The following is a 144179-nucleotide window of genomic DNA, read 5'->3' as shown; positions in this document are numbered from 1 at the left end:
TTTTTTTCTCTGCTCGTTCTCTTCAAAAATGCAATCCTGAATACTTAAATATGCTATCAATTTGTTGTAGGTTAGTTCCAGTGTGTGTTTTTGGCAAGGGGTTTTGTGGGTGGAAGACAGACGACTATGAAATGAGAGAAAAAGTTTGTGAAAAAGAGGGGGGGAAAATAAGTATTTTGGTCTTGGATAGCAGAGCAGTAGTTAGGAAGCAGCTACAAGAAGTCTACTCTCCCTGAGGTAATGAACGGGGCCTCGTTTTCTTTTTTTCTTTTTTTTCTTTTTTTTTTTTTTTGCTGGGGAGCTTTTGTTGCCAATTTGGTGGTGCCTGTGGGATGCAGTTTTTTTCCACCATCTATTTTTCCTCTCTCCATCTTAAAGTAAAATCACCTGGGATGTAATTAATTAATTAGAATCAGTGCGCTTGGGTGGGGTGAGGTGGGATGGGATGGGATGGGGGGGGGGTATTTTTGTGGTGTGCTGTGGTCGATGTGTTCTGGGTGATTGGGATTAATAACAGGGGGCCAATTTTAACTGGGACTCTGTGCTTAATAGACAAATGGGAGGGGGATGTGTGTAGGAAGTGTGTGTGTGTGTGTGTGTGTGTGTGTGTGTGTGTGTGTGGTTGTAGTGGGGGATTCGAGGGTGCATAGACCCCCCACACCCACAACTATTTGAACAAAAGGGTCTTTGTATGGGGCGTTGGGAGCATAGTACAGTATGCTCTTCATTCAAGTACACCGGATCCCAGTCATAACAGGCTGCAGGACTCATACATGATCATTTATTATGACTAAATACACTGTTTCTAGCATTCAGATGGTCCATTCAGGTCATCTTAACTGTGCAGATCTGTGTAGATCCATTGTCATCCCACTGTGTACACAGGATATTTCCATGTAAAATGCCAGCCATGACTATTAAATACTGTCACCCCCCTTGTAAATTAACTCTCCCTGCAAAACCAAGGCAAGAGGAGGTGGGGAGCACTCTGGGCTACAGCTTGCTATCAAAATGCTAATACAACTTTATAACAGCTCTGCTGCAACATGACCTACAAGTTTGGAATTTCAAATCTTTTCAGAAGAGGAGGCTATCCTTGGTAAGTGAGGGCACACAGACCGAACATGAGCTTCAGCTCAGGACAATCAATTGCTCCCAAATCCTGAAATTAGTACTCTCAGCTGAGTAATCAGCTGTGGTCAACAGGTTGATGATACAGTGATATAATAAGCTCAAGCTGTGATCAGGCTTTGACAATGGCACCAGTGTGGATAAAAGAGAGAAAACAAATTAATTGACTTTTGTGGTGTCATGGCTGGTGGATTTTTATACAGAACAGACGCTGTACAATTCACTGTACTTCAAATAAATTAATGCTCTAGTTATAAAATATACATTCTTAATTTCCAAATGAATTGGTCACACACGTTTCACATACCTTTCAGGTTCCTGCCAGCCACTGTTATAACTGAGGACCAGCAGAGAGGGCTAATAGTACACAAGAAAATAGTTGCGCTGACAACATCTGTGCTCTGAAAATTCTGCCAGACATCAGACCTAAACCTTGTTGAATTAACAGTTTGAGTGGGTTAAGGTGGTTATTTTGAAGAATGTTAGGGAAGTCCACCTCAGTGGCAGCAGCCTAGCAGTTAGCATTTGGAGCATCCAGCCAGTGTCCAGCACTCAGTAACAACAGGAGGAATAAAGCAAAGTGAAATGATACGAAATGCTGATTATGATTATGATGCTGCTATAAAAAGCAAACAATCCAAAGGCAGAAAGACAACACTTACAGAAATCAAAGAGTTCTACTTTATAATGGCATAGCCAGGGCAGTGACAGCCTATATAAACTTAATGGAAATAAAAAAGGTAAACCAAAGGAAACTCATTCATAACTTCCTTCCACCTGGCATTCCATAACAACGTTGGCACACAACACAGCCAAAGTCCTGAACAGTGTTTCTAATATTTGATGATAAATAGGACCTATAAGCATTGCCACAGTGTACCTTTACCAAATTAAAATGAATGACAGGCAATCTAGACAACCTTGACTGTGTCCAAAGATCCTGGTTCAGATAAAATGTTCAAATAAATGCTAGCATTCCATTTCCATAAATTTAACAAATAGAGGCTCCAGCACCTACTCTAGCACTGAATTTGACTGGCAGACAGGTAATGGACACTGCCTTTATTGTCCTGGGTTGTGTTTTTTTATTTCTGTAGTCATTTTCACAGGTTTCTTAGATCGTTTTGTCTCTCACAGTGGAACAAAACTGTATAGCTACCTGAGAGGACATGCAGAGAAAAAAAAAAGTTTAATAAACAGGTATGGGTAGTAACACATAACAAGTAATGCAATTTTTGAGCAATGAGTGAGTACTCTTTCCATTATTTTCTGTGGGCTGTACTTATTACTCTTACTCAAGTAATTTTATAACTATTAATCTACTTTTTTTCATGTTACACAATACTGTAGGTTGTGTTACAATTGTTTCTCCCATTGTGATGGTTGAAGAGAAAGTTGATCATTTTCACACAGTGAGCTGACAGCCACACATCGCTCTGCAGCTGCACAGTCAGATCTGGGCCACAATGCCTACCTGAGAAGCATGTGTGTGTTTGGCTATTTTATTTTGGTGCCTATATATACATACACTATATTACCAAAAGTATTCGCTCACCTGCCTTTACTCATACTATGAACTGAAGTGCCATCCCATTCCTAACCCATAGAGTTCAATATGATGTCGGCCCACCTTTTGCAGCTATTACAGCTTCAACTCTTCTGGGAAGACTGTCCACAAGGTTGAGGAGAGTGTTTATAGGAATTTTTGGCCATTCTTCCAAAAGCGCATTGGTGAGGTCACACACTGATGTTGGTGGAGAAGGCCTGGCTCTCAGTCTCCGCTCTAATTCATCCCAAAGGTGTTCTATCGGGTTCAGGTCAGGACTCTGTGCAGGCCAGTCAAGTTCATCCACACCAGACTCTGTCATCCATGTCTTTATGGACCTTGCTTTGTGCACTGGTGCACAGTCATGTTGGAAGAGGAAGGGGCCCGCTCCAAACTGTTCCCACAAGGTTGGGAGCATGGAATTGTCCAAAATGTTTTGGTATCCTGAAGCATTCAAAGTTCCTTTCACTGGAACTAAGGGGCCAAGCCCAGCTCCTGAAAAACAACCCCACACCATAATTCCTCCTCCACCAAATTTCACAGTCGGCACAATGCAGTCTGAAATGTACCGTTCTCCTGGCAACCTCCAAACCCAGACTCGTCCATCAGATTGCCAGATGGAAAAGCGTGATTCATCACTCCAGAGAACGCGTCTCCACTGCTCTAGAGGCCAGTGGCGGCGTGCTTTACACCATTGCATCCGACGCTTTGCATTGCACTTGGTGATGTGTGGCTTGGCTGCAGCTGCTCGGCCATGGAAACCCATTCCATGAAGCTCTCTGCGTACTGTACTTGGGCTAATCTGAAGGTCACATGAAGTTTGTAGCTCTGTAGCAATTGACTGTGCAGAAAGTGGGCGACCTCTTTGCACTATGCGCTTCAGCATCCGCTGACCCCTCTCCGTCACTTTACGTGGCCTACCACTTCGTGGCTGAGTTGCTGTTGTTCCCAAACGCTTCCATTTTGTTATAATAGAGCTGACAGTTGACTGTGGAATATTTAGGAGCGAGGAAATTTCACGACTGGATTTGTTGCACAGGTGGCATCCTATGACAGTTCCACGCTGGAATTCACTGAGCTCCTGAGAGCGGCCCATTCTTTCACAAATGTCTTGTTTCACAGTCTGCATGCCTGAGTGCTTGATTTTATACACCTGTGGCCAGGCCAAGTGATTAGGACACCTGATTCTGATCATTTGAATGGGTGAGCGAATACTTTTGGTAATATAGTGTACATATATATACAGGTTAGAGCAGCTACATGGCCTGTGTGAGCGGTGCATCTCAGGCACCGCTCAAGCCCCACACAAGGTTCATCTAGAGTTTTGGCGTTGAGCCTAACTCAACGCCACGAGAAGGAGAGTGATGGCGTGCTGATGTGCTGGCCTGACCTAAACCCAATCGAGATGGTTTGGGATGAGATGGACTGCAGAGTGAAGGCAAAAGGGCCAACAAGTGCAACAAGCAAAGGGTGGCTATTTTGAAGAATCTCAAATATAAAACATGTTTTGAGTTATTTCACACTTTTTTGTTTACTACATAATTCCATATGTGTTCATTCATAGTTTTGATGCCTTGAGAATCTACAATGTAAATAGTCATGAAAATAAAGACAAAACATTAAATGAGAAGGTGTGTCCAAACTTTTGACTGGTATATATGTGTGTGTATATATGTGTGTGTGTATATATATATGGAGAGAGAGAGAGAGAGAGAGAGAGAGACTCTGCAGCACTTTACAGGGTAGACGGTCTAACATGAATATAACAACAGCGCAGAGATGTGCATTAGCGAGTCACCTTACCACTCGCTTACAGCTCCCACACATCAACATTGTTGCCTAAGTAGGAAAGTGAACTTAAAGGGCTCTTCATCTTTTCACTGTTGGTGCACGCCTGTTTGAGAGTCCTGCATGGTTCATTGTTGATAGTACTTCCTCCCTCTGCTGACATTATGAAGATTATGAAGTGGTGTCTGTGAGATTACTTTAAGGTTGGAGAAGAGATCAAAGCCCAAAGAGGATATGAACCTTGGCAGCTGGTTGCCAACAGGGAGTCGGAAGTGTATAGACAAGGATAATATACATCCACCCTAAAGATTATACTGCATATGCAACAGAATGCTACACAACCTCCACTGGAGCCTCTTTAGAACATATTTTTCTTCTGAATTTGTCCCTGAAAGTGTCTCTCGTACACATACATGTAATCACATCAACAGAACAGCGAACAACATTATCACTCTTCAAAGCCTGATCAAATTCACTTGATTTTTTCCAAAACATAATATATTGAGAAGGAAATTACAAGAAAACTATCAACCTATAAAATTATAAACCATAAAATTACTGAAAAAGTAAAAAAAAAAGAAAAGAAAAAAGGGGGAAAAAAACTTTTGGGAGAGGGAGTGGGACAGGGGGGAGTTTTTAACCATGCTCATTTCAAATTTTTTTGTGGGACCCAGCTGAGCACCCACTTGCCTCTCCTAACCCCTCCTCCCTTTTTTGTCTCCCTCTCTTTGATTTGCACTGTTTAATTTTCCTTTCCTTTCATTTGCTTTTTTCCCCTTTCTCCTATCACCAAGTGCTTATTCCTCTCTCATCCTGAGTTTCTTTCTTGTTGACTCGCCGGGTCTCCCAATGTCATACCTTACCACAAACGAGCAGTGTGATGTGCACACAACCAGAGGAACCCTTTCACACTGTACCACAACAGTGCTAATTAGCCTAGAAACTACCAGCGTCAGCTAAGAGACAGTGTGGCTATCCCACCCGATATTCCACACTGCTGGTTTGTCTGGACAGGAACAGGCTAATTACATCCAGTGTGGCCATATTGCTTTCTTATTTTTTCCCCCAAAAAATTCCAGGCTTGTCTCTCCTGTTATCAATGCAGAGCTGCCAACTTTTCAAAAAACCTTGGAGTGAGATTTGATGGGCGGGCGGGCGGGGGATGGGGTTGGGGGGGGATTGCAGGATTGCCCCCGGCATGTACGTCATCACGTTTAAATACGACACACGCATGACCCGACGTCATCATTAATCAATATAGGCCTAGTTCAAATACATTCATCATGCCTTCCTTTTAACTAAAAGACGTTTTTGTTGGCTACCTTGTAATCAGACATGGGATGTTTATTTACCTTAAGTTTCGGAGGTAACTTCTTCCTTCAGAAAGGTCCAACTGAGAGCCGGAGCGGCACCTGTCAGGTCCGGAAGACCTGACCTGACCGGGTGGCCGTGCACTGTGCGGTGCCGGCACCGGGCCACAACGGACAACAACACAGACAGCAGCAGCACAACGGACAACAACACAGACAACATGGTTCATTATTGATTGCGCAACGCGGCGATTCGCCGGTAATCACACTGCGCGCATTATGGTTAGGGTCGCCGCCTCTCCTCTGCAGGCATAACTTATCGATCACAAGTGGCTTTTCTCAGGCTCAACAGATCACAGATAAACAGAACCGTTTTTAGTCAAAAGTAAAAAAAAAGGCTCTTGATGAGCACTTCAGCGTCAGAAAACGGAGGTGTGGCGTGAGAGCGTGTGAAGCCAATCAAATGCATGAGTCTCACGACCAATGCATGAGAGTTGGCAGCTCTGTCAATGTGTTTCTGCCGAGAGATTTGCAAAGATACTTAATAATCTAAACATAAAAAATGCATAAAAATCACAGTTAAACACTTTTTTCTGGAGTTGCAATCCCAGTCAATGTAGCTACTCATGGGTTACTCCAGCTATTATTCTTCTTATAAGTTCAGTAACGGGCAATATTATAAAATACCATACATTAATACATCATTCTATGTCCTGCAATGTGCCTCTCTCTCTCTCTCCCTCTTTTTGGCCCTGTTAAAACATTTTTTCCCTTACAGGTACTTACAGTTTCATGCTAAAACTTTTTTTTTATTAACTAGGCAACAGTTGGGCTTTTAAACACCAAGCTTCATCAGATTACACCTAGAAGATAGTAAGTTGTTTTTTACAAAAAAAAAAAAAAAATGTATGAATGACGGTCTGAGTTTGAAACATCATTTTTTAGTGTTGATAATGAAACTAGGTATCGAGTGAGACATCATGCTTCCGTTCCATCTCTGTTAACAGTTGCAAATGCATAGTACCAATTGAGCAGGAGCTACAGATCAGATAGAATCAGTGATCATCGGCTAATTATGATAACATTTGGTACTTGATCACTGACTTGACACAGTGGATCATTGCATTATCAGTGCTTCAACTGAAAACACAACAGCAGAGCTGTTTTCTTTTTCTGATGTTTGAATGTAGCTAAACCCCCCTTTATCCTGTAGCAATGCATGTGGCTTGATTGCAAGATGAGCAGCAGGTGATTGATGAAGCACAGGTTTAGACAATAAAGAGCCAACTCCGGCTCTGCCCAGCTTCAGACAAACACACAGACAGGGGAGACCAAACAATTGACAAACACACCCACAGGAGGGAGATGGAAAACACTTAATCTACCCCTGAAAACATATCAAGCCCCAGAATCTAAATAAAATACACATTGCTTTATAAAATACAATATGAATATCCTTCAGCTTCCATTAATTGTGTCCTTAAAAACCTTAATTACCTAATTAATGGGAAAAGTAATACATTTTTAAGGTAAAATAAGAAATTGGATTTCCCTTGAAAAAATTAAGGTCTCTCAGGTACATGTAGTCAAAGTTAATAGTGTCCCTAAAAAAAAAAAAATCATTATTAGTGGGACAGTAAATGGATTTTTTTTAAGGTATAAAAAAAAAAAAAAAAAAACATAGGCAAATTAAGCTTACTGCATAAAAAACAGGAAACCAGGGTGAATTTTGTAAGGGTTTAATTAAAATATCACCCAGCACTGATTGTGCACCCAACTTTCTCTCAGTGCTTATACTGAAAGTACAAATGCAACACTATCTGGTATTCCTTCCCCTGTACCCCCAGTTGTCTTGATATAATATCCTATGTAGAAGGATATTATATAGGATATTATACCTCCAAAAAGTGTGACTGAGCACTGTGTTAACAATGGTTAGCAAACATTTGATGGGTGATAAAAATGTTCATTCCTAATTCATGCTAATATGGCAGAGTGTCTATTAATTATCTTTCTATGCAGTTAGGCCACATGGGAGGTCAGGCATTGAGTTGAAAGGTTTTTAAATGAGGCGTTTAGGATACGCAGTAAAGAAGCTATTAACTGATTTGTTCTCTATAATACGGTTTTACATTGTCCCCAGGAAAACTCAGACAGAAAGACTCTCTCAGGAAGCAGAGCGTGAATAGCCACAAAGGTTGGCCCCTCTCTGGTTTGAATGGAAGTGGCTTTGAAGCCTCAACTTTGCTGTCAACCTTTTCAAAATTCATTTAAAATGTCATCTGCAATTTAGGTAATCTTTGCCGCACATATTGGAGGATTGTTTGACAAGTGGTTGTGCAGGCAGGGATGCGACAGAGTGTGCAGACTGTTTCTTTGTCTGAAAGCACAGACCAGAAGCCTGTGGACACACACACACACACACACACACACACACACACACACAGTCCATCTTTTTTAACCACACATGCACTAGTGTGTAATATTTGGCATACTCATATGCCACGGTAATGCAAACCAGCCGTCGCAGAGTAGTACACTAATATATACTTCTAGATGTTTTGCGCACATGAACACACGCACGCACACACACAGCCATCTACACACACTTAAACACACTTCAATCTCTCCTGCCTGTCAGTGAATTAGCTACTCCAAACACAAGAAGCAGTCAGCTGCCCTGTATTCATTCTTGTGCATACATGCAAATATGCAAACTCACTTAACGTCTGTTACTAGCACTTGCTAGCTTCAAATCATGCTCATTGAAATTCCATTTAAATTCTTCATCCGTCTCCAACAAGGTTATATGAGAGAGATTATAAGAGAGACTATAAGTGCTTGATGGAAGGGTGCAGCCCGATGTGGAAAAAACACACAAAGTGTGTCTTTTGTGTGCCACAAAATCGCACTTTGAGATAGAGCCTCTGCCACAACACATTTGATGGGAATTATGCAAGGAGAGCAAAATCAAGGTCACTTTTCATTCACTGTGCTGTGAGAGTTTGATTCAGCAGGACCAGCAGCATTGTGAAACTCAATCAAGAGGTTTTCCAGGAGGAGCCACACCAACACAGCTCCACAGGGCATCTTTTTGTCTTTTGAATAATCAATCCACCTAAGTTTTGACTTTTGAGTGTATAGAAATAAGGAGTGGGTCAACTCTGGCTGTGAAGACCAGACAACCTGTCTGGTCATGTATGCGTGTGTGTGTGCGTGTGTGTGTGCGCGCGCAAACAGGCAAGTAACGTGTGCGGGAGCGTTCGTACATGCATGTATACGTACGTGTGTGTGTATATTTCTGAGAGCTCCTATGTTATAGGTGCTATTTTGTTAAAGCTGAGGTTTGATTTTATGGAACAACAGGTCTTCAGCTGCTACCCGACCACCAACACAGCTGCTTGAGTCCAGGCTACACTAAATATACTACACACCTAAATCCTCCAAATACCTGTGCATGTGTGTAGCTGTGCATATGAGTCAAGGTTAGAGTCTGTGTGTTTTATTGGGTGGCTGTCTGTATATGTGTCTATGTGTATGTGCTTGATGTGATTCATCATTTTGGGTGGTACTAGTGGTAGAGGTGCAGCTTAGAGGAGTTAAACCTAGCTTGTCTGAAACAGGTTTAAGCTCTGGCTTTCTGTGTCTGTGAGACCAACTCAGTTTTTGTTCTCCCTGTCACGCTCACCACACAGAGAGGCCAAAAGCTGCCAGGACAACTGAAACCTGAGAAGGTTTCCTCACTCCTCAAAATGTGTTGGGTCAGAACTGATGTGTGCCCTTTTCCTTTTCTTTTCCTTTCCTTTTCTTTCTTTTTTTTCTTAAAGAAACATCTATCAACATATGAGCGGTTATTAGCTTCAAATGTGTTGAGCTTCTCAGTTGCTGCTCCATCTCAGCAGTGTGAATTCCAAAAGATAGTGCATTAAGAAAGTATTCAGACCCCCTTTGATTTTTTCACTTTTGTTATGTTGCAGCCTGATGCTACAATTCTTTAAATTCATTTTTTCTCTCCTTAATCTACACTCAGTACCCCATAATGACAAAGTGAAAACAGAATTGTAGAAAATTTTGTAAATTTATTAAAAGATGAAAAAACTGAAATATCACAATTGACATTCAGACCCTGTACTCAGTACTTAGTTGAAGCACCTTTGGCAGCAATTACAGCCTTGAGTCTTTTTGGGTATGACACAACAAACCAGACAATTGGACTTGAGTCATAGTGACTCAACTCGAGTCAACTCGAGTCACAAATTTGACGACTTGCGACTCGACTTGGTTTGAAGGTAAAAAGACTTGACTTGACTCTGACTTGCAGATAATGACTCCTGACTCAACTCGACTTGAGACAGGCTGACTCGGACAACTTGTAGCATAGGTTTGTCTTTTTTTCCCACGTGAATATCATATTAGTATAGAGCAAACTCCGATAAGTTTATCAATATCATATTAGTATAGAGCAAACTCCGATAAGTTTCTCCCTCATGATACAGTCCCACTCTGTATCTTATCTTATTATTGTTTTGGAAAGATGAAGGACCCCTAGCCGGTGCATGCCGTCCACTCTCTATAACTTCATAACTCTTTGGTGCCTAGCCTACACCGGCAAAACAAAAGCATGTAGGAGGCTGAATTTGTGCCTGATGTAAAATGACGTAATATTAAAATACTACAAAACAAACGCATGCATGTCAAGATTTCGTTTGTTTAAAAGCTATAATAGGCCTGTAGTAGGCACTAAGGCAGTAAATTAAAGGGGTGTGTGTGTGTGTGTGTGTGTATGTGTGTAATGTTGTAATGGACAAATGAAATCAAATAACCTGTGACTCGACTTGACCTGACAACCTGTGGCTGTCTCAACTTGACATAACTTATGACTCAACTTGACTTGACAAACTTGTTACTTGACTCGACTTGACTCGACATAACCTTGTGACTCGACTCGACTTGACTCGACATAACCTTGTGACTAGACTCGACTTGCTTGCCCACAACAGGAAAAACTTGGGACTTGCTTGAGACTCGGACCAAATGACTTGAGACTCGCTTGGGACTCGGATCGAGGTGAATCCTCTCAAGCTCGGACAGGATGGATGGGGACTGTCAGTTGTCCCTAAGCCACTCCTGTGTTGTCTTGGCTGTGTGTTTAGGGTCACTGTCATGTTGGAAAGTGAACCTTCAGCCCAGTCTGAGGTCCTGAGCGATGTGGAACAAGATTTCACTGACGTACTTTACTCCATTCAGCTTTCCCTCAACCCCAACAGCATGATGCTGCCACCACCATGCTTCACTATTGGGATGGCATTGGGTAGGTGATCAGTGGTGCCTGGTTTCCTCCAGACATAATGTTTGGGATTGAGGCAAAACAGTTCAATCTTGGTTTCATCACACCAGAGAATCTTGCTCCTCACAGTCTGAGAGTCCTTGAGGTGCTTTTTTGCTTTTTTTTTTTCTGCCATAAAGCTCAGGCTTATGATTACTCAGTTTGGCTGGGTGACCAGGTCTTGGAAGAGTCTTGGAAGATCAAACTTGCCAGTGTGAGTGGCCTCTTGGATAAGGCAAAACGTAAGACGAAACATTCTCTAAGACTTATAAGTCCAGTTGAGCTGATTCAATTTCCTTGAGATACCATTAGCAATGCATGAAATATACTTTCTGATTGGGCAAATTAATGCAGGGTTGCAAACAGTTTACTCTGTCCTGACATTCCCTGTAGTGATCTGTCTCTCAGCTAACAGAAAAACAGCATCCCTGCCGATGTTATTTATCAAAGATTGCGACGTAGGCTGTCACCTTATCCAAGTCGGCTTTCTAACAGAGTTTTGTATTTTCTTTTTTTCGGAGTCCGAGAATCAACTAACCTTAGTTCCAACTCAGGCTAACATGCAAATAGATTTTATCTCCTGGCTAAAGTTTTGTCAGTCTTTGTCAATCTCATGCCAAGTAAGCCTTGAAACGTTGCAAACTTGTAATCCTTTCTCAGCTACACTGTCCAGTTAGGTGCAATATATCCTATAACAGGTCGCCAACAACATTTCATTCCATTACACACAACACTACTCCACATTCAGAGGCTTAGCAAACAGTATGGGCTGTAAACCTGAGCATTATTTCAACAAAGCTATTGTCTTTTCTGTTGTTTGTTTTGTTATGTTAGTCGTCATCTCAGACATAGCAATATTAAAGTATGTATTATTGTATTTGTGTAAAATCCTGTAATACCGTACCTTATCCATTTCCATGTTATTTGGCTTCTGACGTCTTCTTCGTTGGTTCCTAATCCTCCGTCTTGCAAACTAATGCACATGTTCCTGAGTTTATGACAGTGGTGGAAGAGGGAATTGCACTTAAGAAATGTGGCAGCGCTGTTTCGCAAAAATGTAAATCTTACAGAGTGGGGCTTTAAATCCAAACCTTACGGTACTCATTTTCATTGTTTCAAAGCACCCTGTCCCAATTCCCAACTCCCTTGGTGCAGTCTGCTGTCAGCTGCAATAATTCAGAGTCTGTCATGGTGGGATTACTCCCTGGCCAGCTCAAACAACCATAGAAATCGTATAAGAACTAGGGGCAGTCCCACTCAGTTTTAAGGCAGCTTGCATTCCAACTGACAAAAATGGTGCCAGGTTGTTCCAAGGTAGCAAAGGATGCAAGACAAGAAGTAGCATAAATGCAGCCAACTGTGATTGGGTCATCAAACCTTTCTTCATGGCATTTTGCTGAAAAAATCTAGAAAAGCACACCAATCTGCAGCATTAATTGCCATAGATCAACCGAGATAAGAATCATTTTCAAAGGCTGGAGGTCAGCAGAATAACATCCCAAAATTCTAGTTTTCCTTTCCACAACAGCAAAACATGCAAATCTCTGTTTTTTTATCCTTGTCTTGTCTCATTTCCTCTTGGGTTTGCTGGATACTATAATTTTCCATGTGGTGTTGACACAGAGAAACCCTGCCTTGCCCACATCCAAACAATACTATATTATTTTCCAAAAGGGACTGTTAACAACTTTTTGTGACTTTTGCTGTTTGCTTGTTTATGTCACTGTGTTTCCCCCATTTTGGTCATAATTACTGTCCGTTTCCTCTGTTTTCCTGTGTCTCCTTTCTGTCCGTGTCTTGTCCTTCCTTATCCTTGATGTGGCTAGGAAATAGAATGTATGAGATTTTGGTTAAATCACAGAGAACGCAACAAAAAGAGAAATAAACAAGAGGAGAGTGAGCCCAAAAGGAAGCATGTGCTTTTCCTGAGTATGTTCTGTGTATGTTTAAACCTGTATGTATCTGTCTTGAGCAGAAAATGAAAGAGAAAGCTTTGCTCAAAATCTTCCATATACTTGACACTACTAATAGGACAGAAACGTCAGTGGGATTCTGCTTGTGCATCCCTGACGCTGCTGCAGTAAACTGCTCTCTATGCAGCCTGTCAGGTGAGGCTGGAACACAAACGGTAAACAGACAGGAGGAGCTCTGCCAATGTGCACAGCAGTAGCAGCCACTTTACCTCTTTTGTTTAGTGTACATTTGCACCAAAGAAAGCAACTGAATAGGTTTTCAGTTTTGCACAACTTCATTCGCCTTAGATGTGTTGTCAGTGTTCTCTATAGAACTGATTTCTAACCATGGATCAAGCCAAACTGGTCAGTGTATAACCTGATCTCACAGAAATCCGTGAAATGAGCACAACCTCTTAATAACGCATTGCGTGCTCCTCGCACGTAACCTGTTTTAATTACGTGCAGTCACCACGCAAACAGTGTCCACTGAAAGTCAATTAGGATCCATGTTGTGCTGCACACACGCAAACAGTGTCCACTGAAACTCAATTAGGATCCCTGTCCTGGTAAACTCCCGCATTCTCGGCTTCAAAGACATCACTGCTGCCACCAGAACTTGGTGGCAGCAGGCTGAAGAGATCAGCCCAGGCCATTCCCAGGCCAGCCGAGATACATAATCCCCGCAGCCTGTTGTGGGTCTACCCCAGGGCCTCTTCCCAGGTGGTCGTGCCCAGAGGAGCAATAGCTCTACTCCAAGCTCTGCACCTTATCTCTAAGCGTGTGCCCAGTTACCCTGTGGAGGACACCCATTTTTGCCTCTTCCAACGTCTTTGAGGCCAACCAAAAATCCTTCTCCATGGCCTCCCCAAACTCCACGATTTTTGCCTACACGAAAGCTGTCACTGCAGCCCTTCTGGCCTCCTGGTACCTCTCAGCCAATTCTGGAGTCCCCCATGCTAGCCAAGCCCAGAAGGCCTCTTTCTTCAGCTTGTCAGCCTCCCTTACTGATGGTGTCCACCACTGGGTCCTTGGGTTGCCGCCACAACAGGCATCAACAACTGTCTGGCCACAGCTCCAAGCTCCCACTTCAACAATGGAGGCTTTGAACAGGGTCCATTCAGATTCCATGTCCCCAGCCTCTCTCGGGATCAGGATGAGTGCCCCCAGAGGTGTGAGTTGTCCGCCAGATGTTCCCAGTTCACCCTCACAACCTGCTTAGGTTTAATAATAATAATAATAATAAACTTTATTTGTACAGCACCTTTCATACAAGAACTGCAGCTCAAAGTGGTTCACAATAAAAAGAAGAACATTTGAAAACACATTAAATAAAACATTAAAAAGAATAAAACACAGCACAGGGTGGAATTAAAAAGAAAAGGCTAAAAATTGAAATAAAATTTGAAATAAAACAAAAGATACAAATAAAACAATAAAAGACAACAGTGTGGAATAAAATAGGAGCTAGTTAAAGGCTAGAGCGAAAAGGTGGGTCTTTAATCTTCTTTTAAAGATGTCTAGTGAGCTGGCTTCCCTGATGTCTAAAGGTAGTGTGTTCCAAAGCTTAGGGGCGTAAGTAATAAAGGCGGCGGAGTTGGCAATGTAGCTCGGTCCCAGCCCATGAAGTGCCATTTGTTCACTGCCATGAGACAGGTAGTGATGGAATTTATCGCTGTAGCATCATTTGGTTCGGCAGAAATATACAGTTGTGTGTCGTCTGCATAACTATGAAAACATACATTGTGCTTTCTGATGATGTCACCGAGTGGCAGCATGTATAGTGAGAAAAGTAATGGACCAAGGCAGCTCCCTTGTGGAACTCCATAACAGTTGTCCTGTTCCCCAGACACATGATCTCCCAGTCTGACGTAAAACTTTCTCCCTTTGATGTAAGTTTTAAACCAGTGTAACACACAGTCAGAAAGACCAACCAATTTTTCGAGGCGATTGATTAAGATGTCATGGTCAATCATTCCAATTCTATCCAGCAGCCTCCCCCAACATCTGATCCAACTCACCACCAGGTGGTGATCGGTTGACAGCTCTGCCCCTCTCTTCCCCTGAGTGTCCAGAACATATGGCCATAGGTCTGATGAAACAACTGCAAAGTCAATCATCGACTATTAGCCTGAGGAACGCCTGGTACACTTATGAGCCTCCTAAAGCTCGGACATGGTGTTCATTATAGGCAATCCATGACTCGCACAGAAGTCCAACAACAAAGCACCCCAGAGAGGTGACAGTTTCCGTACTGTAGGTCCAGGCCACTGGGGCCTCCGCCCCAACCCGCCACCTGTGTGGGATCGTACCTGGCCCCTACTACTTCTCTCACAGGTGGTGGGCCCACGAGAGGGCAGCCCCATGTTACTTTTTCAGGCTAAGCCCAGCCAGATCCTGTGGTTGGCACGGCTGCCAGGCATTTGCCTGCAAGCTCGCGCCCCAGGCCTGGCTCCAGAAGGGGGCCTGGTCTCCTTTTTCCAGACAAGGTGCCTGAATTACCTGTGAGACTTAGGGCCCACTCACATTGGCAAGTTTGAGCCCGTATCGTGCTAAAGCCAAAATCCCCCCCTCCCCAGTCCCCGGCTGGCCTGCACTCACATTACCTAAAGCCCAAACGCGCCCAAGCACGATTGCCCCCGGTGTGCACGTCATCACGTTGAAATACGACAACAGGCATGGCCCGACGTCATTATAAATCAATGTAGTTCAAATACATTCATCATGTCTTCCTTTTAACTAAAAAACGTTTTTGTTCCTTTTAATCAGACATGGGATGTTTATTTACCTTGACAGTTTCGGAGGTAACTTCCTCCTCCTTCAGAAAGGTCCAACTGACAGCCGGAGCGGCACCTGTCAGATCCGGCAGACCGGGTGACCGGGTGACCGGGTGGCCGCACACCGCGCGGTGCCGCGGCCAGTGCCGGCCAGTGCCGGCCGGTGCCGACGCAGTGCCGGCCAGCACCAGGTCTGCCGGATCTCCGCACACAGACTGCTGTACTTTCGTTATAAACCGACTTTTGTTTATACGCAGTTGCAGCAGCACACAACATGGTTGATTATTGATTGTGCAACGCGGCCATTCGCCAGTAATCGCGCTGCGCACATTAAACAATTTTGCAGAGGCAGGAGGAAAGTTGCATGATTTACATCCGCGCACTGCGTGCGTGACCGTGCATGTGCTCATGTACGCGCCCGTACCGTGCAGAAGCACACCCCTTCCAACCGTGCCAGAGCGGGGGAAGTGTACTGTATTCAACACGATACGGAGCGATCACACTGGTCAAAGAATCCGGATTTTAAGGGCAATCGCGCTTGGGCGCAGATCAAACTTGCCAGTGTGAGTGGCCTCTTAGGGGTCCTCTGAATCGTGCTTTGTCTGGCCCCTCACCTAAGACCTCTCTGCCGTGGGAATCCCTACCAGGAGCTACATGCTCCTGACAGCACAGCTCCCAGGGGCACAGGGGCACACCAAATACCAACTGGCATTCGATGAAAATACTGATTCAGTCAAAGAAATCATGATGAAATGTCAATAGAAAAATGAGCCCTTTGGCATACTTTAGCCACACTTGCACAGAGAAGGGGGTTTAGTCAAATTACTTTATTGATTATTTGTTGCTTCTAGCTGAGTTTAAGGAGCAGGACCATACCTCAACCACACCTCTGTTGCCATTTCTACAAATACCCACATAATCCTCTCCTACTCTTTAGCTCAGAGCACACAACCTCACCACTCAAACCAAGTAAATTCAGGGACAAAATAGGCAACATCCTAGGTTACCAACATCAACCATCTTCTCATTGCTTCATAAGCCTTGTTTGCATCTGTATATTCTCGTCAGATCATGACATTTTGGACTGGGATGAAAACAAGACAACTGAATCCCAACTTTTCACCAGCACACACTGGCAGGTCCTGTGTGAGAACCACCTTTCCCTTCAAATAAAACAGTTTCTCTCCCAAATTGAGATCCTTTTGGTTTGCACTTGTGAATAAGCCTTCCCTGCACCATGTCCTGCCCAAACATCCTGTTTCAGCAGGAACCTCATTTCAGTTCAATTCAATTTCAATTTTATTGGCATAGCGTTAAATCGTAAACAAAAGGCGCTTATCTTAAGGCGCTTTACAGAAAGCCAACAGATCTTGGCCAAATCCATGGACCAAAATAACCCCCAAGAGCAAGCACAGGGAAACAGTGGTGACAAAAAAACTCCTTTAACAGGGCCAAAAACCTGGAGCGGAACCTGGCTCCTGGTGGGTGGTCATCTGCCTCGACCTGAAGGGTTGAGAGATGGACAAAGAAATAAAGACAGAGGAGGGAGGAGCACATTCCAAGACATAGAACGATGCAAGTTCGACATTGGGCTGTATAATAATACTTATACAATAATAGCAAGAATAGTAATATTGATAAATATAGGTCTGATTGTAGTGAGACTGAGTAATACTAATAACTGGAGTAGTAATAATGTGACTAATGTGACTAAAGTACATATTGCAGAAATGGTTGTTGATCATGATCATGAAGTGGGCAACAGGTGCGTTGACAGCATGGATGCAGACTCTACAGCTCCAGAGGCAGAAATACCTGCTGAAAAGCAACAGAGGAAGAGGGAAGGGAGAGGAGAGAGCACAAAACTACAAAAGAGAGAATGTGGCCAGTTAGTAACATGCATTAATGGAATATGGATATGTGAGGAAGGAGAGAGGAGAGAAAGGAGAGACAGAGAGCTCAGTGCATCATGGAGGGGGCCCCAGCAGTCTAGGCCTAGAGCAGCATAAGTACGGGACAGTCTTAATTATAAGCTTTATCAAAAAGGAAGGTTTTAAGCCTACTCTTAAACGAAGAGAGGGTGTCTGCTTCTCGGACCCAAGTTGGAAGATGGTTCCACAGAGGAGGAGCCTAATAGCTGAAGGCTCTGCCTGCCATTGTACATTTGGATACTCAAGGAACCACAAGTAAGCCTGCATTTTGGGAGCGCAGTGCTCTAGTGGGGTGCTAAGGCACTATGAGCTCATTAAGATAAGATGGTGCCTGACCATTAAGGGCTTTGTAAGTGGAGAATTTTAAATTCCATTCTGGATTTTATAAGGAACTAATGCAGAGAAGCTAGAATGGGAGTAATATGCCTCTTTTTAGTTGCAGTAAATACATGTGCAGCAGCATTCTGAATCAACTGAAGAGTCTTTAGAGACTTGTTTGGGCAGCCTGAGAGTAAGGAGTTGTAGTAATCCAGCCTAGACATAACAAATGCATGGACCAGCTTTTCTGCACATTTTTGAGAAAGGAAGCCTGATTTTTGCAATATTGCGTAGGTGAAAAAAGCAGACTTAGAAGTTTGTTTAATGTGGGAGTTAAATGACATATCCTGGTCAAAAATAATTCCAAGATTCCTTGTGGTGGTGCTGGAGGCCAGTGCGATACTATGTAAGGTTACTGTATGATTAGATAATGCATTTCTAAGGTGTTTAGGGCCTACTACAGTATCTTCAGTTTTGTCTGAAATTAGTTGTAGAAAACTGCAGGTCATCCAGCTCTGTATGTCCTGAAGACATGTTTGAAGTTCAGCCGACTTATTTCATCTGGCTTCACTGATAAACATAGTTGGGTATCTTTATAACAATGAAAATTTATGGAGTGTTTCCTGATAATATTGCCTGAAGGGAACATATACAAGATGAACAGTGGAACTCCACATAGTACTTCTGCTTGCATTTAGTGCAGTTCTTTTAATGCCAATTAAATGTTCCAGTCTCTGTGATAAAATCAGATGGTCAATGGTGTGGAACATCTAACAGGACAAGTCCTTTGTCCAAAGTGATAAGGATCATTCGTAACTTTCACCAGAGCTGTCTCTGTGCTGTGGTGCACTCTAAATCTTGACTGAAAGTCCTCAAATAGACTTGTTATGAAGAAAGTCACAAACTGCTTGCTAACTAGTTTCTCAAGGACCTTGGAGAGAAAGGGAAGGCTAGAATTTGGTCGTTATCTATAGTTAGCACAGCTAGTTTAAAGGAGCGTGGTATATAGCCTGTTAATAAAGACAGATTGATCATATTAAGTAGAGATGTGCCAACAGAAGGTAAAATTTCCTTAAGCAACCTAGTTGGGATGGGGTCAAAGAGACAGGTAGATGCAAGTGTATTATAATTAATCCGACAAACCCTTGTGTTATCCATCCTACTCCTACTGAAAAGAAGAGAGGACGGGGTGATTTGATTTGATTTGATTTTTTTTTTTGAAAACAGGGACAAGGTACAGGAGACATTAACCCGAAAGGGAGAGATGCACTGTACAAGGCTATAGCCCTAAAGCTAATTTCCACCCTTCGTCCCTGAACAAACAAATATACAATCATTAAAATATTGTAAACTAATAAACCATCAGCCATAGTTACTTACAAAGCTAATACAAAGCTCAGACCCTTAAAACCCAAAAGTCCTCTGTCTTAAACTCTGGTCCAATCTAACACCCTCAAAACTAGCCAGACCATCACTTTTTCAATAGAAAAAATATCATACCTGACTCTGCTTAGTTCAAACTGAAATGCAGGTCAGCTATACAGCAGCTGTTTAATGAATAAAAGTACAAACTGTCTAAGGTGGAAACTACAGAGGAGTCGGAGAGCCCAGCTCCCCTTAGTAGGACATAAGCTCCCCTAAACGCTTGACAAATTGTGGGGGGTCTCTAAAATATGTATTGACAACATGCAGGGTTTTTCTCCTGTATAAAAGTTTCATGTCCTGGCATAATGAAATATATTCTTTCTAACCCTAGGAAAGATACAGGATACTATAGGAATTCTCTCTCACTCTCTCCCCTAAAAAAAACAACCTGCATGGAAATTTAGCATGTTTAGTTGCATACAGAGTGAAAACATGACATCCAATCAGAATCCGGCAGGTGAGATCCCCATCCCACTCGACTTGGATTACCATGAGACTAACAGAAAACAACAGAGAGACCGCAACAAAAGCAAAAGCTACATTTTGTCAAGTAGCAATCTCATTATCTTTGTTCTTTTTTATAAGATAAGATAAGCCTTTATTAGTCCCACCACTGGGAAATTCCCACCACCATGGGGAAATTCACATTATTCACACATTACACCATTGATGTTATTGGTTATGTTTATTCACTGCAAAAACTCAAAATCTTACCAAGATTATTTGTCTTATTTCAAGTCAAAAATGTCTTCTTGTCAAAATATCTCATTTCACTTAAAATAAGACATGATCACCTCAGAAGTAACTTGTTTTTAGACAATTGTCTCTTGTTTCAAGTGAAAATTTGCTTGAAACAAGTGAAAATTTGCTTGTTTCATTGGCAAAATTTGTTTCTTGTTTCTAGCTAATTTTCACTTATTTCAAGTGAATTTTCACTTTTTCCACTGGCAAATTTTGCCAATGAAACAAGCAAATTTTCACTTGTTTCAAGTGAATTTTCACTTGAAACAAGTGAAGTGAGTTTTTGCAGTGTTTAATGTGGTCAAAGACAAATTTCCACCCTGGTGGACAATAAAGTTGTGCTGAATTTAATTGAACTTGCTAGTGCGTCTTACAGTATATGCCAACATGGCTCTGTGTATATGTAATTATAGAATAAGGGCTTACATGTAGAGCTAATGGGTTATCTTTTAGGTGTAATTTTTGCTCGTTTTAGTGTTCTTCAGATGACTTTTGGATAGTCTTGACATTGTCCAGAAATGAAGTAAATAAACTTAAATTTGATTTAAAACTGCCTCTCTATTTTCCTAACCCTGGCTACATCCATGTCACTGCTGACCTCATACATAACCCTGTCCTTCAGTATAGCAACATTCCAACTGTCCTCCAGGCTGTAAAAGCACTCAGCCCCCGAATCATCTGCACCATGTTGCTGTAGCTGGACTTGTCATCAGACTATAGCAGCTCTGATTGATATTCCTGTGGAAAGGAGCTGCCAGACAGCTTGGGTGCATTCTACAGAGAAGCTTACGCGTATAATGTACATAATTCACCATGCTCATTGCAAGCCATCCACAGCACTACACAATGATTAGCCCAGAAAATATGGCACACATATTCTCCAAGTGTTGGAAGTTCTGGATCCTGCAGATTCTCATGTCAGTTTCCATGAATTTTTCAGGGCCTTTCCCAGAGCTTCTAATTACAATTTAGAGTTCCTGTACTCAGGAGGAGACAAATAGACACAGCTGGAATGTGAAGGATGCTCTATGTGAGTAGGAGAGGATGAGCTCAGAAACATTATAGGCATGCTTCAGGGAATACATGGTATTGCAAGGCCTCAGGTTCTTCATATCTGTCAAGAGAAGCAAACAATGTGATGAAGGCTTGTAATAGATTCCAACTGGTATAGAGCTAAGATGGGAAAAACCCATGAGAAGCAAAATAAGTAGAATTGTTACACTTATACCCTAATTTACTAAAGCTTAATATCAAAAAAAAAAAAAAAAAAAAAACAACTTAGCAAAAACTTAGCAACCCCTGATTTACCAAGAAGATTGTCTTACACCAATGGCATCCCTCGCTTATCAGCTTTGCTATATGGAATGCAAAAAAGCTCAAACAGATACAATACAATACAGATAGAACCTTATATTTCATAGGTGTTGATATTTTGTGAGATATGAACATCAAAAGAAAGGGAAGGTGAGTCCTCAACTCCTCAACCCAACAACACCTAAATCAAAAATCACTCCAAACAAGAAATCAACCAATTAAGTCCTGGCTGATTATCAGAGCCAGTATTCAGAATGTTTCAATAAATCAGACACCATCTGAAAGACAATGGAACAAAGTGAATCAGCAGGGCAACATTTTAGTCCAGTCATTTTATGAAAAAACCTACGACAAATTGCAAGAGAAGCGAACTCAACTGATTTTGTATCCTCAGTTTGTCCTGAGTGAGGGAAAAAAGTCCCAAGAAATCCCATTGGTGGAAAGTTTTGAAAATCACCTATTTATGACCACATATTACCAAAAAACACTGTTTTTAACACACAGGGGAAAGGGGTTCAACATTTTACTTTTAGATATCACTATAAAAATTCACAAGTTGATTACACACACAAAGACAAGAAAAAAAGTCAATTCAACCTTGAATTAAAAGGTTACTATATATATAGTAACTTTTTAATTCACTGTTTAAATATCTGTTCTGGCATTTCTTCCTTATATTCCTTATTAGCGTATATCAAATCAGATAATGTGTGATATGCATGTGTAAACAGAATAATTCAAAGAACTTGTAATTGACTTTTTTTCTTGTCTTTGTGTGTGTAATCAACTTGTGAATTTTTAGTGATATCTGAAAGTAAAATTTTGAACCCCTTTCCCCTGTGTGTTCAAAACAGTGTTTTTTGGTAATATGTGGTCATAAATAGGTGATTTTCAAAACTTTCCACCAATGGGATTCCTTGGGACTTTTTTTCCCTCACTCAGGACAAACTGAGGATACAAAATCAGTTGAGTTTGTTTCTCTTGCAATTTGTCCTAGGTTGACCCCAATTTTGGCCTAAAATTACTGGACTATTTCTGATAATATGGATACAAGTACTTAAGGACAAAAGGGTTCCATTTTCATTTCAGTTTGGATCAGGCTGCCTTTCACGAGTATTTAAACACAAGAAATCTCATGTCAATCCAGCATCACTGATCTGAAATATAGAATTTTGATCATTAGGATTAGGACTGGATTACTACTACTGGTCAATCCCTATACTCCAAAAGAGTTATGAATGTCATGATAAAGCTCTCATAAATACATATATCCAAGGATCAGTTAGGACCAGTGTGGTTCAGAGATTGGACATTGAAGAGATAAAGCTGAAGGATTTTTATACTCCATTATCTCTGGACTGATACATTACTGGCATCGTTACACCACTGACATGCCACTTTGCTGTTTGTACAGCCAGGAAATCTTTACTTGTTGCAAGTTGACTTAAATCAATATGACAAGACCCAGCGGCAAAAAAAGGTTAGAGAATAATGAAACAAAGACAATAGGCATTATCTCACCCCATAATTCAAGCTAGGACTCACAGAGCCTCCCTTTGCACAAGTATACTCCATGTTTTATTGAAATCAGAGACGGCTGCTCAGCATGCTCAGTCACAGGTGCTTGGAAAATGGCAGCATAGTGCTGGGCCGTGACAACTGTCAAAAGGGAATATGAAGGCACAGGCAAATCCTGGCAGCCTGGGCTGTCGAGTCAAGCACATTTTTCCCCAGTTTTCAGATGAAGGATGGGCAGGAGTGCAGAGCGCTGGTGACGGCTACAGGGGCAGCCCCTAGTCAACCCCTCGTCTCCAGCCAGTCACACTTGGTGGACCGTGGCTCTCTCACCCAATCCCTCAGGCTCCCAGAGGAGGCCGGTTGACAGCTCCTCCACCAGCCCCTGCCGCTGCCGAGAGCTGGCAACAGGTGCAGCCAGCTTTCTGTGAGCACACTTGTTTTAAGTCCCTCTAGAAACTTCAGCCTGCTGTATTTTTCTGTCCTCCTGGAGGGAAAAAAGTGTTTTGAAACAGGAGTTGTAAAGGAGCAAAATGTGAAATGCTGACATGCTTGCTGACATGGAGCCACCTCCCAGACAAGGCAGTGATTTGATGCCACAGAATGCATTAATTGTCACATGCCGACCTGGCACAGGAGGCAGTGCCAACATGAGGACAAAGATCTATCTGTCAACTGTGATCATACATGCAACATTCAAAATAACATCAGCTTAGTGTGCATACACAAAGACAGATTTTTTTTTTTTTTAAAGGTAAATTTTCTTTCACTTTTTCTTTTGACATAAAAAGAAGGAAACTTTTGGAAAATGCTCCCCAGAGTGCTTTTTTTTTTTTTTTTTTTTTTTTTTAAATGCTGTTTTCCTTTTGTGGTTTGGATGATGAAAACGAAACAATTTGATAATGGTGATGTCAGCGGCACGGATTTGTTTCTTTGCAGATGCTTACAGTGGAACACTGTATAATGAAGGTGGCACCTATGTGACATCAGTTATTTTCAACAACTTGCATTCTTGAGTTTTAGGAGGAGCTTAACCCTTCATGTAAACCACACAGCCTTGTTTTTATCATCCCACTTCATTTTCTGTACTTTATTTTCATTTTTCTCCAGTTTTAGACATTGTTAAAACATTTTAACTTGTGTTCTTGTGTTTGTATCTTACTTCTTAGAACACACTGCTTCTGTTACTTCTCAGCTTCTTTAAGCATGCTCATATCGTGTGGAGAGAGATGTTTTTGTTAAACAGGTAAATAAAGTTGTGTTTAAAAAAAAAAACTGTGTCCATGTGGACATGGCTTCAGTCTGCCATAGAGCCAAAAATAAGAAATATCATCTCCTTGCAGCAATTCAGCACGTCATAAATGCCAGCACTTTGAAATCCAAGTGGTCCCCTTGTTATCATTCCTGCATATGAATGTGTGTCTTGCCTGATCTGTCTGATCCCTCATGAGTAAGACCATGCAGTTATAAAGATGAAAAGGCTACAGTTATCCATATGTTTCTGTGCCCATCCACCCCCACCCGCCCTCCTTCTCATCTGAAAGTCTTTTGTGTATCAGATAACCCCTAAAATCCCCAACGGCTTTGGACTGAGTAAGTGCGAGTGGCTATATGAAGTCCCTGTTCCACTGCACAATATCTGGGTTGGATTTCAGATAAGAAAGAGACCAGCTGGGAAGGTTGGATAGCTGTACTCCTCTTTCTGTAATGCCTAAACTTTCTTGAATTGGCAGAAATCAGAAAAATTAAGACAGGATAGCAAGTTTTCAACTAAAACAAGTGCTAAATTCATGCACAAGAATGTTTTGTGTGTGTGTGTGTGTGTGTGTGTGTGTGTGTGTGTGTGTGTGTGTGTGTGTGTGTGTGTGTTGCTTTAAAAAAAAAAAAAATTATTACTCACTTCCTCCCTTGCTGTTCTGTAGGACAGTAGTGGTGCTATCTTCCTCTCATTGTTAGTGAGGGCTGGATACTGGCTGCATGCTCCAAATACCAACTGTTAGCCATTGAGGTCAACTCCTCTCTGGCTAACAATCTTAAAAAAATGTACCTTAATCCACTCAAAGGTTTTACATCGCTTTACAAGTGTCCAAAACTAAAATATGCATGACTACCAACTGCACATGGACGACAGTTTGGCTCAATTTTCTGTTTAGAACTGTAGAACTGTATTTTTGCTATTAGCAACATCCAGAAAGATCTCTTACCTTCAATACTTCCTATACCACTGCACCAGAGGAGCAGTAGCCATCACAGAGACAGAAGTAGATTCCTGCACTGCAAAAAGTCAAAATCTTAATCAACAATACAATCTTCAAATTTTCACTTGAAACAGGTGAAAATTGTCTAAAGACAAGTTATTTCTGAGCTGATCATGTCTTATTTTAAGTGTAATGGGATATTTTGACTAGAAATAAGACATTTTGACTTGAAATAAGACAAATCTTGGTAAGATTTGACTTTTTGCAGTGCATGGACTTTGCTATTGTTTGTTGAACACATATAAGCATGTTGAAGGACAAAAAATAACAACTTTACCCAGAGTACTAAAAGATAGCTGGCAAGTAATATTGTGGCTACCTTCTTCTTTTCCTCTGGTCCCCCCTTTCACACACATTTCACCCACCTTTCAGACACCTGTTAGCCACTGTTTGGAGCATCCAGCCAGTATCCAAAACTCAGTAACAATCAGAGGAAGATAGCACCACTGCTGTCCTACACAACAGCTAGGGGAACATAACATAATTTTTTTTTTTTTTTTCAAAATGGGTAAACTATTTCTTTGAAACACATATCACTCTTAAGTCACTTTGAGAAACATCTGGTGGCATACATTGCATTTCTGGGCACATTTCATGGTGTATTTGTCTTATTCATTTCATTTGACCAGAATGCACTGCAGCCCAAGGTATGTTGTGTTTCACTATCACTGTTGTTCTCTCTGTTCACACACATGAACCACAACTGAACGATAACAGCCCTAACTATTTATGCACACACTCGCCTTTGATTGAAAGCAACAGGTTCACGCTAGCTCGCTGGGGGTTGCTGAAAGTCATTATGTCAAATGTAGGAAATAACTAACTGTAGTAGAAAAGGAGATTTGGAAAATAACTCCTGGAAAACATTAAAACATCAACAACAACAGCCTAGATTATATCTAACAGTGTAAGGGTATCCAACAGTAGATTTTACTTTTAAACTGCAGCAAGGGAATATGCATTTATTATGATGGTTGTATGGAGAAAAAGGGTGCATAGCCTGAAAACCAAATATAGAAGTTACAGAAGCTTGCACTCACAAACAGTAAGTAAACTGACCAATGCAAACAGGCAACTTGCCACATTTATTTATTTATTTTGTTCATTTATTAATTTATTTATTTACATGAAAAGGATACACGGTGCTTCAGTCAATAAATTTCAATAATAATGCCAATAGCAAAAGCAATAAAATCAATGCAGCCAGTCTAATGTCCTCAGCAAGACAATTCCAGAGTGTTGGGGTCCTGATAGAAAAGGCTCAATCACCCTCAATCTCCAGTCTTGCTAAAAGAGACTTAATACATGACCTTAAAGTGCATCTTAGGGCCTACTCACATCAGCCCATTCGCACCGTGCCCAGGCACATTTGACCCCAGAATCCGGATTATTTGACTAGTGTGAGCGCTCCGTTCCGTGCACAGTACACTTCCTTCGCTCTGGCACGGTTGGAGGAGGTGTGCTTCAGCACGGTACGGGTGTTCATGCACGAGCACATGCACGGTCACGCACACAGCGCACGAACGTGGATATGACGTAAATCATGAGACTGTTTCTCCCCGTTTCCTCCTGCCTCTGCAAAAATTGTTTTATGCACACAGCGCGATTAACTGCAAATCGCCGCCTTGCACAATCAATAATCAACCATGTTGTCTGTGTCGTTGTCTGTTGTGCTGCTGCAACCGTGTATAAACAAAAGTCCATTTATGATGACGTCGGACCATGCGTGTGTCATATTTGAACGTGATGATGGACGTACCAGAGGCAATTGTGCTTAAGCACGGTTGGGCTTTGGGTAATGTGAGTGCAGGCCAGCAGGGGACCGGGGGGGGGGGGGGCATTTGTGTTTCAGCACGATACAATAAATTCCACAGTATGTCTTATAATTCAATTCTTAAAATCAACCCTAAAATGTATGGGTAGCCAGTGAAGGGAAGATGAACCTGGAGTGATGATTTCTTGCCTGCCCGTCATGCTAGCAGCTAAACTTGATGTGTAACACAAGAGAAGTCCAGCAGCTCCGTGGCTGAGCCGACAGTCCTGTCACTAACATGTGCTGTGCAGTTTTGGTGAGAGGGTGCCTTGGTGGCTGGAGGCTCTGGCTGTTGTTGACTTGTGTGAATGTGTGTGAGTATATTGCACGTGCACGCTGTGGTCATGGCCCACACATGCTGCAGAGCTTGTAAACGCCTCCGTCGGCATCAAAAGCCTGGCTATCCACAGACATACTTGATTAGTGAAGGGCAGCTAAACTGAACACTGCTGGGACAGATGGACCTCTGACTCTTACTGCAGCAGACACTTAAAATATACTGCAGGCTTCAATGTGTCATGCAAACATGTAAAAAGAGCGGTGTATTTCAACCATTTCTTTCTCCAGCAGCATGCATATTGTGCGGCATGTTTGATTATTAGAATGAGTTTTAATTTTCATTACAAAATGTCTTTCCAATTTTCAAAATCTTGTCTTGCTTAATCTTTTCTTCTCCACTGTGCACTCAGAGTGACTGGACACACTTTCTTTTGTTATCATAACTCCTTGGTTTTGTTTCTTAATGCTTCATTTGAAAACCAATTAGCTTCTCTCTAGGATTCAATTACCGAAGTGAAAGGCTAGTGCTATCTTGCCTCTGCAATAATAACACAATAATTGTATTTTTTTCTTCCTTTTGGCAGACTGCTCTTTTAGGCCATGTCTGTTTCCCACTTTTGGCCTTGAGGACTGCTGTGCTATGTGAGTTGATGCATAGTTTGAGCGATCATATCAATCAGTGATAAACAAAACACAACTGTTGGCTCTGCTCTCCTTTCAAAATCAATGAGGTCAGGAACATTTCAAATGTATTTCTCCTTGAGGACACAGTGAGCGCCTTGCAAAATGCACTCCATATTTCTACTGCCACTGGCACACTTTGACATGGCTGCCTGAGTGTGTGTGTGTGTGTGTGTGTGTGTGTGTGTGTGGGCTGGAAAATGTGAATGAAAATTAGTGTACATGTGTGACAGGAAAAGGGTCTGTGTGCGTGATTGTGCCTTTGTGTGTGTGTGTGTGTGTGTGTGTGTGTGTGTGCGCGCACGTGGCTCCTTGTGCAGGAAGTGAGCAGCAGTCAGAATCTGGAAAGCATCACTGTTCACCACTACTGACGAGGTGTGTGTACAACATACCAAGACTGGGGAATATGTCTGTAATGAGGTTAAACTGAATAAAAGGAGATGTTAAGACTTAATAAGTTTGCACGTCTTGATTGCTTAACCACCCCGGCATCTATGCTACATTCCACCAAGCTAACATTTCCCTGTGTTATTTTCAAGGACCTAATAAATGATTTTGTTGATTTTGGAAGGGAATAATGTTTGTCCAGCTTTATTCATTATATTCATAAACATCAAATACATCACATATATTATTTTTCTGTTTCTGTCTTTCCCTACTTTTTGGAAGTTTGGCCTATAGGTGACCTTGTTAAGTCAGAGGTTTTTCATCTTCTGAACCCCCAGATTGTATCTCATTAAGCCCTGGATCCCAACCCTGAAGTGATTTTGCCCTCAAGACTGTGATATGAAAAGATATTTTGCTTTGTGATAATTAAAAGTGTGTTTTGTCTTTTGAAGCAACTTGACCATTTCAGATGTTATTTATTGAACACATGATCATATTATGTATTTCAATATTTTAATGGGCAATAACATAACAGAAGAATGCAAATGAGGTAACACTTTGTAACAATACATGTCAGTGATTAGTTGACTTGTCAATAACAAATGACTCACAAGGCAAACATAAATATGTAAAAGATTGTCATTTCTACAAATGTTTGTAAACTAATATAATAATATATGTTCAGCTATTTACAAATAAGTAAATATATGCAATTTTTATTTTTTAATTTATAAATGTTAAGGACTTGTAAATACTGAAGAAAATGTGCTGAAATGTCTGTACATATAGTAGTTACATGTAAGTGACTTTCTCTACTTGTATCTGATTTAATTATAGTCAGATATATTTAGAACCATATTTATAAGTACTTTATGAATGAATGCATGATAATTTAAATTGAAATGTTTATGAATAACTTATGAATCACTTGTGAGACAACATTACCGTTCACACTGATCACTCACATGGATTCCATAAGGTAAGCCAAGAGGGTGCCTCATGACTTGCTGACCTAAAACAGCATTCACTTCCTGTTTGGACTGAAGTTGTCTTGACCAGCGTAAATCACCCTTCACCACGCTTCCATTACACCTTCTGCTTCTGTCACTAGAGTATTCCCAAACAATTTCAAAGCTAATTGCTGCCGACATTAACATGCAGTTTGTGTATTGATATGCAGTTTGTAGAGTTAAATTATGCATGAGCATTACTTAAACCGGCACTTGAACCTGAGAAGGGGATGTTTAGCTGCTGGGACTGGGGAAGGGAAATAACTTAAATGCCTTTGGAGGCATGCGACGAACACATCTGTTTTAACATAGTTAATATGTTATCCATGATCTGTAAGAATGAGGTCAACACCACTGTGGAAACTTAGCAGTGCTCCTTTGATGAATATGCAGATTTTTATGTCACACTTGTATAACTGAACATCATTTGAAGGCACAAGCAACATCTGTTTACCATTGTGCAAAAAAAAATGGAAGAAGAAGAAGAAGAAGAATTTGAAATATCAACTTTAACCTTAATTGCCTGTTACATTTAGTATTTAGTGGTACTGATTACATTTTAGATTCATAGTGAATGAGAATTGCAAATACAGTCTGAGGTGATTAATATATCTATTGTCTGGAGTATGATCCCGGTAGGCAAGGACAAGGGATTGAAAATACATAAACGCTACAGTGGTATAGCTGCCAATGAATGGAGGCTCTCTTTAATGCATGCCCACTCCTTATCCTGGCACTGTAATAATAGTGCATGCGGCGTTAGCAGGTCAAACTTTACATGTCACATCAGCAGGGGTCATGAATAAATTATGCAAGTAGTTTGGAATGGGTCAGTAATTGCACTTTACAGCACTGCAGATGCACAACTCAAAGATGTGCTGAAATTTACGCCCATGCAGTACCCGTGGGACGGGGAGATAATCAACTAGAAATATCATCAGCGTTGACACATATAAAAGCAAGCATCCATCTTTATTAAAGTCCCTGGTTTATGTTAAGGGTTGTCCTTCCTTTTTGGAGTGGACTGCAGTATGGACAATGAACAGCTGCTGGGAATGAGGAAAGAAAAAGTGTTAAATGAATCACTGAATCTTTGTCATCTCTATTTTCATGCACGCACATAAGCAGAAACATACACACAATAAAATACTCCAATCCAATAAACAACTTACAGAAACACATATGTTTAGAAAATCAGATAGAAACAAGGATTTACAGGCAATGGGTAGTAAACTCAATTTAGCCACATTTATATTTGCAAAATAGAGTTTATCCACCATTTAGGCTGAAATAAATCATGTAAATTCACAGTATGCACCAAAAGCATGAAACTGATGTAAGTTATTTGAGGATATAAAAAAAGGCTGTTTGGCCTGCTTACCACAATTTTCCCAACATTGTGACAAGCGATTTCGCAAATCATCTGGGGGTGCTAAAGGTTTCATAACATATAATCAAATTCCTTTGGTTTTCAAATATGAATTTTTGGTTTAAACACCCACCTTATAATGTTCTGCTTCTGAGACTAAAAGTTGTCAACATTCATAGACCACAGAACTGATAACTGGCTGTGTAAAGCAAATGTTTACCAGAGGGTCTATTTTCTAGTGGACAGACCAAGCCCCGTCTTCTAAAAATTACGTTCTCATACAACTAAAGTGCATTCTCAATTACGTTTCAAGGGGAACATATTTTGTAACTTGTTTGTCACCTATCACATGAATGTTTGTAATCACGTAGTCTGAAGCCCCTGCTAGGAGGAAGATGGGGTGACGGATGGGTCAAACAACCAACTCTTACTCAGGTGACCCGAGTTTGAGTCCATCACAAAATGAGAGTGACTACACAGGCAACAGTCAACAGCAATGCGTACATGCACGCACACACACACGCACACACACACACACACACACACACACACACACACACACACATGCAGGCACTCCATGAGTGTTTGATCCTTTTAAAAAGAGAAGGAAAAGGATCCTGAAGCCCAGCTGTCATTAAACCTCTGCTGGTTTGTTTGTGTAAGATATTCAGACTGTAGGGGTGGTCCACAGTCCATTTGTTCTCCACTCATTATTGACTGAACTCTGGAATTCACTTTCCAGAAACGTTGGGGTGAGTGTAAGGGAAAGTGTGTGAGGAGCAGCGTGTTTGTGTCTTAGTCATGAAGGAGAAATCAGCCATCTGTGGAAATCTATATAGGCAAAGTCAGTGAGGAAAGCACTCTCCCTCTCTTTCTCTTTATGTGTATGTGGGATGAGGGGAGTGGGGTGGTGGTGGTGGTGGTGTGGTTGGGGGGGGGGCGCTCTTGCCAGGGTGCATGGGGCATCGCCTCTAGGGCTTACTGTGGGGGGACATTTGGAAGCAGCTGTTTTTTGGTTTCACTAAATGGAGACGTTGTCCTGTGCTGCTGTATCCCTAAGAATCTTACCCCCTGTTCCTTTCCACTACTTTCTCAACCGTCTCTTGCTGTGTGTGTGTGTGTGTGTGTGTGTGTGTGTGTGTGTGTGTGGTGGGGGGTTGGGGGTGCAATTCCAAGCCAACCCATCACCATCCAGAGTCTCCAACCCCCACATACCAACGCCCCCCCACCACTCCCTTTCCTGCCTGATGTGGCCCTAGACAGGATTTCATCTCACAACTGGCCAGCATTCCCTCCAAAGTGTCAAAGCAGGTCTTAATTTGAAAGCCCTTGGGTCCACTGCTAACAATCCAGCTATGCTTACCACTCAATTATCTTCCTGTCCCATTTTTCTACCTCTAAGGCCCCAAATGATTTAACTGGGCCTTACGGTGGTTTGGCCAAAGTTTGGATTTCCCAGTGCCCATAAAGGCCTTTGGATCAGTCACCACACCAAACTCTTGAGACAAGAGTCACGGACTCTGGATTATTTTAGGGAAGTCATAGGCTGCAGATTGAGCAAAGTCCATGCTGTCTGGGATGCAGTTTGTTAAAGCAGCCAGGATTTCTCACAGTATTTTTCAGCCCCTCTGGTAGCTATTAGTTTGGATGAGAACTAACGCTTTCACTTTTAGTGGTCAGTGGGAAACGAATAATGCTCTTGCCCTCAAGTGTTTGCTGAAAACCCCTGTGAGACCTTAAGGCTTGGAAACATTTATGAACATTCAGAACTGCAGGAAACATCCAGAGGAAAATGTTCCCTACCCCTTAACCCCCCCACCCCACCCCCCAGTCCTCACTAGCAGTGGATGTGGGACCAGGGAGCTTGAGAAAGGGTCAAAGGTCATTGAGAGAAAAGCACAGATGATTCTCAGTTGGATTAGCACTAAGTGATCCAGACTCTCATATAATCACAACACCTCAGAGCTCATTTTCACCAGACAACTAAAATCAGCCTGTTTCAGCAGTTAGTGATATACCAGATAGCACTTCTTGGAGAGAGGGTACTTGGGTTTTTTCATACACTTGGTGCCAGGTTAGGACTTTTGATCTGTTATGTGGTAGGCATTGCTGAAACATAATACTACAATACTCTGAATGAGTGGGAAATGACATTCTGCCGTTTTATTTTTTTTCCTTGCCTCCACCAACAAAGTTGGACAGGGATTATGTTTCCACCCCTTTCTGTCTGTCTGTTTGGCAAGATCTCTCAAAAAGTTATGAATGGATTTGCACAAAACTTTGTGGAAAGCTTAGTTGTGAGAAAAGAAAGAGCTGATAAACTTTTCATGCTGATTGGTCAAAAAGGGGTGTGGTGGTTGGCAAACCAATCACAAAAAGGGATTATAACTTCCAAACAGATTGACATAACGTGACAAAATTTTGTGGAAAGCTTGTTCATAAGGCAAGAGAGAGCTGATTGCACCAACTAGCCAAGATCAGGCCTTATGCACCTTGGGAAGCTGATTAACATGTCAGTGATTAGTTGACTTGTCAATTTGATTGGCCGCCCGTTCACGTTACCATGTGTCAGAGAGATGTCCATGGATCTGTCTCTTTAACCTCTACTTTCCCATTACAAGAGCCTTAGTAACTCATTGGACTGCAAAATACAGCACATTCTTTGGAAAATATATACAGTATATGCCTAATAGTGTATGTGTGTTTGTGTGTGTGTGTGTGTGTGTGTGTGTGCGCACTTTATAACTGGTAAGCAGAATGCACTAGCATCATACTAATGTCCACAGGGGCCTGTTGGAGCTACCTTACTCCACTGAGTAAGTGTCATTATTATTCACAATGGTATTGCTCTTGAAACAGTACCAGCAATGTTAGATTGCTTGCAGTTGACCATTTAGTCTAGCCTGGATAACATTATCAGTAAATTAGTGGACCATAAACTCTTTGACTGACAAATTATTAATCCTCACGCAGAGGTGGGCGAGCTATCATTAATCATAAGTACATGTGAAAATGGAGCCGGGTGGCTTAACATCTCTTAAACCTAAATTAACTGTGATCCATCATCTACAGTATATCTCACTCTTCCTGGGAAAGAACATGATAAGAGAGAGTGCTTATCAAAAACCAAACACTGTACTCATTTGTATCTTTCAAAAATTGCCAAGCGAAGTCTAAATTTTCCTACACAGAGTTGGATTGCACTCAAGGTGGATAAAATTGCCTCTCCATGGCCTGCTGTAACAAATGACTTTGATATTTATTATCTATTAAAATGAGAAATTATTACTGTGGATACTTTGTGATATTAGGGGATTTTATGAACCTTAACAGAGCCTAACTCTTTTGAGCAGAGGCCCCAGCTTTGCCTCATCCTATCAGCTACACTGTTATTACACCATTTCCACCAGCTATATCACAAGCTACATTCACCCTGCAGTTCTAAACTGGTGCTCTAATGTCATTTTTTGGAATGACTCTTCATATCTGATCCAAGCCTAATAACAGCATAAACTGACTGTGATGTCGAAAATATTTTTTTGGACAGTAACAAAAACAAAAAATGTCACATCCTTTATTTTTTACCTACACACAGAAAAATAATATTTGTAAAATGAGTCTTGAAAAGACTGTATGGCACCCTTTTATTTAGTGGATGGTTCCCCATTTAAAAAAAAAAATGTAAAGGGTTCTTCATTGAACCAATTAGCTCCACCAATATCTATTTTGAAAAAAGTTTTTAAATAACTTTTTGTTGTTGTTAAAGTTCTTGGAGGAACAATTTCTGGTTCCTCAAAGAACTTTTTGGATTGGTCTTTGAAGCATCTTTGAGGAGCAGCACAGCTATGAAGAACTATTTTCGGTTCCGGCTGACACCTGTATTTTTCCTTTTACACTCTTAGAAATAAGGGTTCCAAAAGGATTCTTCTTGAGGGGCTGAGGTTCTACCCAGAACCATTTGCTTCTGAAAAACCCTTTTTTGAAGAAAGGGTTTTTCAAGGGTTCTTTGTAACACTAAAGGTTCTGGTAAGAACCGTTTTGATCCAGAGAACCCATTTTGGAGGAAAGAGTTCTTCAAGTATTGTTGAAAGCATGGGTATAAGATCCTCACCCTACACCAGGGGTGTCAAACTGGTGCCATGGAGGGCCAAGAGGCTGCAGGTTTTCATTCCAACCAACAACTCCACCAGGTGATTTCACTGATTGCCCCACCTCCAAGCAGAGAGGCGGGACTAATCAGTGAAATCACCTGGTGGAGTTGTTGGTTGGAATGAAAACCTGCAGCCTCTTGGCCCTCCATGGCACCAGTTTGACACCTGTGCCCTACACCCTACATTAATGTAATTAAACTTGCTCAATAAAGAGGCAAATAAACAAATATAATCATCCCAGGGAGAATTTTGCTGTTGAAAAGACACTTAAACAGGGTACCAGCACTGAGTCCTGAACCCTGCTCTCCCATGTAAAAGATAAATGTGATACCACTCATCCACCACTGCTATGTAATTAAACAATACATGTTGAATAGACCTCTATCCTGTCTTGAACCCTCAATCTTCAAAATAGCACTGCTATGCTGTTACCTACTGAGCCACCATGCTATATTGTTATGCTATGCAACTACAACCTCTGGAGGAAGGAGCTCATGAGCCATCAAAAGAAAAATAAGAAAAAAAAAATATATTTTTGGAGAGTGGGCAGTTAACCGTCCTCATCTATTTTTCCCTTGAGTATGGATAGTGCAGGGGCTGGTGGGATGGAGGGGTGATGATACCAGGACTTGAACCCCAATCTCCCAGAGGAAAGGCTGAGGTTCGGTGTGTCAGGCCAGGGAGCTGGCCACCCTGTCAGTGGCCATGTGAGAGCTAAGAGCTGGGGTCACTGTGGATTGTGTCACATGCCCTGCATTCCAAATTGCATACATATACTTTTTACTTTTAGTAGGTACTGCAGCTGCCCTTACAAAGTATGTAGTTTAGTATGAAATATGCATGCGTATGCATCCTATTGGGACACACTACATACATCATCCCTGAAGTCCGACCCTCTTGCTCACTTCTGCCACCGTCCGTAGCGCCACATTTGAATGTTGTTGTCAAAATACTGGTGCTGTTTCATACTGCGCTTTCGTCTGTCATATTTCTGATCTTCTGTCTTCCTGGCGCTTCTGCTGTCACTGAGCGAGTTTTGTGTAATATGTGTGTTCTGTTGTTCTGTTGTTGTCCTCTGGGTCAGAATGGCCAGAGCAGCCTGCTGAAATCCATACTGCGAAATCTGACCGGATGTAGCAGAACATCCTGGTACTCTTGGCATACTGCATCTGACATACTATGTATTGGGACATACTAAATCTTTTTTCCCCTACTAAATAGTATGGTAGTATGGGTATTGGAACGCAGGGCAGGTCTGCCCTTCTCAGCAAAACAGGTGTGACATCAATAGTGATTACTGTGGTTAGAGGCCTGAAGTGACAGAAGATCAAAAATTTCAGAGAATTAAGGTAAGGTAAATCTGATTTCTTGTTTCAGCAAGCTTGACTCTAGCTAAGGACTTTTATGGTGAAAGATGGACTATTTTAATGCATGCATTTTTTTCTTGTTTTGATTTTGTTTTTGTTTTTTTGGTAGAATGAGTTACACAGCTTGGAAAACTGAAGTGTGTCACTGGCTTGAGCAAGAGGGACTTTAAGACAAAATGTTCAACTTATTCTATTATTTCTCTCCCCAACCAAGGTATCCCTCAGCCAAACAATATAAAGAGATTTTAAGCCTGCTCATACGCAGATGTCCCTTCATGCGGGAGAAAACTGGTTCAGGACATGTGAGTAAGCACAAAATGAGTCTGTTAATGTATGTTTGCATATCTTAATTGTATAGATATAGCTACTGTACATACTGTATCTCAATATATAATAAACAGAAAATGCATTCACCTAATGTTCACATTTGCCAAAAATGAGTGTGTCTATCTTTTACTGTATAGGTGTATTTTACAAAATGGCTTGATGTTGACAAATCTGGACAATACTGAGGTCAACAATCATCTCATTTTCGACTGCACTATCCCCTAAAGTAAACAATTCCTCTCTTGGTTGTAGGATGATTTACGTGAGTCTCTAACAAGTTCAAAAAGGAAAGGCGACCCCTTATTGGTGACTCAATGGTGCAACAAATGTGTCCAAACTTTTCTGTGGCAGGATCTGGAAAGAAGCGCCATACTCCGGGTCAACCAAGCCAGCTTTTCTACATAACCAGGCCCGCTGTAAGTCTTTGGAAACAACATATAACTTAAGCATACTTTTTAAAAAATGATTATGTACACCTCATCTTAGTGGTTACCTCTTACCATATTGTTGTGTCATTTTTCATGCATCATAGGCTCAGGAAGATGGAGACTTTGGAGAGGATGAAAGGACCATTCAAGCTCATATCCAAAATATGTCTACAGAGATGCTTAAAGTACACCCAGATGAGAAATCATTAAAGGAGGGAATGAGACGAACACGTGCTTACCGAAAAACCTTCATGGCAAATGCCAAGGCTGGGGAAATCATCGAAAAGTTTCCAGCACTGAGGCTTCCTAAAATAGTTGGTATCTTCAAGCATTGAATTGATCATATTTAATTTCATGTCTATTATTGCATTTATGATAATCAAGTATTTAGAGCTAATATATTTTTGTCCCTCCTTTCAGCTTCTGTGGGAGATGAAGGCACAATTCCTTGTTGAGGCTGACCATAAAATGGTCACACAGCTGGATCAAATGGCAACAAAGATTGTTCAAAGAGCATCACTGTGTGACATCATTTTTTTTTTTTTTTTTTTTTGCTTCATGTTTAATGAGTTTTCCTAATGTAATGGGTACTATTGGGTGGACATGAGGCTAAACAAGGGCTATTTAGGTAGTCAACAAAGAAACATAAAGTACTTGACATGTACACTTTGGTAAAAGTTTTAGTTTATGTTTGGGGTCAAACTAACATATTACTAACATATTTATCAGTAAATTTGAACATAACAGGAGGGTTAATGTGGAAACTTTGTGGTGTTCCCTCACTTTCATCTGATTCTATTCCACTGTCACCATTAGTGCTGTATGTGCCCATATGCTGATTGCTCTCATTGGACCATGCATTATTTTATTGTTTGTAGATAGTTAACTGCTTCATCTGGTGCAGTGTAAGTCTACCTTGGATTGATGCTTTTGTCTTCTCTCTCTGTCATGTCACCATTGCTGGAGATTACATGATGTGATTATGATGCATAATTACAGTATGATGCGTCAGGCCTGAGTCCTATCATCATGTTGCTGATTCCACAGGACCTATGCTCACTTTTGACTTGTTTTCCCCTCGGACCTACAAAGCCTCTCCTCTTCTGTTGGGCTGTCCTCAGAGAGTCTCCCCTCCTTATCCAACATTGTTCCAAGATTTTCAAATAAAATAAAATTCTCATTAAAATTGTTTGAATATGTCCTCAATCTCAACATTGTAAACAACCACAATATAGTATAAGTAATGAAATAATTGTTTTGCCTGATCTGTAGAATATAATATGGTTCTTCATAGAACCCTCAGAAGAGGGTTACTGGTGAAACCCTTGAAAGATGAAAGGGTTCTTAATGGAACTCCCTGGATGGGATCTAGATGAAACCCTTGAAATATGAAAGGGTTCTTGATGGAACTCCCTGGATGGGATCTAGATGAAACCCTTGAAATATGAAAGGGCTCTTGATGAAACTCCCTGGATGGGTTCTAGATGAAACCCTTAGAAGGTGGAGAGGTTCTGGATGAAACCTCTAGTAAGGGTTCTTTGCAGAACCTCTCTTCTGGGTGGAACCTTTCACAGATGGTTCTAGGTATAACCCTTTTATGTTGGGTTCTAGGTAAAACCGTCCAAAGGAGTTCCAGATGTAACCTTTATAAAAGGTTCTACCAGGCACCAAAAAGGGTTGTCCTATGGGGACAAGCCAAAGAATATGGTTCTAGTTAGCACTTTTATTTCTAAGAGTGTAGAAATGAGAATTAACTGCTATTTTGATATAGCTTTTCTCTTCTCTCTTCTGTGATGAAACTGTAGATTGTCCCTCAAAGAACTGTGTCTCTATGGCTCTCTGAGGCACCTTTGAACCATTTAAGGAATGATTCTTTAAAGAACGGTGCTCTGAAAGGTTCTGTGTGGAACTAGTAAAGGTTCTCCTATGGCATCACTCTAAGGAACCATTTTTGGTTCCAGCTGGCGCCTTTTGGTTTTCTGTGTGTAGACCTCTCTGGCTTGTTAGCACATTGTGATTATTGCTTAATATGTGTTCTCACTGACTCTCTTGAAATGCAAGTTGGCTGTTTGGTTTTCCTTGCATTGTTGCGTCCAATTTCACTTCATGCTAATGCTGGACAGCCAAGCTGTCATGGTGCTACAGTGCCACAGTGCCAAAATTATGAGTAATTGTTGCACATGAATGACATGAGACTAATTCTGATTTAAGCATTCAAATGCAAGTTGCATGTTAGGTTGTATGCCTCTGAATTTGATATTATATCTCATATCCTTGTGGTTAAGATCAAAACAGAAAAAAAATGTATCTTGATGCAATGTTGTGCGATTTGCACCAATTAGAAAACATCAGATCTGCCTCACATGTGACAGAGGAAAAAAAATCAGAACTGGGACACTATCAGCTGCATTTTAACTGCCTCAGTCAGTCCTGCAGCTCCCCCTCTCTCCTGGCAGGCGCTTTCTCTCTCGCTCTCTCTCTTTCTCCCTGCTGCAATTCTCTTGCACCAGTTAAATCTGTGAACATATTTGGTAAATAAGACCCTGTTTCTTTCCTTTTGCCTTTTTTACAGTATGAATGATTTGCATTTGTTTCACATATGGAATGCAACAATTTAAATTGAATAATCTGATCAAAATGGGGCTTCAGAGTGTTGTGTAACATCTTAAGGTCTTAAGATCGTATGCATGCTTTTTTTTTTCTTTTTCTGCTGCCTACCGGTGAAATGGTTGTCTGTACTATTGTACAGATATAAAATATTCAGGCTTATGTTGAAGGCAGGCCAGTTGAAGTCAGTTTTGTGTTTTATGTTTTGGGCTTATGCACAGCTACTATACATTTGACATCTGTGGATTTTTTTTTTTTTTTTTGATAAGAATACTGCTATGAACATTAATGTTTCTTCTTCTGTCATTCCATAGTTTTGTAGAATTCTGTAGAATTTCCCTGTAGAATTATGTTTTTGTTTTGCATGGACAATACAGATAAACATTGTTAAATAATAAAGTAAATATAGTATAGTAAGTATAGTAAATGCTGAAATAAATTATATAGTACAATAAAGCCTTGGCTTACTCTTAAATGAATTAAGTAGTAGGGAATTCACATTCATTTTCAGCAGTTTAATTGATTTAATGATTTAAAATGAAAAATTTATTTAAAAGAAAAGTTTGCTCATTTACTTGTTTTCCAATTCATATTTGAATATGAGACTAAGTTCACCTCATCTGTGTCCAAATAAATAATTATACAGGCTATAGCTATGGGGCTACAGGACTACACTGGTCATTTAATGAGTAAAACGTGGTGGAAAAAAATGAATAATTATAAGAAAATCATCCGCTCCACTAAAGAGAGCAGTTTTAATAGTATCTCCAAAGGGACTTGGGATGAGCGGCAAAGTGTGTTTCAACAGAAAGCTCAGGATTCAATTAGGTTTGAAATTAAAGTTTGAAGTCATTTTTTAGGCCACTTCACTTAAATTACATTTAATTTATTTATTAAAATTAAAGCACACATCATCTCATGAAGCAATTAAAAACATACTTTCATACAGCCATCTTTTAGTTAACAGACAGGCGGACAGAGAAATTCAGACGTTTATCTTCCACAGCCAGATTCTCTGGTCTTGCCAGTTTTTCACAGGCTCAAATCATTCTCCCATCGGAGTGAAAAAAAGAAGAAGAAGAAGAAGACGATGACGGAAAAAAAAGAAAATAAAAGCGTGGACTGAAAGCTCAATGTAGATCAGAGGTGAAACATTTGCAGAGGCAGATAAATTGGGAGCAAATTGAGCACACACCATAGGAGTCTTTCTCTGTTCTGATTCGCTTATTAGGCTTCAGTTTCTTCCCTGCCTTTGCTCTTCAGTGGAATTTTCTGGTGGGGAGGGAAACAAACCACTGGGTTTGGGTCATGGGTAGAACTGTTTGCTGGGAGTTTTCTCACACCACAAAACACTGCAAGATGTTCTGTGTTGTCATCACCTTACTTAGGATGGTACTCCCACAACCAGTGACTGAATTTCTCAGCTATGTGATATTAATTAGTGCTAATCTCCCTTTGAGAAACTTGAATGATTCAAGCCAAAAATATTGTCCACTTTGGTCAAATACCTTAAACTCATGCCAGGAAAGACAAACTCACATACACATACAGTTAGATCCCGAAGCATTTGGACAGTGACACAATATTCATAGTTTTGCCATTGTACAACAACACAATTTATTTTAATTGGAGTTATTAAGATGTGATTGAAGAACAGACTTTCAGCTTTAATTTAAGGGGTTGAACAAAAATATGGGATGAACTGTTTAAGAATTACAGCCAGTTTTATATGTTGTCGACCCATTTTCCGAGGCTCAGGAGTAATTGGACACTTGACTAAAAAGCAGTTTCATGCCCAGGTTTGTCCTTTTCCCTTATTATTCCATGACAAATTAGGAAAATAAAAGGTCTGGAGTTCATTCCAAGTGTTTGCATTTGCATTTGGTAGCTGTTTATCAGAACCCTGAACATGTGATCCAAAGAGGTGAAGGAGGCCATCATTAGGCTAAAAAAATAAATAAATAAATAAAAATAAATAAATAAATAAAAATGTTTAAAAAAATCTATCAGACAGATAGCAACAACTTTAGGAGTAGTCAAATCAACGGTTTGGTATATCCTGAAAAAGAAGGAATGCATTGGTAAGCTCAGCAACACCAAAAGGCCTGGAAGACCACAGAGGACATCTAAAGTGGATGACTGAAGAATTCTTTCCCTGGTGAAGAAAAACCCATTCACAACATCTAGGGAAGTCCAAAACACTCTGGAGGAGTCAGGTGTATCACTGTCCAAATCTACAGTCAAGAGATGTTTGTGAGAAAATAAATACAGAGGGAATACAGCAAGGTGCAAACCACTGGTGTCACTCAAGAACAGGAAGGCCAGATTAGACTTTGCAAAGAACATCTAAAAAACCCCAAAGTTCTTTGGACAGATGAAACAAAGATGAACTTGCCAGGATGATGGGAAGAGAAAAGTGTGGAGAATGAAAGGAGCAGCTCATGACCCAAAGCAGAGGCGGTAGTCAAATCAACGGTTTGTCCAGCATGGCGGAAGCAGTGTTTTGGCATAAGCATGTATGGCTGCCAGTGGAGCTGGGGCACTAGTGTTTATTGATGATGTGACTGCTGATGGAAGAAGCAGGATGAATTCTGATGTTTACAGGACTATACTATCTGCTCAGATTCAGCCAAATGCCACAAAACTGATAGGACAGCGCCTCACAGTGCAGCAGCTGAAGGAGCTGCCTGAAAGGCTTGGCAGAGCATATCATGGGAGGAAACTCAGAATTTGATGACGTTTTCCATGGGTTACAGACTCAGTATAATCAGACTCAATATAATCCTTATACTTATAGTTATGCAAGTTATGTATAGTTTGTCCAATTACTATTGAGCCTCTGAAAATGGAGTAACAATTGATAAAACTGGCTGTAATTCCTAACCAGTTAAGGCCATATTTTTGTTCAACCTCTTAAAGCTGAAAGTCTGTACTTAAGTCACATCTTGATTACTCCATTTCAGATCCTGTGTGGTGGTGTACAAGGGCAAAATTATGAATATTGTGTCACTGTCCAAATACTTATGGACCTAACTGTACATGGTCATGCAAAGCAGCTCTCAACACTATCAAGCATGGCTTTGTTTTCCTGCTAACTTGGCCAAGAAAGTTATTTTTACAACGTAAACATTTCATGTTGCCTTGAGTTTTTCTTTTCTCATCTGAAAGGCCCGTTTAGGGCCTGAGATTGACGGGGGGCTTTTGGATGCTCTTAGCAGGATGTGGTTAGCTGTTAACTGGCTCAGGTAAGCCATTTATTCCCATTAGTGGTGATGGTGAAATAGTGCTTTATTCTTCTTTTACCTGTCATGACTGCCAGATGTAGATCTGTAACATTCCTCAACTACATCTCTGACAAAAAAAAAAAGCCAAAGGCAAAGCCCCAAGTCTCAAAAAGAGACACTAATTGCCTGAGTTCACTAGCATGTTGTTTTCATGTCAGTTTTGTCTTGCGAACTCATCTTGTGAAAAAGTTTGTTTGTCAGCCTTTGTTTATTTCTGACAAGGTGAATTTTCACAATGAAAAAAACAGTCCCTGGAGCTTGTATTTATGCAGCACAGAGCCCTACATCTCTTCCTGTTAGACCACTGAACATACTTAGGGGTTTCAGAGTTTACCCACTTGCACGATGGAAACATGGACAATAAATATATCTGCACATGCTTATGAATCACATCAGATGAAGAAGCTAGGATACCCAAACAGGCTGAGATTTATTGGAGAACTGGTTAAATTGTAAAGAGACTGTCTCAAAGGCTCGTTGTCATTGTTTTTCTCCCTGACTCAAATGATATGAAGTGAAGGAGGAACCCCCCCCCCCCTCACACACACACACACACACACACACACACACACACACACACACTTTGATTAATTTTGTTTATCTGGGTGTTTTTCCCCAACATTGAGTCATTGCAGCAAATCTAGATCCTGTGGATGTAGTGGCTGGGGCTTTTTCCCCTCTTGTCTGGCTCCAAATTTCCCTCAACATATGTCTCACACATTTTACTTTCGAAACCCAAATGCTGTTTTGTCCTGCATACTATAACTGCACCGTTAGCAATTAGCTCATCTCCACAAGGGAAATAACAGAACTGGCAAGACTTCAGAGAACTCTGCTGATATGGAAACCCTTTAAATGTATCACGTCCCAGTAAAGAAAAAAGAAAAGAAAGAAAATAATCACCAAAAGATGTGCAACAGAACAGCAAAAACCAAAAGGCTGGGTCATATTACCACAAGGTTTGCAGCAGTATGAGAGAAAGAGAAAGCTAAATACCAGAGAGGAAAAGGCGGTATATATTGGTGCTGGCCTGTGATTGCAGGGTACTTTAGTTTAGTGTGTGTGGCTGGCATGGATTGATGGTATTTTAATGAAAGGTATTTGAAATATGTATTTGATTTACTTTGAGTATTTTGAAATTTGTATTTGATCAGTCTTTAAAAAACATGTAGTGTAACTTGTAACATGTTACGTCTGGGAGCAAAAAATACTTTTAATCAGGGACCAAACCTAAGATCAAAGAAGGGCAATGACTTTTTTTTTTTTTTTCAGTTACATACATATATGTCAGAAAAAGAAAAAAACTTCTGCTGTTGTGTTTTCATTTGAATATTGTCCCCTTAAGCACTGAATAATGCAATAATATGCCGTCTCAGTAAGTAAGTAACATTATCATAGTTATCTGATATTACTGATTCTACCTGATCACTACATCCTGCTCAATAGGTATACTGAGCATGTGCAACTGTCAACAGAGAAAACAGTTCTGTTGACTGTTACACAACTCTGAAAAACATGTTTAATTCAGAATGTCATTCATTAAATCTTTTTTAAAACAATTTTACAATATTCTGGGTGCAATCTCATGAAGCACGGTGTTTAAAAACCTATCAGACTAGATTTTTTAGGCATTGCATAAAATGGCTGGCTAGTACACATGAGGAATCATTATAGTACATCTGAATATAGCTCATGGAGATCTATATTCTGTAAGTAAAGCAAGGCTGTGACAGGCTTTCCTAAGCCTAAAAAAAGGGACAGCACAATCATTTGATTTTCATGTATGATCACATTTAAACTATTCATGTTTTTTCATTTATCTATTGGCTCTTGTAGGAATATTATTACCATATATGAATGTATTTTTTAGTATTTCAAAATACAAAGTCAAATGTCAATACAAAGTCATGTATACATGCGTTAAATACATTTTTTACTCCCACATGTTTGTAGTTTATTTTGATGCATTTGATAAGGATGTATTTTTATTTTGCAACATTTTAGATTATGACGCATCTTTGCCCATCTCTGGTGGCTGATTGTCAATGGGGCTGGAGAGATAGCAGATCCAAAGTGGGAGACAGGGAAAGGATGAATGGGATTGATTACACCACAACATCAGATATACCAAACCACTAATGTGATGGTCTATCTGCAGTCATACATCTTCATCTATCATCCTCCCTCCTGTCCATCAGCACCGTGGCTCAGGGTCGGCCCAGGAGCCAGACAGGACTCTTTTATGCACATACATCTCATGACTCAGTGCTTGTGCATTCATCAACCTGTCTGTCCTGTTCACTGCATGGACGAATGTGACTTTTTACTCTATCAGAATGTGGTGTGGATACAATTATCATTAATGTGGATTAAGCCCTGGATTTCCATGATGACATGTTTCACTGTTATTTATTTTTCCCAAACCCAGAGATAAGGTAAAGAAAAGTACACTCTATGCAAACACATGTTCCCCACTTTATGATTTTTTTTTTTTTTTTTTTTTTTTTTGGCTTTTTGGCTTTTTGGCTTTTTGTTATTCTGGCTGCATGTGATTTGTATCAGAATGCCTGGGGATCAATTCATAAGTCTACATTTTGTCCTATTATATTGTTTGTTAATAACCTCAGTCTTGTCACTTAAACACAATAAAGGACTGCACATTATGCTTGAGATGGAAATACATTTTATACACAACGCAGGGAGAAGTCCCTTGGCTTGGTATGGGTTCTATCTAGAAGAAAAGCAAATATGCTCTCAGAAATGCCTGGTAGAGTTTCTTATGTTTTTGATCACAACAAGAAAGGACAAGGATTTTGACATCTGTATTAAGAAGAGATCTGCCTATAACTGTGCTACAGAACCATGCACTATAAGTGCTGCTAAAAGGTGCATGGTGCAAAACATGAGGTTATCCCTCAAGTGCAAATGAAAACCAGAGTTTTGAAGGGGTTTACGCAACAGGGGCTTTATTTCCTTAGCAGATGGCGGCTTCTCTCACCACCAATGTTAACTCGTTATAGAAACGGGTTTCATGGTGGTCAGGAAGGAGGCCTCAGCTGTTATCACAAGCTGCCTCAGAGACACTGGTCCATCAAACTGTGAGACAATTATACTGAGAGCAGAGAGGTCAGAGTTGGGGAGGCAAGAATGAGCCTGCTGGATTGGCTTATCGGATGGCCAAGAAACCCAGGAACAGCTGAGGAAACTACAGCAGCACTTTCTTTAGAAGTCAAAGAGAGTTCAGTGCAAAGAGGGAGGCCAAAGGTCATGAATTGGAGTTTTATTTCACAGATCTCTTTATCAGGGATCTCTTAAATATTTCAAGCCAAGCCAGAGGAGTCAGCAGGGTGGGAGAGGATTAGAATAATTTGAAGACGCAGTGATGTGCTGAGGAGTTGTACTGTACCTGCTGCATTAAGTTTAATCAGCTGAGGCTTTGTCAAGGGCACATATTGTAATGTGTAAGCTTTTTCAGTATAGAATTTGATAGATAATATAGCACTTCATAGTGCCAGAGGCACAATAGAATATCTTTTTCATCTAGTGGTATGACGTCGATGTCTTCTCACTCCCACTAAAATGTTGAGGCAAAATATTTTGCAAAAGGCATAATGAAAGAGCATACCGGTGATTTTGAATGTCTGGTCTAATTACTGCAATTTACTCACATTTTAAGTTGCAACAAATCACTCTGCAAATCATGCTGGGGATTAAATTTTCAGTACCAATTCCAATTTTCAATTTTCAATTCATGAAAACACAACAGTGCTTCTGTTTTTGTTTTTTTTTTTTACTCTAAATTACGACTGCTTGTTTTGGGAAAAGATTAGCAGAAACGTGAGGTATATATTTTGTAGATATTACGCTAAACATGTAAAATCACTGGTATAGTCATCTAAACAGTTGGTGGAACAGGAATGCCAACTTTCAGCTTGCTGACAAATGTCCTCATTCAGTTCACACTGCATGAGTAATGTCTTGTATCAAGAGCAATATTTCACATAAGCCAGTGCCATAATGTAAATATTTTATAAATGTCAAAGCTCAACTCTGCTTTTGCAGTTATTTGCATGCATGCAGACCTAAAAAGTTGAATACCACATAAAAATAACTCAGCAGGCTAAGAACCTCTACTCCTGGCCACTGCAAGCTTTGATCTAGCTCTGCGGCCTCATCAAACCATGGTTACCACCTGGCCCATGATCTGGGTATCAGAAAATCTGGCTTCACTGTCAACCTTTTCCCTGCACGTAGTATGGGACTACAAAACAAAATGCACTCATAAACCACCAGCTGGTCACCCTATGATGGTTGACAGGCAGGTTCCAAACAGTTAGGCTCCAGCCTGGTCCTCTCTTCACTGACATAGTGTACGGCACAGTGGAGATGCAACCAGTGAAACACTCACCATCTGAATGGTTACACCCATGTAATTGTTTCTCCGGGTGCTTTAAAAAAAAAAAAAAAAAAAAAAGAACATCATGGTTCACCTCTCCTCCAGTTGTCCCTCAACCATTTTTATGTCCATTTTTACAGTACCAAATTCTTTTGCTCTTCTTATGTGGAAGATAATTTGAAACACCCACTTCTCGTAAAAGAGCTCTCCATTGAACCAAATCAATATTTCTGCCCCTTTGAAGATATGATCCTCTCCATGTGTAACCAAGGCATTCTGAATGTCTGTCCTCACCCAGTCAGGTTGTCTGCAGTTGATAATGTCATCAGAGAACCTGAAACACAGAGTCTAAACAATCCTTGTATCTTGCCAACTTATAATGCATGACATGATCTCCATCTAGTGAATGAGCACATTTATCCTACTAAAATGGTCATAAATTTAGCGGCCTGCGCTCATTAACTGTAATGTGTGTAAACTCTAAACGGTGGGGAATGCTGTTTGTTTTGACTTGTGCAACACAATCTCCCTCACCATTTCATTCTCCCTCCAGATTAATTTGAGTAATTGACTTGTGTTCACAACAAAAGGTAGCAGACTCTGTGGCGGTCTGACACAGCCAACCTGGCAGCCAGGAGCAATTGGCATCTGCTGGAGCGCCACATGCCAGTTGCTGTGACGAGACAACCAGGCGAGAAGTCGAGGTAATTTTAGGCAGCTCAGCAAGTTTCACATATTTGATCAAATGGATAGTAGCAAGTGGAAAGTTTTGGCCATTTGTGCATAAGCTTGGCACACAGATTGCTAAGAACTGCCTCTCACACAACATATAATTAAGACTGCATAATACATCCATATTATATTGTTATTGTTATCCATATTATACTGTTATATTCAGTGGTCTTTTCTAATCTTAAGTGCTGTATTACAAGTTGGTCTCTAGCACATACAAACACTATCAGGCCTCTCCACTCACAAACAAAGCTTTGCAACCCCAACTTCATCATCATTTTAGTAGTCTTCCTAAATGTAACTTTCTAAATATAACTAAATATAAATATAAAATTCTGAGCACACACACACATTCTATGCTTGTATATATATATCTATATATATATATCTATATATATAGAGAGAGAGATATAGATATAGATATAGATATATATAAATAGATAGATAGATAGATAGATAGATAGATATACATATACATATACATATACATACATACATAGATACATACACACATGAACAGCAGCTGAAACAGGGCATCAGCTGCCAAAAATGTGCAACATGAGCTAATATTTATATTAATAAAATAAACTAATAGTTCCAGGACATTTAATCACTTTTTCAAAATTTCAAGGTGTTTTCCATAACTGTAGGAACCCTGATTTTTCAGTTGGTGATGCTGTCACAGAGAATATATGCCCGCTATGTGGCAGGATCTCATCAACAAGGCAGCACTTCCCCTAAAACAATTTCTCTGGTGGAGTGCCCATTAGAGTGGCAATCTGTCAGCAAAGTGTTGGGCTTACAGGACCTCGATGACATATATGGGACACCCAGGAGATCTCACAGCCTCATCTGACTTTATGACCTCATTCCTCTGAAGGCTGTCATTGGCTCACATAAGAGCCCTGACCCCTGCCGCCTGCATCGGCTGACATACACAAAAAGGAAGTACATATGACCTCTTAATACAGTCACGGCTCCAACATAGTTTTATGATTCACTGATGAAAACAGCATCACCTCCATTACTCTGTATATTAAGAGGAGAGAGAAGTTCTAATGGAAGCTGAGAAGGTTTTACCTCACCCAGTGGAGCACTTCAGACTTAAAATTATACATTGTACCAAAATATTAGGTGCAGAACAATGGTGTTAACTCACTGATGGAGGTGTTATTATTCAAGGCACATTATTGCTCTGACTTTAAAAGACTACAAGCCTGCTTGTGCCATATTCTCTTATTTCACCTGATAAATCACTTTGCTCATATCAAGTAGGTGATGGTACTCTTTTAGTGCTCTTATTCCCACTTCCACATAGATTTTATAACGCTGCTGTAAAGGAACACAGCCTTTGTGGTATTACCAACATCACAGCCTCAGTAAAATTAACAGAAAATGCTTAGAGTTAATCAAGTTCACTCACTATATTTTCCCTCAGCCATCTGGTAGCTATTGCATGCTGTTTTGGATATTTTGGAAAAGAGTCCATAGCTTACTCATTATACAGCACAACACTCACACACTCTCCTCCTCTCTCTCTCCCCCCCCCCCCCTCTCCCTCTCTCTCTCTCTCTCTCCCCCTCTCCCTCTCTCTCTCCCCCTCTCCCTCTCTCTCCCTCCCCCCCTCTCTCTACCCCTCTCCCTCTTTCTCTCTCTTGAGTAAAGCACATGGAGTCAAGCACACAGAGCTGAAGAAAAAAAAAAAACATGAGAGTAATCAGTTAAGGAGACACATCACTTAACAAGGTAATTGGCCTAATGTCTCTGGGGTACAATGAAAAATGCCACACTGAGGCATGCTTTTGTGGTTAAGTTTCAACCCAAAGTTACATTCTGCCACAAGGCATTGTTGGATGTCATGGATTACTTGGTTTTGTCATACATTGTGTTCCAAACCTCATTATTCCCTCTGACTTGTCATACTTTTTCCCTCTTAGTCTACAAATAAAAGAACTGCTTGTTGGCACTGTGGATTTTGAGAAAAGCTATTGCCAGTTGCAGCCACTGAAGCATTTTTGATTGGTCAATTTCCATTATTACAGTGACACTGACAGTGTTGAAACCAGCTGCCATAGGAGCTAGAAGCTGATTCCACAGTGGGGGATCCTGATTTCTGGTATGCGACCTTGTGGGTTGACATGGAACCACAAAAGTAGTGAACCCTTTCCATTCCTCTACAACTTTCCATCCAGCTCCATTTGTTTTCCATTTGGAGAAACAAAACGGCTCACTCGTTTCCTTCTGTTAAAACATGGCACCCCAGAAGGCATGGGGTGAGAGGGTGGGGGTGGGGGTGGGGAGTTAAAATCACTAGAATGGCTGGATTGTGATTACTTTTACACACCATATCAGAACCTGCTCCCTAAAAAGGTGAAACAAAAGCACAGAACCGGAGTTGGGACACTGGAGATAACTTGTTCTGTCACTGAGTTCAAACTCAAAAGCTTATCTGTGGAGGTTATAGATATATACAGATATCATGACAGAAGTCATGCAGCAGATACTTTTGAATGAAACATGAGCCATCTTGTCTGGGGAAACAGAAATACGGAAATACACTGTCAGTCTACATCAGCGGGTGAAAGAGTGGGAGAATGAAATCACTGCTTTGAATAAGATTTTTTTTTTTCTCTAATAGTAACAATGATGCCAAACTTATAGGAGCATACCTATGATATTGCATGTTTAGCATAAAATTTAGCTGTCGTATTTTAGAACCCCAATGTCATTTTCCTCCCTTTTATCCAGCCATTGCTTTCCATTGATTCAGCTACAATATGAAAATGAACTTTCAGAGACTTTCTTCACACCAGTATTCCATCACCATAATAAAGTAATCAACATTAATTTTCTTAAAAGCAGCAGTACTGTTGTGTTTTGATGACTTGAAATTGGGCGGAGTGAAACTGTCTTTTTGCCAGAAAACAGTCCCTGGAAAAATGTTTGCTTTACTCTAGGGATCAGTCAGAGATATCAATGCTGATATGATTATTAGAAATCAAAGACACCAATAAACGATAGTTGGAGCCAATATTCATTTTCAGTAAGTTTGAAGATTGCATTGTCAAAATTTTACAGTTTTAGAAACACCAACACAAACCTTGCTTTGAATTAACAAATGTTTGTGTCACATTATTATATTAGAATGAAAGAAAACTACCAGAAAACCCCAAAGCATAGCAAAAACAATTACCTGAATCTTAAAAAAAAAAAATAGAAAATTATATTTATAATTATTAAAATTAGATATTTAAAGGTCAGATCAGTGATGCTGGATCAACATCAGATTTCTTGTGCTGAAATGTATGTTAAATGAAAATTGGATCCCTTCTGTCCAAGTGAGAGAAACATGCTACAACTGTTTTTTTCTTTCTGTAAAACTAAATTAAATACAAATCCAGTGAGAACTGTACCCATATTATCACAAATGCTGCCCTGCTCACTTGCTTTTGTTCCACTATCTTTCACATGGAGAGGTGGAGATGGAGTGATTTTCATACTGGACATCATGTAAATCAAAATCACAATACTGATTATTTAAAAATTTCTGAATATTTTCCTCATAATTGGCTTGGACCAATAATTGGTAAGTCATCTACTTTATACAGCCAGTTATCAGTTCCATGGTTTATGAATGGTGGTGCTTTCTTAGCTACAGAAGCAGAACATTAGAGGGTGGGTGTTTCAACCAAAATTCAACTTGAAAATGGATGTATTTTGATTGTATGTTGTGAAATCATTAATACGCCCATATGATTTGCAAATCAGTTTGTTGCAATATACAATGTAGGAGAACTGTCCTAAATGGGCCAAACATTCAAAATCACTGGTGTGGTCCTTTAACAGAGGTTATGAGAGATTGTAAAATGTGTTTAAAAAGTGGTTGGGATAAATAATGTCAAGGTAATAGTACATTTCCTACAGCATACTTATTTTAACATTGTGATCTAAAAAGCTGAATGAACAAAACAGATCTCTTTGCAAAACATGCTATTCATGTTATAATTTCATGCTGACATGCTGGAGAGGGCAAGAACTTTTTAATGACAGATATTAAACAACTGAAGGCGAGTCTGGTAATTCCACCAGACTCTTGCTGATGACAGAGTACGGAACTTGCCTTATGTTCTCACAGATTGGCCTGCCAAAGGAACGTATGCACAAAGACTTGATATGAATTGCAGAAAAGGACTTAATTATTCCAGTCATCAAGGCTATGTAGCAAACTCTCCCATACTGGTGGTTAAACTCGGTAACATATTGCGTTCTGCTGTTTGGATCGTTTAAGTGGTAGAATTATTTACACTGAGCCATGAGGTCTTTCTCAGGTCAGCCTGATTGGATTTCAGGGAGAGAGGAATTAAAACACAAGTCTTTGAAACTGACTGTGTAACAAAGTTGTTATAGTATCCATGGCCCAGGTCTGACCTTTTACCCTCAGATCAAAGGATCACATAGCAGATACCAATCAGATAAAGTTATCCTTGCTTGTATGTATTCTGCCTTTACGTGTGTAGATGTGTGAAAGCTGTTTGGGTTCATTTGCCAGGAAAAAAGGGTTTCATTTCTACTGAAGACTATGAGATGAAAGGGAGCATGTATCTTTATATCTTACCATGTTGTAATGGAGTGACCCTCTTATGCAAAATATTTTACAGTAGCAGAAAATGATGTTGTATGTTTATAGAATTACATATGCCATTGATCATTAAGACCAGCTTATACAAGGATTGAGGAGGAAATAGATTAGAAATATTAGATTTCCCTTGTGGATTGCTTAAGCCGCATGTTCGGTTCCATTGGTTCTTAAGCTGAAGGTGTTTCAAAGTGGTTCATTTTCATTTTAAGTGACTAGTTACCACGGTGTATTTAATTTGAATTCCCTTGTTGTTTGAATAGCAGCTTCATAGAGTACAAAGACAATGGCCAACAGCGCACCACAATGGGATTATGCATTTTAAACATTGTGTACATTGTGTGTTTAAACAGTGTACTATACACTGTACAGTACACTGCTTCCTATAGCTATGACTTAAGTTGTTTTAATGTATTTTTTCTTTGCTTTTCCTTCTTCCTGATGTTGCTGTTGCTCGAGATCGCTATATCTATCGCTACTGTCTTCTTCTGCTGTTTGTTGACCACCAAGATGTCTCGTTGATTAGCCACCACCAGCTTATCCGCCTGGATCTGAATGTCCCACAGGATCTTGGCTCTGTCGTTCTCAACCACCTTTGGAGGTGTCTTCTATTTTGCCCCTGGGACTTCCAGCCCCAGTTTGGTGCAGATATTCCTGTACACTATGCCAGCCACTTGGTTATGGTGCTCCATGTATGCTGTACCTGCCAGTATCTTACACCCTGTCGTGATGTGCCGTACTGTCTCAGGCAGTAGCGATAGATGTAGCCGAACGGGGAGGATAAATGCACCTATTAATATTTCTGTGGTATTCCTGTAGTAACTGGATAACGTCTAGGGTTAGAAAGAATGTGTGTGTGTATGTGTGTGTATATACATACATATATATATATATGTATATGTATATATATATATATATATATATATATATATATATATATATATATATATATATATATATATATATATGTATATATATATATATATATACACTATATTACCAAAAGTATTCGCTCACCTGCCTTTACTCATACTATGAACTGAAGTGCCATCCCATTCCTAACCCATAGAGTTCAATATGATGTCGGTCCACCTTTTGCAGCTATTACAGCTTCAACTCTTCTGGGAAGACTGTCCACAAGGTTGAGGAGAGTGTTTATAGGAATTTTTGACCATTCTTCCAAAAGCGCATTGGTGAGGTCACACACTGATGTTGGTGGAGAAGGCCTGGCTCTCAGTCTCCGCTCTAATTCATCCCAAAGGTGTTCTATCGGGTTCAGGTCAGGACTCTGTGCAGGCCAGTCAAGTTCATCCACACCAGACTCTGTCATCCATGTCTTTATGGACCTTGCTTTGTGCACTGGTGCACAGTCATGTTGGAAGAGGAAGGGGCCCGCTCCAAACTGTTCCCACAAGGTTGGGAGCATGGAATTGTCCAAAATGTTTTGGTATCCTGAAGCATTCAAAGTTCCTTTCACTGGAACTAAGGGGCCAAGCCCAGCTCCTGAAAAACAACCCCACACCATAATTCCTCCTCCACCAAATTTCACAGTCGGCACAATGCAGTCTGAAATGTACCGTTCTCCTGGCAACCTCCAAACCCAGACTCGTCCATCAGATTGCCAGATGGAAAAGCGTGATTCATCACTCCAGAGAACGCGTCTCCACTGCTCTAGAGGCCAGTGGCAGCGTGCTTTACACCATTGCATCCGACGCTTTGCATTGCACTTGGTGATGTGTGGCTTGGCTGCAGCTGCTCGGCCATGGAAACCCATTCCATGAAGCTCTCTGCGTACTGTACTTGGGCTAATCTGAAGGTCACATGAAGTTTGTAGCTCTGTAGCAATTGACTGTGCAGAAAGTGGGCGACCTCTTTGCACTATGCGCTTCAGCATCCGCTGACCCCTCTCCGTCACTTTACGTGGCCTACCACTTCGTGGCTGAGTTGCTGTTGTTCCCAAACGCTTCCATTTTGTTATAATAGAGCTGACAGTTGACTGTGGAATATTTAGGAGCGAGGAAATTTCACGACTGGATTTGTTGCACAGGTGGCATCCTATGACAGTTCCACGCTGGAATTCACTGAGCTCCTGAGAGCAGCCCATTCTTTCACAAATGTCTTGTTTCACAGTCTGCATGCCTGAGTGCTTGATTTTATACACCTGTGGCAAGGCCAAGTGATTAGGACACCTGATTCTGATCATTTGAATGGGTGAGCGAATACTTTTGGTAATATAGTGTGTATATATATATATATATATATATATATATATATATATATATATATATACATATATATGTATATATATATATATATATATATATATATATATATATATATACACAGTACAGGCCAAAAGTTTGGACACACCTTCTCATTCAATGCGTTTTCTTTATTTTCATGACTATTTACATTGTAGATTCTCACTGAAGGAATCAAAACTATGAATGAACACATGTGGAGTTATGTACTTAACAAAAAAAGGTGAAATAACTGAAAACATGTTTTATATTCTAGTTTCTTCAAAATAGCCACCCTTTGCTCTGATTACTGCTTTGCACACTCTTGGCATTCTCTCCATGAGCTTCAAGAGGTAGTCACCTGAAATGGTTTTCACTTCACAGGTGTGCCTTATCAGGGTTAATTAGTGGAATTTCTTGCTTTATCAATGGGGTTGGGACCATCAGTTGTGTTGTGCAGAAGTCAGGTTACTACACAGCCGACAGCCCTATTGGACAACTGTTATAATTCATATTATGGCAAGAACCAATCAGCTAACTAAAGAAAAAGGAGTGGCCATCATTACTTTAAGAAATGAAGGTCAGTCAGTCCGGAAAATTGCAAAAACTTTAAATGTGTCCCCAAGTGGAGTCGCAAAAACCATCAAGCGCTACAACGAAACTGGCACACATGAGGACCGACCCAGGAAAGGAAGACCAAGAGTCACCTCTGCTTCTGAGGACAAGTTCACCCGAGTCACCAGCCTCAGAAATCGCAAGTTAACAGCAGCTCAGATCAGAGAGCAGATAAATGCCACACAGAGTTCTAGCAGCAGACCCATCTCTAGAACAACTGTTAAGAGGAGACTGCGCCAATCAGGCCTTCATGGTCAAATAGCTGCTAGGAAACAAGCAAGAGGCAACAAGCAGAAGAGATTTGTTTGGGCCAAGAAACACAAGGAATGGACATTAGACCAGTGGAAATCTGTGCTTTGGTCTGATGAGTCCAAATTTGAGATCTTTGGTTCCAACCGCTGTGTCTTTGTGAGACGCAGAAAAGGTGAACGGATGGATTCCACATGCCTGGTTCCCACTGTGAAGCATGGAGGAGAAGGTGTGATGGTGTAGGGGTGTTTTGCTGGTGACACTGTTGGGGATTTATTCAAAATTGAAGGCACACTGAACCAGCATGGCTACCACGGCATCCTGCAGCGACATGCCATCCCATCCGGTTTGCGTTTAGTTGGACCATCATTTATTTTTCAACAGGACAATGAGCCCAAACACACCTCCAGGCTGTGTAAGGGCTATTTGACCAAGAAGGAGAGTGATGGAGTGCTGCGGCAGATGACCTGGCCTCCACAGTCACCGGACCTGAACCCAATCCAGATGGTTTGGGGTGAGCTGGACCGCAGAGTGAAGGCAAAGGGGCCAACAAGTGCTAAACACCTCTGGGAACTCCTTCAAGACTGTTGGAAAACCATTTCAGGTGACTACCTCTTGAAGCTCATGGAGAGAATGCCAAGAGTGTGCAAAGCAGTAATCAGAGCAAAGGGTGGCTATTTTGAAGAAACTAGAATATAAAACATGTTTTCAGTTATTTCACCTTTTTTTTAAGTACATAACTCCACATGTGTTCATTCATAGTTTTGATTCCTTCAGTGAGAATCTACAATGTAAATAGTCATGAAAATAAAGAAAACGCATTGAATGAGAAGGTGTGTCCAAACTTTTGGCCTGTACTGTATATATATATATATATATAATGTATATAGATAGATAGATAGATAGATAGATAGATAGATAGATAGATAGAATTACTATCACACATCCATTGTCTTTTATTTATTTATTTAGCATATTGCATTTTAGTATTTCTTTAATGTTTATTTCTTCATGTTTTCAGTTTGTTTTTAATATTTGTTATATATGTATTTGTTTTTGTATGTCATAAATTGTTGGAACATTGGTCATAAGACAAACCCTGCATTAGTAGCAATAAAGTACAGTTCAGTTCACTGCAAGAGGTTAACTGTAATCTAGTATTTTAATCTTAACACATGTGGTCCACAGGATCCTTACATAGAGTGAAGCACATAGTTTGCAACAACCTGAATGTGTTATGGGTTTATTGTGATCCTGTCAGACTTCAAGTGTCACCTTCCAAACAAACAGGACATCCCGTTGTCTCAGGGATTGATTCTGGTCTGAACTGCAGAGTTCACTAACATGTCTCACACATTCCTCTCCAAACCTTTCAACACCTCACTATCACTGGCTTCCTTATTCAGGCCTCATACAGGCAGAGGAAAAGATGAATGGCTCTGTTAAGAATTTCCTGTTGACGTCCCCAAAATTTCCCTTTGTTTTCACTTTTTACAGTATGTCATGTCTCATCCATTACTGTAATGGCAGCAGCCTCCCATAACATAACAGGCTAAAGTGACCTGTTTCAGTATGTTTGCACTGCAGTTCAAGAAGCACAAGGGTGAGTTTATTTAAACGAGATGAAAATCTTGTTGGTTTCCTCACCAAGGGCAGTTCACATGGCTGTCACGTTTTTACAGCAACAAGTTGATTGCTGACTGGGTACATTTCCCCCCTAAGTGGAGAGCATTGTTATGGTCTTACAGCTCTATTCCATTAGCACAGCTGTGGATTTACAAGTGAGGTACAGGCCACATTAACTGTCTAATAGCATAACACAGGGCCTGGGAATTGGACCCAAAACCCTCTGGTCCACTATAAAAGTCAAACTGCTAACTGCTGAAAGTCTTCAAAATTTAAGCTGCACTTGTAACAGTCAGTGTATAAACTAAAGTGTATTGTATTTTCTACTAGACTAGTGTATGCCAGGCAGTTATATGCCTTTTATTTAAAGAGATAATTCCTTGTCTGAAAACCCATTTTGATTTTTTAAATTATTTTACTTACCCCTAACTATAATGTAAGACAGCAGTGATGCTTCCCCAGCTTAATCCACTCAAAGAAGGTTTAACGTCACTTTATAAGTGTAGCTTTCTGATGCTAAAATACTAAACTGTTCAAATTAATTCCAGTCATCAACATCATGGTTAACAATTTTTACACCATTTCAGGCCCTAACCCTAACCCAAACTATTCTTTTAATATTGAATATTTGCCAGTCAGTGCCAGTATTGTCCCCTGGAGCTGTGCTTCCCTCAGTCTCTCTTGATCATAGCTACATAAAAACAGCAATGCAATGAATTTTTATTTTCTTGGTACATTTGATACATGGAATTATCCAGAACTGTATATAATCTAGAATATAATCTAGAATTTTTCCACTGAATCATTGGGGTGGGTCACCCTGCCTTAAAGAGTTATTAAATTCATAGTTCACATAGTTCACTGAAAGAATATTATTCATATGGTTAAGGGTGAAGTGTTAATGATGTAAATGTTTCACATATTTTTTCACCTTGATAAGAATAAAGTTCTGGCAAAACACTGATGACTCTATTTTGTTGATTTAAAAATAGTCAAATTAAAGATACTTAAAGATAATTTGTCACTGAACCATGTGAGTTTCTTTTGTGAGTTCTTGACATATTTTCACACCAGTGACATCAACGTGCTGTACTTATTAATGATAAAATTGGCAGCACCGAGCATGTACTTGCCTCACTAGCTCATGTCACCTTTCTGTCTGTGTCTCTTTGTTTAATTGTGTCTGTGTCTCTGTCTTGCCTGCAGACTGACACAGACCAAGGTGACGCCTGCAGTGGCCAAGATATGGCAAAGCTAATGGATTTTTCTCAGGCATCTGAGAGACAACAGAGCTGAGCCTCAGAGGGGATGAAACACAAAGGCAGAGTGTTCAAACCTTTCTCTCCTTCATCTTCATTTGGCCTCAAAAGGGCCAAAAAGAAAAGTGGCTGAACAGCGTCTCACATCTCACCTCATCCACACCACTGCTTCCATCCATCATCCATGGCAGCCTAAATCCCTTTTCTTTCATTCCACAAAAGGAGGAGAGACAGTAATGAAGGGAGGTTATTAAAAGAACATTGAATGTTTTATTTTATTTTATTTTATTGCTAGAGGATAGCTTGAGTGGGACTTGCTACATTCCATTTGAATTGCCTAGTTTATCTCACTTTATCTGAAAATTAAAGCAGCCTTTCTGACACAGTCATGTGTTCCTCTCGACTCATATGCTCTCTTACTGCTGTTTAAGGAATGGATGCAGCTCAGCTCTTGGATTTATGACATAGGACCTCACACTGGGCGTGAAACCAGGGTTTCGAGTCAAGTTTCAGAACCATGGTCAGTCTCACAAACCTGAGGGAGAAATCATAAGGGAGGCAAGGAGAGCTTGGGAGCTCAATAAGCTGTAAACTTGGCTGTTTTTTCACTGAGTCTCTGACTCCACATGAATAATATTACTGTAAACAAATAAACTATATACCAATAAAAAAACACACACACAAAAGAAAGGAATCAAACTTTTAAGCACACTCTACTTCAATTATAGCTATGCTTTATGATAAAAGACATGCAACCGGCACATCAGGGTAGCTGGCTCATTAGAAACCAGATGCCCAGCTTGGGTTTCTGCACTCTTTTCACATTTTCAGCTCATAAAAATGGGACATTTAGTTGGGGCGAGCTGAAACGGGGGGTTATAACATAACTAGGACTCCTCTTTGTCCTTGAACACCATTAAATTTTTACCTCTTTCCTTGACTCATTGAAAATCCTTCATTTTTTCCCTCTGAGGTCATAAAAGTTAAAATTGGTGTTGTATTTTTGCCAAAACTACAACAAAGATGACTAATGAGTCCAACTGAGCCAAGGGAAGGGATACAATATGGTGTAATTTGGTCTAGCTACAAATACTTACACTTGTTCCATGCTATTGAGGTACTATGGTTACAAGATCAAATCTGAGATTGCAACAGTGGAAATCCTTCAAATATAATTGTACTCTGTCCCCTATGGTGCAGTGCTGAGCCATACATGACCTTTCATTACAAAATCAAACTGGGCTAGGGTGGTTGATTATGTTATAAAACATAAATTTAGGGGATTAGGGTGCTTTTATTGCTTATTGAATAATGAGTTGCAAAAGCACACAACACATTCCCGGACAGACATTATTGATTTAGTGTTAGTCCAAAAGCCATCTTTAATTCATATATAAGCTATGGGCTTTTCCTCAATAGCTGAGAAAATCCCTTTAAGTTACAAGCACCAAGCCGTCAGGAGACACATGAAGCTGTAAGTTAAAACGAACCACAAAGCAACAGGAAATGAAGAGGGGAGCAAGGTAGCCAGTCACCCAGCATTCCTGCCAGAGGTGCACCAGGAGGTCACAAGGTCAAAGGTGAGGAGTTGTGAGGGATGGCGAGCACAGCTGTCTGCAATGAGGAGCATATCAATCCGCCCCTGTGTGACCCCTAGAGTCACCACTTCCACCCGGAGTTACCCATAACACATCTGGGCCTGATTCTCCTGAGCAGGCGGTTATCATGGCAGAACAGAGGAGCTCCTTCTCTCCTGTTTGTTTGTCATTTATTAACCCTATCCCACCCTCACTCTGCCCTCCTCATTACAGCTGTGATTGACAGCATGAAATGCCATACCCACCCTGAGACACTTCACCATGCCAAGCTCTCTGGTTTTACCAGAATACATTTGGCAAAGTTTGCACAAATAAGAGGATGGGCTTAAAGATGTATTACTGTAATAACTGAATGAAGTTATTGGATGTTATGGAATTAGTGCCTGGGAGTTAAAACACCATGGCAGGCTGATGGGGCAAAAATCCGTCTTGCAAACTTACTACCCCCCTAACTGTGATGTAGGGCAGTAGCGGTTCTATCTTCCTCTCATTGTTGCTGAGTGCTGGATACTGGCTGGATGCTCCAAATGCTAACTGTTAGCCTCCTGCCACTGAGGTGGACTTCGCCCCATCTAACATTGTTGAAAATAAATGCCTTAATCCACTCAAAGATTTGACATCACTTGTTTTCCAATACTAAATGTGTCATGTCCTGCTATTGCCATAATGTGCCAGTTTGTATGGCCTGTGTCACATTTACCCCCTTTAGATAGATAGATAGATAGATAGATAGATACTTTATTCATCCCGCAGGAAATTCACATTTTTTCAGCAGTATCCACAGATTACAGATTAAGTAAATAAAAAAATAAAAATAAAGAATAAGATCTAAGTACAACAGAATAAGATCTGAGTACAACAGAATAACCTAAGTACAACCCAGTGTGCAAAAAGCAATGTGCAACAAAAAAAAAACGTGTGCATGGGTGTATAAAATGTGCATAGAGGTAGGTCAATGTGCAAATTTAGAAGAAATATACAGTATACACATGATAAATAGCAGTAAGCAATATAAACACTATAAACAAGGATTATAAAAAGATAGAAATATGAACAATTAAACAGAAGTATTAACAGTTTAAACAGCAGTGGAAAATAACCTAACCTGAAGAACACACGCTCCGACCGAGGTTCAGAGTTAGTGTGAAACCATGAGACCAAGACCGTCGACAGAACCTGACGCCTGGTACTGGGAATTCAGGAACTGTCAGACTTGATCCAGCCTCATGGAATCACCCCTTCCCCTCCAGTCTTTACGTGTTACCTACCAGTATTGCAGTATGGAGTTTTTTCCTCCGGGTGGAGTTAAAAAGCCGCATGGCGTGGGGGAGGAATGATTTCCTCAGTCTGTCGGTGGAGCAGGACAGTGACAGCAGCCTGTCACTGAAGCTGCTCCTCTGCCTGGTGATGGTGCTGTGCAGTGGATGCAGTGGATTGTCCATGATTGACAGGAGCCTGCTCAGCGCCCGTTGCTCTGCCACAGATGTCAGGCTCTCAAGTTGTGTGCCCACAACAGAGCCCGCTTTCCTCACCAGTTTGTCCAGTCATGAGGCGTCCCTCTTCTTGATGCTGCCTCCCCAGCACACCACCGCGTAGAAGAGGGCGCTCGCCACAACAGACTGGTAGAACATCAGCAGCAGTTTTTTGCAGATGTTGAAGGACGCCAGCCTCCTGAGGAAGTACAGTCGGCTCTGTCCTTTCTTGCACAGAGCCTCAGTGTTGGCTGTCCAGTCCAGTCTATCATCCAGCTGCACTCCCAGGTATTTATAGGTCTGCACCATTTCCACACAGGCACCGTTGATGCTTATGGGCTCCGGGTGAGGCCTGGTCCTCCTGAAGTCCACCACCATTTCTTTTGTCTTGGAGGTGTTCAGGTGGAGGTGGTTGGAACCGCACCATGCTACGAAGTCCTGGATGAGTTTCCTGTACTCCTCCTCCTGTCCACCGCTGATACATCCCACGATGGCCGTGTCGTCCACGAATACATCCCACAATGGCCGTGTCGTCCGCGAAAACCCTTTCCACCAACACAAACCTAGTTCTAGATTGCTAGTGCCGGTTCACATTTGGTTCAACTTGAAAACCTTCAAAAAACTGGTTGGCTTTTCCACAGACTAGAGAGCCACATCATTCCATCACTATATACAATGTATCAGTCTCAGAAGACAGATAATGTTAAGCTATCACCCAATTGGCTGCAGGGGTCAAAGTGTCTGACTCTGTGAGATATGGCATGCAAAGTGATAATGTTTGAAGCGAGATCTAATACATATCTAAGACAAATTACCAACGTCTCATTTTTAAGAAGAGATGCCTGCTAGTCTAGTGACCTTTGGCCCTGGAATGAGGCTGTGGTGTGTGTGTGTGTGTGTGTGTGTGTGTGTGTGTGTGTGTGTGTGTGTGTGTGTGTGTGTGTGTGTGTGTGTGAGTGTGAGTGTCTGTCCTTTATTGGAGAGTGGTTCTAGTATATTGGTACACCCAACTTTGTGACACTACAAGAGAGGCATTATAATAACTAAATCTATAATGGCTTGAATTTTTCACCTGTAAATGATTTCCCATTCATACTAGCTAATCTGTCAGCTTTGAGCATTATTGAAGGGGCGGCGTGGCTCAGGAGGTACAATGGTCGTCTGGTAATTGGTAAAAGGTTCCCGGTTTGATCCGCGGCTCCTCCAGAGTGTGCCAAAGTGTCTTTGAGCAAGACAGCAAAAACCATTTCGACCATTTCTATAGTTTACAATAATTTCATATCAATACACAGAATATAAATCTTTAACTTAGTGTCACTATGACCTGTGGATTGTTTTCACATTTAGCCTTTTTTTCACGCATGCAGAGCACATCTTCCACTGCGTCTGTTATTATGTTATGTTTGTTATCGATCAGTGCTCCATGTTCTCTATGTATCTGCCTGCATGCAGAGGAAAGAGAGCTGGAGAAGTTGGTGTAATTCATCCAACCTCCTCATAAAATGTACATTTTGGATTTACCTAGACTACAAGTTCGCAAACTTTTTCTGCTTGGACCAAAAAGAAATTTGTCACAGATGCATAAAAATACATAATAAGTTGCCATGACTTAATCACATCAACAAAACAATGCAAAGTGTTGGAGTTGTTACTCCAAAAAGTAATGTATTACACATTACTTGTTACTTTTGAAAAAAGTTATGCATAGTGACTCCCTGTGGAAAGTAATTTGTTACACTACTTGTTATATTACTTGTGCATTACTCTACAACATCACCTGAGACGCATTTTCACGTAACTGCCAGTTAACACTATAACATTAAACCTTACATATGACTATATAGCAACACAAATCCACATCCTAATATGAAGGACATGCACAAGATATTTCTTTTATGTTCTTTAATAAAGTAATACCACAAAGCCCACACCAAAGCCAGTGAAAAGCAGCCCATTTGATGTTGTGTTCATGGCAGAGGATAGTTGTTTCTGGCCTGGGCACAGTTTGCACTTTATCGTCACATTCTTCTCCTTTTGCACAACAAATTCTCAGTAATGTGCATATCTTCAGCCCTCAGAAGTTGTAGACTGCTCTGCCATTTTGTCCTCTCTCCTGCACAAACTCTACCCAAAGTGAGGTGTCGACTCACAAGAGGTGAGGCAACTACTGTGCAAACATGAAGACACATTACACTGTTTTTTTCTATCCACTCATTATGCAGATAACTGAAGAATTTATGTAACACAAGTAATGCCATAATTGTTTGATTTGTAACTGTAATCTCTATTTGCAATGAAAAAATTCTTTCCTTGCCCTGATCTGAGGGTGCTTTGTTTGAAGGTGACAGTCTTTGCCATCACATGCAAAGGCAATGCTTTGTTGAAACCAAAGTGAAATATATTTCCCTTTCCTAACCCTTGATGCCAAACACCTTGAGAAAGGCCGCATGGCCGAAACATGTCGGTGGTTTTAATGTTTAAGCCCTATTAATTAAAGGCCTTTTAAACCCATTAATTCACTTGAGTGCCTGGATTTCATATTTCCCTTTGTGTTTATGCTTAGACGTAGTGGTACCTGACACTGATAATGGAAGGTGAAACACTATTCAAGCTGAATGACATGGAGTGCATGTTGCACATTTTAATTATGCTCAAGACACTGATATTTTGAATTAGTCTTATAACTTTTACTCTGCCAGTGGACGAGCCACCACAATAAGGTCTGTGATATACTTTGGGTTGCAAACAAAGTAAAAATTAGCACCACCACCTGCCAAATGCAGGTAAATATTTTCAGTGACAGATTGATTTTTTTGAACGTACAAGACTCAGTAGTTGGTCAAATGAAATAGCTTGTGGTCCTATGGTGTGAAAAGACCCACTGAAGCTACAAAAACATCAAACAATGAAAACAAAGTACAAATGCCTTCAAAAAGATTATTTAATGAAAGATGGTGAAAGGATGAGAGGGGAAAAAGAACAAAACACATGTACAGCACTGTTTATTTTGCTGAGTCTAAGATGGGTGTAGTCACTTGTCACTTGTCATAGAGCAAACAGCTTGAAATTGGCAGCAATTAAATCAGAATATCAGTAAGAAAAGAAAAATAAAGAAAGCAAAAATCTTACCATAAAATTAGCAAAACAATTAAGTAAAATTAAAAAAAAAACAAAAAAAAAAACTTAAATGTAAAAAACTGAAACTGTAATTGTAATTATTAAAATGATATAATTAAACATCAGATCAGTGATCAACATAGTAAATATTTAAATAAATAAAGGTAAAATAACTTACTTGCTAGTAAAATCTGGGAATGCACCAAACACAGCAGGTGGGCGAAAAAGTCTCAGAGTTTGAGAAAGGGGAAGGGATTCACTCTGAAAGAAGTTTGTACATCTTGCAAGCATGAATGACAACATGACTGACAAATAAAATTTGCTGGTGTCCATCTGCCAATACAAGAGCTTCTCCAGCAAGTCCATCAATTTGTGTTTGTATTCACAAATAAGCCTATTTGACTGTGTATTCAAATATGTATGCAAGTGTTATTACTGCACATGTGCCTATGTTTACATTTGTGTATTGCTATGAACGTATGTGTTTACAGTATTTATCTGATTGCTGTATGTGTATACATGTGTGTATGTGTGTCCTCAGCCCTTGTCTTCGTTTTGGCTGTGAAAGCAAGGCCTGCCAATTTAGCAACAGTCAGATCTCCCACTCTCCTCAGTGATATTACCATAATATATTTTATTTATCAAACGGCCCGCCATGCATGTTCCCTCTCACCACCTGTTAGTGATGTGCTCTCCATACCACTGAATGCAAAAGAGACCTTGGCCCCGCACGTAATTGAGCAGCGAGATGCATCTTCAAAGTACACGCAGCAGATGTCTCTCATCTCCCGAGACCTTATCTGAGAGGAATGGATAAATAAGGCATAGCCAAGGAAATGCAGATAGAGGTAGTGGTGAGAAGAGGAACAGGAAGGGGGTGAGGAAGAGAGCAAAGATGCGGATCATTTCCTGCCAGGCTGGGATAGGATGAGCAAGAGGAAATGGTGGTTGGAGGGAAGAATGTGTGTGTGTGTGTGTGTGTGTGTGTGTGTGTGTGTGTGTGTGTGTGTGTGTTTGTGTGTGTGTGTGTGTGTGTGTGTGTGTGTGTGTGTGTGTGTGTGTGTGTGTGTGTGTGTGTGTGTTTTATCAACTTCTTTGTGGGTGAGTTGGTGAGTTGAAGACAGAACAGAAAGAGCATGACTGAGTAGTTGATGAAAAATGTATAACTGGATATCATTTAGCATGCAAACCTAAAATTTCAGTTAAAGGCAGATCAGAACTGTAGGGAACCACCTGTAAAGCAGTGCTGAGGAGGGTTGGTACTATGAAAACAGTGAACACAGCAACTTTTAGACTGGCTGATTCTTTGTCTTTTAATTTACTGATTTCTCAGGAACAAGAGAGATAAACAAATTAAGCTTTTTCAATCAGGAGAGACGTATAAGGGGAATGAAAGAGTGAGGAATTTACAGTGAGATTAAATTTATAAACGAACAGAAAAACGTAGTCTTTGACACTTAGACCCCTGCCGGAGGTAGGTCACCATGGGAGGCAATCCCATGCATTGTGCTTCTATAAATGAAGGCAATTCCCCTGGAACCTAGACACTGGTGGTAGTGATGAGAAATGTATTTGATGTTGGGATGCCTTCATGTGTGGGAAACTTCTGATCAGAGGATTGGATTGGAAAGGGGCCAATCATTCACTGTTGAGATGGTGGAGGTGGGTCGTGTCATGAACCAGGGTTTGGGTGTGAGAGGTCCTGGGTTCAGATCCCGGATGAGCCCCCACTTTGTCATGAACCGGCTCAAAGTCCAGACAAAAGATAGGGGAGACCACACAGATGCTTACGGGTTTAAAGGAAATAAATTTAATTCAACAATATAAACAAAAACTGTAGTGAGGATGTCAATCCCATATCATCTAACAAAATATCCCACCACCAAAATACCACCATCTTGTCTGCAGGGAGAGAGAGAGAAAGCGGCTCCAATCAGCCCTCTTTTATAGCAGTGAGCAGCAATTAGTGGAAAGGGGTACAGGTGTGGCTCCTCCACTGGGCCCACCTCTGCCACTCCCAACAGCCGGCCTCCTACAAAGAGAAACAAAGACAAACATCCAAAAACCAGGGAGGAGGGGTCATCACAGTCGTGCTGAGTGACAGCAGAGTGAAAGAATACATAAATTTGACAGCTTAGAAATGATTGGCTAATGAGAGCTTGTCAGGTTGTGATTGGCTGAAGGGAACGAGCTGGTAGAGCTTTGAAGAAAGGAAACTGTGCTGATGACTTAGGAAGCATTTGCAAAGAGACTGTCCCTGCGTTCCAAATCGTATATTCATACTTTTTACTTTTAGTATGTACTGCAGCTGCCCTTACAAAGTATGTAGTTTAGTATGTAATATGCATGCTAATTCTTTTTTTCCCCTACTAAATAGTATGGTAGTATGAGTATTGGAACGCAGGGCATCTTCGTGATTGAACTTTCACTGATCTTTATCACAACATTTCACAGCTGGACCTGACGATTAGTGTTGCAAAAATCAAAGTTGGAAAATTTTCATGGGAATTTTCGGAAATTAATGGGAATTAACGGGAATAACTGGGAATTTTTGGGGAATTTTCGGGAATTTATATTCACTGCATTTACCCGGTCATATATATGTATACATAATAAGCATTTTGGTTTGTTATAAGCAGATATGCATGCAAACATGTTACATTATAACAAAGGGGTGCACAGCTCCCCTGGTGGTGACATGAGCTCCCCTGGCTGGAAACATTGTGAAATTTTGGGGGAGTGGTGCCTGCTCGGTGCTGGCCAGCACTGCATGGTGTGCGTGGCCACCCGGTCACGTCTGCCGGATCTGGTTGATTATTATTATCAGTTCATTATTGATTGTGCAATGCTGCGATTCACAGTTAATTGTGCTGCGCGCATTAAACAATTTTGCGGAAGCAGGAGGACGGCTTGTGCTCATGCATGAGCGCCTGTACCATACTGGAGCACACCCCCTCCAAACGTGCCAGAGTAATTTGATTAGCTAGTAAGTTGATTTGCGGTTGTTGCGGCTGAAAGTAACTGGCTGCTACTTTCAGCCGCAGCCACCCGGCTGAAAGTAGCAGCCAGCTGACATCCTGCTCTGGCTGTCAGTGGGACACTTTCTTAAGAAGGAGAAAGTTACCTCCGAAACTGTCCAGGTAAATAAACATCCCTTAACCTATGTCTGATTAAAACAAAAACGTCTTTTAGTTAAAAGGAAGACATGATGAATGTATTTGAACTATATTGATTTATGATGATGTCGGACCATGCCTGTTGTCTTATTTCAACATGATGACGTGCATACCGGGGGCAATGGGCCCTAATGTGAGCAGGCCTTTACAGCAAAGTAATGACTGTAGTTGTTGTCAACTCATCCTGGTTCACTGTCTCTGCTCTGCTTCGCTCAGTGGAGACACACGGAGCGCTCAGCTGTGCCCACGGTCAAACAGAGGAGAGGAGAGAAACTCAGCTCAATCATAAATGACAGCAAGCCGCAATAGGGCCTGTTTATTCATGTTATTTACCTAATTTATGTGAACTTGTTTCATTTAAGCTCAGTGTGACTGTCTACTGTGTTTTGCTGTCATTTATGGTCGCACTGAGTTTCTCTCCTCGAAAACGGTGGAGCCGACGTCCTGACAGGTTGGAGTTTGTGCAGCCAGCACAAACACAATAATTTACCATGATGATGATAAATAAATGCTATGTAAAACTACTGAAAACAGACCAATTCACTACACCACGACTGCTCAGACTTACTACCACCTATGACTGCGCACTGAGCTGGAGCAGAGCTGAGGAGAACGACTCCCTCTTGTTACGTCATATGACGTGATGTTGAAAAAAAAAAAACCGTTTTTAGTCGGTTTGCTCAAAACGACCACTTTTTCCTCTGAATATGTGCCCTTATGTCTTGTAAAACATATTAAATCCTGCATTAACCTTTCACAAGGTCATTTTCACACAAGGTTAAGTATAAATTTTGTAAAAAAAAATTTCCGCCGGTAGGAGGGAAGGCGGAGTACTTGCGCCAGCGTGACCGGTGTGCCAAACTTGCAAAATCCACCTGGCCACACCCAGTTGGTGAAGCGCAGGCGCACTGCTCCCCCGCCCTGCCCGGTCTGCGAAACTAGAGCCCCTTGTCTGTTGAACATGTCTCTTTGAGATACTGCAAAGAAATGCAACACGGAGACAAAGCAATGTTATTTTGTCTGCTTTATGTCTGTAATATTTACTTAGTTTCATCTTTTTTGTGAGGCTTGATTTTATCACAAGATATTAAGAAATATTAAGGGTACGGGCATTCCTAGAAGTGCATATTGACAGCATCTCAGGTGCTTGCCTGGTGCAGAAGGCTAAATTAACAATTATGAAACTTGATTCACATCTTGTGAGCTTGGTCAGAGTCAGCAAAAACCCTCTGCCACCCACTGTCTCATTAATGACCGGCCAGGGAGACGGAGACAAACACCCCTGTCTGAGGGTCTCCATGGTTATCCTGGGCGAGAATCGATGACATGCTCTTTCCCTGTGTTCCCGGTGTAAGCAGTAATGAGCTTCCAGTGCCAATGAGAGCTAATTATCAGCCTTTTGGAGCAAGGGCTGGAGTGGGAAGATGCAGAAAGAGAGAAGCATACTCCACAGAGATATGCAAAATACAAAAAATGTCATTGCTGCAAGATCAATCCTGTCACAGGGACAGGCAATGGAGAAAAAGAAAATGCTTCCCATGAGAGCTGAACTGTCATCAATAGTGAGCAAATAGACAATCATTTAAGTGTACTCAAATCTGTGTATAGTCTCTAAGAGGATGATTCACCATTAGACAGCATAGTTTCTAACAAAATAGTAGCATGAACCCAAATTTAGCAGCTCACAAAAATGCATTTGGTATAATGTTTAATAAATTTTACACTGGTCTTTCTTAGGAGAGCCACACAGAATCTAGCTAATAACATGAAAATGAAGCCCACTAAGATGTTAATGTTCATTAAGCTAAGGAAGTGCACTCTCGCACCAGATCTATGTGATTCAACAGGAAAAACTGGCAATGGGACACCCAAACTGATCCTGTTACAAAATGTAACACGCACAGTGCAGTTCCTAAAAAACTAGTGAACATGGTGTCCCCCAACACACTTTGATCAGTACTATCTGAGGAAGCTGGATGTAAAAAAAATCTTTTGCTAACAGTTCTAGTCCAGAATCTGCAGTAAAGACTGTGGCATAGCCATGTCTCAACTAATTTGCCAGCAGCAAGACCTTAAGTCACAGTTCCCCCTAGAAGACCCCCTTTGAAAAAACTGAAAAAACAAAAATGAGTGTGATCTGAGAAGAAGTGGGCATGGCCCAATAAGTGTGAGAAGTTACTACATTTGTCATGGTTTCGTGTTGCTTGTGTTTTGTTTGGTTCTGTTTCATGTGGTTCTGTCATGGTTTTGTGTTTCTTGTGTTTTGTTTGGTCTTGTACCTGTTTCCTGAGTTTCATTTGCCTAGTTCCTTTCAGTGATTTCACCTGTGTCTTGTTTGCTCCTCCCTGTGCCACACCTGTCCTGTGTCTGTTAATCATCCCTGATTGTTCTGATCCCTCCCAGTGTTTCCCTCAGCCTATCCTCTGTTCTCCTGTCTTGTGCCCCAGCCCCTTCCCCAGGTGTGTCTTGTTTGATGATTAGTTCTTGTGTATTTAAGTCCTGTTTGAGTTCTGTTCTTCGTCGGTTCATTGTACTGTTTTGTTTTTGTCCTGCTGCGTTCTGCCTGAGTTTCTTGTCTTCCCGGTCATTTATTAAATTTTGTTTTTGAGCATTTGTTTGCCTGCGGCTCCTGCTTTTGGGTCCTCCTACTTCCAGCCTCCACCGTGACAACATTGTTCTTTAGCCCAGGAAAAACCTTGCATCAAAATTTTGTGTTGTTCTACTAATCAGTTGGGAACTTCTGTGCCTTTTCATGGAGCCTCTATGCATAAAAATGACTTCAGATTCTCACAGTTTCATGGTAATTTGTACATTCACATGACATTAAAAAACTTTTAAATGAAAAATGCACATTATAGTTAACCATCTGTTTAGACAGGTACAGAGTACAGCAGCACACTGGCACTGTTACGTGTGAGGATGTAGGTCAGAAGAGCAAGTAGGCACAAAAGCTCAAAGCTCAAAAGAAACAAAATGTTTAATAATAACTAGGAAAACGCAGGAAGCACTGGGAGTACAGGAATTTACAAGCATGACACACAGCAAAGACAATGAACGAACAAGGAACTGAACAGAAGACAGGACTTAAATACACAAGGAACTAATCAGATAACTAGACACACCGTGGGAAGAGGCTGGAGCACAAGACAGGGGAACAGAGGATAGGCTGAGGGAAGCACTGGGAGGGATCAGGACAACCAGGGATAATCACACAGACTCAGGGCAGGTGTGGAACTGGGAGGGGCAAACAAGACTGAGGAACCAGACACTGCAGAAACCACTAATGGGAGTGACACAGCCGGGCAAAGGAAACTACACCAAATCGTCTTGGTAATCAGAGGTGGGTAGTGACACGTTATATTTACTCCATTACATTTACTTTAGTAACTTTTTGAGCCAGAAATCTCCACCTCAGCAGCTCTTGCACCCACCAAACTTTCCAGTTTTATTCCTATCTACATTCTGCAGGTATTTACAGAACGGTTTGTTCATATAGCATTCAGAGCCTGATTTATACAACATTTTACTCCTAAAAACATGGCGAAAATATGTGTTTGTTTGTTTGTTTGTTTGTTTGTTTTTTGTTTTTTACTGTTGACAGTCTTTTGTGATTTATGGAGTGATAAAAAGGGATATCCAACATTCCTTCCATAAATACCTATGAATCTAATATGTCAACAAAAAGAAATGCCTCTGCAAATGCCTCATTTGCAGATTTAAACATACAATTTCAGAAAACTTGCAATCCAAAAAATAATCATATTAATGTAAGTAATCAACTGGGGAAGTTTCATGGTGATATCTATTAGTTAAAAAAAAATTGCCTATTCACTTGCAGTGTCTCCCCTTAAACATTTTCTGTATATAAAGTTTCTGTCCAAATTTGATGTGATGATGAGTCTCTTTTAATGGCTTTCGCCGGTAATCGCGGCATCAGGCGAGCCTACCTACAGTACCATAGATGTGTATTTGCTTAGACCCCCAATATTAGACGAGGATGTTTTTCAGGACATTTTCAATGGAAAAATGTCATCTTATGTTCGGATGAATACGGTAACTTGATATAGCTGTACAAAAATACTACCGTGTGTGCAATTCATGTCTGGTGTTGCCATCTAGTGGTTGAACAGGAAAACCACATTAAACAATGCAATGTAACACTGTAAAGTTAGCTATCTGACTTTCATTTATTATTATTTTACCCATTGAATGGGTCATCTTAGCCATCATCGCAACAGTTGCCCCCCCCTCCCCCCGAGAAATTTGTCAGGAGCCGTCACTGCTGTTTTCGTAAATAAATCAGACATAACTTAACAGTTACTCGGTACTTGAGTAGTTTTTTACTCTTACTTAAGTAATTATTTGGATGACTATTTTTTACTTCTACTTGAGTTATATTATTCTGAAGTAACAGTACTTTTACTTGAGTAGAATTTTTGGCTACTCTACCCACCTCTGTTGGCAACAAAGATTCTGATTCTGATTCTGAAAAACACAGAGAAACAAAGGTTGAATCTAAACCAAAAGTCCAAAAACACAAGAAAGTCACAACCATGACAGGCACACTGGCCGGTGGATACTACTTTTAACTGCCATGTGACAGAATGGAACCTAATAGCTCTGTTTTGAACACTTCGGTTTGGATATGTTTAAATATAAACAAAGGAGAAAGTATGGAGCTGCAGTGTGAGAGTAATATAAGCCTACAGTTTTCCTTAAGCCCTCAGTTAGCTAAGCCATCATGCTCTGCTAATAAATTATTTAAATTATATGCTGGTAAGAGAAAGGGGTGCGGGCATGGTTGTCCGTTACTAACCACCACAAGTATTCACCGAGTATGTTGAGACAATAGAATGATAAGCCACAACCTAAAGCAACTCATCCTAAACAGAGACATCTGATAATGACTTAAGCGACTGATAGAAGGCCAAGTTGAGGCCTCTGTGGCTTGTGACAGCCTCTCTTCTCTCCATTTACTCCAATATAAAACCACAAGGGCCATTTAGAGCAAGAGAGAATGCACTTGAGGCTGGTACAATGGGAATGCCTTGCCACATGAAAGCATGGCAACATGGTTGTAACTACAGCCTCACTGCCTGTGGGTGTCGGAGGAAGAATCTAGGCACACAAACAAGGCTCTAGAGGTGCCTGAAAATAGCACACACACCACAAAGATAATACCAAGGGCACCATAATTCTTCAGCCCTTGTGTCTTGAAACATTATCTAATTTAGAGCCACAGAACTGGTTCAATTTGTGGGCCAGCAGAATGGGAAGTTTTTGGAAATGCCATCAAATGCAGCTGAAAGCTCTGTGGCCACATTATTTGTTTGGCAAGTCTGACTTACACGGTAAAAGGCAGTTATTTCTGTGGCTAACATGATAACATCATAGTAGAAATGCAAAGGGAGAGTGCACGAATGCTTTCTAATTTTGTGGTAGAATGACTTACTTTCTGGAGTAATTGAAGCATTTCCACTTCATCTACCTAGTATGTGATAATCAAACAAAGATAATCAGAGGTTCAGTTTAGAGGCCAACAAACAAGAGTACAGTACCAGATTTTTTCATTAAAGGCGCAGTTATCCGTTTTGGGGGGAAAAGGATATTTCGCTTACCCCCGAGCTGTTAAGAGTGGTTATATATTCCTCTTATCTTTACTGAGTGCTGGATACTGTCTGGATGCTCCAAATGTTAACTGTTGGTCTCTTGCCATTGAGGTGGACTTACCACCAGGTAAATAACTGCCTTTATCAATTTGTTAAGTAAACAAAGTTTGAGTTTGATGATGTGTTGCAAAATTTTTACAGCACAAAATGGCATAACAAATGTTGAAAATGATTATAATGTCTAAGCTCTTTGTGGTCCTCAGTTACCATAGTGGCGGGCAGATGCCTGAAGAAGGTACAATGTATGCAAGGGCAGAAAAATAGCGACATAGCGAAACTAGCAACATTATTTGCCACCTGTTTTTTAGTACTGTGTGTTACCCTGTGTATTATATACACAGGGTAACACTTTATTTTGGGGTAGACCTAGTAGCCATTAATTTGTGGTTTATTAGTGTAGGTAAGTATTAATACAAGGATATAAGGAAGTTTATTTGTCATTATACAACAGGTTGTATAGTGAAATTAAAATGTGGTTCCCTCTTGATTGATTAATTGATTGATTGTGTAGAAAATAGAATTATTAAGCCTGGAGGAGTTCAGATGGTGCATTTAGTAGTTTCACAGCCTGAGGGAAGAAGCTGCTCTGTAGTCTGGTGGTACAGCAGCGAATACTTCTGTATCTTTTGCCTGACGGCAAACTGCTCACTTGCTCCACCTCAGCTCCATTGATGTAGACAGGGTTGTGTGTCTTTGCCTTCTTTTTTTCGAAAATCAACTATCAGCTCTTTGGTTTTGCTGACGTTGAGCAGTAGGTTGTTTTCTGTGCACCATTCTGTAAGATGGTTGATTTCCTCCCGATATGAAAACTCATCATTGTTGGAGATCCGGCCGATGATGGTGGTGTCATCCGCGAACTTCACAATAGAGTTCTCTCCATGTCGGGGGTTGCAGTCGTGGGTGTACAGCATGAACAGGAGGGGGCTGAGCACACAGCCCTGGGGCGCTCCGGTGTTGAGCACTAGAGTGGAGGAGGAGAGACTGCCAATCCGAACTGACTGGGGTCTGTTTGTGAGGAAGTCCAGTATCCAGTTGCAGAGAGTGGTACTGATGCCCAGAGTGTTCAGTTTTCCAATCAGCTTCATGGGGGGATTGTGTTGAAAGCTGAGCTGAAATCAACAAACAGCATTCTGATGTAGATGTTGCTTTTCTCCAGGTGAGTGAAGACTGAGTGGAGAGCAGTGGAGATGGCATCCTCTGTGGATCTGTTGGTTCTGAATGCAAACTGCTGAGGGTCCAGACTGGCAGGGATGTTGTTCTTTATGTGCTGGAGAACCAGTTTCTCAAAGCACTTCATCAGGATGGGGGTGAGTGCCACAGGGCGGTAGTCATTTAGATCAGACACTGCAGACTTTTTAGGCACAGGGATGATGGTGGCTGTCTTGAAGCAGGTGGGAACACTCTCCTGTGACAGCGATATGTTGAAAATGTCGGTAATGACATCTACTAGCTGGTTGGCACATGTTTTTAGTAAACGGCCAGGGATGTTGTCAGGCCCAGCAGCTTTACTCATATTCACTTTCAGCAGGACTTTCCTCACATCCACTGTGGATACTGACAGTGGCCAGTCCTCTGGAGGCGAAGTAGACTTTACAGCTGATTCCCTGTTGAGGAGGTCAAAGCAAGCATAAAATGTGTTTAGCTCGTCTGGTAACGTGGCCTAACACATGATGGGAGACACATTTTTGACCGCCTGCCACAAGTCTTTGCTGTTGTTGGTGTTGAGGTCTCTCTCCAGTCTCTGCTGATGCCTTCGCTTTGCCTCCTTAATGCCAGCTTTCAGTTTTGCTCTGGCAGTGTTGTAGGCTTCTTTGTCACCTGACTTAAAGGCAGCTTTTTTGGCTCTACATAGAGCTCTCACCTCTCCATTCATCCAGGCTTTCTCATTAGGGAATGATTTAGCTGTCCTTATTTTTACCACATCATCAGCACATTTGCTGATGTATGATGTCACTGATGATGTGTATTCTTCAAGGTCGATATGGTTCTCCTGGGTAGCAGCATCTTTAAACATCTGGCAGTCTGTGCATTCACAACAGTCCTGTAGAGCTGCTGTAGCTTCATCTGTCCACACTTTAACTGTTTTTACAGTTGGTTTGACCCTTTTTGTCAGCTGGATGTAGGTAGGCAGGAGAAGCAGGGAGATGTGGTCTGGCTGGCCAAAATGAGGACGAGACAGGGCTCTGTAGCTGCCAGGAACATTGGTGTAGACATGGTCCAGTGTGTTGTTTCCTCTGGTGGGGATGTGGACGTGCTGGTGGAATCTTGGCAGAACAGTTCTGAGGTCTGTTTGATTAAAATCCCCAGCAACAATAATAACAGCATCTGGCTGTTTTGTCATGTGACTGCTGATGACCTCATACAATTCCTGGAGTGCATTTTTTGAATTTGCATCCGGTGGAATGTAAAGAGCAGCAACAAACACACTGGTGAATTCTCTAGGCAGGTAATATGGCCGACATTTCAGCAGTAAAAACTCAACATCAGGTGAACATTTTCCATCCACTCTGGCTGCACCTGTGCACCAAGCATCATTGATGTACACACAGAGTCCGCCCCCTCTCGTCTTACCGGAGTCTTGTGTTCTGTCGGCCTGGAACAGGCTCCGCCTGTCCAGTGCTGACGCCTCATCCGGTATGTTGTTATGAAGCCACGTCTCTGTAAGGCTGAGAGCACCGCAGTTTCTGATCTCTCCCTGCTGGGTCAGCCTGAGCCTTATCTCATCCATTTTATTTTCCTGCGACCGGACATTTGCCAGGAGTAGGCTGGGTAGTGGGACAGCCTTGGGTCCAAGCCTTCTTAGCTTAAGTCTTACCCCGGCTCGCTTCCCCCTCTTCCTGGGTTGACCGCACCGCTTGCGATGACGTCGGATCTTGAGATGCCGAGAGCAGATATCGTCTCAAGGTCCGCGGCAATCAATGCAATTTTTGCACTTCCTCTTCTGATATTGACGAGTGTATTACTGTCATAAGTAATAAACCCACAAGTGATACGATTCTCAGCAATAAAAACGGGAGAATCGCTCCTCTTTTTGCTGAAATTGAGGGAGCCACCAGCTGCTGCATGCATATGCGCCGCCGTTGCCACGGTAAGGTTATTAGGTCTGTATTAGTCATTACAAACTTCCGATTAGTTTCTCAGTTTGAATGCATTTTAGCTTGTGAAGCAGACAAATCTGTAAGCTCATGCTGTATTTGCTCTGGGTTGGTCTGTCACCCCTCCTGTTCAGACAGACCTCCACCCCAATATGCCCAGGTCGGGCCATTCAGCACCATTTATGTAGTATGGGGGGGCACTGATACGATGACGGAGGAGCGCAGTTTAGTAATTTTCACTCTTGCGACAGTATTAAACAAACTGAACAATAACATTGTATTTTCAAATTCTTATAGCAAAAATGGCAGCACAGATATACAGATACTACATCATCACAGCTCATTTCTGTGCATGCAGTCTGTCTGGTTGTAGGCCTATCCAATTGCGTCCAGAGACATTTTGGGCTGCGACTGTTGGTAATGCCTGAAAATGAACTGAGAGGTTAATTCACATTTGTGAAATATTCTGACAATGCCAGACTACATGCCTTATTCTACACACCATAAACCATTAGTTAAGAGATTTTCTCCAGAAGCCAATAATTAATGCTTACTAAATGTTAATAAGTAAGTAGTTACATCTGAATTAAACCCTTGCTCTGTATGGGGCAAGTAAGTATGTAATTACACAAGAATAGTTACTTTGCTAAGACTGCATGAAGTTAGTTAATTGTATTAAACTAACTACAAATAAGTGATTATTACTAAGAATTTGGTCCCCATTTTAAAGTAGGTGTAGTATAGGGCTAGTTCAGTTCTTGTCTCATGCTATGCAAATGACATAAAAGGTTTCATTCAGGCGTAACTACTTACGTATTAACCATTAGAAAGAATTAATTATGGGCTTATTGAGGGAAAAAAATCCTAATAGTTAATAGTGTGTACAATAAGGCATGCAAAATGAGGTGCTAATAAGTAATTAAAGGAAGACTCCAACGTTTGGGGCAAAATCCCCTTTTTCCGACTTCCGCAGACTGAGACAAGATGTTCGATACAATTTTCACATCTTGTGCGCACAGTGCTTTGGTTCGTATGGGTAGCATTTCCTGTTAGCTTAGCCAAAGATTTGACGTCTGTGGGAGTTATTAACAAGTTTTTTTTTTTTTTTTTTTTTTTTTTTTTTACTTTTACGGAGCCAGGGCAATGACTCCCATAGACTTCTCAGTCTGGGTAAGTCAGAAAAAGGGTGCTCTTTAAATAATGACTAACACAGAACTAATAAATTCCTCACATTAATACACAACTAATTCATCACTAATAAGTGTACCCCAAAAAGATACGGTGATGTATCAATTAGATTCAAGCTTCAAGGTTCGTTTATTGTCATTCCAAACATGGTGTACATGAAAAGAATGAAATTACAGTACTCAAGGCCCAGTGAGAATACAATAAATCAAATAAAGAAGAATAGATAGAAGTACTTAGAGGTGCTAAGAGGTGTTTAGTTATTAACTATTAGATGATGAAAATAAGCTGTGTTCAAAGTTATTTGTGACTTTTTTCAAACAAGAATTCCCTTTTGCTCCAGCATCATAAAAGGTACCCATACAGCATTTGTCAATTTAAAAGTCAAAGTAGTTGGTGTAAATACTTAATTGGACTTGTAGATGTGGTAGCATGATAGCACCTCAGTTGTTCTTTGACACTTTTATCTACAAGACCTCATGAGGAACATGAGTGCATATATTCCTCCAAAGCCTTTAGTGCTTCAGCTTACTTTAACTATATCCCTTTTGTTTTATGGATGCACTTACCTGCAGGTAAACAGGCTAAGAGGAATTCATTGTCCCTTTTAACGTCTTATATCCTGGATGGGTCTTTTCTGAAGGGAGCAATTAGTAAGTGACTGAATGGTGGCCATGTCTCTTTTTTTCCCCATGGAGGCAACCCACCGCACTCTGGAATGGGGTTATTTTCCTGCCAAACAGCACAAGAAGTTACTTAATACTGTAAGGCCACACAGCATCAGAGCTTCTCAGAGAAGGGAGGATAAAGCCAGGTCAGCACAACACACACTGACAAAGACCAAAAAGTGAACATGCTCTTTTTGTAGGTAGGTACAATTTCAGGCATTGCATTAAGGCATTGCTGCTTTATCAGACAGTATACAGCAAATGACGGATGATGTACAGTACAGGCCAAAAGTTTGGACACACCTTCTCATTCAATGCGTTTTCTTTATTTTCATGACTATTTACATTGTAGATTCTAACTGAAGGAATCAAAACTATGAATGAACACATGTGGAGTTATGTACTTAACAAAAAAAGGTGAAATAACTGAAAACATGTTTTATATTCTAGTTTCTTCAAAATAGCCACCCTTTGCTCTGATTACTGCTTTGCACACTCTTGGCATTCTCTCAATGAGCTTCAAGAGGTAGTCACCTGAAATGGTTTTCCAACAGTCTTGAAGGAGTTCCCAGAGGTGTTTAGCACTTGTTGGCCCCTTTGCCTTCACTCTGCGGTCCAGCTCACCCCAAACCATCTGGATTGGGTTCAGGTCCGGTGACTGTGGAGGCCAGGTCATCTGCCGCAGCGCTCCATCACTCTCCTTCTTGGTCAAATAGCCCTTACACAGCCTGGAGGTGTGTTGGGGGTCACTGTCCTGTTGAAAAATAAATGATGGTCCAACTAAACGCAAACCGGATGGGATGGCATGTCGCTGCAGGATGCTGTGGTAGCCATGCTGGTTCAGTGTGCCTTCAATTTTGAATAAATCCCCAACAGTGTCACCAGCAAAACACCCCCACACCATCACACCTCCTCCTTCATGCTTCACAGTGGGAACCAGGCATGTGGAATCCATCCGTTCACCTTTTCTGCATCTCACAGATACGGCGGTTGGAACCAAAGATCTCAAATTTGGACTCATCAGACCAAAGCACAGATTTCCACTGGTCTAATGTCCATTCCTTGTGTTTCTTGGCCCAAACAAATCTCTTCTGCTTGTTGCCTCTTCTTAGCAGTGGTTTCCTAGCAGCTATTTGACCATGAAGGCCTGATTGGCACAGTCTCCTCTTAACAGTTGTTCTAGAGATGGGTCTGCTGCTAGAACTCTGTGTGGCATTTATCTGGTCTCTGATCTGAGCTGCTGTTATCTTGCGATTTCTGAGGCTGGTGACTCGGATGAACTTGTCCTCAGAAGCAGAGGTGACTCTTGGTCTTCCTTTCCTGGGTCGGTCCTCATGTGTGCCAGTTTCGTTGTAGCGCTTGATGGTTTTTGCGACTCCACTCTGGGACACATTTAAAGTTTTTGCAATTTTCCGGACTGACTGACCTTCATTTCTTAAAGTAATGATGGTCACTCGTTTTTCTTTAGTTAGCTGATTGGTTCTTGCCATAATATGAATTTTAACAGTTGTCCAATAGGGCTGTCGGCTGTGTAGTAACCTGACTTCTGCACAACACAACTGATAGTCCCAACCCCATTGATAAAGCAAGAAATTCCACTAATTAACCCTGATAAGGCACACCTGTGAAGTGAAAACCATTTCAGGTGACTACCTCTTGAAGCTCATCGAGAGAATGCCAAGAGTGTGCAGATCTTTGGTTCCAACCGCCGTGTCTTTGTGAGACGCAGAAAAGGTGAACGGATGGATTCCACATGCCTGGTTCCCACTGTGAAGCATGAAGGAGGAGGTGTGATGGTGTGTGGGTGCTTTGCTGGTGACACTGTTGGGGATTTATTCAAAATTGAAGGCACACTGAACCAGCATGGCTACCACAGCATCCTGCAGCGACATGCCATCCCATCCGGTTTGCGTTTAGTTGGACCGTTATTAATTTTTCAACAGGACAATGAGCCCAAACACACCTCCAGGCTGTGTAAGGGCTATTTGACCAAGAAGGAGAGTGATGGAGTGCTGCGGCAGATGACCTGGCCTCCACAGTCACCGGACCTGAACCCAATCCAGATGGTTTGGGGTGAGCTGGACCGCAGAGTGAAGGCAAAGGGGCCAACAAGTGCTAAACACCTCTGGGAACTCCTTCAAGACTGTTGGAAAACCATTTCAGGTGACTACCTCTTGAAGCTCATCGAGAGAATGCCAAGAGTGTGCAAAGCAGTAATCAGAGCAAAGGGTGGCTATTTTGAAGAAACTAGAATATAAAACATGTTTTCAGTTATTTCACCTTTTTTTGTTAAGTACATAACTCCACATGTGTTCATTCATAGTTTTGATTCCTTCAGTTAGAATCTACAATGTAAATAGTCATGAAAATAAAGAAAACGCATTGAATGAGAAGGTGTGTCCAATGTGAATTGGACACACAGAGTGGAGTGCCGTCAAAGTGGCGTCATCAGTTTAGTCTGAGTGTTACCATTGCAATATTGTATACCAGAGAATTAATATTTATTGACATACCAGAAAATTTGTTTAAAAATCGTAAGCACACACACACACACACACACACACACACACACACACACACACATATACATACACACACACACACACACACACACACACACACACATGCATCTCAAAAAATAGAATATCATGGAAAGTTCATTTTTTCAAATAGTTTAGTTGAAAAAGTCAGCTTTTCATATATTCAGATTCAGATTCAGATATCTTTTAATGTCATTCAAACATGTTAAAAAAAAAACATGGAATTAATGAAGAATGAAAAGTGTCTCCCAGGACCAGTGAATAATAGATAGATAATAATAACCTAAAATCCAGTAAGTTAAAAATAAATAAAAACATACAGCAAATCATGTTTAAACTGCAACATGCGGGATAAAGTGCAGTAGTGATGGTGAGTGCAGAGGACAGTTCATAGCCCAGAGTTCAGCCTCTTGGAAGAAGCTGCACCTCAGCTTTGTTGTTCAGGCACTGAGGCTGCGAAGCCTTCTGCCTGGGGTCTTCAGTGATGTTCATTGCTCTAGTTCTGCATCTGCTGATGTAAACATCCTCCAGACAAGGAAGGCTGCAGTTGGTGATCTTTTGAGCAGATTTCACTACTGTTTGCAACGCCTATCAGCCGCAGAGCAGTTTCTATACCATACAGTTATGGAAGATGTCAGGATGCTCTCCACCACACACTGATAGAAAAAGGTCAACACAACAGCATTGAGGCCAGCCTGCTTCAGTCTCCTCATAAAATACAGGCATTGGTGAGCCTTCTTGACTACGCTAGCAGTGTTCATAGTCCACTTGAGGTCGTTGGAGATGTGCAGGCCCAAGTATTTAACTGTGGTCACTAGCTCCACAGCCTCTCCTCCAATAAAGATGGGAGGAAGGGTGTGAACTCTCCTCTAAAATCCACCACTTTCTCTTTTGTTTTCTCCACACTGATGCACAGGTTGTTTTCCTTGCACCAGTCAACAAGCTTCCTCACCTCCCTCCTGTACATAAACTCATCATTGTTGGAGATCTGACCAACAATGGCTGTGTCATCTGCAAACTTCACAATATGATTGCTTGGGTACCTTGTGGAGCAATTGTATGTGAGTAGTGTCTATAGGTGGGGGCTTAGAACACACCCCTGTGGAGAGCCGGTGTTGAGTACGATGGTGGAGGATGAGATACCATGGATCTTCACAGACTGTGGCCTGCCCGTCAAGAAGTCCAGAACCCAGTTGCACATTGATGGTTCCAACCCCAGCAGCAGCTATTTGTTGGCTAGAACTAAAGTCCAAAAAAGGCAGCCTGATGTATGTGTCCTGACCCTCCAGGTGAGGCAGAGCAGAGTGGATAACAGCTGATACTGCATCAGACACAGACTGGTTTTTCCTGTATGCATACTGCTGTGGGTCCACAGTGATGTCAGCTGAGTTCTTGATGTGGGCCAGAACCAGCCGCTCCAGGCACTTCATAACAATCGAGGTGAGAGCCACAGGGCGATAATCATTCATGCCTTTCACTGCTGATTTTTTTGGTACTGGGACAATAGTGGACCTCTTAAAACAGACAGGCACCACAACTTGGGAGAGAGAAGTGTTAAAAATGTCCATCAGTACCTCAGTGATTTCTTGAGCACATTCACTCAGAACCTGACCTGGGATGTCATCTGGGCCAGCTGCTTTCCGAGGGTTGATGCCCTGTAGCGTCCTCCTGACGTCCACAGTGGACAAAATGACCCTGAATTCTTTGCCCTTTTGACGGCTGCATCCAGATCCCTCCTTGCTGCTCTCAGTGCCACAGGATCCCCAGACTGGAAGGCTGAGTCCTCCGCCTTTAAAAGAGATCGCACCTCTCCGTTTAGCCAAGGTTTCTGGTTAGGACGGATGGTTATCTCCTTTTTGATGGTGACAACATCAATACACTTGCTGATGTATCCGTACACAGATGAAGCATAGACCTCCAAGCCCACCCCGCCCTCATCAGTTGCTCCTTGACAACCTGCCAGTTGGTGCGTTCAGAACAATCCTGGAGCATTGGAATGGCTCCACTGGGCCACACTGTGACTACTGCTGTGTCTCAAATCGCGCACTTCTGCACTTACACTTAGTATTTTGAGTGCATAAGTGCGTTCACACTGGAAATATTAACAAAATACTAACAAAATTAAGTGCACTGTAAATGCCCGGATGTACACTCAAAACGGTCAAAAAATTGAGTGTGTAACTGTTATAATTGGCCGTATAGTTCAATGTTTCTTGCATTATCCAATGTATTACATAGTTCAGGACAGCTTGGCTGCTAAGCAGAGGATAGACACAGCAGGAGCCAGATGTACTTTCTCTATCTTGTTATTTAGGTCTGTTGCATTAGATACACACCCAGTCAACATTCACACACATCGCATCACACATTCCAGAAACAAGGCATGGACAGTGGTTGGCCTGTCCATGTCCGGGTAACTGGCCAATTATTCTCGGTTGCGTTTAAGTCCAACCTATGTACGGGGCAGGCCCAAGCCCAAGAACATAAATGTGTATCATTTCCTAATATCGAGGCGCTTTCTGATTGAGATCCTGCGGGAGCTCTGTCACACTGAGACCAGCGCTGCTTTGCTTTATATGTGACCGTAATAAATATTGCATCAGAAAATTGAAGACTGACTCCGGTCTGTTCTTGGGCTTTCAACAAAAGAATCGGGAGCTAACAGAACGATTGACACTTCACACCCTCACGGCACCACTGACCGGAAGGAGCTAGCTAAAAAAGCTGACTTAACTTTTCGTTCTATGACTGTTAATATGTCACTTTATTAAGTTTTATTTTTTTTTTTTTTCAGGCGAGAAAGTAACCACGTAGATTTCAAATATGTGGTCAGTTTGTCCAAATAACGTCTGTTTTGAAAATTGCTTCGACGTTTTCGGATAACTCTCAAGCTAGCGGTTATGCAAAGTACAGTCACTTCCGGTTGTCTACAAAAATAAAACTCTAATAAATTAGAAGCAGTGGTGATGCTTTTATTTTGAAGATAGGATGTGTACACGTCTACTTCTGGATAACTTTACCACCGAAAACCACCGAGATGGCGGCTGGAGAAGTCCCTGCGCTTGCCGGTAGTGGCGGGAGTGTCGAATTACACAAATGTAAGATGTAAATATATTTTTTTTCACGGGGTACCACTATAACATAACGGAATAGAAATCACGGTTGGGTTAATTTATCAGTCTGAGTTGATTTACTTCTGATACGGCGTGATGTCAATGGCTAACTATAAAGCTAGCGCTAGCTTAATTGCTAGCTAACTTGTTAACGTTAAGGGCTTAGGGTACCTGCCGCGGTTCACGAATATTTAACTTAACTTACAGTTTGTTAAGTCGGTTACCACAGATGTAATGATGGTCTTCTGCAGCAGCACAGCATTATCTATCTATGTATAAGAAATCAATGCAAAATTCTGTTTGAAAGTCCCACTGGCCGCCCTCGGGTCATACTTATATCAACAGTTTTGTGTTTCTGTTTTGATCTAATGGCTATGAATATTCTGGTCTTATCAGGGACGGACGAGAACACAAGGTCCCTCATTTTGTGGCGGGCTGTGCAACGCGGCCGTCAGTGGATATGAGTAAGAGAATGCATAATCATATCTAGCTATCTATATAATATGAATTCATATACAGCACTGTTAGAAACTGGTTTCTATCCATTGACGTTACTGCATGGAGTGTCGTTATATTGTTGTGACCCAACTGTGTTTCAATCAGAACATTCATTGCTGATCGAGGCCAGGAGGGGAGGGTTACACCATCCTTCCTGAAGAAGAAGTGGGAAAACCTGAAACAAAAATATAAGGTTTGTAATTTCCAATACAATGAAAGGTAAATTAAAGAGTAAACATTAAATATTGTAAGAAATGTGCAAGAGACAACATTGCAAAGGTTCGATCTGAAACTTTCTGTTTTTTGCTGTTTGTCATTGGCAGGAACTGAAGTGCCCCAAAACTGGGGTTAGCACAGAGGGGGGTGAGACCACTGCCGCATCTTGGAAGTGGTACTGTCTGATGGATGAGGTAATTGGGGGCAGGCCATCAGTAACGCCGCCTGTCCTCATTGCCTCATCCTCCCAAGATGCGGTGGTGGTCGAACCCTCCTTTGAGGTGACCCCAGAACGGGACCTAGCAAAAACTTCCACGACCTCCACCCCAAAAAGGCGGCGGGTGGAGGTCGTGGAAGCCTTCAGAGAGCTGCAGGAGAGAGAGGACAGGTTTGAGAAGGAACTCAGAGATGGAAGCAAAAGCGGTGGAGAGGGAGGAGGCCAGAGCGAGAGAGGAAGCAGAGAGAGAAGAGAGGAGGCATCAGGAGGCTGTAGAGAGAGAGGAAAGACGACACCGGGAAGCTGTGGAGAGGGAGGAACGTTTTTATAGGGAGATGAGGGAGAGAGAGGAGAGGAGAGACAGGGAGGTTGCCGCGAGGGAGGAGCGCTTCCTTGCAATCCTAGAGCAATTGCTAAACAAAAAATAAAATGAAAACACAAGTACTTATTATCTGCTTTTTCTGTTCTTTATTTTGTCGATCTTTAGTCAATCAAAAGTGTTCACACACACACAGCAAGTCAAGTTTAAATGTGTAGCCCATTTTAACACGGCACTTAAAAGAGCTTTACATAAAACATCAAATGCACTATACAGGAATGAAATAAGATTGCTTTATATTCACAATAAATTCCTTCGGTCAGTTGACTACAGTTTATGAAGAAGGCAAAAGGAGCTGCTGTTAAAATGTCAGCTCTAAGCAGATTTCCAATGGATGAACTATAACTACGACCTTTGCCGCAGCATGTGGGCTTAATGTAAAAGCACCTATGTAAAAAAAAAAAAAAAAAGTTACTTAGTTTTTATCTTTATCAGATCAGGGTTGAATAATCATTTAGCATATTCTGAGTAATGATGACATAAAACAGGCTTCTTGGCTTTGAATATTTAAGACTACGTTGTCCATTAAATCTTCATAAAATGGAAATTTGTCTTTGGCTCTGGCATGGGGATCATAAAGACAGACACATAGCACAAGAACAATAAAAATGTTATCAATTTTTTTTTCGATGTGTGATGTTTGGAACGTATTGCCATTGTTAAGGTGCAGCATAAGAGGAAGCTGGGGTTTAATGGCTGGTAGTACAAGCAGACCTGCTGATGAAGACTAGGGTGAGTGAGGGAGTATACCATGAAGAAGGTTTGTGAGGTAAACAGAGAATAGATTTAAGTGCAAGATTTTAAAATTAATTTGCTGTGACATGGGGAGCCAGTGCAGCTGAATCACCAGGGGAGTCATCAGAATTAAATGTGCCAGTGTTAGCCAGCTGGCTAATTTTCAACTGCAGTCCTTTGGTGAGATGTTTTGAAACCCATAAAGTAAAAAAACAAGTAAACTCCAGAACGAAGAGAACAAGATGCCATAAAACACTAAGCTAACAGGAATTATAAGGAAGGAACATAAGCCATACAAGGCAACAGGAAACATTAGAACATCCATAAAATAACATATACATTTTTTTTTTATTATTTACAGTGACCTATATGGCATTGTCATTGTTGGGTGCATAACATTGCAGTGCCATTCTGTGCCTGTCCTCTGCCCCACAGATGGCACCTGGAGGTACTGGCTCTGGGTGGTCCACTGCTGCTCCCTCCACATCAACATCCTCTGGCTCCAACAAATCCCCGTTGCTGAGGCAGATGTTATGCAGCACAACACAGCAGGCGATGACCTCAGGGACATAGAGGATGTCCACCTCCAGCACCTTCATGAAAATGGACCTCCACCTGGTCTTCAAGATACCAAAGGCCCTCTCCACAACACACCTCGCCTTTGACAGATGGCTGTTGAAGTGGGCCTGGAGCTGGTTTTGGAGAGGCTGCCTGTAGGGGGTGATGATGCTGATGGGACTCCTAAGGCAGGGGTAGCCGCCATCTCCAATTAGGCTGAAACCAGGTGGAGGGTACCTCTGCCGGAAGTATATGGGGCTGTGCTTTAGGACCCTCGCGTCGTGTGCTGATCCAGGGAAACCAGCAAAGATGTCAATGAACTTGGCGGTGTGGTCGCAGACAGCCTGAAATTGAACAGAATGGAACAGTTTTCTGTTCAAGTAACAGGCTGCATCCTCTGATGGTGGCTTTACACGGATGTGGCAGCCATCAATGCTGCCAACAACCCTGTGAAAGGCTGCTGACCCAGCCAGACGAGCAAAGCCAGCACCCAGATCTGGCAAAGCCTCCGCAGATGGGAGGCGTACAACCTGGGGGAGCAGAGAGAGGACCTTCTGGCTAACTTTGTGGACTGCCCGGTGTACAGTGGCTCGGGGCATATCAAATGCTCTAGCCACAACCCGATAAGAGGTTCCACTGGCCAACCAAAACAGGAAGACCAGGGTCTCAATGACCGGTCCCCAGCCGTGGTCACATGTCGTGCCGAGGATGGCCATCAGACCACGGAAGGATTCCCGGGAGAGACGGAAGTCCACCCTCAGGTCACTCTGACCATCAAAGTACAGTGCCAGCACTGGCACTGCAGCATTTAGCTGGCAGTACTGCTGAGGGTTTGGAGGCTGAAAAATAAAACAAATAAATAAATAAAATATAACACACACACACACACACACACACATCAGTCCCTGTCAACATATAGCATGTTTAATTTTCACTGCCCTTTAAAACATCCACATCATGTAGTTAAATTGATTATGAAATTCATGTATTTATTTATTTATTGTATTTATTCTACTGTATATTGTTTTTATTCTACTGTATATTGTATTTATTGTATATTTATTCTGACATAAATTTTTTATAAATTATTTTTTGTATGAGGGTAAGTCTGTCTAAAATAGGCTAGGTACTGCACTGACTCAGCCACCACAAAAACATGTAATTGTTAAACATACCTGTACATTTTCAGCTCCTAGAAGGAGTTGCTGTAGGAGACGGCAGCGGCGTAATCTTCTCCTCACACGAAATTGGAGAAAACGAAACATTCTTCAATAAAAAAAATTATTAATTTCAGAATCAATCAAAATCAGTCAAAATCGTTGAACAATAGAGCTATTTTCGCGGCAACGGTAGTTGGCGCTAAATCTCCGTTTGGAATTACAGAAGAGGAGGAGAAGAAGAGGCTGTGGCGATCGTCATTTCCGGTAAGTGCACAACGGGAAGTGAGCCGATTGAGACACCCCTTCACTGTCGAAATTCGCGCATTGTGCCAGTGAGTGTACTGTCAGCTAAGTGCACTCACAGACAGTGCACAACGGAAGTGCGCGATTTGAGACACACCATATGTCTACATGCACACCATATTCCGGTTCGGGTCAATATTCCGGTTAAGGTAACTGCGCTGCGGCAACTGGAATATTCCGTTTACATGTTAGGCCTACTTGGCATATTCCCGTGTTTCGGCGTATTCCACTCTCTCACGACATGCGACACTCAGCCGCGGGGGGCAGCAGTATGCGTATAGGCGTCTGGTCTGCCGTAAATACAGACGAAGAAGTCTTCTTCTTTTTCTTCTGTTGCTATTTCTGTTTTTTCTCCCATCGATATACTCCATGATATTTAAGTCTTTGATCAGCTGAAGGCAGACTGCAGTCTCCTGGCTCTTGCTGCTTTTTGCCATGCTGTAGTGTGCACCATGTCGTTTTCCCCGTTTGCAGTAACCATAGCAACAAAGACACCCCAGAATTCCTTGCGAATCGAGCATGCGCAGTCGTGACTGAATATTCCGGTTCGGGGCATTTTCCGACTAAGGTGCCTCAATTTCCGGTTGGAACAGGCATATGCCAGGGGTCTTATTCGGAATTCTCTCCAACCGGAATATGACCTTAATCAGGTTCGGTGCGTGTTTACATAACACGAGCGCAACCGGAATATTGTGAATATTCCGAATAATACCGGAATATGGTGTGCATATAAATGTACTCAGTGATGGTCTTCCATGTGGGCTTATTGTTTTTGATCACAGGGCGATGTGCAGTCAGAGAAGCCGAGATGGGGGCGGGACATCGCCTTGTATGCCTCCTGTCTATTGGTGTAGACATGATCCAGTGTGTTGTTGCCCCTGGTCACTATGGAAACATGCTGGTAAAATCGTGGTAAAATGTCTGTCAGCTTAGCCTGGTTAAAGTCCCCCGCTACCAGGATAAAAGCCTCGGGGTGCTTAGTCTGGAGTTCACTAATGTGGTCATGTAGCTCCGTTAGTTAGCGCTCGGGGGGATGTAAACTGATGGTATTTCAGTGATTCAGTGAATTCAGAGTAATGGCTTCTCACCAGACTGCAGTTTGTGCACCAGCTCTTGTTGATGTAGGTGCAGAGTCCTCCTCCACGAGTTTCCCCCAACACGTGGTTTCTGTCAACCCAAAAGAGGAGCAGCCCCCCAATCTGGTAAGCTGAGTCCGGCATGTTGTTAGTAAGCCATGTTTCTGTCAGGAGAAATACACAGCAGTTCCGCATCTCTCTGTAACTGCACAGTCGGAGTCGCATCAGGTCCATCTTAAGGGGCTTTCACATAGCGCGTGCTCAGCGCCGACCCCGGCGGCGTAGCCATTCATTGTGTATGTGATTACTGGGCGCCAGGGCGCTCCGCTCTGCGCCGAGGAGGGCGCAGCGCAGAGCAGAGCCCCGCTGCTGGACAGGGCGGTACCGCGGGTTAGGGCGCTGCCGCGGGTCAGGGCGCCGCCGCGGGTCAGTCGCGCGCCGCGAGGTGACATCTGTGACGTCACCTCGGCACGCCCAATAGGAGAGAATAGTGGAACCGGAAAAAATTGGCGGTTTTTGGCAGAAAGGCACAAGAAAAATGGAGGAGAGCATCATCGTAGCTGTCTCTCTGCGTCCAGAGCTGTGGGACAATAGACTGCAGTCATACCGTGATATTGTCAAAAAAGCCCAGGCATGGAGAGAGATATCCCACAGTTTAGGAGTACCAGGTGTGTTTAAAAATTGTCAGTGATATGATATTTTTCCTTTCCACAATAGCCGATTTTTTTTTCTTTTTTCTGCAATTACACACCAATACTGTTGTAAACTGAAGCAAATAATTTTCTAAACGGACAGGAGGTGTATGTATTTAGAAATCTAGATGATTGACATCATGGGATATGCACTACTCTTGAAAAGACAATGCAGTATAGTCATATATTTATTATAAAATCCCATGTGAAGTCACACACACAACAGGTAACAGGTGAAATAAGATTAAATGACAAAGTACAGCCTTCATTCATGTAACAATTTATTAAACATTAGTTCAGCTAATTCATAAATTAAAGAATGGATTTGCCTACAGTGGAAGAGTTGAAGAAAAGATGGAAAAATTTGAGGGACAAGTACATGAAGGAGAGGAAGGGAGTGAGAGAAAAGAAGAGCGGCTCGGGGGCAGAGAACAAGCCCCAATGGAATTTTTTTTCTATTATGAATTTCCTTGAGCCCAGTGTTCAAGAGAGGCCAACATCCAGCAACCTCTCTGAGCCAGGGATGTCTACCCCATGCCCACCCACCCCCATGCATTCAGGTCCCCATGAGGAGGATTCATTTACCTTGGATTTGACCTTGGTCCCCCCAAGTGATTATGAGGTGTCCTCACCTCATTCACTGGCCACAGAGGGCCCCTCCCAGTCCTCTGGACCCCAAGACCCCATCTCTCCTGACATCCCCTGTGCTGCCCAGCCTACCCCAGCTCCCCCAATCACTCCTGCACCCCCACCAACCCCAGCCCAGAGATCAGGAAAGGTGAAGTCGAAAAGGCCAAGGCAGGGGGATGATATGTTTGAATCCAGCATCATGGAGATCCTCAGCAAAAAGCATGATGAGGAAGAACTTTTTCTGCTCAGCCTGGCACCTCGCCTCCGAGGCCTGCCAGATGAAAAGAGGAGTCAGGCAAAAATAGAGATCCTGCAAGTGTTGCACCGGGCAGAATTTTCTTAATTTTTTGTTAATTGTTGTTGTCTGTTGACACATAGTTCCTTTTAAGTATTTGTACACACACACACACACACACACACATTCTGCAAATAAAATATGTATGAAAAAATGCAGTGGATATTTTTGAAGGCAATTCATATCTTATGAATACAGTAGGAATACATGTACATTTGAAATGAAGAAAGAAAAGGATAACTTTATTCACAGACTGTATGGCAGTCAATACTCCTGTAATTAATTTTGGAAATCAAGCTCTTTATGAGCATGTACTTGGCTCTTAAAAGAGCCTTTTTAACAGCAGCAGAGGAGAATGTGGGTCACTCAGGTAGGCAGGTCAGGCGAGGTTGCTCTGCCAGGGAACTTCTCCAGCAGCAGAGAGGAAGTAGTTGGTGAATTTCTCCTGGATGGCGAGGGCTTCTTGGGAGGCATTGTTGGAGCCAGCTCTTGTCAGGTCTTGAAGTGCAGGGGGGGCATCAGGTTCCTGTACTACTGATTCAGCCTGCGTTGTTAAATTCCACCTCTGGAAGTTGTGAAGGGCCACAGTGGCCTTGCAATTACACCACGGACCACTAGGGGTCCGCGGACCCCCGGTTGAGAAACATTGACCTACAAGACTGAGCGGGCTCGGGGTGGATGTGCCCCCACTGCACTGCTATGAAGAATGTCGGACAGTCATTATCAAGCGAGGCAGGAGTAAGAGTGCAGCCCTGCAGCGTAACCAAACAATGTCAAAGCCAGAAAAACACAACTTAACTTAACGAGGGCGCTATAATTTCCGCGAACACGGAATCGCGGAATTAGAAAAACAACTGCACCGGCACCGTACGAGTCCAAAAGGCAAAGAAACTTTCCAGGCTACAGCAGCACACTGACATGGATTGTGTAACAAAGTGAAGAGTTGCCACTCCGCTCTATTTTCACTGGCTAACAGCAGCACACTGGCTTAGCTTGTCTATTCAGAGAAGAGGTATCACTTCGGCTTATTTTTCATATACAATCTATGTTATCACAGGCATACTCCTGCTCATTCATTGGTAGTTGAATTGTTAGGTCTGTTGGATAAGTAATTTACACTTTTAAAACAAATAATAATTAAACATATTGTTAAGTAAGTCAAGCTTACTGGTAAACATCTACTCCTTCAAGATAATTTATTATGTTCTACAACTCATAAACATACACTAACACTACATTACACTAACACTACCCCCCATGTTACATTTTTCTATAGAAAGTCCAGATAAGAGTAAGACCAGCAGCAACAGTCAAGTCAATCCGTTCAAGCTGGCAGCAGGTTGTTGTTTTTTACTTGTTTATTTTAAGTATAATGGTGTCATAAAAAAATAAATAAATAAATACAAAATGTATATATTTGGAACCGTTATCGGAACCAGTAGGAACCAGAATCGTTAAGAGGGAATCGTTAAGGAATCGGAATCGTTAAAATCCAAACGGGTCCCAACTCTAGTTGGGACCACCACCCCTTGTGGGTAGAGTTAGAAAGAGCTCCCTGCCTTAATAAGCACAGATGTGGTAGCCTGGTAGATGTGGGAAAGACTGCCTTGTTAGTGCAGGTAAGGGAGATTTAGGGAGAACGAGTGGTTATTTGGCTTTAGTGGGTCTTGTGTTAAGAGTCTAACTAGTTGTCTTGCATATAGACTTGTGCTGCGTTGGTGTCCCAATTAATCCAGATTGAGCAATGGTAGGATACAGATAAATCTTTTCTTTCTCTGACTTAATTATATTATAGTAATGTATTCAATCTAATCTTTTATGAAAAGCTTCAGCTCTTGCCTGTTCCCTGTTTTAGCCACAGTATAACTAGTCATCTACACTATATTACCAAAAGTATTCGCTCACCCATTCAAATGATCAGAATCAGGTGTCCTAATCACTTGGCCTGGCCACAGGTGTATAAAATCAAGCACTCAGGCATGCAGACTGTGAAACAAGACATTTGTGAAAGAATGGGCCGCTCTCAGGAGCTCAGTGAATTCCAGCGTGGAACTGTCATAGGATGCCACCTGTGCAACAAATCCAGTCATGAAATTTCCTCGCTCCTAAATATTCCACAGTCAACTGTCAGCTCTATTATAACAAAATGGAAGCGTTTGGGAACAACAGCAACTCAGCCACGAAGTGGTAGGCCACGTAAAGTGACGGAGAGGGGTCAGCGGATGCTGAAGCGCATAGTGCAAAGAGGTCGCCCACTTTCTGCACAGTCAATTGCTACAGAGCTACAAACTTCATGTGACCTTCAGATTAGCCCAAGTACAGTACGCAGAGAGCTTCATGGAATGGGTTTCCATGGCCGAGCAGCTGCAGCCAAGCCACACATCACCAAGTGCAATGCAAAGCGTCGGATGCAATGGTGTAAAGCACGCCGCCACTGGCCTCTAGAGCAGTGGAGACGCGTTCTCTGGAGTGATGAATCACGCTTTTCCATCTGGCAATCTGATGGACGAGTCTGGGTTTGGAGGTTGCCAGGAGAACTGTACATTTCAGACTGCATTGTGCCGACTGTGAAATTTGGTGGAGGAGGAATTATGGTGTGGGGTTGTTTTTCAGGAGCTGGGCTTGGCCCCTTAGTTCCAGTGAAAGGAACTTTGAATGCTTCAGGATACCAAAACATTTTGGACAATTCCATGCTCCCAACCTTGTGGGAACAGTTTGGAGCGGGCCCCTTCCTCTTCCAACATGACTGTGCACCAGTGCACAAAGCAAGGTCCATAAAGACATGGATGACAGAGTCTGGTGTGGATGAACTTGACTGGCCTGCACAGAGTCCTGACCTGAACCCGATAGAACACCTTTGGGATGAATTAGAGCGGAGACTGAGAGCCAGGCCTTCTCGACCAACATCAGTGTGTGACCTCACCAATGCGCTTTTGGAAGAATGGTCAAAAATTCCTATAAACACTCTCCTCAACCTTGTGGACAGTCTTCCCAGAAGAGTTGAAGCTGTAATAGCTGCAAAAGGTGGACCAACATCATATTGAACTCTATGGGTTAGGAATGGGATGGCACTTCAGTTCATAGTATGAGTAAAGGCAGGTGAGCGAATACTTTTGGTAATATAGTGTATATTGGTACAGGGCTCCCAGTTGAGCCAAGTACCTAAACTGGTTTGACATATTTCTCTTTTTCCAAATTTAGTGCAAGACTGCTGCTTTGCCTGACCTGATTCACCAATGTTATCTGCCCACTGTGTTTGAGGGTATTTAATTAGACCTGATCTTGTTGCAAGCTGCCGTTTGCTTTTATGGTGTGCCTTCAAAGTCACACATTTGTAACTGTATTGTGGGATGTCCTTTAATCTCATGTGAACCTGTCCTGAACCAACTGATTTTCTTTCTTTATTGTCTTATTTGGGTTTTGCCTCTTTCCTTTAGGCAGTGGGAAGATGTCCAAGGAGTACTTGTGGGATACACACACCAGTGACGGAGGCCTGAGGTAGTGGTCAGCTTATTCATTTTGTAGACTCACTGTTTTTTTCTGTGCAGTTCAAGCTGAAGTGTAGAGGTGATATATTGTGTACACACTGTGGTTTTTCTTGGGGATGGCAACAGAATTTCCCTACAGTAAGTACCCTGCCTGTTTACGTGTCTATGTGTAGTATATACTTTAATGAGTGCCTGTCATGGGGGTAACCCATGCCTGGGAGAAGTAGATGACACACCGCTTCTACACACAGCCAAGACACACACAGTTCTACCTTTTTTTCCATCTGGCCGGCATGTAGGATTGTGGTTACTTGTGTTGTGTTGTAGAAGGCATCATTGTTGCACCTCATTTCTGCATTTAGGCCTCATGGTGTGCCCTTCAGTTTGGCATCTGTGTTAGCATGGTTAACTAGTGCTAGGTAACATTTCAAATATAGTTTGCAAGGCTTTTCAAGGCATATGGCTCACAAGCATGTGGGGTTCATAAACATTCATTTCTTCATTGACAGGCCCTAAACACACATAGTATCTTAAACATCATTTATTGGGATATTTGTGGGTTACCAAATTGCTTGTTTGTTGTTTGTTGGTTTCTGTACCTTTTGTCTCCATGCAGTTCCTGGTTAGAGTGGCAAACCAGAAGTGGAGGAGTCCACGCGGTTATATAGGAAGGGGGACCCGGGAGGTACCATATGTAGGCCCATTCAGAGGGGGGTCTTGCCCTTAGTTCTATATATGTGTTTTGTCAGGCTAAACAAGGTGTGAAATGTGATATTTCTGGTTCAGTGTAGACTTAATACTCGGTAGAAGTACACAGGAATATGTATATGTGTTACTGTAGTATGGTATGCTTGATTGATTTATATCAGGGGTGTCAAACTGGTGCCATGGAGGGCCAAGAGGCTGCAGGTTTTCATTCCAACCAACAACTCCACCAGGTGATTTCACTGATTAGTCCCGCCTCTCTGTTTCGAGGTAGGGTGATCAGTGAAATCACCTGGTGGAGTTGTTGGTTGGAATGAAAACCTGCAGCCTCTTGGCCCTCCATGGCACGAGTTTGACACCCCTGATTTATATTGACTGTGGTGCTATCTTGTAGGAGGGGCTTCCTGCATAAAACCGGGGGTAGAAGCTCTACTCGGTTGTGTGGCTTGGGCCTGGAAGGCGGAAACAGCTAGAGCCCCATGAGTCAGGGGGCCTAGTTTTGGTCCTTTTTCTTTTGTTTGTTGGACATAAGTTTGTTTTGTTAAGTTGAAGAATTCTACTTTGATTTCTTTCTTTTTTTGTATTTTTCATTTTTTGTAAATATAGTTTTCAATCCAATCTTGCACAAACTGCACTTCCACGCATTGGTAATGGACAATAAAAAGGAAAAAACACCATGGGCTCTAGTTTCGCAGACCAGGCGAGGCGGGGCGTAGCGCAGATGCGCTTCGCCAACTGGGTGTGGCCAGGCGGATTTTCCAAGTTTGGCACGCCGTTCTCGGTGGCGCAAGTACTCCGCCATCCCTCCTACCGGCGGAGGGGAGGAGAGAAGGCATGGAGTGGGTTTGACACAGCCGATTCACATGTAACCAATCAAATGAGCCCCCGTCCTTGCCTTTAAAATGCGCTGCGTGAAGGCGTAATGAAAGTTTACACAGCTGACATGGAGGTCTATTGCCGCGGGCGGAGCGGAGCTCAGGAGACAGGCGCGGAGCGGAGACCGGCGAGCAGTGCGGACACGTCACCAAAACCTCACAGGCAGGCTTCCAGAATGTCAGGCACATGAACAATGCAATAAATACCGAAAAAAAACACTATTCAATACTACGATCACAATCAGCACATACATATATCTCCATATCAACTGTCCCGTCACAGCTGATGTCAGATCAAAGAAGATTGGCACCGTTTGTGCTGATCGTGAGGTTTTGGTGATGTGCGCCAGGCAGCCAAACTTCCACTGGCCAGCTCCGCTCCGCCTTGCGCTGAAAGTAGACGTGGTTTCAGACGGCGAGCTTTTGGCGCACCTCGGCGAAGCCTTTTAGCACGAAACTGTCACTACGCCAAGCCGAATCTGTCGGCACCTCCCCCCGCTGCGCCGCCACTCCCATCTCGGCGAACCTCCGCCTGCGAAACTTGGACACTGTCCGCCTCTCCCGCTTCGCCGGTCGAAACTAGCTCTGCGCGGGGTTCGCCTCACTGCGCCACCCCGCGCTGCGCCGGGAAACTAGAGCCCCATTTGAAGAACCTGCGTCTGTCTCACTCTCTCTCTCTGATGAGCCAAATCCTACAGTGCCCTACTTAATGGTGTAGTCAGTTGATGTTTTAACAGTTATAAAATAAAGGTGTTTGGCTGAGACTTATGGTTGTTCCTTCTTTACTGAGGTCCTAAACAGTCATCCTACTTGAATAACTTTTCAGTTGTCAACTGAACGCACGTCTTCAGTGCGGGCTCATGTAGAGGTGTTAAATCTGTACACCCCCTGTACAATGTGCTGGGCCACCTATAGAGGAGTAAAGCCAGAAATAAAGGACTGGATATAAAAAAAATAATAATAATAAAATATAAAATGACAGACTAAAGGGAAAAACTGACCACAATAAATAAAATAAATGAATAAAAAAAACATTTTAGTTAAAGCTGAAATAAAAAGGTAGAGATTGAGTTTGATTGATGCAAGTTGCGGCTGTTTTTCTTTCCATCAGATAAAGTTTCTAACATAATGTAAATCAAATTATGTTGAAATCAGGACCTCTCAAAGTAAGAAATGGTGACCTTTAATTATATCCCATGAGGAAAACACTGGAATGTGCCAGTGCCAAAATCTGTCATCCCAGACCAGGAGGAACAGGCCTCAGAAGTCCTACTGGCATCTGTCTGTGATTTTGTTAGCATTTTTGAGACATTGATATTGTAGAATTGATCATCTGCAGAACAAATATTCCCTTGGCGAGTTAATTTTGGAGGTCTTCCTGCCACGGGGCGGGTAAATATTTGCACCAAGTCATGCAATAAATTATGCAAGAGGTGGCTTTAAATTCATACGGTAGCTAACGTTAGCGCTTGACCGGTGATGTTTGTGTGTCGCTCTTCAGTAGCTCCCCGTAGCCCGTCGGCTAGCGCTAGTGATCTGTTTGTTGTGTGTCACACTTAAATAGCTCCCCCGACATCGCGTGACATGTTGTGAGGTTAGCCCAGGGTTAGCCTAGCCAGCTCAGAAGGACGACACGCAACACACTGGGCAGACTGTCAGATCTCCTGATGGTCCAACTCTGCTCCCCAGACATCAATGAGTCTGATCTGAGCAAAGCTGTGATGCTGTGGCACCAGGACTCTGTCAGAGGCAGGCGGCCTAACTTCATGGATGGACCTGACGACTAGAGATGCCATGTTTTAGGTTACCTAGGCATATTAAGGATGTCTGAGAGGAGATACGACTTTGGTTGCAAATGCCATTTTGTTTACAAAAAAAGATTTATTTTATTTATAAAATTTATTTTGTTCTATTAATATTTACAGTTACAGTTAGTCATATTTACAGAGTTAATGTAAATAAAAATAATTGTTCACAACAACAAAATATTAAAATGTATTTTAAATCTTACTTTGGCCTCTTCTTTAAACATGTATTTCAATTTAATACTGTTATCTCAATTAAAAGTACTAAAACAGATGCATATGGGACAACAAAAATTTGTTGGTTTTTTTTGGCCGGTTAAAAAAAAATCGCTTTGCCAGTAGATTTTTTCATCTACCGGTCCCCTTGGCCAGTGGTGTAATTTTAAAAACTAAATTGCTAATGGCTAAGAGCTTAGCCATAAAGAAAAAGCTATAACAGCAAAGGGTAACACAAATGCAAAGTTCACTGTAACTGAGAGCAGTAATTTAGCTGCTGAGCAGCTAGTCAGGGGAAGTATTGGGAACATAACCTCAGTTTGAATCCATTTCTAAAAGGAAGGAGCACAGAGGATCTGTGACAAGATATCAAATTAGCCATGCAGTTGCTGTCATATCACTTCACTTGATACCGCTACCACAACTGCCTGACCAGCTGAGAAGAAGCTGTGTAGAGAGTGAATGCTTTCCATTGCCTCAACAATTACTGCAGGGATGTGATTCTTCTGAGGAATTCCTGCTTTTTTGAGTTAAAACTGTGACCCACAGGGACGGTTTTTGCTATGGGCAATGTGGGCAACCACCCAGTGCGCAATCTACTTGGGGGCGCTCCAACAAAAAAAAAAAAAAAAAAAAAAAAAAAAAAAAAAAAAAAAGACTACCATATTGACCCACATAAAAGACGACCCTGATTTTAAGACGACCCCTCTTTTTCAAGACCCTTTTTTGGAAAAATAGGCTACTTTTTATATGGACGAAATCTTGTTTGAATAAAAAAGCCCGGCCAGTAACCTTCAGCCTTCAGTAGCCCACCCGGTCAGGTCTGCCGGATCTGAAAGGTGAGTGGCCAGTGCCGCAGCCGACTGGCGCCGCGATAGGAGTACTAACATGGAAGGGCGCAAGCCAGTAATTTCGCCTAGGGCGGCAACATAGGCAGAACCGCCACTGGTGACCCATATGAATCATACAAATCCTTTTTCCTGTGTGTGTGTGTGTGTGTGTGACAACTTCCAAATGGAAGCTGTATCAGAGTTAATTTGAGGACATCTGATTTATTAACCCTTTTCTTTGGGATGGAAACAAGTACCCAAGTACACTGACTTTACTTCACGTGACTTGTAAAATACTACTCAAAATATGCAAAGTGATTTTGCTCGTCTGAGAAAGATGAGAAAAACTGATTCCCCACTAAATACTTTATTTAAATCTGGCAGTTACAACTGAATGAATAGGGTGGTGCTGTAGCCTTCCTGAGGCTCTCTCCATCTTGATGGATGCAATATGGTGGCACAGTGGTGATGGTTTGCAGACCTGCCAACCTGTACACATTGCTCGTAGCAGGTACGCATTTTGACCTCATACTACACTGTGCGTGCTCTGCCGAAAATTAAAGAAGAATTTGACCAATTATGGCACCACATTATTTTCCTGCATCGCCCAAACATTTACCGAGGATGAGCGAGCATGATTGACAGATACGTCAATTAAACACAAGTGAGTTTGTCAGTTTTTCTCATGGCCCCATGCATTCCGGCTGGATGGTTCAGATGATTCTTTCAACTTTGTTGCAAAGGTAAATTGACTGGATGGATGTGAAAAGTTCAAACTGTGAGTTGGGTTAAATTCAGTTGTCATCCTGCTGATCTTGGAAAAATATTAAATGTTAATAACATTAGCTTAATATTACGTATTTGGCAAACCTACCCGTCTGCCATCAATTAGGTGGAAAAAGTAACATTAACTGACATTAAGTTGAATGGTCCGTGTGTGTCAGATTAGTAAACATGATTTTTCATTGTATGCAAGTTATTCATGAATATCACTGCAGCCAAACCTGTAAGTTACCGTATTTCCCCAATTAATAGCCCGGGCGTTTAATACGCAAAGTCAACTTGGACCCCAGGCATTTAAACCAGGCGGCTATTCGCTGGAGGCCTTTATTTATTTTTGCACAGACCTGCACCAGGCCATTATTGTGATGACAGTTACTGTCCAACATATTTACAGTTGGTCGATTTAAGATTACGGTACACCCTTTTTTCTAATGTTAGCTAGCTCTCTTATTTTGACAGAAAACAGAAGTGCGGCACAGTTATTGTGCGGCTAACTGTTTACTTCTGCAAAAATAAGGTGAATAGCCTTATTTTGGGTTACCTCAATATAATGCAAATAATCGCCCCGGCGGTTATTCGGGTGGGCGTTTAATACGCAAAATGAGTGCAGACCCCAGGCGTTTAAAAGAACCAGGCGGCTATTTGTGGCCGGGCGATTCATTGGTGAAATACAGTAATCATAATGAGAGAAGCAGATCACAGCAAGGTGGGAAAAAGCAAGTTCTCATGAAGCAGTTATGTTGTCTCTATAGTTACGGAGGTGCATGCGTGCATGGGTGCCAGCCTTGCAGTTAAGAGACAATAATGACAGCTGATGAAGATGATACTGACAAGGAGAGGGAGAACAGTAGACACTGAAAAAAGAAGAGAATCCAAGCCTCCTAGAAATTCCTTCCAAAATACCAAGAGCAATGGCCATGCCTTCCTCCCTCCAAACTGCCGCACCATGCTTTCTGCACACTGTGCAATTTGCTCAGTGCACAAGACAAGTGATGTACTTCCGCGCGCATAGACGCAGCGGCTACAGCTCTCCACTCTCGGTGCCGTATTATATGTTTTTGTATGTGTGAACGGTTGTGTTTTTAGCTTAAAACACCACCTTATGTTGGGCAATGTACGCGTACAGTCGTCAGCACCTTTTGAGCTTGGGATTGTCCTGCGAGGTACCATTTTCACCGGACTTTCATCGCTACCAGGACATTCCGGATGACGCCGTTAGAACACCGGGGTCTCCATGGATAGTTCTTCCCAGTGACAAGTCCAGGAAGAAACGTAAACAAGCAAAGGAAACAACAGTTATCAGGACCTTTTGAGCTTGGGATTGCGCTGCGGGATGCCAATTTCACCGGACTTTCATCGCTGCCAGGACATTCCGGAGGACGCCGAGGCTGCAGGGCCGGTGCGTTGACACGGCTGAAAGGACAGCCCTTTGGGCCGCCGCCTCCCAGCATTTTCCAGCGCCAGGTCCATGGCGAACACGGGATGACGAACTGTGCTTGCACATCCAACAAGTGTTTCCGTGACTGTTGCATTTTTTCTGATATCAGAGACATGGCTGCAGCCATCTATTACTGGACTTGGCTATTCAACTAGCAAGATGCACGATGCTTTCTATTCTCCCCTGCACCGAAAGGACTGAGCCCTAATTTCGTTGCATTATTATACGTATATGATTGCGCAATGACAATAAAATCTATCTATCTATAGATGACCTTGTACCTGGGACTGTTCATCGTCCTGCCTTCCTCTCCAAGCAGAGGCAGATGCCAGAGGCAGCTACTCTGAAGACACAGTCAATTGCCAGCAAGAGGGTCCACGTCGAAAGGGTGGTGAGGTGAGTGAAAGAGAACAAACTCTTCAATACCACCATCCCTCTTTCGATTGCAGGAAGCATAAACCAGCTGTTTACAGTTGCATGTATTCTCTCAAATTACCAAAATGGACCTCTGGTCAAGAAATGGAGAGAGCAGTACTAATGAAATGGAGAGCGGTACAAATGAAATGAAATGTCTTGTTTTGTGTATATGCAAAAATCTAGACCCAACTTTACTACTAGATGTACATGATGGATGGCAGCAGTTGAGCAATATAATTAAAAAAATAAATAGCAAAAGTTAGAGATGTACATGATGCAATTATTGATGATTTATGTTTTTCATGTGATACATTGATTGATGGACAATATGAATTTAAGAAATACTGAAAGTTTCTACAAATTTATGAACAAATTATTGATCACTGTTGATCACTGTTCAAATAAAATGCATTTATTAACAGTGAAGGTGACAAAGATGCAATGATTGATGCCTAACATATTTACATATTAGTCTGGAAATGCTTTTTAATGGTTTTAGCTCCATTTTGCTTGATTTCATTACAAGATACGGGCAGTCAACATAGCTCTTAACATTTGGGCACTTAATCTCAATCAGTCCAAACTGACAGAAGGGTCAAAGATGACCCCATCTGGAGATGCCCCCAGCCAGAGAACATCAGGGTGGATTACAAACCCGCAGGGGTAGTGGCTCACCCTCCTTTATCTGGCGATATTCCCAGATAGCATCAGCCTCCATCTCAAGCCCTCTCTTCATAGCTGCGGTCTGACGGGTCCCTTTCAGTATCCGGTCAGCCAGGCTTTCTTCAGATGTCTGTCCAACATGACAGATCTCCCTGAAATGTGAGGCAGTCGATCTAGGCCTCCTTAGTTGATGCCAGTCAGCACATGCACTTTGTTCTCTGGTGGCACATTCTAACCTGTGCGACATGTCCCAGGTGACTTCCAAACACTTGAGGTGTAGCTGCTGTGGTTCAGTACATACAAACATACAATCAGATGGCTGCAGGTGGTAATTCTGAAGCAGCAGAGATGGTGGTGGTGGTGCATCAGGGAAGCACAGTTCTCTCTTGGCTGCCGCTGGCTGTTGGTATGACAGCTTGAACCTGGCCAAGGGCAGAGTCGACCAGAGGGATTTCAGAGCTGATGCCCATGTTGCAGATTACTGGTGCCTCATCTGCACTGAAGTCCTTGTACATTTCTGTCACCCGTGGAACTGAAAGGTCAGGTAGGTCCCCACTCAGGCCTTTTTAGAGTTTGCTCCTGTATGGTGCATAAAACGTGGCATACACATTCACATTCAAATACTAATGTAGTATATTGTAAATAAAAAAAAAAAAAAATATATATATATATATATATATATATATCTATATACATGTATATACAGTACAGGCCAAAAGTTTGGACACACCTTCTCATTCAATGCGTTTTCTTTATTTTCATGACTATTTACATTGTAGATTCTAACTGAAGGCATCAAAACTATGAATGAACACGTGGGGCTCTAGTTTCGCAGACCTGGCGAGGCGCGGGCGCAGCACAGCTGCGCTGCGCCAACTGGGTGTGGCCAAGTGGATTTTGCAAGTTTGGCACGCCGTGCGCCTTGGCGCAACTACTGCGCCGTTCCTCCTACCGGCGCAAGGGAGGAGAGAAGGCGTGGTGTGGGTTTGACACAGCCGATTCACTTTAAACCAATCAAATGAGCCCCTGTCCTCGCCTTTAAAATGCGCTGCGGGAAGGCGTAGTGGTAGTCTACACATTTGACATGGACGAAGAGAGCAGCCGCATCACACACTCAGTGAGGCCAGTCTTGGCTGCTGCAATGTTGCTGGAGCTACCTGCCATCCATCTGTCTACCCATCCATCTAACCACCCATCCATCCATCCATGCATCTATCCTTAAATTCGTCTTCCTGAGTCCCCTGTCTTTCCATTACCTACCTGCCTCGCATCTCTTTTTTTCCAGCTCTGTCACCGTCTGTTAAAGTTATTGATTTTTACGAGCAAATATAAATTTTACTGTGAAGCCCCCATTTTTAATGAATGTTTTTACCTCAAAGTATAATCCTCGCCATATTCATATAAATAGCCTACATGTTTGTTTTGCAACTTTCGGCTCCATCACTTACTGATGCAACAACACACTAGAGATTAAAACAAAATCCGGTTCATGAAAGCTTTTACATTCGCTGTTCTAAATGCCCAGTGTCTGGCAAGGAACCGATGCATTTTACATTTTCAATATGTGTGGAATCAGGATTTCCGTTAGAAAAAATTGGCACCGGACAACGTGACCGGCAGGTTTTCAATTTACCGGACAAATGTTTGAAATTCCGGTCAAATATTATCTGAATTTACTGAGCTTAAAATTATATGCAGGCTATATAAGAATGATATCAAAGCATGTCAATTTATAGCGTAATCTTTTTATTGAAAAGCAGGCTGTAGTAGGCTATCAAATAAAATTAGTGCCGTCAATTGACTCACGTGCGTAACGTCTAAAATAAATAAATAAATATTGCACAAGCCTGTGCTCTTTTAACATGAACATTGCACACAATTGCAACTACAATTTGCAAACAAAAAAACGGGCTCATATCATTTTAATAACGCGGCGTGCTGCCAACTTGAAATCAAATAGATGCAATAAAAACTTAATTCAGCAGCTGAATTAAAATCAAAAGTCTCAAGTGTCTCTCCGCAACTTGCAATGCGCATCAGTCTTGTGACCTTGTTCTCCCCCAGGCGACTTCGCTGCGCTGTTTTGATCCGGTTCTGCAGAAAAAAAACCCTCTCTCTCTCTGAGCAGTGGCGGTTCTGCCTATGTTGCCGCTCTAGGCGAAATTACTGGCTTGCGCCCTTTCATGTTACTACTCCAACCGGGGCAGCATCAGTCGGCATCAGGCCGGCATTAAGCCGCTCACCTGTCAGATCCGGCAGACCAGACCGAGTGGGTGCGGTACCGGCCGGTGCCGCGGCCGGCCCGCCGGCCCGCCTGATGCCGACTGATGGTACTGATGGCATGTGCGGGTCAATACGGTAGTCTAGAAAACTGGCGATTTTTTTTTCTCGTGCGCCCCCAAGTAGATTGTGCCCTGGGCGGTTGCCCACACTGCCCATAGCAAAAACCGTCCCTGCACCGGAGACAGGGATCAATTTCCACGTAATCAATTTCCACGTAATTTTATTTATAATTAAAAAAAAAAAAAAATAGACTGCATGTCTATTTTTTTTTTTTTTAATTATAAATAAAATTACGTGGAAATTGACTGTTTTAATAAAATTCAAATTGTGAATATTTTCACCGGACATTTAAAAATTACCGGACTTTGGCAGATTTTACCAGTCATAGTCCGGTAATGAAAACCCAGAGTGGAATATTTATATATATATGGAAGAAGAACTGTGTAGTTAACACAAGCAGCGCCAGACACCATGACTGGAAAAAAGACATCACGGTACTGGATACATTGTTTGACTGACAGGTGATCAGGTTGGGTTTCCATTACGCTGCCAAACGGTGCCAATCTCCTTTGATCTGACATCAGTTATGACGGGACAGTCGATATGGAGATACATTTATGTGCTGATTGAGATAGTAGCATTGAATAGTGGTTTTTGTGTGTATTTATTGCATTGTTAATGTGTCTGACAATCTGTGAGGTTGTGGTGACGTGTGCGCACTGCCTGCCTGAGAGCCAAACTTCCACTGCGCCAGCCACGCTGCGCCTTGCGCCGAAAGTAGACGTGGTTTCAGGAGGCGAGCTTTTGGCGCACCTCGGTGAAGCCTTTTGGCACGAAACTGTCACTGCACCAAGCTGAATCTGTCGACACCTCCCCCTGCTGCGCCGCCACTCCCATCTCGGCACAGATCCGTCTGCGAATGGAAACCGTTCGCCTCGCGCGTTGCGCTGGTCAAAACTAGCTCTGCACGGGGTGCGCCTCACTGCGCCACCCTGCGCTGCGCCGGGAAACTAGAGCCCGTGGAGTTATGTACTTAACAAAAAAAGGTGAAATAACTGAAAACATGTTTTATATTCTAGTTTCTTCAAAATAGCCACCCTGTGCTCTGATTACTGCTTTGCACACACTTGGCATTCTCTCCATGAGCTTCAAGAGGTAGTCACCTGAAATGGTTTTCACTTCACAGGTGTGCCTTATCAGGGTTCATTAGTGGAATTTCTTGCTTTATCAATGGGGTTGGGACCATCAGTTGAGTTGTGCAGAAGTCAGGTTACTACACAGCCGACAGCCCTATTGGACAACTGTTAAAATTCATATTATGGCAAGAACCAATCAGCTAACTAAAGAAAAACGAGTGGCCATCATTACTTTAAGAAATGAAGGTCAGTCAGTCCGGAAAATTGCAAAAACTTTAAATGTGTCCCCAAGTGGAGTCGCAAAAACCATCAAGCGCTACAACAAAACTGGCACACATGAGGACCGACCCAGGAAAGGAAGACCAAGAGTCACCTCTGCTTCTGAGGACAAGTTCATCCGAGTCACCAGCCTCAGAAATCGCAAGTTAACAGCAGCTCAGATCAGAGACCAGATAAATGCCACACAGAGTTCTAGCAGCAGACCCATCTCTAGAACAACTGTTAAGAGGAGACTGCGTGAATCAGGCCTTCATGGTCAAATAGCTGCTAGGAAACGACTGCTAAGGAGAGGCAACAAGCAGAAGAGATTTGTTTGGGCCAAGAAACACAAGGAATGGACATCAGACCAGTGGAAATCTGTGCTTTGGTCTGATGAGTCCAAATTTGAGATCTTTGGTTCCAACCGCTGTGTCTTTGTGAGACGCAGAAAAGGTGAACGGATGGATTCCACATGCCTGGTTCCCACTGTGAAGCATGGAGGAGGAGGTGTGATGGTGTGGGGGTGTTTTGCTGGTGACACTGTTGGGGATTTATTCAAAATTGAAGGCACACTGAACCAGCATGGCTACCGCAGCATCCTGCAGCGACATGCCATCCCATCCGGTTTGCGTTTAGTTGGATCATCATTTATTTTTCAACAGGACAGTGACCCCAAACACACCTCCAGGCTGTGTAAGGGCTATTTGACCAAGACGGAGAGTGATGGAGTGCTGTGGCAGACGACCTGGCCTCCACAGTCACCGGACCTGAACCCAATCCAGATGGTTTGGGGTGAACTGGACCGCAGAGTGAAGGCAAAGGGGCCAACAAGTGCTAAACACCTCTGGGAACTCCTTCAAGACTGTTGGAAAACCATTTCAGGTGACTACCTCTTGAAGCTCATCGAGAGAATGCCAAGAGTGTGCAAAGCAGTAATCAGAGCAAAGGGTGGCTATTTTGAAGAAACTAGAATATAAAACATGTTTTCAGTTATTTCACCTTTTTTTGTTAAGTACATAACTCCACATGTGTTCATTCATAGTTTTGATTCCTTCAGTGAGAATCTACAATGTAAATAGTCATGAAAATAAAGAAAACGCATTGAATGAGAAGGTGTGTCCAAACTTTTGGCCTGTACTGTATATATAGAGATATATTTGTCTTTGAGCATCCGGCAAAGCACTATCTAATGTAGGATTACTCGCTTGGTTTGACTATCATAAAACAATGGGGAAATTATAAGAACAACCTATTCAACACTTTGAAAGTGATGATCAGTTTATCACGGCAACTTGGCCGGAGGAAAGACGTAATAATGACCGATGAAACTACGTTTCTGGTGATCAGGCAGAAAAGCAGTTCAAATCGGAAATATTACAACCTTAAAAAATGATAGTCTATGCCTGGAAATAATCAGATCAAAATAAAAAGGGCAGTCGGATCTTTTCCGAATAGGGATCAAGAATTCCACTCATAAAAACCACTCAACAACGAACGTGACTTTAACACACTTTATTACTACAACTACTGATTATGTACAACTAACTATGGTAGATGAAATATATACATAGTTACAGCAGACAACACAAACAGACAAACAAACGATGAGGCATGTAATGAATGGACAAAATGGTAAGGAAACATGAGATGGGTAAAACAGACGGCGGCTAAAATATGGCACAAAACAGATTTCGCATTGGTGCAAAATGAACCAATGTGTACCCAGAGAGTGAGCCCTGACTGTTTCTATCGCCAATTTGGACATGCGGCGTGTAAGCCAATAAAAGTTAAAAAGACCGCACCAGAGTCTAAGCAACTAGAGGGTGAGGTTACTTGCTTGAGCCTGGAAGCAGGTCTTGCCGGAGTTTTGAAGTTCGCGGTGTTGACAGCGGAGCGGACCAGCTGGTTGCAGCAGGAGACAGGAGAGGACAGCGGCGTGCGGAGCTGGAGCTAAGGCTCGGGATGGATGAAACGCTCGCTGGAAGGGAGTCACGCAGGAGAAGCTCTCTGCGGGTGCGTTGGTCTTAGAAGCTCTCCCTGCGGAGGCTTGGCGCTGAGACGCTCGGAGTTCTGATGGTCTAAGCTCTCATGTCATGGTGTAAGCTCTCGGTGAGAGGCTCTGATGGTAAAAGCTCTCCGTGAGAGGCTCGGAAGGTATCAGCTCTCAGCGAGAAGCTGTGATGGTAAAAGCTCTCATTGTGTGGAGCTTCGATGGTATGAGCTCTCGATGGAAAAAGCTCTGATTCTCTCTTGGGAACACACTGGTTTTAACCCTTTCAGCCCCTCCCCAGGCGGTGATCTTTGGCCAATCACGGTTACCGACGGTCATAAGACGGTCATAAATTTCAAAGGGTAAACCCCCTTGTCTCAACTTCCTGGCCAAAAGGGAGACCGCCTTGAGAAGAGTCGAAAGACCAGAATTAGATGAAATATTCCTCTACTTGATTTCATATCAATCTGTCCGAGGAATTCTGAAAATCACCTGAGAATTGGTTTTCTTACACCCTGCGAAGCAAAATGACACCAAACATGACATGACAAATCACAACGGGGTCACATCTACCTTTGCTTGTACACTCAAGTTGATAAAACTTAACTCCTGTAACAAGCTTGACCTTTGTCATTGATATTAAATGCATGTTTGGCAACCCTTATTGCCTACAGTCCATTTTGGTGCATTAAAGTTCACTTTTCTCAGGTGCCACCAACGTCCTATGAGACTCAGGATGTGTTGTTCAGATGTTTTGTCTGGTTTCAAGGCCCCCCCCAACTCCAGTCATTAGGGTAAATGAATGATCGTGGTGTGACAACAAAGCGGCTTTGAAAACCACATTCCTGAGACAGACGGTTCGTTATCAGGAGGATGCTGAATCTCCTGTGAGGGTATTCTTTGACCCAGTCACATGTAAACCAATGACTGACCACGTCATTGATCTACTCCAGAAGTCCTATTGGGGAGAAGCATGTGGTCCCGTGATTAGTCCTTGAGGAGGTGAGACCACACTGTTTATTCGTATGTTGCTCCAGTTGGTCAGGGGTGACAAACAGGATGCCTTTATTACCCTAAACTGGCAAAGGTTGCTGCGGTCAAACGGCAGGCGTGCCATTTGATGGTGTCTGTCTCCAAGCCTGGAAACCTGGATCCTACATCTCCCCCCTTTTGGTCGATGTCATCGTCGATGTCATCGAGCACACCTGTCGGACAGGAGAGGAGCAGACACAACAACAAGCAACCAACACCTCTATCTTGTTAGTTACTCTGGTGCGGTGAGATGCACTAAACCGGGATACTTCTGATAAACTTTAATCGTAAAACACACAGAAACAACACCTTGTGGTTATCTGTCTCAATTTACGTTGGTTAGACGGAGTTTAAGACTATCCTAGTAGTTTAATACTGAACAATTACTCATGCTAATTCTCTTAGAAAGGCTGCCATTCTTGCAGCTGTGGTTGATTCATGGTTGAAACACAATGAGGTTGTTTAAGTCAAAACCGATGGAGGTGAGTTCCTTGCCTGGTTCCTACCGCTAGGTGTGTGGCAGATCTTATCTATCTTGACCCTGTTCTAGTCTTCAGAGGCGTTCCTGGGCCCGCGTGAGCCACCCAGGGTTACCTCTCAAAAATAACAAATCAAAATAACAAATTAAAACAACAAACTTTGGGGAGCAGTGACCAAGGTCACCAGCTACCCCCTCACTACAACCAGGCAAGTTTGGTGTGGCTAACTTGGTGAAGTGGAAGGTGAACATGTGTTGAGTGACACCCCCCTTTTGTGTAGATCCTGTGCCGTGGTGGCTAGATCTTTTCATCTGCTTTTCCTTTCGCTGTGGAAGATTCAGGGACTCCTTGGTGGTTCGGCACTACCTGTCTGGGCAACCGGGTCGGTTTTGGTTGGCCGTTGTGAACTTGGTTCTGGGGCCATTGACTGACTGTCGTAGGTCGCCGGGTCTGTGCCTAGTCATAAGTCTGGATTCTTTGGTTTGGGTGATGGTGATCTGAGCTCCTTAGACACCTCTTTGATGATTCTACGCAGCTCCTCACGGGTCATGCGGATTGGAGGGGAGCCAGACCGGCTTTCTCTTCTGTAGGTTGGTTTACGGGAGGAGCGGCTGGACCTTGGACTGTTCGGTGGAGATAACCTGGCTGGTCTATCTCCTCTAGAGGGCCTCCAGGTGCTTTCTTTTTGAGGCCGTCCGGTAGGTCTGTCAGTGCTGACCTGCTCTTTCCGCTGGTCATCCCTGGACTTGGACCTCGGCATGAGCTGGGAATCCTTGTTTTGATGGGCTGCTGGGAGTCTTTGTGGGGCGTCCCCATCGAGACTCAGGACCGTAGCTGTCTTTGACCATTTTTCTGATGTGGCTCTTCGCTTATTAAAAGCTTTTAGGGCCAGGTCACGCAGCTGCAGGCTGGTCATGGTTCGGGGGCAGGCCATCACTCCCAGGACGTGACTCACCATCGGGTGAAGGTTCCGAAGGAAGAGTGTCTTGAAATTGGCATCCTCTTCCATACCAGGTTCGTTTCTGGACCCGAAGTAGGCTCGCCGGAGCCGTTGGTAGTAGGCCTGAGGCGTTTCTTGTCTGCCTTGCTTGATGTCCAGGGCAGTTGTCAGTCCTTGCTCTGACTCGGGGTCTGCAAACTCCCGTATCATAGCTTGTTTCAGCTGGGTGTAGTCAGTCTTCACGGAGGTGGCTTGGCGGTCGAGGAAGCTACGCACCTCGAGACTGGAGGTGATTCTTATTAAGTGCAAGCGATCTTCATCCGTGGCTTGGGGGAGTCGGCCAGCGTGGTACTCAACATCTTGTAGGTAGGCGTGAACATCATGGCCTCCCAACGGGCTGGGCGTGAAGGTGTTGATGTTCCTGGCCACCTTATCCAAGTCCTTAAGAGCAGCGCCTGGCTGGCGCACAAGTCTTGGTGCTGCGGATGGACTATAGGAATAATCATTGTCAGGCCTCTTTGGCAGTCTAGGCTTAGACGAAGGAGGCAAAGATCTGTACCGCCGGTTGACGAGGTCCGTCTCTTCTTCCTCGGACCTGGCTGCGTCAAGTATGTTCCCAGGAAGCTCTTGCTCCCTACTGAGACTAGAGGTGCTATGCCTCTCTTGTCGTACACTGTAGGAGTGCTGTAGCTCCTGTTTCATTGTCTCAATTCCTTTCTGATCAGACTTGCGGCTTTCCTGGGCGTTTTTGAAGTCCATCTTTATTGTGGACAGCGCTTGTTCCAGGTCGCGAGTCTGCCTCTTAGTGTCATCCAGGTGACCTTCCAGTGCTTTGATTCGGCACCTGCTATCTTTCACTTTCTCTTCAGCCTTGAGCAGGAGTTCCTCCAGCCGGGCAGTGTCTTTCCCATGGGCTTCGGGTTTCTGCTGGCCCATGGTGCTTTGGAGGTCATGCAGATCTTTTTGGAGTTTGATGTTTCCCTCCTGGAGTTCTAGGATCTGCTTGTCCTTGCCTTCTTGGATGAGCTTGGAGTCTTCCAACTGGGCTTTCAGGTAACTCTCACGTTGCAGTGCTTCCTCCCTTTCTTGCTGAAAACACGTAGTCAATGCTTGTGACTCTTCTGTGAGCCGCTTGACTTCCTGTTGGTACAGGGCTGCGTTTTGCTGGGCCTCTCGTTTCAACTCGGCCACTTCGCTTTGGCTAAGCTTAACCTGGGCTAACAGACTATGAACCAGGGTGCTCAGGACCTTGGACAGTTCTTTACTTCCATAGCTCTGTTTAGGTGGGTTAGCCCGGACTTCAGTGAAGTTATCCTCCAGTCGCTTGGACGAGGCTGACTTCAACTTAGTGGCGTAGTCTGGAGTTATGATTGACTGATTGATTGATTGCTTGATTATAATTTTGAACCAGGGACAAAGTACGATAGACACTAACCCAAAAGGGAGAGAGGCACTGTACCAGGTTATAGCTATAAAGCTAAATTCAACCCATAGTCCCTGGACAATTAAATATACAATCGTTAAAATAGTGTGAACTAGAAGACGGATGCTGTGGGTCATGGCTGTCATCCAAACTTCCAGATCGTCCAAGCCGGTGGGAGTGCTAGCAGAGGCGTCCATCTTGACAGTTGGTTAGATCAGTGAGAGGGGGTGTGTGAGGTGTCTGGTGTATGGATCTATTATCAGTCTATCTCACCTTGCAAGTACTGATAATGAAAAATGTTGTGGAGTTAGCTTTTAGGAAACTGGTTTATAGAAAAACCAATAAACCAACCACAACCACAATTTTATTTAGGGACACGGCTAACCTCACTCACTGGGTGCTGATTCATTAACCCTTTTGGCTGGGTTTAACAATGGTCGCTTGTGTTCAGTTTGCACTGGGAGTCATTAGGCCTCAACATGCAAAACAGGAAGGAAGGGTCAGTACATGAAAACCTAACAGCTGAGGCTGAATAAGCCTGATTACCACTTATCTTCGGCTGGCTAACAGCAGTGAGCTGCACTAGCCTAGCCTCCAAGTAGCTTAGATTAAACAAAGCAATGATTTAACTGAACTTAGCCTAGCCCTCAATTAGCTTTGGCTAACAAAACAATGGCTTAGCTGAACTAGCTTAGCCCGCTATTAGCTTTGGCTAACCAAACAATGGCTTAGCTGCAATAGCTTAGCTTCCAATTAGCTTAGGCTAACAAGACAAAGTCTATTCTGCACTAGCCTAGCTTCCTATTAGCTTAGCCTCTACAATAGCCTCGCCTCCAATTGGCTTCTGGCTAACAAAAATGGCGTCGCATGAAACTGCGCATGCGCCAAAAATGTTTACCCAGAAGGGGAAGGAGCCGTCTGGTGACGTCACTATATTTGCATGAGTAGGTGGGCACTCCTATGCAGAGGGGTACCGACACTACTGAGCTTACAATTCAACATGGGACAGCGGTCGAGCCGCTATTAAGCATTCAAAGCTTTACAAAGCAAGAAGCAGGGTTTGACACACACGAGTTGGAGCTCGTGGTCCGGTAGATTTTGATTTTACCGGCATGCACAATTTAGATGAGCGGTCTGCGCTGTGATACTCAGCAATCTTTAATGCAGAGCAAAACAGCCTATATGGCCTGTGGCTTCTTTACCACAATGTTACTGTATGTAGGTTTGCACCTAAACATACGCAGTCGTCCTTTTAAAACCGTTTTGGGTTTGACGACGCGGCTCCCACACAAGCAATTATATCCTAGCCTCTCTGTCCGGCTATATGGTGCTTATAACACGGGTAACTGTCTAACGTCCAGCGCTATACAGAAACTACCACTGGTTAATTACTCCAGTGGTAACGGGAGCAATCAGCTCAGCTAAAGTAGGTTAGAGAGTCGTAACGCTACTGCTGGCTGACACAGGTACCAAGCAGACGTTGGAAACGGGGAATACGCCCGAGTCCGTCTGAACAATAATGCGCACAAATACTTAAGACTAGACCTTACGTCTGTCCAAGTTTAATTACGGCCGTTACACAAACCCACACGGTCGCTAGAGACCCTGGGTTGACAACTCACAAAAACACAGATCTGAAATTTCACCGCTAGCAGACATCTCCACTAGAGGGGCAAATTGGACCAGTTATCAGTCCCTTATTCTCCTTCTGTATGCTGCAAGGCCCGATACAGTTTTGTCTGATTAACAGTAGCACAGCAATAAAGGGTAATTCACTTCAAACAGCTCGCAATTGTAGCGGCAACGCTTATAGTGAATTTATGAGTGGAAACTTGATTTAATCTGCCCGCATTCTCCACCAATATATGTAGGATTACTCGCTTGGTTTGACTATCATAAAACAATGGGGAAATTATAAGAACAACCTATTCAACACTTTGAAAGTGATGATCAGTTTATCACGGCAACTTGGCCGGAGGAAAGACGTAATAATGACCGATGAAACTACGTTTCTGGTGATCAGGCAGAAAAGCAGTTCAAATCGGAAATATTACAACCTTAAAAATGATAGTCTATGCCTGGAAATAATCAGATCAAAATAAAAAGGGCAGTCGGATCTTTTCCGAATAGGGATCAAGAATTCCACTCATAAAAACCACTCAACAACGAACGTGACTTTAACACACTTTATTACTACAACTACTGATTATGTACAACTAACTATGGTAGATGAAATATATACATAGTTACAGCAGACAACACAAACAGACAAACAAACGATGAGGCATGTAATGAATGGACAAAATGGTAAGGAAACATGAGATGGGTAAAACAGACGGCGGCTAAAATATGGCACAAAACAGATTTCGCATTGGTGCAAAATGAACCAATGTGTACCCAGAGAGTGAGCCCTGACTGTTTCTATCGCCAATTTGGACATGCGGCGTGTAAGCCAATAAAAGTTAAAAAGACCGCACCAGAGTCTAAGCAACTAGAGGGTGAGGTTACTTGCTTGAGCCTGGAAGCAGGTCTTGCCGGAGTTTTGAAGTTCGCGGTGTTGACAGCGGAGCGGACCAGCTGGTTGCAGCAGGAGACAGGAGAGGACAGCGGCGTGCGGAGCTGGAGCTAAGGCTCGGGATGGATGAAACGCTCGCTGGAAGGGAGTCACGCAGGAGAAGCTCTCTGCGGGTGCGTTGGTCTTAGAAGCTCTCCCTGCGGAGGCTTGGCGCTGAGACGCTCGGAGTTCTGATGGTCTAAGCTCTCATGTCATGGTGTAAGCTCTCGGTGAGAGGCTCTGATGGTAAAAGCTCTCCGTGAGAGGCTCGGAGGGTATCAGCTCTCAGCGAGAAGCTGTGATGGTAAAAGCTCTCATTGTGTGGAGCTTCGATGGTATGAGCTCTCGATGGAAAAAGCTCTGATTCTCTCTTGGGAACACACTGGTTTTAACCCTTTCAGCCCCTCCCCAGGCGGTGATCTTTGGCCAATCACGGTTACCGACGGTCATAAGACGGTCATAAATTTCAAAGGGTAAACCCCCTTGTCTCAACTTCCTGGCCAAAAGGGAGACCGCCTTGAGAAGAGTCGAAAGACCAGAATTAGATGAAATATTCCTCTACTTGATTTCATATCAATCTGTCCGAGGAATTCTGAAAATCACCTGAGAATTGGTTTTCTTACACCCTGCGAAGCAAAATGACACCAAACATGACATGACAAATCACAACGGGGTCACATCTACCTTTGCTTGTACACTCAAGTTGATAAAACTTAACTCCTGTAACAAGCTTGACCTTTGTCATTGATATTAAATGCATGTTTGGCAACCCTTATTGCCTACAGTCCATTTTGGTGCATTAAAGTTCACTTTTCTCAGGTGCCACCAACGTCCTATGAGACTCAGGATGTGTTGTTCAGATGTTTTGTCTGGTTTCAAGGCCCCCCCCAACTCCAGTCATTAGGGTAAATGAATGATCGTGGTGTGACAACAAAGGGGCTTTGAAAACCACATTCCTGAGACAGACGGTTCGTTATCAGGAGGATGCTGAATCTCCTGTGAGGGTATTCTTTGACCCAGTCACATGTAAACCAATGACTGACCACGTCATTGATCTACTCCAGAAGTCCTATTGGGGAGAAGCATGTGGTCCCGTGATTAGTCCTTGAGGAGGTGAGACCACACTGTTTATTCGTATGTTGCTCCAGTTGGTCAGGGGTGACAAACAGGATGCCTTTATTACCCTAAACTGGCAAAGGTTGCTGCGGTCAAACGGCAGGCATGCCATTTGATGGTGTCTGTCTCCAAGCCTGGAAACCTGGATCCTACACTAATATAATATCTTTTTAATATTCATATTTACCTTACACCTTCTGCTGTTTCCTTACGGTTTGGCTTAGCAGACAGCACAGCCATCTTATCCACAGGGCCTGGCTTCACACCCTATTAAAGTAGGCAAGCTATAGTTTAGAAAATATCAAAAAGTGTTTAATTGCAGTAGACTGGGTAAAGACACCCTTTTCCTTGACTTGCCAAAGTTCTGGGCTTGTGCCATTGCTGTTCTCCCTCAGTACAGCTGAGCACTGGGGGAATCACTGGCACCTTCAGCTGTGAGTAAGTTGCTAATTGGAACAGCAAAGCTACATTGTGGTTGCATACCGCTGCTCCAGCCACACATGTGCAGTTGTGATCCACCAGCTCCACAGGAGTGCAATCTTTCAGTACCATATGCAAAAGTAAAATCTCAGTGAATACTTAATTTAACATGTTTAATAGACTACGTGCGTAACTGAAGTCCAGCTTCAGTGCTTGTTGGAGGAAGCACACACATCGGTTTCCTGTTGAAATAATATTGGTTGAAGTGATTAATCAGCTGTGCTACCTGAGATTAATCACTTCATCCAATTGTGTTTCAACAGGAAACTGGTGTGTGTGCTTCCAGGAAATACTGAAGCTGGACTACATGCATGTAGTCCATTCAGGGTGTCTTCAGCCCTGCTTTCCAATACCCATACTACCATACTATTTAGTAGGGAAAAACAAGAATTAGTATGTCCCAATACATAGTATGTCAGATCCAGTATGCCAGGATATACCACTACACACTACCAGGATGGTCTGCTACATCTGGTCTGATTTCGCAGTATGGATTTCAGCATGCTGCTCTGGCCATTCTGACCCACAATACTTTGCGCAGCGGACGTTACGTTGCACTGACTGAGTTGCGTGTGCAAGCCACGTCCACATACGGATGACAACAAAACGCACATATTGCACAAAACTTGCTCAGTGACAGTAGAAGCGACCGGAAGACAGAAGATCAGAAATATGACAGACGACAGTGCAGTATGAAACAGCACCGGCATTTTGACAACAACATTCAAATGTGGCGCTACGGACGGCGGCGGAAGGGAGCAAGAGGGTCGGACTTCAGGGATGATGTATGTAGTGTGTCCCAATAGGATGCATTCGTATGCATATTTCATACTAAACTATATATTTTGTAAGGGCAGCTGCAGTACATATTAAAAGTAAAAAGTATAAGTATGTGATTTGGAACGCAGGGCTGGTATCAGTAAGGTAAGTTAAAATGGGTATAGGCTCTATGCACACTCTGCACTACTTCCTGACTACTTCCTGGAAAACCCATCTTTGATTCCTGTCCCATACTATTGGATTAAGTGAATAATCAGGTGTGCGGTACACCTTGGGCACACCCAGCGCACACCTGATTATTCACTTAATCTAATAGTATGGGACAGGATGGGTCTTCCTGTCAGGAAGCAGTGGAGAGTGTGCATAGAGCCTATCGCATTTAACCATGAATGTTATTTTTCTCCACAGGGCTTTAGACAGGTACCCACTAGATTAATGGCTGCAAACACTAGCCACTCTTTCAGCATACAGATTCAAGAGCTACAATTTTGTTTTTATTATGTTGTGAATGTGTATGACAGTGACACTAACTGAATCCACAGGAACTTGGTTTAATATAGTAACAAACTTAGCCTATATAGCAGGGGTCGGGAACCTTTTTGACTCAGAGAGCCATAAAAGCACAATTTTTGGAAATTTGTTTCAGTGAGAGCCATATAATATATTTTAAGACTGAATTCAATTAAATGTGAGCATAACAAGCGTCTTAATTTATTCTTTTAAATAATGTTGTTATAATACTCACCATTAATGCGACTTCTGGTGCTGCATGGATTTGCTGATGGTTTTGTAGTCTGGTTGGTACTTGGTGAGGTTAAGCTTCACGCAGGCATTGAGGCTTTCATCCGTTAAACGTGATCGTAGGTTGGACTTGATGTTTTTGAGATGTGAAAATGACTGCTCACATGAATACGTCGATCCAAACATTGTCAATACAGCAATACTCACACGCCTCAGTGTATGGTATGTGACTGGAAGCGCGTTCCAAGTTTTGAGAATCAGCTCGTCTTCGGGTTGAAGTTTATTCATTTCTGTCCACATGTGCTTGCTCGCCAACTCCGCTTTCTGTCGTGCAATTCTTTCCAACTCTTCATTCAGTGACTTGAACTTATTCACCCACATCTCTGAGGCCTTCAGGTCAGCCACTTCTGCTTCAAAATCTCTCAGGGAGACATCAGGAATGCAACTCAGGTCGGCTGTGTTCAGTGAACACTCGTTTGGATGGGTGGTGAACTTAAAAAGACCGGAGTGCTCACGAAATTCTCCAAAGCGCGCTTTGAACGACTGGAGGAGACTGGATGTGAAGCCAGCTAGCTGGTGGAGATCAAAGTTTTGAGTGGGCTCACTTGCTGTGCATGCATCTGTAAACTCTCTCAGTTTTTCAAAATGTAGTAAGCGACCTGTTTCAAGGTCCTTGATGAAGAGCTCCAGCTTGTTTTCAAAAGCAAACACAGCGTGTTGAAGGGATAACACTATTTCCAACGCCTTGCATTTTCACGTTGAGCTGGTTCAGATGTTCGGTAATATCCACGAGATAGTAGAACTTGAGAAGCCACTCAGTTTTCGCTAGCTCAGGATGCTCGATGCCTTTCATTTCAAGGAAAGTCCGGATTTCGTTCAGGCAAGCCGCAAAACGGCTGAGCACCTTCCCTCTTGACAACCAGCGCACATTGCTGTGCAAAAGCAGACCGTGAAAGTTATTTCCAACTTCATCCAGCAGTGCTTTAAACTGGCGATCATTTAAGGCTCGGGCAACAATAAAGTTGATCACACGAATGACCAGCGACATCACTTCGCCAAGCTGCCCGTCACACATCTGAGCACAAAGTGCCTCCTGATGTAGAATGCAATGGAAACTTAGGATGGGTCTTTTTTCATGTTCACGGAGAAGTGCCACAAATCCTTTGTTTTTCCCCACCATACACGGAGCACCATCAGTACACACTGAGAGAAGTTTATCCATAGGCAGTTTTTTTTCATGAGCGAACTCCATGAAAGATTGGAATAAATCCTCACCTCTTGTGGACCCTTTTATTGGCAGAACAGCCAGAATTTCTTCGCGCAGTGTGTCACCAGCAGCATATCTTGCAATCACACTGAACTGCGCCAAATGAGTTACGTCTGTGGACTCATCCAAAGCCAGGGAAAAAAACGGCGCTGTATTTATGTCCTTCACTTGAGTTTCTTCCACTTGGTTTGCCATGATGATGGTACGATCATGAACAGTTCTTGCCGACAGAGGCATGTCTTGTATCCGTTTGATTATCTTGTCTTTGTTCGAAAGATCATCAAAAAGTTCATTGGCTACATCCAGCATGAACGTTTTAGCATACTCGCCGTCTGTGAATGGTTTTCCGTTCTTCACTATTGCTAAAGATCCAGCAAAACTAGCGGAATTATAGTCACCTTGCCGAGTCCAGAGGCGGAGTTGCTGCTGGCTAGCTTGCACCTGGCTCAGTAGCTCTTGGCACGCTTTCTTCCTGCTGTCTCCCGCAGGGTATTTCAATGCAAAGGCGGCATGGCGTGTGTCGAAGTGCCGCTTTACATTCAACCGTTTCATCGATGCAATTTTGTCATTGCAAATTAGGCATACCGCAGAACCTGCTCTCTCCACAAAGGCAAATTCTTCAGTCCATTCGTCCTGAAATGTACGATACTCGTCATCTTTTTTTCTTTTCGCCATCTTCTCCGTCGAAGGGTTAGCTTTGAGCTAATGACCGAGCCAACTGATGCAAAAGGGGGCGTGTACCTGTGCACCCAGCAACGGCCCAGTAACGGCCAACGTAGGCTATTATCATCCAATTAAAATAATAGACAATCGCTCATGCAACTGCAACTCTGAACAAGACATGAGCAGTAGAAAATCGATGGATGGATTTAAACAAACGATAATATTTTAAAACCCGAAATCTGCGAGCCAGATGTTATCATCAAAAGAGCCACATCTGGCTCGCGAGCCATAGGTTCCCGACCCCTGCTATATAGTAACAAGCTTAGCCTATTTAGTAGCAATCTTGAATCCCCATCCTACACTCAAACTATGCGGTTTCTCCGACTTCCTCATGGATCTGTAGCACAATGCCCTGACCCTCACTTCGCTGGTGCCCTGATCTTTCTTAGAAACTGAGAGAGGGACAGAAAGTTAACATTAGTATACAGTAGGCTAAGCATTTGTTAGTAAGAAACACAATACTAGAAACTAACGTGAGTTGCCGACATGGTTTGCTTATGATGTTCATGATATAGCTAATAAGCACCAGATATAGTCAGCTAATTTGCTGCTATATACAAAAACGAGATTCATTTTACACAACAAACGTTAGAGTGTGATTCGCCTGGTGCTAACCATAGACATACACTACTCACAAAAAGTTAGGGACAGGTTGCAACAGAGATACAGAGAGACTGGAAGAGTCACAGAAAGGCATAGAAGTGGACGTCCTTTGCCCACATCCCACACTGATGACCGCTTCATTGTGAACAGTGCCCTGCGGAACCGGATGATGAATGCCACTCAACTCCAGGTACGTTTAAGGAAGGTGAGAGGCACCCAAGTGTCACGTCAGACCATTCAAAACCGTTTACATCAGCATGGTCTGCGTGCTAGACGACCTGCAAGGGTACCTGACCACACCACCAGGCACAGGTGTCATCGTCTTGCATGGGCCAGGGAGCATTTACGCTGGACGAGGGACCAGTGGGCCTCAGTGCTGTTCTCTGATGAAAGCCGATTCATGTTGAGCAGAAATGATGGCCGCCAACGATGTTGGAGACGTCAAGCAGAGCCCTATGCATCAGCCACTGTTGTCACCAGACGAGCCTTTGCTGGTGGTGTTACTGTGTGGGCAGTTGTGTCTAGTCAGTACAGAACTGCCCTACACTTTGTGAATGGTACAGTGACAAGCCCATACTACCTGAATAACATCATTAATCCAGTCATTGTGCCCCTGCATGAACAACACAGGCCTAATTTCATCTTCATGGACGACAATGCTCCAGCTCATCGAGGTCGTATCATTAGGGAATGGCTGCTGGAGACTGGGGTACCTCAAATGGAGTGGCCTGCACTTTCTCCAGACCTGAATCCCATAGAAAACCTATGGGATCAGCTGAGTCGCCGTGTAGAGGCTGGAGCTCTGTACCCCAGAACCTCAATGTCCTGAGGGCCGCCCTTCAAGAAGAGTGGGATGCCATGCCTCAGCAGACAATAAGTCGACTTGTGAACAGCATGAGACGTCGTTGTCAAGCTGTAATTGATGCTCAAGGGCACATGACAAGTTATTGACACTGACATTTTTTGTTGTGGTATACCCACCACTGTTGTTGGCTTTTGTTTCAAGAAATTGTTTGAGATGAGGAAATCACCAGTGTTTGCTTCTACTTAAATGCCCTACTTTCATGATATAATATCACTGTAGCTTGAATTTTTTACATTTTCCGTAAATTTCACCTGAAAGCCAAATATCTCTAACTTTTTGTGAGTAGTGTATATACGTAGACGCCGCGTTGACTGTGGAGGGACGTGCCTTACGTACCACCATCTTGGTACAGGGCTAGCAGAGGCGGGAGTTATGTACACCTTTGGAGGTAAGAGGTACTCCACAATCTTAAAGTAGAATTATTCACTGAATATTCGACCGATTTCCAAACGGTTTGATTTGTTAAAAACGTCTCACGTGTAGCTATGACACAGGATGCTTGGATGTTTTAAAAATGACGGTTTTAGGAATAATATCGAGTGAGCCGGTTGTTAAATAGTGAAATAAACCTCAACAGGACGGACGGATTGAATTTCTCGGCTCCGCATCCGGATTCTTTCCATAATATAACCAGCTCACTTTACGTTATCTCACACAGCTGCTTACTGGTGAAATAACTAATTTGAGACCTTATTTTGGTTAAAATGCAATGTTATTTCATCTATAAACTGCCTGTGGTCTGGAAAAAACAGACCTTGGACTGCAGTGATTGACCAGTTAGAAGATTAATGACAGATATTGGATGTATTTAATATGTATATGTATTGTGTACTTATTGTGAACCTTATTGTGAAGGATGACAATTCTTTTTTGTTGTAGGCAATTCTTTACATCTCTGGCTACTTTTCTCACATTTTTTAGGTTTCCCAAAGACAGTAGTCTCAAAAGGGAAAGGGAACTGGCAGTGAAAAGGGAAGGTTTTGTGGCTCCTCAGAGGTCCTTGCTCTGCAGTGAGCACTTTAAGGCAGATGATTTTGACAGGACAGGGCAGATTGTCCGGCTTAGACATGGAGTCAAACCATCTGTCTTTAACTTCCCATCTCATTTACAAAAGGTCTGTGTGCTATATGGCTAAAGAATTCATTCATTCATTCGTTTATGTCTATGATTCATATGTTTGTGTAAGAATAACAACTTAATGCCACACATTTCTAAACTTTTTTTTCTGTCTGCATGTGACGCTTAAAACTTTTTAAAATTTTGTATTATTTTTCTTACATTTTAGCAAGTACCATCAAGGACCACACAACCTTCAAGGAAAGCTGAAGAGAGCCTACCAGTGGCCTGCCAGCATTTCCATGAAGTTGACCCTCAGTCTAATGTTGTAAGTATTTGCATGTAATATTTCTCAAACACATAAGAACATCAAGGCCCTGGTCAAATTAAAACCTCTATCGCAGTTGCTCTCTGCCACTCATTTTAGACACACTCAAATACACATGAACATACATTAAAACATGCTGTAGTTGTTGAATATGTGTCCCTGACACTAAGACACTCATACCCAAGGCGCCAACAGTGGGATTGAGGGATGAGATTAAGAATGTGGGCCAACTGCATCTGTGAGTGATGAGTTTGAAAAATCACTCAATATTTTCATCTCTCTTTCCACCAGGACCACAATTATGCTTTGCCTGCTTCTCCCACTGCTCTAAAGACCAGACTTGGTGAAGCTCTGGCTAGAGTGGAGAGTCTGGAGCGCAAGGACAGGAACAGCATGATCGGGAGCGAAGGGAAAAGAAAAATATGCTCGCTCTTCTTGATTTGAGGGAGAAGAACCTCATAAATGAAGAGCTGAAAGACTTCTATTGGGGTAAAATGGAAATACTAATTTGAATGTTTTATATAGGTAATGTTTACACTCTGTGTTAGACTCCTCCTTCCTTATTATTTAAAGGGGTCTTACTAATTAGTTTGTGCTAATTTAATTTCAGATCTTCAGGTAGACCTCTTGGCTAAAAAGGGCCATGAGTACACCAGACAGCAGAGAGAATTTGCCCTCACATTACACCTTCATGTATATACTTACATATACTTACCTGAGAGTCTCAACATCTTCCTCTCCCGCATCCCCATACATTGCAGCGGTATTCTTCATGTTGCCTAATTGTTAAATACATTAACCACTTTAGTCCTACAGAGTATGTTTTGTGACAAACAGTGAAAATTACCAATCTAAAAGCTCACATCAAATCATCTGCAAAGGAAGCAGGGTCTGTGCAACCAGTTGCAGTTGGTTTGGTGGCACGGCCCATCATGATGTTTAGTCCCTGCCATGCTTCCCTCACATTCCCCGATGTTAATTTCTCCTCTACTTTTTTCCTATAGTTGTTTTTTGCAAGGGCAGATTGCCTCCTGAACTCCTTCTCCAGCTCTTTCACCTTCTGCTTGTCCCCCTGAAGAAATGCTCTTTTCTTCTGGGTTAGGCAGTGTTTCATGTCTTTGTTGAACCATTTTTTATTGTTAGGGTAGATGGTTATTTTTTTTGGTAGGAGTGACAGTGTCCTCACAAAATGACATATATGAGGTCAGTACTTCTGTCAAAGAATTCAAATCCCCACCACAATCACTGAAAAACAGGTCCCAGTCTGTGAGCTCAAAGCAACCTCTGAGTGTCTCAGTTGCTTCATTGTTCCAGATGTTGATAGTTTTTGTTATTGTTTCACCTGTTTTGAGTTGTGATTTGTATTTGGGTAGCAGCAGGATGACGTTGTGGTCTGACCGACCGAGGGGGGGGCGTGGCTTCGATACATATGCGTTTGGGATATTTCCATAACATTGGACCCGTATTTTGTTCATTCTGGTGGGAGTAGTGATGTATTGCTCCAGGTCTGGCAGCTGTGATGAGACATCACAGCGGTTAAAAAGTCCCAGGAAAAATACAGGCTGAGCTTTGGTCTGGTTGACTGCTCTGTGATGCCTGTCAGCTATCCGCTCTGCCGCCGTGTTAAAATCCGGTCCAGGGACATATGCTAAAATCACAGTCAGCTGGGAGAACTCTCGCCCCCAATCGATTTCCTAATTCTCGCTGTGTCCCGGTCAAAGTGAATGATGTTGAAGCCGTCCAGTTGCAGGTCTGTGTCCTCGGTGAGCCAGGTTTCCGTGAAGCAGAACAGGCTGGTCTGTCGGTAATCCTGATCGAACTGTAGGAGGGTGGAAAGTTCATCTGCCTTGTTCCGCAGCGATCGCACATTTGACAGCGCAATGGCAGGTAAGGGGAGCCGGCTGCCTCTCCTCCTCAGTGTTAATAATGGATCAAGCGATATATGCAAAGGCCCAAGAGACCCGCTGGCAGACAAGTACTTACTCAGAGAGACTTGTAATAAGGATAGGAGAGTTTCACACAGCTATGGCGTGTGAAACTCGCCATAGCATGTACTGGGAAGATGTTTGCTGATGCAGGCTTTCAGGATATTTTAATAGAATCAGAAGTTGTGGCTGCAGGTTCTATTGATGGTGTCATCACAGTCCATCACTAAAACAGGAGCATATGGGCACACAAGCTCCTGATGGAAGCACTCGAGAGGTTGCGCTGGCAGGCATACCTGGACACAAGAACACAGGAAGAGCATGCGACAGCTTTAAAAGTTGCAACAGATTTGCAAAAGCCTTTTCCAAATGAGGGGTTTGATGCAATACTTACCTCTGAGGCTTTTCTGGAATTGCTAAGAGGGTATGAGGAATTTGTGGAGAAAAACAACTCCAACCAGACCTTCACATTTTGGAGCACATACATTGGCATGGTGGAAAACTTGCTTCTCTTCATCAGGGCAGCTAGAGAGGGGAATTGGGCTCTCCATTTGTCAGCTGTGCAATGTATGCTGCCCTGGTTTTTTGTATGTGACAGGGTCAATTATGCCAGGTATCTCACAGCTTATTGGGTTAAGATGACCAATTTGGAAGAGACACATCCTTCAGCACATCAGCAGCTTACTTCAGGTGACTGTGGCACAAAGGCATCAAAAGCACGGTTTTGCTGGCACTGCATGTGACCAAGTCATTGAACAAACAGCAAATCGTGACTCAAAGACAAAAGGCCCGTTTCCACCAGAAGGTTCCTGGTAGTATTTGGGGGGCAGGGGCTACTACAGGAACGTCCTCTCGCTCGGCACTCTCATCTACCGTGTCTCCACTGAGAGGGCCGAGGAGGAGGAAGGTTCCTGTAAAGTTACCGGGCGGTTGCGCGACCATGACCGGGGCATCAAAATGCGTGTTGTTAAAAAAAGCCTGTTGTTAGCGTTAGCTAACGTCCGCTAAAGCTAACATTAGCGCCCCTAAAAATGCTGGCTAAAAAGTGTGTTGTTAGTGTTAGCTAACGTCCGCTAAAGCTAACGTTAGCGCCAGGTTAGCGCCCCTAAAAATGCCGGCTAAAAAGTGTGTTGTTAGCATTAGCTAACATCTGCCAAAGCTAACGTTAGCGGCCCTAAAATGCCAGCTAAAAAGTGTGTTGTTAACGTTAGCTAGTACGTTAGCGTTAGCTCGGTAGTGTTGGCCGTGTTGCTAGGGACGCCTACTTTCTGTTGACATCACATCACGCCGTGAGTAAACCCAGGAGTTTTTTCGGGGCCGCTCAGAGTCCCTACCCCAAGGCAGGGCCGTTTTTTAGCCCCTGTAAAGGTTCCTGAACTCTCTCCTTCGGGGTAGTTCCGGCAGTGGAGACACGCGACAACGGCCACGGCCCCGTAAAATTACCCCGAAGTTCCGGTGGTGGAAACGGGCCTAAAGGGAGGAATCAGTGGGTTCTCTCTAAACAAGGGTGCAATTCACAGATGGACCCTAACACAACATGAGCGGGCATCCATCACACTTGAGTGTAAGTCATTGAGTACGTTTACATGCACACCATATTCCGGTTCGGCTCAATATTCCGGTTAAGGTAACTGCGCCGCGGCAACTGGAATATTCCGTTTACATGTTACTTGCCATGCCCCCGTGTTTCGGCGTATTCCACTCTCTGACGTAATGCGACACTCAGCCGCGGGGGGCAGCAGTACGCGTATAGGCGTCTGGTCTGCCGGAAAAACAGACGAAGAAGTCTTCTTCCTCGTCTTCTTCTTCTTTTTCTTCTTCTTCTGTCGCTATTACTATGTTTTCTCCCATTGATATCCTCCATGATATTTAAGTCTTTTATTAGCTGAAGGCGGACTGCAGTCTCCTGGCTCTTGCTGCTGTTCGCCCTGCCGTTTTCCCCGCTTGCAGGTAACCATAGCAACAAAGACGCCACAGAATTCCTTGTGAGTCGGGCATGCGCGTGACTGAATATTCCGGTTCGGGGAGTTTTCCGACTAAGGTGGTTACATGCCCCAATATTCCGGTTGGAACAGGAATATTCCAGGGGGCTTATTCGGAATTCTCTCCAACCGGAATATGACCTTAATCGGGTTCGGTGCGTGTTTACATGACACGTGCGCAACCGGAATATTGCGAATATTCCGGTTAATACAGGAATAAGGTGTGCATGTAAACGTGCTCAATGGCTGGACAGTGCCCAGTATCACACCTGAACTCACCAGAGCTGGAAAACATCAGAATGCTTAGAGATCAGGTTGATGTGTCAAACATTATGACAACTATTCAGGCTATGGTGAATCCTTTTGACCCTTCTCTGGATGGAGAGTCTCTTTGTCACATCTCCTCGGGCCAACAGGCATCAGACGATGTTGCCAAAGATCTACTGGAGGCTAAACAAAAAGGTGTTAAGGCTCTCACAGAAAAAAGGATTGTCAAGGCAGAAACATCATTCCCTGACCCAATAAAGAAAATGAAAATAAAAACATTCAAAGACTCTGGCAAAAGTACAGTAACTAATGTTCAAGGAAACCAAATCACACTCTGATAAAAACCACCAAGGCCCAGTTGATGCATTCCTTGGAGGGGGACATCAGCCCACCGGCTACAGTGAGGAACATTCCAGATGGTGCAGTTTGGATTTGGGATGCTATGGCTCTGGTGCAACAGCTAAAACCACAACCAACATTTGGACTACATGCTGACCATGTACTGAGGACATTAGTCAACTCAGCTAAGGCAACCAAGTCAACGGAGCTTCATTTTGTATGTGACACATACAGAAACCTGAGCATAAAAAATGCTGAGCGAAATAGGCGGGCAGAACCACGTTCTCAAAAAATCAAAATATATGGAGATGACCAAAAAACTCCAAAGCAGTGGAGAAAATTCTTGGCATGTGAACAAAACAAAGACAGTTTAATAGAGTATTTCTTTCAACACTGGAGCACAAGAGCAAAAGACATAATTGGGAATGTGAACGTTATTTTTGGGCATGGAGAAAAGTGTCATTCAATTAAAATGAATGTGAGAAATACTGACCTTGAAGTACTAGAGATTGAAGACCTTGAGACCACTCAAGAGGAGGCAGACACCAGACTTTTGCTGCATGCAGCTCATGCAGCAAAATACAGCACTGACCTGGTGATCAAGAGCCCAGACACTGATGTCTTCATCCTGGCACTTGCGCTCTGCAGCCACATTGATGCTCACATCTACTTTCATACAACCAGGGGGAAAACACACACATTGCTGACATTAACCGTCTGCATGCCCATCTTGGTGAAGAAGAATGTTATGCCCTGATTGGTCTGCATGCCTTCTCTGGATGTGACACTGTGAGTGTTCTGCATAGGGTTGGGAAAACAAAGGAAAACAAAAAATTGGTTTCTAAAACTGAGTACCTTTAGAGAACTAGGAACTAGTTTTTTCCCATCACCGGAACTCTTCAAGGCAGTGGAGGCTTACACGTGTGATTTGTATGATCAGAAGAACTGCAAGGATGTCAATGTTGCAAGGTTGCAAAGTGTTCTGAGAGAGACCTACCTCCAAACAAAGACTCCTTGCATAAACATATCCAGCGAGCAAACTATCAGGCTGCAGTTCACAGAAGGAGTCTTGTGAGTAAGCCAGAGATTCCTCCTCCCATAAATCACGGCTGGAAGATGGCAGGAGAATTCTATGAGGTGGACTGGATGACACTCCCACCTGCTCCAGAGGCAATACTAGAACTTGTGCATTGCTCCTGCAAAAAAACTGTGTAAAGGGTAGATGCACTTGTAAAATGCATGAGCTACCATGCACAAACCTGTGTCAATGCATGAGCTGCGACAATAGGTCATTTGAAGATGACTAAGTCCATAAGGCTTTATGGTTCCCCTTTAGTCAGTGGTGTATCTGACAATTACAAACAAAACAATCAAATAAGTAATTTGTCCATGACATGTCAGAAATTCATTAAATTTCCCTGGCTTACATACACCACAAATGGTTGTACTTTTTTTTTTTTTTTTTTTTTTTTTTTTTTTTTACAATTGTTGTGTTAATGCTAATTTTAAAAGGCCCTCTTGCTATTCATGCAAGGATGAAATACAAAATCGGCCGACTGTGAAGAGGAGAGACCAATAACTGGACGCCTTAAAATATATTTATAATTAAAATAAAAATTGTTTGTTTGGTTCATGACTTCTACTTACAAGTGATGCTGGTAAGCAGCTAGCCACAGCTAAGAGATAGCTTAAGAAAATAAGAAATAAGCAGCCGACTACTTATCTCGCTAACGACATGTGCAGCCGGCCACCTGAACTAGCATTTTGCAAGCGGAGAACGGCGTTTAGAGCAACTAATGCTATAATTTACTCTTACAAAACAAAACCATACCATTCAACAACATATTGTGCAACACAAATAATTTTTAAGCTTTCCAATTACGTTGATAACTTAACCAATAATTGGATGTCTACAGATACATTATCAAAAAATGTTTGGTTTATGAGACTACTTATGATTGATGTTTGGTAAGCAGTTTGGTAAGCTAATGACAAATAAGCAGCCGACTAGCTCACCTACCTAGTGATGTATGCAGCCGGCAACGTGAAAAAGCACGAAGCTAGCGGCGACCGTCGTTTATGGAAATTAACGCTATATTTACACTTAAAACATCACCATACGGTTCGGCAAAACATTTTAAAACACACAACTTCTGAGTTTTTCAATTACGTTGATACTTACGTCCAAACGCCGGATAATGCCTGTGCTGTCCTGGTCACCTGTTGTCTCCCGTGGGAAAGGTACGTCCCGTGTAGCTGTATCTGATTGGCCAGCGTCATTTTTCCGTCAACGCTATTGGTTAGAACCATGTAGTAGGCTGTGGCGTTAGCCTGAAAATTTAACAAACTTAAAAGTATGATTTTGGATTTTGGAACAAGTTATTCGAGTGGCAACAAACAGATTATGATTAAGAATAAAATAATCTTTATATCCTGAAAAATCCAGGTCCTCCCTCGATGGGGATCGTTGTTTTTGAGAACTAAAGCAGATACGCGGTCTCGCCCCACACTGTAATAAATTACCAGCATTTCACAATAATTAACAGTATTATTTTACAGTAACTTGTTGTAATTAAGTTTCCCTGTAATATCCCAATGAATACCTGTAAAAACTACAGTATCCTTGGATTTTACAGCATTTAACTGTTATTTTACAGTAAAATCCTGCAATCAAAACACCCCTGTTATATCACAACAAGGTCTAATATCACAGCAACACAATAAAAAAAAAAAAAAAAAATGCAAGGATTTCACAGCATTCAACAGTATTATTACAGTGAAATTTTGTATTCAAATATTCCCTGGTAAGTCACATGACATAACCAAACTCAGCACTGAACCTGAAGAGGCCATTTCCCTCTTCTCTTCTGGGCTGAATGGAGAAGGTGAGCTGCAGAACGTCTGTTTGCAGTATACCCATGGTATTTTAAATTATATTAGCACTATTAGCTAACTAGCTAACATTAGCTAGCTGTAGCATTTGCCCGTGTGGTCTGATATAGGCTAGCTAACGCTAGCTAGCTAACGTTAGCGTTTGCTATTTACCACAGCCGATCTTATTATTTAATGCAATACATAAGTCTATTTAAAACTGAAACTATCTTTGCTTATTAACAGGTACTTCTTGGGCATCAATACTGAGAGAGGCTCAAAGACCAGGAAGCGGACAACAGTGAACCCTCATATGAGCACCTTTTGAGGAAACTAACTGACTTTGAGTGGGCATCGTAGTTTGTTTGTTTTTTTGCTGCAGCAGTTGTCAGGCTCAGTTTTGAGTAGTTCTTTTTGTACTTTTTTTTTTTTTTTTTTTTTGAAGACAACTTTGCACTACAAGATTTTTGTACAACGCTGTTGCGTGTGGATTGTAGAATGTTTGAGACTGAGAGGAGCGCCTGACCCCTTCACGACATCCCTTCATCGCTCTCTCCCTTCCTCTCTTACCTTGCCATGTAGGCCTCATTCCCATCCTCTTACTGTTATTGTGACACAGCTGGGTAGTTGAATTAAGTTTCTGCACAGTTTCTCTGCATTTTAAGATGGCTTTGAAAAGTTTGACTAGGACTAGGAAGTTGAACTTCTTGCCATTTATGTTGAATAACTCTTTATTTGTAAATAAATATGCCATTGGGCTAACATTAGCTATGTTTACATGGACACAAATAATCGGAATAAAGGCCCTATCAGATTAAAAATGCATCATGTAAACACGTCAATTGGAAGATTCTGATCCAATACGGTCCATTCGGAAAGAAATTTCATTCCGAAAGAGAGAGGTGGTTTATGCCGATCATTATTCCGAACGACGTGCATGTAAACACCCATTCGGATCCTGTCTGCCTGGTTGGGGTAAAATTATCTCCACTGCGCATGTGTGCTACGTCAGCGTGACGCGTTTCCGCCTTTGCGGCAGATGGTCGTTTTGGCAATCAGCAAACATGGCGGGAGGGAAGCAGAACTGGTCTGTCGCTGACACAACTTGCTTGCTTGAGTGTTTAAGAGAACTCAGGATTGTTGAACGTCTTGATGGTCGAAAGGCTAGAAACACCGAGTTGTACAAACAAGTTCATGAAAAGCTGCAGGAAGCCGGAATTCACCGAACCATCGACCAAATCAAAAACCGCTGGAAAAGTTTGAAGGCTTCCTATTACAAAGTTAAAAGTCAAAACGGTAAAAGTGGTTGTGACCCCGCCAGCTTTCACTTCTGTGGTCTGATGGATGACTTGATGGGAGATCGGCCGTTGTCGAACTTGTCTTGCAACGGCGTGGATGGTTGGTTGGTTGGTTTGTTGGTTTGGAGGAGGAAAGTTTTAACACGCCTGAGGACTACAACTCTGAGGTTCCTCGAGAAGATGGCAGCATCGCCGGTAAGCTAGCACCTGCTCATGTTACATTAACTAAAGTTAACTAACGTTGCCTACGTAAAACTTGATGGGAAACCGTTACCAGCCAGCCAACGTGGGCTGGTTAGTTAGCATTCATGTGCCAGCATGTTTACAACTGTTCTACAGTACTGTGCAAAAGTTTTAGGCAGGCGTGAAAAAATGCTGCTAAGTAAAGGTCCTTACATATAGAAGTGTTAATAGTTTATTTTTATCAGTTAACAAAATGCAAAGTGAATGAACTGAAGAGAAATCTAGATCAAATCAATATTTGGTGTGACCACCTTTTGCCTTCAAAACAGCATTCTTACTTTGCAGCATTTTTTCACACCTGCCTAAAACTTTTGCACAGTACTGTAACTATTTTAGCTGTGTAGGAGGGAAGGCCACCAAAACTAAATATTAGGGTATTTTTTTTTTTGTTTGTTTTTGTCTTTCAGATGATGAGTCCAGCACTGAAGGGACAGACAACAACATCACTCAACAGATCCCAACAGAGACAGAGGACAGTTGTCCTCATACCTCTCAAGAGATACGGACATCCAGAAAGAGTAAGTTATGTGTTAAAGAGGACTGCCATAGAAAACGGGATTATGTCCCATGTCTTTGCCATTTTTTGTTGCTGCACTGTAAGCCTTTAAAAGTGTCTCAGGACATAATCCTAGATATGACATATTCCGTGATATGACATCGCAAATAAAACGTGTTTTCTTAAAATAAAGTTGATATTATACGGGACTTGTGGACTCGGCAGAAGCACATGCCATCGTTACACATCCTCAAAGCTCGTGGTAAGTCTGCCTTGGATGGTTACAACGTTATGGCTAATAATCAGACCTTTTTCCGGAATATCGATTAAATTTGCACTTCCGGGATCTATGAACCGCCACCCACAGCGTGACGTCACGGATCCTGGCCGACTTTCAGTGAACACCGTTTGTGTGGTGACCACACGGAATTAAAACCATAGAAGTCGATTAAAACAGGTCACGTGCGAGGAGCACGCAATGCGTTATTAGGAGGTCATGCTCATTTCACGGATTTCTGTGAGAGCAGGTTAACCCCACACCTGCCTCCCCAGATTTCCACGGTGACAGTGAGGACAATACTTCCGAGCGGAAGCTACATCAGCGATAGTGGTAGCAGCGTCCATAGCAACAGCCATAGCAACGATAGAAACCTGAAAGAATCTTTGTAATAACTAACAAAGTAAACATCATGTACATTAACTGAACGAAGATTTTGGAAATAAAATGCACATTTCCCGCTAGAAATGTTATCAAAACGCATTTGAATGCATAAGCTATGTTAAAATATTGCATTTTCCACTGAGAATAAAAGGAATGTCCGCCATTTTTCTTAAGGCTCTCGCTTTGGGGCTCGCGCATGCGCAGGTGGTGGGCGGGGGCCCCCAGAGGACAGCCAATAGAAACCCGTTTCCATTCGATGGGGATTTTGGAGTAGTTCCTGTAATCTGGGTAAACTGGGTTGCAAAAATTGCACAATTCCGCCCCATTGAATGAGGGGATTTTTGAGTAATTTCTTCCCATCGAATGGAGTGATTCATTGTAGATCGGGTGACCACCTCCATGACCTAGGTTAAGCATCACTTTAAATACCTGAGTATTTCAAAGTTCCAAAGGTTTATTGCAAATATGTTATGTTTACATGCTCCAATGGAGTTTTGTTTTATTAAAAAAGAACAGTTTCCAGTAACAGTTTTCTGAAAGGAAAAAAAAATCCTGTTCACTTATTTTATGTTCAGCAGGACTCTTAGGGCGTTTTCACACCTGAAAGTCCGAACCAAGGTCCGAACCAAACTCTGTAATTCTGTTACATTGTAACACATTTGGTCCAGTTGGTTTGGTTTCACACTGCAAATGGAGTAACGGACTTTACAAGACAAACATACATGGGAAATTTATTCTTCTCATTAGAGGACGCATCAACTCTCCATGCACTTCCGCGGCTCATTTTGCTTTGGTTACGCTGAGTGCTGGCCCAGCTGGCCGGCATCTGACATCAGTATTACTTCCTGTTTACAGAAAATGAATGGAGCAAGCCAGAGCCGGCTTTGGGCATAGGCGGTATAGGCATTTGCCTAGGGCGCCATCTGTTGGAGGGGCGCCGCTAGCGGCCGGAGGGGCACCGACAGCGGTTGTTTACCGGAGGGATACCCGCAGGATTTTATCGGCGTCATAGGTAGAGTCGTCGGCGACATAGTTAAAGCCGGCACTGCAGCGAGCCATCTTTCTCCCGTTCTAATATTTTTGTTGGTATATTGCTACCAGCAGCACCAAGTTAATGAGCAATACATCAGAGTAACTGCTATTCACAAGATGAGCCTCCTCCTCATGCGAAAACTTTATCGAGAGGAGGAGAAAACGGCATACAGTCCTGCGAGTTATGGCAATGTGTATTCCGGAGAGAAGGTGAGTGTGGGAATATTTTTTAAAGAGATGAGCTGTCAGTAGTGATGTATTAACTTGTCATAGTGCTATACATTTTACCGTGCGCCACTTTTCATTCAGCATAATAACAGACACGAGTCGACTAATGTTGCGCCTTGCATATCACAGCAACGTTTAACGTTAGCAGCTAAAGTTAGCATGCAGTCAGAGATGCATAACCATGGTAACCAGGTGGTTAGCGTGACGTAACTTCCAAAAACTTCCTGTCATTGATACGAAGGTCCGAACTATACAATCAGTTGTTTTCACACTGCAGAAGGTCCGAACCATGGTTCGTTTGGTCCGGACCGAGACCACCTCTTTTGGTCGGACCAAATTTTGGTCCTTTGGTTCGGACTGTGGTCCGCGGCAGCTTTCACACCTGTAATTTAGGTTCGGATCAAACTGAAAAGTCCGAAAGTCCGGACCAAACGAGACAGGTGTGAAAACGCCCTTAGTCTTTGTGTTTAAGTATGTAAGAGCAAAAGTTTTTGTTTGCATAAAGAATTCTTAGTCATTCAAAGTGGAGCTTACTGAAATACTTTATAACACAGTTTTAAAATAAGCCCCACTTACAATAACCTGAACTATCCCTTCAAAACAGAAGACTTAAGTTAAGGAGAAGTGTCAGGAACTAGGCTGGAGGTGAATGCAGGAAAATTATTTTGGTTACAGGTTAATTAACATTTTGTTTATTAAAGAATTTATAAAGCTGCCACAGCTGTCTCAGCAGCACCAGAACATATTGTAGTTACTGTCTACCTCCACTGTTGTGTAAAAGGTAGTGTATTCACAGAAAGTCTATAGACTGTTCTTTGTTTCATGCTCATTACAAAATAGTGAAGCTCTATGGACACATGTTCTGTTGTGCACTAACTGCACAAATGTTAAGTTTGCACTTTTTCTTATGTACCCTGGCAAATCTTGCCATCTTCTTTTGCACTGCACTAGCACCTAAGAGTGCCAACAAGTGTATTTTAATTTGACAAAAATGTTTGTCACAAGAATGTATGGAAACATCTGGTCCATTAAAGAGCATTAAAATACTCTTGTGTTTTGGCAGTTTTTAGGATGTTCTGTTAATCCTGTTGCTGGTTTACTCAACCTATACTATGCTTAACTGCACATAAATATCAAAAAGATATCCCAAGTATGTTCCTAGTGCTTCATAAACATCTGAGGAACCTGACAGATGCAATCAACTAGTACAACCTACAAAATAAAGACAACCAGGATTGCTCTGACACAAATACATCAAAATTAACTACCAGCTATAGTATAAGTTCGGTTTACTAATAATTGAAGGTGCTATAAATTTTAATGGAATATGTGTTAAATAGCTCCACAGTGTGCACTCATCTTTGGTCAGTAAGTCTCTCATTTCCTCCACTTTGCAATAAACAAGACTTGTGAATACTTAATGCAGATGCCCTGTGCGGATTGGGAAGTGGGTGGCCATGTATGCCGTCAATGCCACTCTTGCACTGCTTCCACCAGTACTGCACTGAAGGTTCACTGGCTGGTTAGGCTGAGGGTAGTTGTTTGCACGGTCACGACCCTCTTCCAACCAACTGCTGTTGGCATAGTCTCTCTCCTTCTGGCAGAAGTTATGGAGCACACAGCAGGTGGCAATCATGGTTGGTGCAAAGCTAAAGTGAAAGTCACTTCTTTTAAGAAGAACTCTCCACCTTGACTTTAGCAACCCGAATGCCATTTCAACCCCCACCCTGACTGAGCTGAGGTAAACGTTAAAGGACTCTTGCTGAGGAGTCAGACGAGGAGAGTTGGGGTATCCTTTAATGAGCCAGTCAAGAAGGGGGTAGGCAGGGTCACCAACAATAAACAGGTTGATGTCCTTTCCTTCAATGTTCTTCACACACTGTGAAAAAAGGTACAAGGACATGTTATTATTTGGACTTAAAGTTTTTATTTGCTTTAAAAACTGTTTTCCACTATTGCAGTTTCATATGTTTCGACTTCAAGGTTTAAGCCTAAAGGAAACAACAAATTAAGGTTTACAAGCACTACAAAGATTTTTGGGCGAAATAGGTTAATAGAGTAGACACTGCAACAAAGTATTTCCCCTTTATTAGCCAAAAATGCAGATTTTACTATCCTTACCTTTGGCAACAGATGGGCCCTTTGGAAGATGTCTGAGTTGCGCAGGGCATTGGCATCGTGTGCGCTGCCCGGCATCTTGCAACTGATTTGATTTAGATTTCTCTTCTGTTCATTCACTTTGCATTTTGTTAACTGATGAAAAATAAACTATTAACACTTACATTTTTAAAGCATTCTTATTTTGCAGCATTTTTTTCACACCTGCCTAAAACTTTTGCACAGTACTGTCTGTGTGTGTGTGTGTGTGTGTGTGTGTACAATCTTTTTTGTTTTTGGAATTTCTGAATGAAATCAATGGTATATAGATGTCCTACCAACAGTTGTTGTCGACAACAGTGGCGTCGCCTGGCCTGGGCCCCGAATGTTTTTTCTTTAGCCCCGGATAATTTTTCCTCCTCTCTGCGGTTTACTACGGAGTAGGAATATAATATCACCGTGTGCTATTCAAGCGGCATTCGTGGCAGGTGCATTTTTGTGCAGACGTATGCCTAACGTCGGATGTAACAATAACAACATTAATAAAGTTATACTGTTAATTTACCATACATCGGCGCTGTCATACTGTGTCCGCTTTGGGTGGAGATAAAAGGCAGGTGGATCAGGAGGCAGCAGGGAGAGGTAGGCTATTTCTCCAGGGAGGCCACCGGACACAGTTACCCGGCTGCTCACATATGAATCCCCGCAGGCTTTCTATGTTTTTTTTCGGCAGCATCTTTGTGATTTTTTGTGCATTCGTTGAAAGACAGGGTGACATATTTTAGGCCATTTCGTCGTGGCGAATGCTGAAGAAGTCGGTCTTTAATTCGCGGTTGCCCTCGTTCGCCCTGCGTCCCATGAAGCTGCACATCAAACCAGACTTTACAGACAAGCCCCCAAGGTGTGTCTGAACTTCGTGCCTGAAAGTGCTTCATCTCCTGGCAGTCTGCCTCGATTATGGCTTGGTGGTGGGAAGATTTGTCACGTCCTTCTCGGCGGAGTTTCTTTATCAAACTGGCGAAAACATTGTTGCTGGTGGTGAATTCAGCGTCTTTTAACAGACACCAAGCACCTCCTCCAACCACTCATCCAGGCTCAGGCCACCCAGCAAATCAAAATTCACCACAAAGTCTGACATTTTGTTTACAAAAGTCTTGAAACAAATGTAACCTAGCAAGGAAGTTGAGCGCAGAGTAGTTGGTTGCCAGGCAACGCCATGTCCGTTTACAGTGGCGCGGAGATATTTTGTGCTGCGGTCTGCCAGTGGGTTACACTGATTTTACAACAGCATGGAACGCGGCTCAGCCAATCACATGGGAAGCACCCATTTTATAATGCTTAATTATTGCATTTAAGCAGATCAGTACAGCTAGCGCGTAAGATTGAGAGAGAGCAGAAGGTGGAGAGAGAGAGAGAGAGAGAGCACAGAAGATGGAGAGGAGGAGATGGAGAGTGAGATTGAGAGAGAGCAGAAGTTTGGAGAGACATTTGTATATTGTTCATTGTTAATTCTGAAAATAAATGGATGTTTTTAAAGTACATGTTGCAGTTTTTTGCAAGTAAAAAAAAAGGTGCCAAAATGCATGAGAAAGCATAAAAATAGAGCTTGTTTATCAATTTTTTTCCGGGGGAGAATAGCCCCGGACCCCCCTACAAGGCAGTGGGCTCAGCCCCCAATGTCCTGACGTCCAAGAAACGCCCATGGTCGACAACAGCTTGCAGCACATATGATGGCCAACCTTTACGGTTAACGAAGTCTTTATATCCATCTGAGGGAGGAAGGACAGGGATGTGCGATCCGTCGATGAGTCCCATAATCTGGGGGATGTGATGAGAAGCCTCAAAAGCTCTGGCGATCTCCAATGCCTCCTCGTCAGTTGGTACACGGATCAGCTGTTTAATTGGCCCCCTCATCATACTTTTGCGAAACATATATACAAACTTTTTGACACTGCTCTTACTGATTCCAAACTGATTTGCTATGACTCTATATTCGGCACAGCTGCCCAATTTATACAGTACAATCGCAACTCGCATGATGAGCGGAACTGGAGGTCTCACGGTCACCTCTTCTGGGGCCATATGCCTCTCCATCAAAGTGCATAACTTCATGAACGACAGTCGTGTCATTCGGAAATTTTGCTTCCACTCCTGATCCGTGAACTCCACGAGAACTACGCGCTCCCACCAGTCTTTACTTCTGACCTTCATCCACTGGCTCCTGGCCCTTGGTGGAGGAGGGGGCACTAAATTTAATGTACCTCTAGTGATGAACATGTCATCCTGCTCTCTCCTCCTGTAACGCAGGAGCAGTAACGTTATGTACTGCTGAGCCTGTAGCTTAACTACCGTGTACAGCAAAAGCAAAAGTATGCATGTAAACACACGATGAATGTCCGTATTTTAAAAATAAAATAAAATAAAATAAAAATACATAAACAGACACTGCGCCAGAGGGGAGTAAAATAAAATGTGAGCGGCACAAAGAGTAAACGAGCTCAGGACGTTTGTTTACAACACAGGCGGAAGTAAAGCTTCTTCTTCTACTACTATTTCCGGAAAATTAGACAACTCCGCGCATGCCCAAATGATTTATTCTGATCAAACGCTTGGTGCATGTATACGCACGCCATGATGGGATCATTTTATTTAGTGTCCATGTAAACAATGGATTTGGAATTTCCGATCAACCAGGTTTAGATCGGATTGGAGAAATTTTGTGCATGTAAACGTAGCCATTGACTTTACCTCAGAGTTGTGTGTTGGTGTGTTAATTGTACAATGATTGTAAATTCACAGTAAATGGAAACTTCATCTACATTACTTTCACAGTAAATTACTGGCCAATTTTTGCATGATTTCCACAGTATACATAGTAAATTCACAGTAAATTACTGTCAACTTGTGCATTACTTTCACAGTCCACACTGTAAAAGTACAGGGCCTTGTTGTAATGATGTACAGCAAAAGGTTGTAATTCCCCAGTAATGTACGGTAATATCACAGTAATTGCTTTGTCATTGAAGCTGCGAAGTTAGAGTACCCAGTTGTGCTTTTACAGCAATGCATTGTAATATCACAGATGTGAAATTACAGTAAATTGCTATGAGTACATTTCACAGTATATTGCTGTAATCCTTACTGTGAAAGCCATGCAAAACTTATCCAATAATTTACTGTGAATTCACAGTGAAAAATTTTGCAGTGTAGTTCCTGATAGACCCCATGTCAAGGGTGTGCTTACTCTTGCTGAAAAGACTGTTACCACTTTTTGACATTAGCAACCAAATACTTCAAAAAGAGAAGCCATGCATTCATATCCGTCTTCCAACTTTGGAGCTGTAGCTTGAAAAAGTATTGTGAAGGGCAAAGTGAAGGGCAGCAAAAACGTGGATGCCGTTGGGTTTTAGTATTTTGGTACTCAAAATACCCAAGGTTGGCAGGTCTGGGTTTGTCTATTTTTGTTAATGTAAGCTATTGTGCCAGTCGTTTTGAATGGTTGGCCCCTTTACTACTATTTAGCCACATTTTGCATTACAACAAACTAATTTGCTATCTTGCATGGCAGCTAAAGACTTCACAACTTATAATCACAAATGTGAATGTATATGAATGTGAATCAGCAAAGATGCTGCTATAGTTGGTCTATCACAAAAATTTGACAAACATACAAGGCCTTTTTTGTCCCCTCCCATATCAAGCTAGACTAGTATTATTGCAGCTATTTGTTGGGCACCTAGAGCCTGTTTAAGCATCACGACACAGTAGCTGGTTAGTCCAACATCTGAACTTCACAGCTCAGCTTAAATGCCAGCAAGCCTGTATAAAATATTGACAAGCCCACGCTGTCTTTGCTGCAAAGACACAGGATGCATAATTTATAAGAACAAAAACTTTCTAACCATGCCTTTCCTGTATTATACTCTTTTGTTTGCATAATATGGATGGTTTTGATACCATTCTAAATGTTTTTAATTGTGGCCTCTTTCAGCACTTGTTTGGAACCCAGTAGCTTTTCCTTTGGAGAGTAATTCAGATTAACCACAGCTTTTCCTACATACATTTGTAGGCCAAATTAACCTTTTTAATATAGTAATTCAGATTTCTCTCTCCAACCTCTCCATTGGTATTATGATCTAGCAATATCTCTGCTATCATATCCCCCCTCACTGGAATCTTACCGCTCCTTTTCTGTGAGATTTATGAAGTAGTCCCTCGACCCTATAAGGTAAGCATATCTTCTTGACCCACGAATGCACACCAGACAATCCAAATTTAAATTTGAAAATGTCTAAATCCTTATCAGTTGGGCCAATTAAGAGGCATCACGCTAGACCTGTGGGCTACAGTCAATTCACCCCAGCTGGAGAAAAGTTTTCCTGGGTACAAATGCTCGTGCCTACCCCCTTTCTTTTTCCAGGCCCACTGAACCTATACCCATACACAATAGTAAATCCGGCTCTAGATAGACTGAATAAGCAGAAGGGTCCTGCAGTTTTCCTCTTACGAGACACAAGACCTCAAACAACTTGGTTCACAGACTTGAAATATGAGCATTTTGCAAAAGGTGTGCTTATTAATCGAGGGTGGGAAGACAGGCAGTTTAATAAAATCCATATTTCCCCCTTGTGTTCATGTCTGCAGTCCCTACATGATATTAGCATTTCATTGCACCATTGCACCATTTGTTTATCAACCCATCCTCATGGATATACTGTACAGAGAGCGCGTCCAAAGGCCTATAAGTGCACTGCTGAAACCAGTAATTTGCTTCATTCTTTGTAAAAACATGTCTCTATGTATCATCTGGCTGATCAGACAGATCTCCCTCTACCCCATAACGCCCAGCTCTAGCTGCATTTAAAATACAATACTGGTGATTTCGCATGGTCGGCGTAATATCTACAAAATGAATATACTTCACATTTCTGCAAATCTTTTTTCTCTATATTATTTTAGAACTCCAATATAATTTTTCTTATTTTTTATCCAGACATGAGATTCCATTCATTCCACTATGATATGAAAATTTACTATCAAAAACATTCACACCAGCATTACAACACTGTAATGAAATCATCCACATTAGTTTTCCTATAAAATCAGCAGCACTGAAGTGTTTTGATGACTTAAAGTTAGTTGGAATGACAAGGTCCCTCCACTTCAAAACAGTCCCTGCTGAAACATCTGCTTTACACAGCTAATTATCAGTTCTGTGGTTTAAGAATGGTAACGACTTTGTCAGCCACAGAAGCGGAACATTTTAAGGTGGGATTTTCAACCAGATACTCAAATTTGAAAATGGAGGGATTTTGATTATTTATTGTCAAATCTTTCATTCTCATTCATTTTCATTCATTCATTCATCCATCTTCTAAACCGCTTATCCTCACAAGGGTCGCGGGGGGTTGCTGGAGCCTATCCCAGCGCACATAGGGCGGAAGGCTAGTACCTCTTCATGATTTGCAAAATGATTTGTTGTAATGTAAGATGTGGTGAAATTTTATTAAACAAGCCAAACATTCAAAATCTCTGGTGCAGTCCTTTATTTACTTTCTTAAATATATTTAGATTACAACTCTAAAATCCCCACTCACTCTTTTTATAGTCTGCTTTGGGAAATCAATTGCTTGTCCACAATTGCTCTTGTTAAGGCAGTTGGCTTGTCTGAGAAGGAACCTAGTTATTGGTTTGACGTTCATATGTATTTTTCCAGTGGGTCGGAGGTCAGGGTCAGCACCTCTTGGTGTATTCTTGTTTAACCACCTCTGTCATGTAAATGCACAGGACAGGGAAAGTTAATAGAGGCATTTGACAAGACAGAGCAATGAATTAAAGTCTGAAAGAACATGGGGATATGAACACTGTGCTTTGTGTGTGTGTGTGTGTGAGAGAGAGAGAGAGAGAGAGAGCAGCATGCCTTTCACATGAAAGACTTTCTGCTCAGGGGAGTCATTTGGTCCAGGCCATCTCAGGTCTAACTTAGATTTCTATGATGAAGCATGTGCCTCCTAAGCGCCTGACTTAACTACAGCCAAGCACAATCAGGAGGTCTTTGCCTCTGATGAATTGCCCATTTGTAGCCACCCCACCCCACTCTTTCCCTGCCAATGAAAATATAGAGATCTGACTTGCCTTAAACAACATACAGTCCCTACCTGCTCCATGAGTGATTCTACGCAACACTTTCTTTTGAAGTCACCATACATGGGGAATGCAAAAACTCACCATGGATGGTATTTATTTTTTGTCCATGGCGGTTCATTGTATCTCAGAAGTGAAAGGTGCAAATATAAAATCCTTGTATTTGGTCGAGTTGATTAATTTGTTATATGTTTGCAGGAGACATTTCCCAAAAATACAGGTCTAGGACTTTCCAGTAAAAGTGATCAGAAATTAGCCTTACCCATGCACATTATGAGAAAGTGCATTACTCAGGTGTATAGGTATCAGACGCAAACTGCCATGTAGCCCTCTGTAGCCTTGCACTGCATGCTTTGTCCATGTATAACCATGACCATAGATAACACTAAGCTGAACACTGAAAAGGCAAGACAAGTGCAGCCATAGCCATATGGCTAAATAAGAGTGAGATTAACAAAGTTTTGAAGGGAAAAAGCACTTGGCAGAAACCAACCAGAATACTGCTCTCAATAAGCTGTGCTTGTCGTGCAGGACAACAAAAAAACTTATTCACTGTTTAAAATTTACAAGATGCTCCTGAATTACTTTCTCTAGTGAAAAAGCAAACCAGTGACAAAAGACTTGGACTTAACTGATTGGTGCAGGCCAGTATGTTCATTAGCAAAGAAATCCAAAGAATTAATCCACCAAGGAAAAATGAAAAAAGACTTTATAATGAAAGTCAAGCACATCTCCAACTCAGAATGAAGCATCAGCTAAAGATGCCTTCCCATGCATTAAACTGCTTGTCTGGGCCACAAAAAAGTCTTTTCTTGGTTCAAACAAATGAGCCACTGAGAGTCTTTAGTTGGGCTTTCTTTTGTTACCTCCCTTCCTTGAAAAACAGGGAGAAGGATCAACACAGTATACAAACCATGTATAGTAAACAACAGACATATTGTTGACATTTATACTAATAAATGTAGGCCAAACTGTCATCATAAAAAACAGATGCTGTCCTGTGAGACCCATTTAACTTTAACAGATTATTTATTTATTTATTTCCTCCATCAACAGAGTTGGGGTTACATTTTCACCCCATTCTGTATGTTTGTCTGTTTGTTTGTTAGCAGGATATCTCAAAATGTTAAGAATGGCTTGCATAAATCTTTATGGAAAGGTTAGTTTTGGGCCAAAAAAGAGCTTATTATCTTTTCATGTTGATTGGTCAAAAGGCAGTGATCACAAAAGGCATATAACTTCCAAATGGATTCGCAAAACATGGCAAAACTTTGTCCAAAATGGGGTGTGGCTGCGGGCGGGGGCAATCACAGGAAGATGCAAACCAAGATCCAAATTGCTTCACACAATACTGCAAGATTTTGTGCATGAGGAGCAGATTGACTTTTCATTGGCCAAAATGGGGCATGGCAGTGGGCGTGGCCTATTACAAAAAGGCGCATAACTTCCAAATGGATTCACATAACATGGCAAAACTTTTTGTAAAGCCTGGTCATGGGGCAAGGAAGAGCTGATTAACCTTTTATGCTGATTGGTCGAAAGGGAGCACGGTGGTGGTATTGGCCTATCACAGAAAGATGCATAAATTCAGCTACAGAAATATCCCTAACCAAACACACAAAACTTTAACATTTGAATTTATTAAACAAAAATCATTATTCTCAATTAAAACATGGACAGTAAGAACTGAGAAAGTTTAATTAGGTTAATTATGTGATGTGGAAATGATGATGTCTTGAGAGTTGCACAGCGTTGGCACCACAGCTCTTCTGAATGATCCTCTCCCACAGACAGATGAGGCTGAAGGTATAATTGCATGTTCTGTAAATTGACTGCACTTGGTGAATGAAGCAAATTTGATTCAGATTCAGGGTGCTGAGATGTGAGGTCAGCTGAGTCTTAATAGTATTATAACTAGCAGATAAATGTTTTGCCTTGAGAGATTTTATGGTAATGAGAGAAAGAAAATACTTTTTTAATTAGATTCTAAGAAGATGCCTCTCCATAGAATACTTACCAATGATTCATTTGATGCCAGTGACAGATATAATGGAAGATAACAACTCCACCACAACTTTCAGATTTTTGGCAAAGTTTAATATGCATAAGATATTTTTCTGCTGACAGAACAGGCCTATATTA

General features: G+C 42.3%; 1 pseudogene; it reads left to right on the top strand.

Moving 5' to 3' along the window:
• The first annotated feature begins 121442 nt into the window (after window positions 1-121442).
• On the top strand, window positions 121443-123775 carry LOC115357874 (THAP domain-containing protein 6-like; annotated as a pseudogene).
• The last annotated feature ends 20404 nt before the right edge of the window (window positions 123776-144179 follow it).

This window comes from Myripristis murdjan, chromosome 4, assembly GCF_902150065.1.
Source record: "Myripristis murdjan chromosome 4, fMyrMur1.1, whole genome shotgun sequence".
NCBI classification, from domain to species: domain Eukaryota; kingdom Metazoa; phylum Chordata; class Actinopteri; order Holocentriformes; family Holocentridae; genus Myripristis; species Myripristis murdjan.
This window is presented reverse-complemented; position numbering and strand designations above follow the sequence as displayed.